The following is a 118,754-nucleotide window of genomic DNA, read 5'->3' as shown; positions in this document are numbered from 1 at the left end:
TATATTTTATTTGGGTATTTGGGTACATTACCTCAGAAAATCAACAACTGTCATTTTCAATGTTATCTCAAGATCAACCTCCAGAAATGCTATAAGAAGTGCTATAATAATATTAACATTGCATTGAGATTAAACGAAATTAATATATTTAAAATCAGTCTAAGGTTTAAATGCTGTATACTCATTTTTATCATCATTCAAAAATATCTTTAGAAGCTTTATCTGTCAATTTATTGAGAAAAGAAATCTAAGTAAACAAATTCTCGAAAAGACTGGCTTCAAATAAGAGAACACTGATTAGGTGGGAGATCTCCTTTTTCAGCACTATCTTTCCAAGGTAACAAGGGGTTGGGATTGACTTGGGTATATATATATATGTGTGTGTGTGTATTTTTTTTTTTTAGAAAAAGTTTCATCTTGTTGCCCCGGCTGGAGTGCAATGGGTGATCTCGGCTCACTGCAGCCTCGCCTCCCAGGTTCAAACGATTCTTCTGCTTCAGCCTCCCACAAGTAGCTGTGATTACAGGCATGTGCCACCATGCCTGGTACATTTTGTATTTTTAGTAGATAAGGGTTTTCTCCATGTTGGTTAGGCTCATCTCTAACTCCTGACCTCAGGTGATCCGCCTGCCTCCGGCTCCCAAAGTGCTGGGATTACAGGCGTGAGCCACAGCACCCGGCTGGAAAGATCATTTTTAGCAGGTTGTGAAGTCTCACATCCTTCAAAGAGAAACAGGGAAAGAAAGAAAGAAAGAAAAACAGTAAAAATAAAAAAAAAATTAAAAAAAAAACGAGAAAACAGGAATAATTTTCAAAATCCATATAAGCTATATTACTCTGAAGCCTTCACATCAGTAGGCAGAGATAAAAGTGATTTATCGGTGGCTCACGCCTGTAATCCCAGCACTTTGGGAGGCCGAGGCGGGTGGATCACGAGGTCAAGAGATCGAGACCATCCCGGTCAACATGGTGAAACCCCGTCTCTACTAATACAAAAAATTAGCTGGGCACGGTGGCGCGTGCCTGTAATCCCAGCTACTCAGGAGGCTGAGGCAGGAGAATTGCCTGAACCCAGGAGGTGGAGGTTGCGGTGAGCCGAGATCGCACCATTGCACTCCAGCCTGGGTAACAAGAGCAAAACTCCGTCTCAAAAAAAAAAAAAAAAGTGATTTATGTGTTATACTGGAGCAAGCATAGAAAATCAACACCAAGACAAAAATATGCCAAATTGCAGGGTCTTTATTGCTGGCGGCAATGGAAGACTCGCGTCTCTCCAACCGGTGGCCACAAGCTCAGGGGGAGCAGGGATTTTAAGCTGAAAAACTACATCCTGGTTTTAGAACCAAGAGGGTGAGGGGATGCAGGGCAGGAAACTTTACAGCAAGCTAGCTGTTTTTTATTTACAGAAGCCAAGGTCGGCAGTTATCGCTAGGAAAACGGGGCAGCAAGCAGTTATCACAAAGGAAACGGGGCAGCAGTCACAACTTATTTTTGGAAAAACGGTTTTTCTTGGTGCTTGCAGGGTACAGGGTTTAAGATGGCGTTGCTTAGCTTCTAACTCTGGGTTAGCTATGGCGCACACCCACCTCAGCCTCCCAAAGTGCTGGGATTACAGGCGTGAGCTACCATGGCCGGTCTCATTTCCTTTATTATTATTTTGGACGGAGTCTCGCTCTGTCACCCAGACTGGAGCGCAGTGGCACGATCTCGGCTCACCGCAACCTCGCCTTCCAGGTTCAAAGGATTCTCGTGCCTCAGCCTTCCAGTAGCTGGTATTACAGGCGCCGGCCACCTCGCTGGCTAGTTTTTTGTATTTTTAGTAGAGATGGGGTTTCGCCATGTTGGCGGGACTGGTCCAAACTCCTGACCTCAAGTGATAGGCCTGCCTCCGCCTCCCAAAGTGCTGGATTTATAGGCGTAAGCCACCGCACCCGGCCCCATTTCCTTTATTTCGTTTTATTATTTTGAGACGGATTTTCCCTCTTCCTTCCCAGGCTGGCGGGCAGTGGCGCGACCTCGGCTTACTGTAACCTCCGCCTCCCGGGTTCAAACGATTCTGCTGCATCTCTCTCCTGAGTACATGGGATTAAAGGCGCACGCCCCGCCACGGCCGGCTACATTTTCTTTTTTTACTTTTTATAATTTACTAGTCTGTTTGTTGATAACAAGACTAGAGGTGTACAAGGTTGAGTCTCAGGGTTCACGGGGCGGCGGTCAAGGATCAGGTTTGAGGGTTTCCAGCTCAAACCCTCCTGGTGCAAATCTCCAAGAAAGTTTAGGAAAGGGCACCAAGGGTGATTCCAAAAAGTTTTGGTTTGGCGCGGCAGATAGGCGATCCAGCTCGGAAAGCGCAAAAAATCTTCCTTTCTTTCTTTTTTGGACGGAGTCCCGCTGCTGTGGCCCAGGCTGGAGTGCAGAGGCGCGATCTCGGCTCACAGCAACCTCCGCCCCCGGGTTCCAGCTACTCTCCTGTCTCAGCCTCTTGAATACCTGGGACTACAGGCGCTTGCCACCACGGCCGGCTAATATTTTGCATTTTTAGTCGACACGGGGTTTCACCGTGTTAGCCCGGAGTGTCTCTATCTCCTGACCTCGTAATAGACCCGACTCGGTCTCCCAAAGTGATAGAATTACAGGTGTCAGCCACTGCGCTCCGCCCGAAGAAAACTTGCGGTGCTTGTAGGCAGGTCGGCCGCTAGCGCTTCTTACTCGCTAGTGTGAACAAAACTACACATCCCTTGGCTAAAAGCTCCGTCTATCTGAGGCGGATTGCCAGCATCCCGTCCTTCTTTGTTGCCAGGAAAGGAACTGTCCGCCTAGGAACAGCTGATAGCGTTTCCCATTGGTCACCGTTTCCGGAAGCCCGCCCTTTCGTTTCCGGAAGCCCGCCCTTTCGTTTCCGGAAGCCCGCCCTTTCGTTTCCGGAAGCCCGCCCTTTCGTTTCCGGAAGCCCGCCCTTTCGTTTCCGGAAGCCCGCCCTTTCGTTTCCGGAAGCTCGGCGCGCGCCTAGTCTGCAGACGGCAGCCAGGGTCACAGCGGAGAGCAGATTAAGCGGACTTGGGCTGTTCGGCCCATCGCCGCTGGATAGGGGACGCTGGAGGGTCAGCTGTGTGGAGTCCTTGCCTTCGGCGTCCGCGGCTGGGAAATCGGCCATCGCCACGGCGGAACTGGGACTCGGGCTCCATCTGGGCCCTTGTGCATCGGCCCTCCGGACTCGTGGGCGCTCGCGCTGGGGCTGAGGTAGTTTCCCGACCTCTGACCTGTAGTGTCTCGAGGTTAAAGGTAAAAACGGTTTTTTTAAATTCAGGCCGCTTGGTAAAACACCCTTTTATTTTTAGGCAGATGTTTTGTTGCAGAACGCCTTGAGGGAAGGGAGTGACTGGCGGATTTTAAAAAATCTTACTTTTGCCAGTTTTATTATTTAGTGGAATGTCTCTGATAAGGACCGCCAGTTAAAATGGCATTTTATTATTGTTGCTAATTAAATCAATTTTTAGTTTTGATGGTTGTCCTAAGAGCAGCAACTTCTCAGGCTTTATAAAATGATATTTCCTGAGGGAAATTTCTGTGAAAGGCACAGCCAGTTAGTTTGGAATTGTTTTGAAGAAAATAAGTTTCTGGTTTTGATATCTTCGTATTAGTATTTTCCCCAATGTCTTTAAAACCTTATTTTTAAGGCATGTATATAGAGTAACTTTTGTGAAACAGCCAGTTAAGGAGGCTTTGGGATTTCCCTTATGAACTATAATCCTAGCTTTGATTTTTTTTATATATCTAAGGTAATGACACTCTCTTCCTAAGTCCTTTAAAATGTTAGTTGGTGGATCTCTTTCTGTCATAGGATTTATTTCATAGGTGTGAATGAGACACCTCCTATAGGCTCCAGGACCCTATCTTCATGAAGTGTACAGATTCGGTGCTTTATAAAACAGCCCCCACATTCTTCATTGGCCTTGCTCTTAATTTTCAGCATCCCTCTGCTTCTGACATTGTACCTAACATTCAGTTTCTGTGGCTGCGTCAGAGCTCTGGAAATGCCCAGCATTTGCCACTAATGTTTCTCCTTGATATTTCCCCAGATCTTCATACTGACCCTCTCAATCCATTACTCAGATGCGTCTCCCTTCCCTGGATGTCTGGAAACTGAGACTGGCTCTCCCCCTGACCTCCCTGCTGAGCTACCATTTATTCCTCTCTCTTTTTTTGTCTACACTTGAGTTCATAACCCTCATCTCTTTCATGAGAAACCTTGATGCCTTCAACTGCTTCTACCTCTGGATTTATTACCCCCAGTTCCAAAATGTGATGTGTCCTTCCATCTTGAATATAGGCTGTAAACTCCTCAGGTATGAAGCATTGTTAGCAGTGAGACAACAGCAGTTTTTATGTCGTCTGACAGCATATCCAGATAGCCTTGAACCATTGGGAGACTTGTTCCCTCACATCTGATACCTGGCCTGGGATGTTGGAAGAGGCTCAGCTGGGACTGAGTGCCTACGTGTAGTGTTTCCATATGGCCTTGCATTCCTGACAGCCTGGCAGTCTCAGGGTAGTCAGAAATCTTAGGTGGCTCAGGGCTCCAGGACAAATGCTGAGTGTTTTTTTTTTAGGAGGTAGCACAGGAAATGCACCCAGGACCAGGGAGACAGGAAAGACATCAATTCCACCTCTCAGAGGGAGGAGTGACAAGAAATGTTCATGCCTATTAATATATCAGACACAATTAAAATATTCTGATAGCTGCATTTTTGAGTAATTCGTCTCTTGAAATTCTATAAATTGTGTTTTCTGTAGTTGATGGCATTATTCTGAGGAGGGGTCAAAGACTCTCCCATATGTTAGAAGGGTCCTGCACAGAAAAGGCTCATCCCCACCTACTTCCTCTACTATTTGAAATGCACAGTTTTTGCTCTGGTTTATTGATGAGGGCAGGACTTTCTCATTTTAGACCTAACAGCTAATTAGAAATTGAATAGGAACCTAAAATGCAATGATATATAAAAGAAATTGAGAAATTGGCCTGTAGCTTTTTTTTTTTTTGGCTCGATTTTGTTCTGTTTGTGCTGATATTTTTCTCATCTCAATAGGAATCAGGAGCTTCTTTTCTATTCATCTGTTTTCGATACATTTAAGTTTCCTTGTATTTTGGAGTCATTTTGTAGGCTTTGCCAAATGGCCTTTTTACGCTCATGTATATTGCATTTTCCTTGCATATTCTCATAGATTCTCAAGGATGTTTTCTTATTTCACTATTCATGGATTTAAAAGTATGTTTCCTCTCCTGAGTTTTTATTTTCTTCTTTTTCTTCTGTTGTATGTAATTTACAGAGCAAATACCTACCAGAGAGGATAACTTAAAATATGTGGAAAGTGAGTTTTTTTGCGCTTACCGAGTGCACTTGATTTTTAGTCAAGAGCATTCAGTATATGCCTGGGACTCTGGCTTTATTTATTAGTTTTCTGATGCTGAACTCATCCATGGATGTCTCAGTTTGATTCATCATGAGGAAAATGATGACACCGAGGGTGGCTGATTTCCAGGTTTACATCAGTTGCTCCAGGGGAAGCGCCTGGCCCTCATCTCGTCCTTGCTGCTCTAACTTTGCCCTGTTAATGGAAGAAATGCTGCTATAAACACTTCCTGGGGTATTACTGGCATTTATTGCCCTCACAGTTTACAGAGAAGCCCTGTCACATTTTCATCCACTTCCTCTGCTTTCTGTCCTTTCTAAACCAGCTCACCTGACCTGGTGTAGTCTTCATTGTGTGTGAGTTTGCACAGATGTAATTTGGGCCTACACATCTCCTCAAAGCCTAATGCCCACCTCCCACATCCACGGAAATCGAGCTCAGGACCCACTACCCTCCCCGACCCACTGCAAGCTTGAACATTTGATGATGGACACCCCTCCCTGAGTGTGTATTATGGTGAGTTCTCTTGGATCTTGTTCTCTGTGGGTCTGTACTGCACTATAGTGTGTGGAGCTGGTGGGATTTGCCCTGTGTTCCTGAAGGAGGGTCACAGGGAGTTGTTGAGCAAAGAGGGGCTGATACTACTTAAGGGATTCCCCCGAGAAGGAAGCCAAACTAGCTCAGGGAGATCTTGTTTGTTTATTCTTCTAGGTCCAGATTTTGAAGGAATCAGTATAGAGATTGAACAGGTGAGGCTCACCTTTCAGTAGTTACACCAGGAAAGTCCTAGCTGGTGACTTAAGCTATGGTGTTGTGTGGCAAAAGAGTGATCGGGGGACAGTAGGGAAGTCTACACATAACCCAAAGAAAAAAGAGAGAAGACCCCTCAGAAATCAGGGCAAAGTGCTGCAGTGTCTCTTTCCCTGTGGTGTCACTGGCATGTGGGTTACTTCCCCACTGTGTCCCCCAAAGGACCTGAGGCCACAGACTGCAGTGCCAGTGGACAGAGGAGCTGTGGGGATGGAAGTCTGATCGCTGCATTCAAACACACACCCCGATGCATCTGCATCTCTTCTGATGCAATGCCCCAATGGGTAAGCTCTGTGCCTCTCCACACCATAGATTAGAAGTGGAAGCATACCGTCTGCTTAGTGCTTGATGGTTTGATTGTGACCTCATATCATGGTGATTAGAGCTGATGCTCCTAACAGTTTAAAGTCATTCAGCTTGTGGGTAGGTATTTGGGAGATAGTATATGTGTTACCTAGTCTTTGTCGTCTGCAACGGTTTTGTTACTTTTTGCATAAACTGCTGAGAATGTTTCCTTACTGTAGATGATACAGAAATCACCAGTCACTCTAAAATCCTCCCATTTCTTGGTCTAGAGCTGCGCCTGGATCCCCTAGCAGTGAGGAGACCTGAAGACCAGAGGAAACTAAGTAAGTAGATCCTTTAAACCAGTCATCTGTGTTCTCTTTTAATTTATTCTGTTTTTATTTTGTGTACATCATTTTAAGGGGTTATAATCATCTTGTTCAGATCTCAGCATATAAAATGACTCATCTGTAGACATGAGGCTCCAGCCATACCCAATGAGTTATCTGGTATTTTTTTAAATTACTGCCAGATTTCAATTGTAGATATCCCCAGAGGGAATATTTCATATTCCCTGAGTAGTTTCCAGGTTGAAGTCCTTTAGGCTTCTCCTGTTTTGAGGAGAAGTTTCTGTCAGAGAAAGATCTGATTTTACATTTTTAGCTTTAATGCTTGTAAAAAGCTATAAAAAGTAATTTTCTGCTCTTAGCTTTGAAGCACTGTTGGTGAGGAATTAAAGTTTCTTCAGGAGGATTAAACTGCCATTTCAGTTAATCTAATTCCAAAAGTTTTGGTCTTTAGAATTTTCTTTAATGTTCCCGAAGAAGTGTTTTATATTTTCCATCAAGATTGATTCTCTTTAGCAGTTAATTCTGAACGTTGCTTTCTTAAACATCCAAATTCAGTTTTTCCTTAGTTTTCTTTCTGTTATGATTTTTTTGTTCTTGAGACAGAGTCTTGCTCTATTTCCCAGGCTGGAGTGCAGTGCTGTGATGTCAGCTCACTGCAGCCTCTGCCTCCTGGGTTCAAGTGATTCTCCTGTCTCAGCCTCCCTAGTAGCTAGGATTACAGGCGTGAGCCACCACACCTGGCTGGTTTTTGTATTTGTAATAGAGATGGGGTTTTACCATGTTGGCCGAGTGATTTGCCCACCTCCACCTTGCAAATTGCTGGGATTACAGGCGTGAGCCACTGCACTGAGCCTCTGCTACAGATTTCTAACATAACATGAAAGGCCTCTTTTAATAAAAAAGGGCAAAGCGCAGAGGGAACGGTAGAGGGCACCGTCAACCCCAGCATGGAAATGAGCTTCCTGCTTTAAAATGAACCATCACAGCAGTCTCAGCTTCTTGATTTGGACCCTCAATTCTTTTATAATGTGAACCTGTATTAGGGAGAAGGGGTCCTGTCTCTTAAGCCAGCCAACTTTTGTATTGGGTATTTATGTAGTATTTGTCCTAAGTGATTTTCTCATTTATTTTTATTTATTTATGTTTATTTTTTGATTTTCTCATTTTTATTACAATGTGTTCTGTGGGCTGTCAGTGACTTCACAGTATCTTTTTCACATGTGTATAAAGCTGAGTAGTTCTGTGTGTCAGTTCAGCGCCCCAGTGTCAGCCATGCTCCTCTCCTGCTATGCATAGATGGGGGCCTGTCCACACCTGAATCTCCTGGGTCCCCACTATCAGCACCTGAAGGTACCCACCAGATGTGTCTGTCACTTCCATCCATCCACCTCTATTGTGGTTCTCATGTTTCTGCCTCCCTAGAGACCATTTCTCTCTAGGGTAGTGGTTTCCAATAGAAATACAATGCCAGACACATAAGTCAGTTTACATTGTCTAGTAATCACTTTTTAGAAAAGTTCAAAAGAAACAGGTGAAATTAATGTTTTATTTCACCTAAAATGTTAGCATTATCCAAAATGTCACTTCAACATCTTACCAAAATGCAAATTATTAGTGATGCAGTTTACAGTTTTTCTTATTTATTTATTTATTTTTTATTTTTTTATTTTTTTTTTTGAGACGGAGTTTCTCTCTTGTTACCCAGGCTGGAGTGCAATGGCGCGATCTTGGCTCACTGCAACCTCCACCTCCTGGGTTCAGGCAATTCTCCTGCCTCAGCCTCCTGAGTAGCTGGGACTACAGGCACACGCCACCATGCCCAGCTAATTTTTTGTATTTTTAGTAGAGACAGAGTTTCACCATGTTGACTGGGATGGTCTCGATCTCTTGACCTCGTGAACCACCCGCCTCGGCCTCCCAAAGTGCTGGGATTACAGGCGTGAGCCACCGCGCCCGGCCCTCTTATTTATTTTTTTTTAAGACAGGGTCTTGCTTTGTTGCCCAGGCTAGAATGCAGTGAGTGGCAGGAGCATAGCTCACTGCAGCCTCAAACTCCTGGGCTCAAGAGATCCTCCTTCCTCAGCCTTCCTAGTAGTTCAAACTAGAAGTATACACCACCATGTCCAGCTAATTTTTCTTTTTTTAAAGACATGGTCTCATTCTGTTACTCAGACTGGAGTGTAGTGGCACAATCTCGGCTCACTGCAGCCTCTACCTCTGGGACTCAAATGATCCTCCCACCTCAGCCTCTCAAGTAGCTAGGACCACAAACATGTGCCATCATGTGACTAATTTTTGTATTTTTTTGTTAAGACAGGGTTTTGCCATGTCCACGCTGGTTTCAAACTCCAGAGCTCAAGCAATCTACCCACATTGGCCTCCCAAGGTGCTGAGATTACAGGCATGAGCCACTGTGCTTAGCCATATTTTTTTTTTTTTTTTTTTTTTTTGCTTCCTGAAGAGATGGAGTATTGCTATGTTGCCCAGAGGGATCTCAAATTCCTGGCTCAAGCAATCCTCCCGCCTTGGCCTTCCACAGTGCTGCGATTACAGATGTGAGCCACCACACGGGTCCATTCTTTCTTTTATACCAAGTATTCAGAATGTTTTAAAAATGTGTTTTACACTTACAGCACTTCTCAGGTTGGACTAGCCATCTTTCCAGTGCTCAGCAGCTGCACGTGGCAAGTGGCTGCCTTATTGGACAGCACAGCTCTGGACAGTGATTTTATGTACATCCCCACGGCTCTCTCTGCCTCCTTTATTCCCGTCTACCCCTACACCCCTGGAGTCTGATATTATCGTGTCCTTCTCTCCTCTCTGTCTCTTGTGTTCCTTTAATATGGAGAATCATTTCCAATTTCTTAACACCCTGCCCTGATTTTTTCTGTCTTACATTCAAAGGTCACAGTTTTCCTCTCATCCTCATTTTAGTGTTTTCCCAGAACACGTAACGTACCTTTTTGCAACTTATTTGCAATACAAGGCATACCTTTTTGTAATTTATTTGCAAAGTTTATTTGTAATGTAAGAACAATTGTTTTCTTTGATACCTTAGTGATTTACGTACTTTTCTTGTTTTTTGAGTACATCTTTCTTGTCATAATTTCCAATTAATTTTAGAGTTAAACTGGAAACCATGCCTTTTTAAAATTTATTTACTTATTTATTTTTTGAGATGGAGTTTTGCTCTTTTTACCCAGGCTGGAGTGCAATGGTGCGATCTCGGCTCACCTCAACCTCCGCCTCCTGGGTTCAGGCAATTCTCCTGCCTCAGCCTCCTGAGTAGCTGGGACTACAGGCACGTGCCACCATGCCCAGCTAATTTTTGTATTTTTAGTAGAGACGGGGTTTCATCATGTTGACCAGGTTGGTCTCGATCTGTTGACTTCATGATCCACCCGCCTCGGCCTCCCAGAGTGCTGGGATTATAGGCTTGAGCCACTGCGCCCAGCAAATTTGTTTATATTTAAGACGTCTCACTCTGTCACCCTGGCTACAGTACAGTGCCATGTCCTGAGCTCACTGCAACATCTGCCTTCCAGGTTTAAGTGATTCTCCTGCCTCAGCCTCTCGAGTAGTAGCTGGGATTACAGATGTGAGCCACCACATCCGGCTAATTTTTGTGTGTTTAGCAGAGACAGGGTTTTGCTATGTTGGCCAGGCTGGTCTTGAACTCATGATCTCAGATGATTCATCCGCCTTGGTTTCCCAAAGTTCTGGGATTACAGGTGAGCTACTGTGTGCAGCCAAAAAGCTTATTTTAAAAGGTGTGCATTTTAAAAAATTCAGTCTGAGTCTAAAACCTGGAAAAAAAAAGTTGTGTATAGAGCCCTTTAGGTTTCTGCTTGATTTTTGAAATAACATATTTAGGCCTATATATTTTAGGATGAAAGATCTCGCTGGGCGCGGTGGCTCAAGCCTGTAATCCCAGCACTTTGGGAGGCCGAGGCGGGTGGATCATGAGGTCAATAGATCAAGACCATCCTGGTCAACTTGGTGAAACCCTGTCTCTACTAAAAATACAAAAAAATTAGCTGAGCACGGTGGCACGTGCCTGTAATCCCAGCCACTCAGGAGGCTGAGGCAGGAGAATTGCCTGAACCCAGGAGGCAGAGGTTGTGGTGAGCCGAGATCGCGCCATTGCACTCCAGCCTGGGTAACAAGAGCGAAACTCCGTCTCAAAAAAAAAAAAAAGAAAGAAAGAAAGATCTCACTCTACCTGTTGCTTTGCATCATTGAACATTTTTGGTATTTATTTTTGTTTTCTGTGTATTTTAGTTTTTATTAAACTAATATAGAATTTCACGTTCATGGCCTGGCCCAGTAGATTCATGCCTATAATCCTAGCACTTTGGAAGGCCAAGGCAGGTGGATCAAACTCCTGAGGTGAGGAGTTTAAGACCAGCCTGGCAAACATGATGAAATCCTGTCTCTACTAAAAATAAAAAAAATTGGCAAGATGTTGTGGTTCACGCCTGTAATCCCAGCACTTTAGGAGGCCGAGGCAGGTGGATCATCTGATGTCAAGGGTTTAAAACCAGGCTGGTGAATATGGCAAAACCTCATGTCTACTAAAAATGCAAAATTAGCTGGATGTGGTGGCATATTCCTGTAATCCCAGCTCCTTGGGAGGCAGAGGCAAAAGAATCTCTTGAACCTGTGAGGTGGAGGTGCAGTGAGCTGAAACTGCAGCATTGCAATCCATCTTGGGCATCAAGAGCATAACTCCATTTCAAAAAAAAAAAAATTGACTGAGGATGGTTGGGACTACCTAGAATCCCAGCAACTGGGGAGGCTGAGTGAGGAGAATCGCCTAAACCCAGGAGGCAAAGGTTGCAGTGAGCCAGGATCATGCCACTTCATTCCAGCCTGGGAGTAAGAGCAAAACTCCATCTCAAGAAAAAAAAATTATATTTGTTAATATCAAAAATGAAAATTAATTTTACAAATTTCTATTTGAGACCGGGTGCAGTGGCTCATGCCTGTAATCCCAGCACTTTGGGAGACCAAGGCAAAAGGATTATGAGGCACCATCCTGGCTAACATGGTGAAACCCCATCTCTATTAAAAATATAAAAAATTAGCGGGGCATGGTGATACATGCCTGTATAGTCCCATCTACTCGGGAGGCTGAGGCAGAAGAATCACTTGAACCAAGGAGGTGGAAGTTGCAGTGAGCCAACATTGCACCATTGCACTTTAGCCTGGACCACAAGAGCGAGACTCTGTCTTTAAAAAAAAAAAAAAAACACTTGATTGATAGCATTATTTTATTTATTTATTTATTTTTGAGATGGAGTCTCACTCTGTCACCCAGACTGGAGTACAATGGCATGATCTAAGCTCACTGCAAACTCTGCTGCCCAGGTTCAAGCAATTCTGCTGCCTCAGCCTCTTGAGCAGCTGGGATTACAGGCGTCTGACACCATGTCCGGCTAATTTTTGTATTTCTAGTAGAGACGGAGTTTTATCATGTTGGCCAGGCTGGTATTGAACTTCTGACCTCATGATCCACCCGCCTCGGCCTCCCAAAGTGCTGAGATTACGAGCATGAGCTGCCATGCCCGGCCAAAGTTATTTTAGTATAGGAAAGGTTCTTCAAAAATAGGTATAGTGATTGTGTTCTTTCCTATGCTCGTATGGAAAATGATGAGGGAACAGGATGTTAGAGTTGCCATGAGAGAGGGTGGAAAAGAGAGATTCCAGAGTGCCAGTCACACAGGTTTTCTGAAAGGTTTACATGGGACTGCTGTGGTTTGAATGTGTTCCCCTAAGTTTGTGTGTTAAAACCTCAATCTCTAATGCCACAGTATTGAGCAGTAGAACCTTTCAGATGTGATTAGGTCATAAAGGCTCTGCCACCATAAATGGATAAAGGCAGAGTGGGTTAGTTATCTTGGGAAGTGCACTCCTGATAAAAGGATGAAGTTGGCCTTCTTTCCTTTCTTTTTCTCCCTCCCCTCATACGTGGTCATTCTCTTGCCCTTCCACCTTCCATGATAGGATGAGACACAGCAAGGCCTTCACCAGATGGAGGCCGCTCACCTTCCCAGGGCCCACACCTGTAAGCCAAATAAACTCTGCTTATAAATCACCCAGCCTGTGTGGTTATAGCAACACAGATGGACGAAGATGGACACTCAGCGAGCTCAACTCTCTACTTGATGCAGCACTCTCTGCATGGTACCTTGTATTTGTAGACATGATGCTGTCAATGCTGTTTTGAGTTGTGGCTAGATTTTTTCAATGAGGGCAGAGGGCAAGAGGAGTGAGAACCATCATTGAGGTTGGCGGGCACCCCTCCTGTAGGGGTATGAGTTAGCTCCTGCGAGGCTTTTGTTTTTTAGCTAGGGTGTGGTCATCTTGATCATAGTAAAGAGGCCATTCAGGATGGGGAGGTTATTTGAACTTTTTTGGGTTTAACCAAGCTCCCCATGTTGCCCAGGCCCTCACAAATTTAAACTGAAACTGCAAGCAGAATGACTGACAACCAGCCACGTGACCCAGGCAGAGACATGGAGACAGGCTCACCAGAACAGGCCGATGTGCAAGAAACAGTCCTCCAGCGCTCAGGGCACATGTACCCCAACATACATGGACACAGAGATGGACAGAGAAAGAGCGAGAAAGGGGAGAGGAAGAAATGAGAGAAAGAAAGATATAGAAACACACACACAGACACTGCAACATCCTCATGCAGCCACTGAAGCTGCCGGTTCTGTCTGCCACAACAATCCTCGTGTGAGAGCAGCACGTAGGCACACGGGCAGACCTGTCTTCCAAATCCCAGAGGTCCGACTTTTTGGGAGACTTGCCTGCAAACCATTTGCACAGGCCTGAGGCTGGGATCCTTCACTGCTTTTTCACATTCTTCCTGAAGTTTCTGCCTTCTGGTCAACCCTCTGTGAATCCTGGCCTCCAGAGACTATTCTGTCCACGTTCTGGTGAGGACTGGCCTTAGCCCAGAGTCCGACATGCTGACGCAGAAGGCTCGGCTTGGGAAAGTGTCAAGGACTCATCTCTGGGCAGCGGTGGCAGTCCCTATGATGTGAGCACCAGCTCATAATTGGTGCATGTGCATTGTCAAGGCAGATGGTGCTCCGCTCTTGTTTGGGCTGCAGCCTCTGAAAAAAATTGCTGGGGCTGTGTGCTCCAATGCGACTGCCGTGTGTGTCTTTGGATGGAAGTGCCTCATTCACTGGAGGGTGGTTTCTTGCACGTCTGCCTCTTCTTGGTGAGCCTCTTTCTCCGTCTCTACCTGGGTCTTGTAGCTGGTCCGGTGACTAGAACTGGCAGTCATTTTTCTGGCTGTTCCACTTTCGGTTTGTGAAGGCCTTGGTGAGGTTTGATGCTGTGTCTACAAATTACCTACCCATTCTGAGTGCACTTTTTTCTAAAATCCTACACCCAGGAGCACAGGATTCAGATGTCTCTCAATAATTAGAAAGTGCAGATTATTGCAAAGCACATGATAGCTGACACTGGATAGATGAGATGAACATGGGTTTGTTAATTACCCATTCTTATGACGCAGGAAGGGAGAGCCCAGCACACCATGCAGGGTAGAGTGTGTTGCACTCAGGAGCAGAGTAATCAGGTGGAGACTTTTCCAGGATGCTTTGTAGTAGCAAGAGGATGGGAGGTAACCCCTGGTTCTTGAAGGAGGGTGTGATTGGCTTGTTTGAATAATTCTGCAGGGTGGCAGAAACCTGACACTCGCTACTACGCAGTATGCAGGTACTCTGTCCTGCCTCTGAGGGGAGTGGTTCGGATAGGGAACCTTATTCAAAGGAGTACAATGGGGCAGGGAATTTGCAGTTAATCCATTAAGCCCACCTTGTTTTTGCCCAGTGTCAGGGCATGTATAATATTGAGCCTTAATAGGAACATATGACTGTGATTAGGAAACCTGTGGAGACCCTTTGGCTGCATTTGCTATGGGATAGCCGAGGGAACAGATACGTGGTTTCCAGATTATAATATGTCTCTGAATACTTGTGTGATCGTATGTATTACTATCAGTTTTTATTTGTTTGGTGCTGTTGTTCTTGCCTGGTATTGTTATCATCATTTCAAGACAAATCTCACTGTTGCCCAAGCTGGAGTTCAATACTACAATATCGGCTCACTGCAAACTCCACCTCCCAGGTTCAAGTGATTGTCCTCCCTCGGTCTCCCGAGTAGCTGGGATTACAGGCATGTGTCACCAAAGCAGCCTAATTTTTTTATTTGTAGTAGAGACAGGTTTCACCATCTTGACCAGGCTAGTCTCAGGCTCCCTGGAAAATTGCTCATGGTGAAACCTCGTCTGTACAAAATACACAAAAAATCAGCCAGGTGTGGTGAATTGCTTGAACCCCGGGGGAACAAAGGCTTCAGTGAGCCAAGATCATACCACTGCATTCCATCCTGGGCAACAGAGCAAGACTGACTCCACAGTTTTTTTATTTTTTATTTTTTTGAGGTGGAGTTTTACTTCTGTTTCCCAGGCTGGAGTGCAATGGCACAATCTTGGCTCACCGCAACTTCCGCCTTCCAGGTTCAAGCAATTCTCCTGCCTCAGCCTCCCGAGTAGCTAACATTACAGGCATGCACTACCACATCCAGCTAATTTTATATTTTTAGTGGAGACAGGGTTTCTCCATGTTGGTCATGCTGGTCTCAAACTCCTGACCTTAGATGATCTCCCACCTCGGCCTTCCAAAATGTTGGGATTAAAGGTGTGAGCCAAAAAAATTTTTTAAAAAATATGTGGGTATAGGCCAGGTGCAGTGGCTCATGTCTGTAATACCAGCACTTTGGGAGGCTGAGATATGAGGACCACTTGAGGCCAGGAGTTCAAGACCAGCCTGGACAACACAGCAAGACCTCACCTCTAAAGAAAAAAAAGTGTGTATGTGTGTGTAATATAACATAAACAAATGTGGGTAAATCAGTCATTGTTCACCAGTTACTGATGCTATATAACACACCACTTCAGACTTAGTAGTGTAACACAAACTTTTCTTCTTCTTCTTCTTCTTTTCTTTTTTTTTTTAGAGATGGGGTTTCATCTTGTTGGTCAGGAGGCTGGTCTCAAACTCCTGACCTTTTGATCCACCCACCTCGGCCTCCCAAAGTGCTGGGATTACAGACGTGAGCCACCGTGCCCGGCTAAGACAACCATTTTGACGTGCTCTCTGATTCTGTGGGTTAGGAATTCAGACAGCTTGCAGAAGAGGTAGTTTGCCTCTGCTCCAGATGTCTGTGGCCTCAACCAGGAGGATTCAAAGGCTGGGAGTGATCTGATGCCTGAGAGCTGCAATCCTACAAAGCCTGCTTTGCACACAGGTCTGGCACGTGGGGTGGGAGGACTCAAAGACTCAGACTGGTAGCCTCTCCATGTGACTTGGTTTCCTCATAGCATGGTGGCTCAGGGCACTTGGAACTTCTTAGATGATGCCTCAAGCTTCAATCACAGGAGTTTCAGCTAATGAGGTGAAGGTCACAGTGCCTCTTATGACTGAGTCCTGGGAGCCACACAGCATTGGTTACAAACAACAAACCAATCCAGATTCAAGGACAGAGGAATTAAACTTCACCTCTGAAAGTGGGAAGGCAAAGAAAACTCATGAATATGAATAAAAAGAATGAAGCATTTCTCCTCCCTTTCCTACACATACTATCCCTCTGAGTAATCAGATTGTTAAGGTGGGAGGAGTTTATTTTTATCAAAGGATTCCAGTAATAATGGCTGAAAGAGAGGCAAAATAAGAAGGCGATTGTTTTGCAACTCCTAACAACATAATGAGTCTAGGCAGTGATCATCAGTGAATGCATGACATTATGCAAAAGGCAGCAACTTTACAATGGGTAAATCACATGGATTACACTTTAACCTGCTAACAAATTTGATCACAAAAACAGTGACAAGCAGACCTTTCCAAAGTAATTGAACTTGAATTTGATGAAGCCTCTGGAGCAGAGTTTCTCTGCTCTGATACTATTTACATTTAGTTCCAGATAATTCTTTGTTTAGGATGGGAGGAAGCTGTCCTGTACATTACAGGATATTTAGCAGCACCCAGGTTTCTAGCCAATAGGTGCCAGAGGCTGGGCACGGTGGCTCACGCCTGCAATCCCAGCACTTTGGGAGGCCAAGGTGGGTGGATCACGAGGTAAAGAGATCGAGACCATCCTGGTCAACATGGTGAAACCCCGTCTCTACTAAAAATACAAAAAATTAGCTGGGCATGGTGGCGCGTGCCTGTAATCCCAGCTACTCAGGAGGCTGAGGCAGGAGAATTGCCTGAACCCAGGAGGCGGAGGTTGCGGTGAGCCGAGATCGCGCCATTGCACTCCAGCCTGGGTAACAAGAGCGAAACTCTGTCTCAAAAAAAAAAAAAAAAAAAAAATAGGTGCCAGAAATAGCATCCTTCTTTCCAGTTGTGGCAACAAAAATATTTTCCAGCATTGCCAAATGTCTTCTGATGGGGGGGAGGAGGGGACACAACTGGTTGAGAACCACTGCTCTAATTAATGACCAGATATTTTAGAGGAAATATAGAGAGTCTAATATGTTAATCAGTACCATGGGGGTGTACTCAAACGCAGTATGTGGAAACTCTATATGGCTAGTTTTTGATTTCTCTAAACAATAAATATCAAGAAAAAAGGGAAGTCAATAGATTCAAAAAATATGTAAGAGTGAGCCAGGAGAGGTGGCTCATGCCTGAAATCCCTGCACTGTGGGAGGCCAAAGCGGACAGATCACCTGAGGTCAGGAGTTCAAGATCTGTCTGGCCATCATGGTGAAACCCCATCTCTACAAAAATGCAATTATTTAGGAGGCTGAGGTGGGTAGATCGCTTGAGGTCAGGAGTTAGAGACTAACCTGGTGAACAAGGCGAAACCCCTTCTTTACTAAAAATACAAAAAGCATCCAGGCATGGTGTTGCACACCTTTATTCCCAGCTACACAGGAGTCTGAGACAGGAGAATCGCTCTAACCTGGGAAGTGGAGGCTGTAGTGAAGCAAGATCGTGCCACTGCACTCCAGCCTGGGTGACAGAGCAAGAATCTATCTCTTAAAAAAAAAAAATTAGCCAGGCGTGGTAGCATGCACCTAGAATCCCAGCTACTTGGGAGGCTGAGACAAAATAATCACTTGGACCGGGGAGGCAGAGGTTGCAGTAAGCTGAGATCATGCCATTGTACTCCAGCCTAGGTGACAAAATGAGACTGTGAGACTGTGTCTGAAAATATATATATGTCTGTGTGTGTGTGTGTGTGTGTGTGTGTATGAGCTTTATCGTCTAACTTGAACATATAGATCTTATTTAAACTCTTACTTGAATAAATCAAATGCAACTAATTATGTGATTTTTAAAAATTATTCATTTTTCTTTGTTTTCCTTTTCTTTTTTTTTTTTTGAAACAGGATCTTGGTCTGTCGCCCAGGCTGAAGTGCAGTGGTGCAATCATGGCTCACTGTAGCCTCAAATTCCCAGGCCCAGGTGATCCTCTCACTTCAGCCTTCTAAGTTGCTGGGACTAGAGGTGTGCACCACCATGTCCAACTAATTTTTTCTATTTTTTTTTTTTGTAGAGGCAGAGTTTTGCCTTGTTACCCAGGCTGGACTCAAACTCTTGGACTCAATCCACCCTCCTGCTTTGCCCTCCTAAACTTGCTGGAATTACAGGCATGAGCCATAGCACCTGGCCAGGAATTATTCATTTTCTTAATGTGATGATATGAAGAATGTCTTTTAAGAAAAGTTCTTAAAAGAAGTGTATTTCGGCCAGGCATGGTGGCTCATGCCTGTAATCCCACCACTTTCGGAGGCTGAGGCAGGCAGATCACCTGAGGTTAGGAGTTCGAGGCTAGCCTGACCAACAAGGAGAAACCTCGTCTCTACTAAAAATACAAAATTAGCTGGACATGGTAGTACATGCCTGTAATCCCAGCTACTCAGGAGGCTGAGGCAGGAGAATCACTTGGACCTGAGAGGCGAAGGTTAAGGTGAGCTGAGATCACACAATTGCACTCCAGCCTGGGCAAGAAGAGCAAAACTCCATTTAAAAAAAAAAGATGATATTTTATACTGAAATATTTATAGATGAAATGTCTGGAATTTTCTTTAAAATAATGGAGTGGAAATAAAGATGAAGCAAAACTGACCATGTGTTAATTGTTAAAGCTGGATTCATTTTACTAGTTTTTTTTTTTTTAACACATATAATGTTGAAAGTATCCAAAATAAAGAGATTGAATTTTAAAAAAATACCTCCTTTCAAGCACCACTCAAATCAGTAAGCACTAATTTGGAAGGGTGTCTGTAAGGTCTTTTCTAGAAAGAAATTGCTGGACTCAGTATTTAATTGATATGACTATTCTACTTTGCCTCTAACCACAAGGGACCCAATGACACATTGCTGGGCCTGTACCAAGGTGATGTGACTCTCCTTTCTTGTCTTGGTGATGCCTCAGTGGGCATTGTGACATCACTGGGTCCTGCACCCAAGATATTTGGTTCTTCTGCATATGCGCCCTGTCCACACGGGCCATTGAGATGTTGCTGAGTCCAACAGTCAAGGGATGTAACTCTCCTGCTTGGGCCTTTCTACAAGGGGATTTGACGTATCTCTGTGTCTATTATCCAGGTGATGTAACTCTTTCTTCAGCCTGGTCTCAGTCTACAGGAAAAAATGATGACACATCTCTGAGACTAGCACCTAACTGATGTGGCTTTTCTCTTTTTTCTAGCTTCTGCCACCAGGGAGATTGTAACGTATATCTTGTCCCAGCACTATGTTAATGTTACCCTTTTGCCTTCATGCTGCAATCACAAGACATTTTGACATATTTCTGAGTCCAGCACCAAGATGCCATGAGTCTCCTCCCTGTATCCTTCCCACAAGGGGCATTATGACATATCTTTGGACCCATCAGCTCTTTAATGGGAACTTCTTCTCTCCTATGAGCCTTGCCCTGGACCAACTGCACAAAAGAAAGAGTGACTGATCACTGAGCCCAGCACACAGATAATGTAACTCCCTTACCGGTTCCCTGCCCTCAGAAATGATTGTGATATATCCCTGGAGAAGTACTGGGTAATGGGATTCTCTTGCTTGCTCTCTACCCGCAAGTAGGATTGTGACCTATATCTTTGCTCAGTTGACAGGTGTGATGATGGCTTTTATACCTCAAACTACCCAATGTGGGTAATGTTGTAAGTCTTTGTTGGAAGGTAATAGAGGGTTACCACTTCACTGCATATTATATAAAGACCTCGGGTGGTACAAAGAGTGTCAACACAGCCCAGCACACAGGTGAAATTGTGTTTTACACACACACACCCTGCCAACCATTTCATTCATTACATTCACACATGGACAAAGTCCACTGATGAAGTTTTAAATCTCACATGGGAATGCAGCTTACAATTGGAATTATATCTTTCATGTGTGAAGATTTGGCCACACTTGGAATGCTAACTCATTTCTAAACCCACTCATAGGCAGGACTCTCCTATCTGGATCGAGCAAACTGGAGTGACGCTGACTCTCATATCTTGGTTTAGGGCCACAGATACAATCACTGATCCATAGGAGTGTAAACATCAGTATGATTTGTGACACTAATGTGCACTGTATAATGCCATCGGTTGGTACAGAGAATTTTCGCAGGGCCCAGCCGACAGGTGGGATTGTGACACTCATATGAACATCTCAGCTGAGAGTAAAGATGGTGAACTTCCTACATCAACACAGTGCAGTGATGAGGTTCTAAATCTCACACCCAGAGGCAGTGAGAAGATTTTTTTTTTTTTTTTTTTAAAGGCTCTGGTACAAAAATATCAACATATGGGTTGGTGACCCTCAGACCAGAATTCAGTACACCAAGGAGGCTGTGACTCCACTAAGTCAACACAGTCTGCAATAGAAATTGAGACTCTGATGCGTAGATCTGGTTCACTGATGAGACTGTGCCTCATGTAGCTAGACCCAACATTCAGGATGTGTTCACTCCCATACCTAAAACTGGGATATGTGCAGGATTGTTAATCTCATCCCTGGACCTTCCTGCAGGTGTGATTGTCACATATCATGTGCCCAGCACCCAACATGATTTGAGTCTCCCACTTGACCCAGCCCACAGATGAAATTGTGATATATTACTGGACCCAGAACCCAGGTGATGTTATTCTATTCTTCTGTCTTGGCCCTGCCTACGTGGAGCATTGTCACACGGTTCGAAGACCCGGAGTCAGCACTCAGGTTATATGTCTCTTCTGCCTGTGCCCAGATAATATGGGTCATTTGACATATTTTTCAGATGTCACCCATGTTATGTATGCCTCCTGCCTGGGGTCTGCCTGCAGGGAGCATTTTGACATATCTATATGTCAATCGCACAAGTGTTGTGAACCTTTTCTACTGCCTGGTTTCTGCTCACAGGGAAGATTGTGACCTATCAGTGGGCCAACATCTAATTGATGTGACTCTTTTTCTTAGGTTCTGCCTACAGGGGAGATTGTGACACATTGCTGGGCTTGGCACCAAGGTGATTTGAGTCTTCTGCCTGGACCCTGCCTTGTAGGGGCATTGTGACATAGCTCTGAGCCAATCGCCTAGATACAATAGATTGTGGCATATCTCTAGGACCAGCACCTGGGTGATGTGACTGTTCTCCCTTGCCTGGTGATACCCAGAGAAGACAGTGACTTAAGACTGGGCCCAGAACACAGGTCACAGAGGGCATGAGGACATATCTCTGAACCCATCACCTGGATGATGTGACTCTTCATCATAGGACCCGTCTACATGAGGAATGTGACATATTGCTGGTCCCAGCATCTATGTGATGCAACACTCCTCTCATGCCTTGTCTATTTCAAATGGAGTGATTGTGACATGAAGCTGGGCCCAGCCCATTATGTGATACTTTCTTCTGAGCCCTACCCACAAGGTTGCACTGCAACAGATTTTTGAGTCCTTCACCTAGGTGGTGTGACTTTCATGAGTGGGCCATTTACTCAGTGGGTATTGTGACACATTTGTTTTTTAAGATGGGCTTTCACCATGTTGATCAGGCTGGTCTTGAACTCCCGACCTCAGGTGATCCACCCGTCTTGGCCTCCGAAGTCTTTGGATTACAGGCATGAGCCACCATGCCTGGCATGACACATTTTTGCACACAGCACCGAGGTGGTGTGATTCTCCTCTACTGCTTGAGATCTGTCCAAGAATGTATTGTGATGTATCACTGGGTCCAGCACCTAGGTTGTTGGACTTCCCTCTACTGCCTAGGTGATTGACTCTTCTTTTCTGCCTGAGCACTGCACACAGGTGAGATTGTGACACAGATATGCACACCCAGCCATCAGTATAGACTCATCACCCCCCATGAACAATGTATTTGTGTGGGAGAGTGACAATATTTACTGTGGGCTGGAAGTGCATACGAGAATCACAATCTCAGCTGTGTTCTGGGTCCTCTTGTGATACCCTCTGTACCACCAGAGGGCTTTACATTGTTTGGGTGAGACTCACGATCCCCTGTGAGACATTAGTGCTGTATAAACTCATGATTTTACCTATTGCCGCACTCACAGGTGTGAGAGTCAACATCTCATATTGGCTAGGTCCAGGTATGAAATTCATTGCTGTCCCTCTTAGTTGGGTTCAGATACGGGTCACCATCCCACTTGTGGCTATATACACACATGACATTACAAATTTTGACTGTGGATTGCATCTGTGGTAAAATTCAGCACCGCACCAGTGGGTTCTGTCCATGTGTGTGAATGACAATTTTTACTGTTGGCTGAGTGTGCATTTGAGAGTCACAATCTCAACGTCATTCTGAGTTATGTGTAATGACACTTTCCTTACAACCGTTGGGGCATTATACAATATGAATGTAATAATCCTCTGTGACATTTATAAAAGTAGAAAACACAAAACCTTACCTGTTGACCTAAGGCTAGGTACAAGAGTCAATATATTGACTGTGTTCATTGTGCAAGTAAGTTGGGTTCAGAAATTTGTTACCATCCAACCCGGCTGGATCCACATATGACAGTCACAATTTCAATGGTGGAATAGGTTAATGTGTAAGATTTAGAACATCACTAGTAGGCTCAGCCTATGTATGAGCATGGCAATTCAAACTGTTGGTTAGGTGTGTATAGGAGAGTCACAGTCTCACCTGTGAACGGGACCCTGGAAAGACACTCCGTATTTCCCAAGAGCTTTATACAACATGCAAGAGTGTCATAATCTTCTGTTACCTTTCTACAAGAACCCAGACCCCAAGGTCTAGCTACCAGAGTCAACATCTCTCTTATTAGCTGGGTGCTGGTGTGAGAGTCCTCACCAACCCTGTGAGCTGAATCCAGAGTGAGTCACCATCTCAATTCTGGTAAGGTAGATGCATGACAGTCCCAATTCCAACTTCTGGCTGTGTTCACATATGAGATTTAGGACCTCATCAGTGGTCTTTGTTCATGTGTTATACTCACAATAGTAACTTTTGGCTGGGTTTGCATACAAGTGTAAAAATCTCATCTGTGTGCTGGGCTGAGTTATATGTCACAATCTTACCTTTGGGAAAGACTGAGAAATAAGAGTCACATTACCTTGATCCTTCACCTGGATTATGTCTCAGTCCCCTCTATGGGCAAAACCTAGGCAGAAGAGTTACATCAGTTGTGTCCAGGGCCCAGTGACATATCATAATATTTCTTTTAGGCAGAGCCCAGACAGGAGAGTCATGATATTTGGGTGCCGGGCCCAGAGATATGTCACAGAGGCCTGAAGAATCTTACTTTTAGCATGTCTTGGGCAGCAGAGAAGAGGTGCATTATGTAGAAAATTAGTTCGGAGATATGTCACAATGTCCCCTTTGGTGGTATGCAGGCAGGTGAGGAGGGTCACATTATCTAGGTAATGGGCTCAGGAATATGTCACAATGCTCTCTGATGGAATGGCAAATAAAAGAGTCACATAACCAAGGTGAACAAACCAGAAATTTCACAATACATGCTATTAATTAGGAATCATGGAAAAGTGGAAAGTCACATAACCCAGGGGCTACACCCAGGTACATGTCACAATCACCCTAGTGGGCAGGGCCTAAGCATGAGAGGAGAGTCACATCACACAAATGCTAAGCCAACTGATATGCAACAATTCCCACTGTGGATGGGTCCAAGAAGAAAAAAGTCACATCATCTATATGTTGGGACCACAGATACGTATCAATGTTCCCTGTAGGTATCACTCAAGCAGAAGAGGCAAGTCAAGTCACCTGGGTGCAGAGCTGAGAGATATGTCACAATGTCTTCTATAGGCAAAGCCAAGGTAAAAAAGGAGAGTCTCCTCAAATAGTTGATGGGCTGAGAGATATGTCACAATGCCTCTGTAAGCGGAGTCCAGGCATGAGACTCAAATCGCTTTTGTGCAGAGTCCACCAATATGTCACAATGCCTTTTGAGAGCAGGACAAAATCAAGAGAGTAATATCACCTTATTTTATGTAAGCAGAACATAGGAAAAAGACACGTCACATCAGCTGGGTGCTGAACCCAGAGCTATATCTCAAACCCCCCATCAACAGAGATCATGCAGGAGAAGAGAGTCAAAACACATCATATGGCTGGGCACAGTGGCTCACACCTGTGAGTGAATCACTTGAGGTCAGAAGTTTGAGACCATCCTAGCCAACTTGGTGAAACCCCGTCTCTACTAAAAATACAAAAATTAGCTGGATGTGATGATGGGTGCCTGTAATCTGAGATACTTGGAGGATGAGGCATGAGAATCACAAACTTGGGAGGTAGAGGTTGCAGTGGTCTGAGATTGTGCCACTGCACTCCAGCCTGGTTGATACAGCAAGACTCTGTCACACACACACACACACACACACACACACGAATAATGGGCACAGAAATATTTTATAATGCCCCCTGTAAAAATGTCCCAGGCAGAAGTGTAAAATCACCTGGATGTTGGATTGTGCAATATGTCAAAATAGCCAGTTGGCCAGGATGGTCTTGGCTTTGCCTACAGAGGACATTGTGGTGTATTTACATTATTAATGTTAATAACCCACTTAGTTATCTTTATGCAGCTGATGTGGATAAAGAATCACTTTTAATCTGGTAGCTTCCCTTTCTCAGGTTTTCTTTACATTTATCTGTCTTTGGAAAATGAAAGCTCTCATCTTTGTTTACAGGCTAGAAAAACAAAATCACACAGGCTCGTTCACTTACTGGATGTTTGACAAAATAGTTTTCTTTGGCTAAAAGCATTGGCATTAGTGGTGAGCTTGGTAGAGATTCAGAAACTCAGATTGTTTTCCAGATTCTCTAGATAAATAATCTGCATTAGTATCTCCAGTGTATTGTACACATTAAAATTTGAGCAGTACTTGCTAACTCAGTATGTCTTTTCCATCTGAAAAATTTACACAACTCATTCTGTATGACATAAATATAGCACTCAAAAATGTACATTAGTGTTTATACCCTCAGTTTTCTACCTCATTATCCAGAAAAGTACCATCTATATGTTGATGTTGTAGACCTTATGCCATTCTCTTTTCTCACAGTTAGAGAATACATTAGAGAATATTTCTGTGTTGAAAGTTATTTATTAGATATTGTCAGTCACTCTTGTAAGTAAGAAGTAGCTATCTTTATTTTTGTTTTACCTTGAGTCAAATTAAAAATTCTGCTCCTTTTCTATTTGTTTAATATGTATGTGTGTGTGTATTTTTTAGGGAGTGTTGACATTCAGGGATGTGGTCATAGAATTCTCTCAGAAGGAGTGGCAATGCCTGGACACTGCACAGCAGAGAAAGGCAATGTTATGCTTTTAACTATTTTACTGGATTTTCACATCTTTGTTTCTTCTTTACTCTCTGTCTTGTTTTGTGTCTATTGATATGATTTTACTTATTTCTAATTTCCTTTTTTGTATCTGTACAGATTTTTTTTAAAAATGGTATCTTGGGAGTTACATAAAACCTATATAAAAACAACCAGCTTATTTTTATTTTTTTACAAAATAAATTTCAGTTTAATTAAAAAAAAAAGTTTCTTATATCTGCCCTGACATTTGTCATTGATGTTGGTAATTATGTTGTTACATTGTATATTCATTAGCAGATGTTTCTGATTTTTGTGTTTTTATTTTAAAAATATTAGAGAATAATTTGAAATGTTTTCTGCATCATTATGTAATGCCACAAGATTCTGTTTTTGTGTATGTGCAAATCTTTCACAAAAAGTAATGTATATATATTTGATTATGTGTTGTTTTCTCGAATTGCCTTACTTTAAGAAACTGCTTTTAGCATCATTTATATGTTGGAAATAAGGAATATGCAGTGCCTATATACGTTTTCAGAATTCATTTGTTTTAGAAGGTTGTTTTTGGAGACAGAGGTTTTCTTTATCACCAGACTGGAGTGCAGCGGCGTGGTCTTTGTTCACTGCAGCCTGCACTTCCCAAGTTCAAGTGATTCTCCTGTCTCAGCCTCCCACATAGCTGCCATTACAAGCATGTATCTGCATGCTCAACTAATTTTGTATTTTTAGTGGAGACTGGGTTTTACTGGGCCTCCGAGACTGGACTCAAACATCTGGCCATAGATGATCCACCCACCTCAGCTTCCCAAAGTGCTAGAATTACAGCTGTGAAGCACTACACTCAGACATTTATGTTTCTTAATAACCAATAATCACTTTTTACAATTGTTTAATGTCTGTGGTGCCACAGTCATTCTGTTGCTACAGAACTTACCTTCGGTCTCAGCAGACTCAAATTGTCATTTGAAAGAATACCATAATTTCAGAACTTGATGTAATGAGAGACAGCAACCAGTGTCTGTAAAATACTGTATCATTCAGAAATAAAAACGTATAAGGCAGCATTTTACTTGTCTTTTAACAAAGAAACCAGCAGTTGGCAATTTATTTCAAGTCACTATGTGATATTGGGAAGCAGGAATATCTGTGTTGGGAAAATATAAGAGACTTCTGTCCTATGTGGCTCTTTGCATTAAGCTCTGGGGCATTGCACACAATTTAATTTTTTACAAATGTAATTTTATCTGTATGTTTTTATTACCTTTATATGTCTTTGTAAAAATTTGAGCCTGTAAAATTTTGCTATGCCATCTTGTGATGTAGTTTGTATAATTTTATAGGTAAGACGTGTATTAATCTGAGTCAAGTAAGCGGAGAAATTTGTTTATTTATTTATTTATTTTCTCTCAGTTGCATCTTCTTATTTTGCCCAAGATCTTTGGCCAAAGCAGGGCATAAAAAATCATTTCCAAAAAGTGATGCTGAGAAGATATAAAAAATGTGGACATGAAAATTTCCAGTTAAGAGAATGTTGTCAAAGCGCAGATGAGTGTAAGGTGCACAAAGAATGCTGCAATGGACTTAACCAGGTTTTGACAACTACCCAGAGCAAAATATTTCAATGCAACAAATTTGTGAAAGTCTTTCATAAATACTCAAATTCAAACAGATGTAAGATAAGACAAAGTGAAAAGGAACCTTTGCAATGTAAGGAATGTAATATGTCAATTTGCACACTTTCACACTTAGCTGAGCATAAAAGAATTTATACCAGAGAACGACCCTACAAATTTAAAGAATGTGACAAAACCTATAATGAGACCTCAAACCTTTCTACATATAAAAAAATTTATACTGGAAAGGAGCCCTACAAATATGAAGAATGTGGACAAATCTTTAACCAGTTCTTACACCTTACTACACATAAGAGAATTCATACTGGAGAGAAACCCTACAAGTGTGAGGAATGTGGCAAAGCTTTTAACCAATCCACAACCCTTATTAGACATAAGATCATTCATACTGAAGAGAAACCCTACCAATGTGAGGAGTGTGGCAAAGCTTTTAACCAATCCTCAACCCTTCCTAGACATAAGATCATTCATACTGGAGATAAACCCTACAAATGTGAGGAGTGTGGCAAAGCTTTTAACAACTTCTCAAACCTTTCTAGACATATGATCATTCATACTGGAGATAAACCCTACAAATGTAAGGAATGTGGCAAAGCTTTTAACCACTCTTCAAGCCTTGCTAGACATAAGAGAATTCATACTGGAGAGAAACCCTACCAATGTGAGGAGTGTGGCAAAGCTTTTAGCCAGTACTCACATTTTACTAGACATAAGATAATTTCTTCTGGAGAGAAACACTACAAATGTGAAGAATGTGGCAAATCTTTTAGGTGCTCCTCAGCCTTTAGTAAACATAAGAATATTCATACTGGAGAGAAATCCTACAAATGTGAAGAATGTGGCAAATCTTTTAGGTGCTTCTCAACCCTTATTACGCATAAGAAAATGCATACTGGAGAGAAACCCTGCAAATGTGAGGAAGGTGGCAAAGCTTTTAACCACTCCTCAATCCTCACTAGACATAAGAGAATTCATACTGGAGAGAAATCCTACAAATGTGAAGAATGTGGAAAAATCTTTAACCAACTCTCACACCTTGCTAAACATAAGATAATTCATACTGGATAGAAACTCTACAAATGTGAGGAACGTGGCAAAGCTTTTAAACACTCCTAAACTCTTACAAACATAAGATGATTCATACTTGAGAGAAACCCTAGAAATGTGAGGAATGTGGGTAAGCTTTTAATGAATCTCAAAAACTTACTACACATAAGAAAATTTGTACTGGATAGAAACTCTACAAATGTGAAGAATATGGCATAGCCTTTAGCCAGTCCTGAAATCTTATTAGACCTAAGATAATTCATAATGAAGAGAAATGCCAAAAGTGTGAAGAATGTGGCAAAGCCTTTAACTAGTCCTCAATTCTTAACAGACATTATATGATTCATACTGGAGAGAAACTCTAGAAACCCAAACATGTGACAATGCTTGTGACAACACTTCAAACATTTCCAAACATAAAAGATATTGTGCTGCTGAGAAATCATAGAAATGTGAATAATGTGAGAAAGCCTTTAAATGATTGTCACAGTTGATTGTAGGTAAGGTAATGCATACCGGAGAACACTACAAGTATAAACAATGTCACAAAACTTTTAAATAATGCTCACACCTTATTGCACAGGAAAACATTTACACTTGAGAACAAATGTACAAATTTAATGAAAGTAAAAAAGTGGTAAATACATGCTCACAATCTTACTGTACATGAAAGAGCTTATACTTCATAAAAGCACTAAAAATGCAAGTGTCTCAAAAGATTCTTCAGAAAATATAAACCTTTAAAGTGCTGGAGAGCATTTAAAGGTTTATTTATTTCAAAGGCAAACCTTACAAATATAAAGAGAGTTGTAGTAACTTTACTTGTAACAGACTTTGTTGTGCTTATTTTGTATTAGAGGCAAACCCTGAAGCAATTGCTCAAACTTTGTTCAGCATCAGAGAATTCTGCAAATGTAATACATTTGGGAAAGAAATACATTAATAGCCAAAGAAACTCCAGAGTGTTTATACTAAAAAATATTTTTTTGCAGACAAAATAAATAGGAAAGAATATTTAATGCAAAATTAAGTCTATTAAAATATCAGAGAATTAGAAATGTATAAGGCACTGACGCTTCAGACTTTACACTAAAGCAGCGTTCTGTGTCTACAAAATAATCTAAAACTAAAGTTGGTAGAAAAATTATTTGTATGCAACTTTAAAAGAGTAGAACATTTTTTGAAGATTTATAATTACAAGCATACTTTGTTTTGGCAAGATTACAGATTTTTTTTTTTAAGTAAATAATTTTGCAACCAACTCACTAATTCATACTAGTAATGTTGTAATTAACTCTAAAATTACTTCATGCCAAAACAATTATTATTTTTTAGTTTTTTGTGACTCTGTCACCCAGGCTGTGGTGCAGCAGTGTGACCTTGGCTCACTGCAACCTCCAACTCCCAGGTTTAAGTGATTCTACTGCCTCAGCCTCCCTAGTAGCTGGGCGTACAGGCACATAACGGCACGCACAGCTATGTTTTATATTTTTAGTAGGGATGGAGTGTTGACATGTTGGCCAGCCTGTTCTCAAATTCGTGACCTCAGGTGGTCCACCCAGCTCAGCCTTCCAATGTGCTGGGATTACAGGTATTAGTCACTGTGCCAGGCCCATCCTGTTTCTTTATTCCTATTATATTTATACCTGAAAGCATGTGACCAATTGTTGTTATATGAAAGATACGAGAAATTGTTTTTATTAGGTGAGATTTATGATGTCTTTTATGAAAGAGTAAGGATATTAAAATGTAAGATGCATTTCAAAAATCTAAGTAAAAAGGTTCTTTGTGGTTAACTTACAATATTGAGTGATGTATGAGGTTAGTGTTCAGAGTAGTATTCTTGTGCATTGCATTAAGCGACAAATATTTTTAGTTTTAGTTAAAATTAAATTGGCTAGGTACAATGACTCACATTGGTAATTGCAGTGCTTTGGAAGGTTGATGTGGGGGAAACACTAGGTCTGTAGTTTGAAACCAGCCTGGCCAATATGGTGAAACTCCGTCTCTACTAAAAACACAAAAATTAGCCAGGCATGCTGGTGCATACCTGTAGTCCCAGCTACTCGGGAGGCTGAGGAAGAAGAATTGCTGTAACCCAGGAGGTGGAGATTGCAGTGAGCCGAGATTGTGCCACTGCACTCCAGACTGGGTGACAGAGTGAGACTCCATCTCAAAAAAAAAATTAAAATAAATTGGTAGTATATTATTTTACTAATTGTACTTTCATGAAACAAAATGTAGCACATTTTTAAAATTTCAGATTATGTATGTACTTAATTTCTTCAACGTTTCACATGTCAAATATTGTGCATTAAATTAAGTCTTGTTATTCCACTTACTTTAACCTAGTCCCCCTTACTCAAGTGTGTATGTATAAGATGGTAAGAATACTCTATTTGGTTAAATGATGGACTAACATCTCTAACCTTTTTGCCAATGGTTTAAAACATAAATAAGTTAAGGAATATTGTTCCCATAGGTAAAAGTTTTTTCTCTCTCTTTTACTCTTTTTTTTCATTTAAATTTATTTCTGTGAATTTTAGTGGGTACATATTTCTGTTATATATACATATTCTGATAATGGTAATACAGTATATAATAATCACATTAAGTTAAGTGAGGTATTCATCACCTATAGAATTAATTTTTTGCATTACAATCAATTCACTTCTACAGTATTAGTTATTTTAAAATGTACAATTAAAATGTTATTGACTACAGAATCATTTTTGTAATACTAAAATTTATATACAGTTATAAATAAAATTTACAAATCTGAGTCCTGAATAAACACTTTCAAAAATTTATTGTATTTTTTCTTTGAACATGTGGACTGTATGCTTGCAAATACACAGATTTTAATTTTGATTTTCATAGTTAAACGTACACATCGAGCCAGGCATGGTGGCTCATGCCTGTAATCCCAGCACTTTGGGAGGCCGAGGTGGGTGGATCATGAGGTCAAGAGATCGAGACCATCCTGGTCAACATGGTGAAACACGGTCTCTACTAAAAATACAAAAATTAGCTGCGCATGGTGGCATGTGTCTGTAATCCCAGCCTCCCCAGGAGGCTGAGGCAGGAGAATTGCTTGTACCCAGGAGGCGGAGGTTGTGGTGAGCCGAGATCGTGCCATTGCACTCCAGCCTGGTTAATGAGTGAAACTCAGTCTCAAACAAAGAAACAAACAAACAAAAAACAAAAAAGATACACATCTATTAGTCTAAACAGTAGGTATAAACAAATTATGAATAAATTGTGTTTGAGGATGAGTTTGTAACTATTTTCAGAATAAAATATCCATATTTGAAGAAGACAAATAATTTTAATAAGGTGTCTAATTTTCTATTTCTTTTTTTTTTTTTTGAGACAGAGTCTTTCTCTATTGCCCAGGCTGGAGTGCAGTGGTGTGATGTCAGCTGGCTACAACCTCCCCCTGGATTCAAGCAATTATCTTCTCTCAGTCTCTCCGGCAGCTGAGACTACAGGTGTATGCCACCACGCCTAGCTAATTTCTGTATTTTTTGTACACATGAGGTTTCACCATATAGATCAGGGTAGTCTTGAAATCCTGACCTCAGGTGAATCCACCCACCTTGGCCTCCCAAAATGCTGGGATTTATAGGCATGAGCCATCAAGCCTTGCCAGAGGTCTAATTTTTTAGAAAACAAACATCCTCAAAAATGCTGAATGCAAATCTTTACTTTGTTTTTCTTTTCTTTTTTTTAAAAAAATAATTCATTCCCCATAAAGACTGCCAAGAATTGCCTGTGCTGGCTGTATTTCACATCCTCCTAGCAGGATATTGAGAAAAGTTTTCAATTCCATTAATCATGCCTTGGATAAATCTCTTTGACTATGATATTGCCACTACTCAAAGCTGCAAATTTATACCTTGTACATTGTATTGAATTTATTACTGTAATATATTATGTCTTATGGTTCAGGATCTTCCCATACAAATTATCTGTTTTTATTTGCCTGATACTTCTGTTAGACCCATCACTTTCTTGTTTATTATATATATTGTTTGTTTTGTAGCTTACAAAGTACTAAGTTTGTGAGCTGCTCTGTGATTATAAATATGATTTTAGTGAAATGTAGTCATGGGCCAGACACAGTGACTTACACCTCTAATCCCAGCACATTGTAAGGTCGAGGTGGACAGATAAACTAAGGAGGGTCAGGATTTTGAGATCAGCCTGGTCAAAATTGTGAAACTCTATCGCTACTAAAAATACAAAAATTAGTGAGGCGTGCTGGTGCACACATGTAATTTGAGCTACTGGGGAGGGTGAGGCAGGAGAATAGTTTTAATCTGGGAAATGGAGTTTTTAGTAAGCCAAGATTGCACCACTGCACTCCAGGCTGGGTGAAACAGGAAGACGCTTTCTAAAAAAAAAAAAAAAAAAAAGAAGAAGGAGAAAAAGAAAAAAAAAGAAATTTAGTTATGCACAAAAAATAATTTATGTGTAATTCCAAAATTAGTGTATCAAATTTTATTTAGTTGGAACATTCAACTTTGTTCTTTTATTCGAAGAACGCTATGTAAGCCTACTTTTCATGAGTTACTGTTTTTTTCACTTTTTATAATGGACATAAGTAAATTTATTTATTGATTGGGTCAATTTGTTTAGGTAATTACTAAGGAAGCTTCATAAGCCATGAGAGTGTTTTTTTTTTTTTTTTTTTATAATAAATGTAGCAGTGCTTGCAGTTTAACTGATGTCCCATAATAAATATTCCTGTTAAAGTCAGATTGTGACTTCACGTTAGAGGTAGAAAATATTGAAGGTAAACAAATAAGGTTGATTCTTCATGTGGAGAGGACTTTCTTTCAGGCTGCAAAGCTGATTTTGCTGAATTTAAAATGAAATTCAGCTGTATTGATTTCCTAATTATCTTACATTTTGTTTGCCATTTTATGTGTATTCCAGCCATGTATACATCATAGCCCTTCTTTTTCTGTTATGCCTACAGTTTTTCCACTGTTTTCTTCATGCTATGTCATTTCACATGCTATTTTGTGGGTATTGATCACAACGTTGGTGTTTTCTAATGCCCTGAAAAACTGGTTTCAACTGGAGAGTGTGCTTATACATATAACTTTCAGATCATTTAAGATAAAAGCATACACTGTCCACAGGGGAGAGGGGTAAATCAGCATGGTGCTTCATTGTTTGTAAAAACAAGGCTAATTACATTCTTACCCAAAGTGTGACAAATACAAAATTTGCTAGAAAATATATCATAGAAATTAAAGATTTAATAGCGTTTATGGTAAGTGAACCATAATAAATTTTTATTTATTTTGTTTTTTTCCTTAAATGAAGTCTTGGTCTGTCACCCGGGCTGGAGTTCAGTGGCACAGTCTGGGATCTGAGCAACCTACATCTCCCAGGTTCCAGTGATTCTTCCATCTCAGCCTCCTTAGTAGCTGGAATTACAGGCACCCTCCATCATGCCTGGCTACTTTTCACATTTTTCTAGTGATGGAATTTGACCATGTTGGCCAGGTTGGACTTGAACTCCGGACCTCAGATGATCAGTGTGCCTTGAACTCTCAAAGTGCTGGATTACAGGTCCCTTGGGCTTGGCGACCAAGGCAGGGCTCCTTAATGGGTGGCTGAGGTCGAAGGGGGACATTGAGCTCCCAGAGCCTGTGAACTATCTGCTGACACCCTCCCCGAGAGTCTCCGGCATGTTTCTGGAGTCCCGCGACCCCCACCCGCCACACCTCACCAGACCGAATCTCCAACCCCATGGGACCCAATCCCTGCCCATGCGGTCTGATCTGGAATCCAATGGGGAGGGCAGTCCCGAGTGCCCACCTAATGGTCTCAAGGCACCTCCTCCAGTCGATTCAATCAGGAAAGCCGGCTCAAGGAGGTACCAAGGTCAGGACTGTCCGGTTCCTGTGCTGCTTGTGAAGGGCAGTCTCCTTGCCCGGGACGGCCTCGACACCGCCCACATTTACCTGAACAGCTGAGGACCGAGACCGCCTACATTGCAACCTAACAGCCGGGCACTCCAATACGCATGTGCAAGCGGGGCCTCAGAAGGGCGAGCGCTGACCAGGGGCTCGCGTCACAGTGACGACCGCCGTGTTCTGGGGAACCGTCTCAGCGGCTCGGCAGGGTAGGGGCCCGCTGCGGCAGTGCTTGTCCGTTGGACGACGGCCCCCCCCTCACGGCGATCGTCGCAACTGTCTCGCGGTTTCCGGAGCTTCAGGGATGCTCAAGGCGATGGATCCCCAAGGATCCCCTAGATGTTTCAGGTCTGCCCAGACGCTGTTGGGGTGCGTCTTCTTTAAGGCTGTAAATGCTGGAAATTCCAGGTAAGGTCAGCCTGTGTGCTGCGGGGCTGCTCGACCCCGAGGGGCTTCCCGGAAGAGAGCAGAACCGCACAGCCTCACCAGCTGCCTGCTACTGTTGGATTTCTCCGCGTGGCTTAGTCTCCGTGTGTGTGTGTGTGCATGTGTGTGTGTCTGCTTGTATGTCTCCGTGTGTGTTCACGTGTGTGTGCGTGTGCTTGCGCTGTATGCTTGACAAGGGGTGTGGCCAGTGCACTCCAGCGCGGTTTCTCTGAAGTCCGCCTAGGTTCCCGTGTGCGTCCTTGGCCCAGCTTAGGGGCTGAGAGGCCCCGCGTGTTTTGTGTTGCTCCTGGTTTCTAAAGCCTCAGTGTAGTGGGGGTCGGGCTCCCACCCAAAAGACTGCGAATCAGCTGCCCATCCCGAAGGGGTCACTCTCCAGATGGAAGGTGAGTACAGCACCCCCAAAACCAAACTCTTCCAAGGGCCCTTGGTCCTGCAGCACATCTAGGGCTGGCCCCATGCTCATGACCACTTGAGGGACTACCCTGGTGTCCTTCAACAGATGTGTATTTGACCTACTGTGGATTCTTGTCAAAAGACACATTGAGCGAGCCTGTGATCCTGCACTTCTAGTAGGTACTCGGGGATGCCATTGATTATGGGTCATGATTGGGATTTCCAGGAGCAAGTCTCTGCAGTGTTCTACGGAAGGAAGTGTTGTAGATGTAGGGTCTGCATGTCAAGAGTATCGTCTGGATATAGTGTTCATTTTTCTCCCTAACCACTTTCATAATTCAAACACACTGATCGGCAGTATAGATGGAAACAGTGCGATCCTATGTTGACTTTTCTTGACTGGCTCATTTAGTTGACTCTTGTTTATCTAGGGACAGATTAAATTGTATGCAGTTAGCCACGTGATGCAATCACAGAGGGCTTGGTATGATGAAGAACTGAAATCACAGCAATTTTAAGAAAACATTAGCATGTTCATAGCATCACACCCTTCTGTTTAGGAATATTTTGTACCTACTCTGGCTTGGGAATGCTCCTTGATCTCAGCTGTCCAAGCAATTTTTGGGAGCAGGGCCTGCTGTCTCTTCCGGCCTCTAAGGAACAGGGGTCTGCACATGGGAATGGCAACATCTACCTAGAGTCTGTGCTGTGATTGCTGGTGGTTTCTGACGCTTTGGCTGCAAACACTCAGGTACTTACAGTTCTTGTAAAATATCTGTATGTATTCTTTGAAATGCTAAATGTATTCTGTCCTATAGGATGCAAATGGCACCTGAATTAGCTTAAAATGAACTTTTCTGTGGCATTTTAATTGGTTTTACCTTAACTAGGACTTAGGAGCTGTGAGACCTTTTCCTTCTGCTCTTCTTTTGGTGCTGAAAAACTCTTCCTTTCAATGAACACCAATGCACCTGCATACACATGTGGGCAAACAATGTGTGTAGTATGTTCCCAGGATTAGCCTTTCAGCTAAAAGGCCATATGTGGTAAGGTATGAAAATATGCAGGCTGTGAGTAAATCCTAATGATGGGCAGTTGTGAAAGGATGTATATGGTATATTTAATTTGTTACTTTCTTTCTCCTACGGCACCCACGGTCACATCATTCTGTGGTCCAATACAGTATTAATGAAAAGTAGATAAGTTTTCAAACACCTAACTAAAGTAATCGAGGTTAACAGAGGAGATTGATTTTTATTATTGATTAAACAGCTATTGTTTGGATTTCTTTCTTTCTTTTTTTTTCTTCTCCCAGAGAACCAGAGGCGGAAAACAGAGCTTCATTCCTGAGGGAGAAAAATACCTTTGAGAAGTTTTCTTTCTTAAAATTGTTCCCTCATATCCTTCTGACATTTACTGTTGTTTTCTTTTCTGAGCCCTTGTGTGGCAGGAAAGAGTTCCTAGAGAGAGATGACAAAGACGGTCTGTGTTGCAAAACCAGGCAAAAGCTGAAGATTGAAGATCTGAATGTGCCACATGCAAGGGAACTGGAGACAATGAAAATCTTGTCAAGTAAGTTGGTTGCCCAAAGTTGGTCTTGACCGGATGAAGGTTCCAAGTTGATGATTTGCCCATCACAGGAAACATTTGAAAGCTAATGGCAGGGTAGGGCCTTTGTGAAAGTATGATTTAATGGAAACGCTACTTCAGAAACAGGATTCAGCCACTGATGAACCTCCTACAGATGGTTACACTCTGGGTTTAGGTGTCAATAAGAGTAACAATCTGCATTTATAACAGAGCGAATGATGTGTCTCTTGACAAGGGAAGTTGACAAAGTTCTCTGTATACAGGCGATGAACGTGATGTGATCTAAACACTTTGTACCAAGAATATTCTGTTTTGTATGAAAACAATAAAGTGACTAGCTCTGTGAGCTTTTTGTGCTTGGATTTCTTGGGGGTACTCAGCGGCATGCCAGGACATCCGTCTCGGGATCGGAATCGCCCCCAACAGCTTCTGAGATGCTCTCTCCACCTGATCTGAACCCGTGGGAGGCCAGTTCCACGTGTTACCACCTTGGCCTCACGCTGGGATTGCTGCTCTTTCCTTCCGAACTGTCAGGATCCTGCGCTTCTTGTGGCCGCGGATCGCGTCACAGTAACCCCCAACCGTGGCCTGGGGCACCGTCTGAGCGGCTTGGCAACGCAGGGGCCCTCAGCGGTAGTGCCTGCTCTATCAGCAGTGCTGAGAAGCAGGGGTCCCTGGACTTGGAGACCACGGCAGGGCCCCTTGGTGGGTGGCCGATGTCAAAGGGGGGCAGTGAGCTCACGGAGCAGGGGAATGTTCTGCTGATACCCTCCTCGAGGGTATCACGCCCATGTTTCTGGGGTCCAACGATCCCCGCCACACCTCATCAGCCTGCATCTCCAGCCCGATGGGACCCGACCACGGCCCCCGCCTTCCAAGCCATCCGGGATGCCATGGCGAGGGCAGTCCCTAGTGCCCACCTGACGATCCGAAGCGCCCTCCTCCTCCAGCCGATGCGATCAGGAAAGCCGGCTCAAAGAGGTACGGAGGTCAGAAGTGCCGGGCTCCTGCGCTGCTTGTGGCAGGCGGCCTCCTTCCCCGGGACGGCCCCGGGCACCGCCTCCAGCCTTGTCCTGTGCGGCTGCGGCGGGAGAGCGCTGACACTGCGGCCGGCCGGCCGGGCACGCCAATGCGCATGCGCAAGCGGGGCCTCAGAAGCGCGAGCGCTGAGCAGGGGCTCGCGTCACAGTGACCGCCGCCGTGTCCTGGGCAACCGTCTCAGCGGTTTGCCAAGGCAGGGGCCCGCTGCGGCAGTACCTGGGCTTTGGGCGACGCCCCCCACCCCACCGCGATCGTCGCCACGGTCCCGCGATTTCCGGAGTCCGGCTTGGCGGAACCAGGCTGAGAAAAGGTCCAGGGGATCTTCAGGGATGCCCAGGGCGATGGATCCCCAAGGATCCCCTAGATGTTTCAGGGCTGCCCAGACTCTGTTGGGGCGCGTCTCCTTGAAGGCTGTCCATGCTGGAAATTCCAGGTACGGTCAGCCTGTGTGATGCGGGGCTGCTCTATCCCCGAGGGGCTTCCCGGAAGGGAGGAGAACCGCACAGCCTCAGGAGCTGCCTGCGACTGTTGGATTTCTCCGCGTGGCTTAGTCTCCGTGTGTGTGTGTGTGTGTGTGTGTGTGTGTGTGTGTGTGGACTTGGAAACCAAGGCAGGGCCCCTTGGTGGGTGGCCCATGTCGAAGGGGGGCAATGAGCTCACGGAGCAGGGGAATGTTCTGCTGACACCCTCCTCGGGGTCTCAGGCCCAAGTTTCTTGGGTCCACCGATCCCCACCACACCTCATCAGACTGAATCTCCAGCCTGATGGGACCCGACCACGGCCCCCGCCTTCCAAGCCATCCGGGATGCCATGGCGAGGGCAGTCCCTAGTGCCCACCTGACGATCTGAAGTGCCCTCCTCCTCCAGCTGATCCGATCAGGAAAGCCCGCTCAAGGAGTTATGGAGGTCAGAACTGCGGGTCTCCTGTGCTCCTTTTGACAGGCAGCCTCCTTCCCCGGGACAGCCTTGGCACCCCTTCCTTCCTTGTCCTGTGTTGCTGCGGCGGTCGATCGCTGACAGTGCGGCAGGTGGGCCGGGCACGCCAATGCTCATGCGCAGTAGGGTCCGCAGAAGCGTCTGCTCTGAGCGCTGGCTCTCGTCACAGTGATGGCCGCTGTGTCCTGGGGAATGGTCTCAGCGGCTTGGCAAAGCAGGATCCAACTGCGGCAGTACCTCTGCGTTGGGCGACGGCACCCCCCTCACGCCGATCGTCTCCACGGTCCCGCGAAATGTGTGCGATTCATGCTGTTTATTTCTACTTTTGTTGGTGAGAATATAAAGGCTTAGAGTAATAAAATTAATTATCTCAGATTACACAACTGGAAACTGTTAAATCCAGAATTCTCTCTCATGTGTATGTATGTCTAGGTTACAGCAGCATTAATCAATTTTTATGATTCTTTTTTTAACCTGTGTCTATTTTGTTTCTAATTTTTCTAGTATCAGAAACTCAATTTTTATTAAATCACTTTGGTTATTTTTATTTATAATGTCAAAAACCTTATGAAAATATTTTAGTAAGATCTTTAAAATTTATATGTCTGTGCTTTGCGTTAAATCGACAGAGTCTGGTTATTAACATTGCTTTGTAAAGCAGGTGGTTTCTAGGTATAATGAGACAATATTTAGTGGAGGGATCAATGCAAACTGTTAAATACATGCCTCACTTAACTAAGCCAGTGACTACTTGACCCTAGCTAATCCATGACATGTTCAATTTAATTTACTGCTCCCATATGTTCTGTTTTTTTTTCCTTAAAAAAGTTTCTATTCTGAATTTTATGTAAAATCCCCTACTTTAAATATTTTCAATTCATTTAATACCTTTTGTTAACATTGTGCTGACCAAAAAGAATGTCCACTGTCCCAATTCAAACCAGTTTTAATCTTTAGTATGGATAATAACTGAGGTTTTAATTCAATTGTTTTTCTACTTATATTTTCCCTATTATTGTGAAAATTATCACAGTTTTTCAGTTAACCTTAATATTTAAACCTTAACTTTTATGACATACTAAACATTTGTGTCCCCTCAATATTCATATGATGAAATCCTAATGCCACAATATTGAGAGGTAGAAAGTTTCGCAGGAAATTAGGTCATGAGGGTGCAGCCCTTATGAATGGTCTTGGTGTCCTTACACAAGAAACCCTAGACCAATATCTCCCTATTACCCCATCCCTTCAGTCTCTGATAATCACCCTTCTACTCTTTGTTACTATGAGTTCAACTCTCTTAGATTTGCATATATGTGAGATCATGTGATATTTATCTTTGTGTGTCTAGCCTATCTCACCTAACATAATATTTATAGTTTTATACATTTTACAAATGTCAAAATGTCTTTCTTTTTAAGGCTAAATAATATTCTATTGTAAGTATATACCACAATTTCTTTATTCATCTACCAATGGAAATTTAGAGTGTTTCCATATCTTGGCTGTTGTAAATTAAGCTGCCATAAAATATGGGATAAGAGTGCAAGTGACTTTTCAACATACTGATTTTGTTTCCTTTGGCTATGTAGCCAGAAGTGGAATGGCTGGATCACACGCTAGTTCTACTTTCAAATTTTTGAGGACCCTCCATACCGTTTTTCATGACTGTATTAATTTATATTTCTTCCAACTGTGGGCAAGGTTTCTCATTTCTCCACATCCTTACCATCACTTGTTATCTTTTCTTTTTCTGATAATAGCCATTCTAACATTTGTAAGGTGATGTTTCACTGTGCTTTTCATCTAATTTCCTGGATGGTAACTGAGTTGAGAACTTTTTCACATACCTGTTGGCCATTTGTATGTCTCCTTTTGAGAATTGTCTACTCACGTGTTTTACTCATTTTTAATATGTAGTGTAAAACAATGTGAATAATATTAATAATATTTTGCTCTATTATTGAAATTTGTTATGAGAATGTATCTTTTTATTTATTTATTTGAGGCAAGGTCTTACTTTCCTCAGCCAGGCTGGAGTTCAGTGGCACATTTAAAGTTCACTGTAGCTTTGACTTCCTGGGCTCAAGTGATCCTCCCACCTCAAAGCCTTCTGAGTAGCTGGGACTACAGGTGCTTGCCATCACTGCTGGCTAATATTTGTATTGTTTGTTTGTAGAGATGTGGCTTTGCCACGTTGCCCAGAGTTGTCTCAAACTCCTGGGCTCAGACAGTCCACCAGCTTCGGCCTCCCAAAGTGTTGTGATTGCAGGCATGAGCCATCATTCTGAGCTTAAGAGAGCATATCTTAAGTGTTCTCACCACATCAAAATAAGAAATATATTTAAAAATAATAATAAAGGAGTAGCAAAGAATATGATACTATCTGAGGTGGTGGATGTTAACTAACTTGGTTATAGTGATTATTTTACTATATATGAATATACATATATACATACATATATATATTTCATCAAATTGTAAACCTTAAATATATACAATCATCAATTGTCAGATATTCCTAAATTGAAAAAGTAAATACAACAAATAATAAATAAATAAGACCCCAGAGAGCGCTGTTGCCATCTTTCTCCCATGAAAGTTTACAAGAAGCTGGTAGTCTATAACTCAAGAAAACTGACTTCACTAGAATTTAACCATGCTAACACCAGCATCTCTGACATCCAGCCTCCAGAATTATGAGAAATACGTTTGTTTATAAGCCACCCAGTCTACAGTACTTTGTTATAGTAGTCAGAACTTCCTAAGACACCTTTATTAATAGGGCATTTATAAATGCAAATTAAAACCAACCTCTCCTTATCCTTTTCTCTCTATGAAAGTCCTCTAGAAAAGTAAGGGCATTTATTTCACTTTCTTCTATTTTGTAACTTTAAACTCTTAAGTTACCTGGGGCCGTAGTCTAAGGTTTAGTTAACCTAATATGTATTACACATTTTTTTTTTTTTTTTTTTTTAGCAGAGAGCAACTTATTAGACATAGAGAGAGAGAGGAGAGAGCTCCCATGCTGCCATGGGAGGGATCCAAGGGAGGAATCCCATATTATACATTTTAATCTAAAGTTTGTCTTAATAAATGCTTAACAATTTGTCATTAGAAAACATTATTTCATTTATTTAGTCATTACATTTTTCTTAAGCATTTTAATGTATATCATCATGTAATCACAAATGTAAAGTTTCCATATACTTTAAAGGTGAAGATTCATCATCTGTAAACAACCTTCTTTCTGCCAGAAAAAAAAGACCAATTTTTCTCAATCCTGCATTAAAATAAAATTAGAGAAAGCAAAATAGTTTATTTACAGGATTTCTTGCTTATATCAAAGCAATTATGTAACTTTATTTCTTGAAGATATGTTTCAGTAGAAGTTTCATTGTTCTCTGTAAGTGAACTTGAATCATCATTTAGTAGAAAAAATAGAATGATTTTTCCCACAGCAAACCCTCCAGTGACCAATTTCTTCTCTCTGTTTCTCAAAAGATATCTGCATCAGTATTTGAACCAAGATGTTTCTGTGCACTTCATGAAGTAATAATCTTTCTTGAAGTCTTTTTCCTCCTCGTTAAAAAAAAATCACATCTTCTCCCTCCTAGATAGAAAGCACTTTCTTGTGATTTCTAACTAGTAATATTATTTTGAGGAAAAAATGTGCATAGTACTTCCATCTAGACTATTATTGCAGAATTTTTAAATAGTCTTTCGACTTAACATATTATCTACATTAATTTTGTGTATTTTAATTCCCTTGCATTGTTCGTTTTCTGAATTTCTGACTTTATTATCCTTCATGCATTTTTAAAGTCTCATCTAATTTACAACTCTTTGCTTTCTTATTTCATAATATATGTTTCTGATGTCATTGTGCCTGTCTGTGTTTCATCCAGCTCATTTCACTGTCCTGCTAAAATCTGACAGCATTTTCTTCCAGCATAACACTCGATATTCATGTTTCAAATTGTTGTTCTGTTGTCTTCTGGAACATGTACTTCTTTACAATGATGTTGAAAGACTCATGCTATTGGTGACAAGTGGTGAAATTAAACACAAAAGTAGGTATCTACATAATTATACTCTATAATACTTTGTGAAATGACTGATTTTAATAGAAATTTTACTATTGCTTTGCTATGTGAAAGATTTTTCTGACTTTAAGGCAATTGTTATTTGACATCTGAATATTCTGTTGTGGCATACATTTTTAAAAGTCAGATTTATGCCACTCAAGTTTATAGTGAATATACTTTAATTTAAATAACTATAATTAAATAGCATACTAGATGGATGTTTTTTTCATTTTCCGTGTTCATTCAATTAGGAAAGATCCTTATTTGCTTTGTCTACAAAGGGCTGGGTTTTCCTTGCCTATGTAAAACATCGATGTAATTTGAATCAGTGTTCTTATCACTCTAAGCAAAATTGAATTAAATTTGAGTCCTTTAGCCTTAAACACAATTCCACTCTTCAGTTTATTAAGGGTCAGAATTTGCACCATTAGGTGGTGCTATGGTTTGAATGTATTCCTGAAAGTTAATGTGCTAGAAACTTAATCCCCAATGAAATACTGTTGAGAGGTGGGATCTTTAAGAGGTGATTAAGTCATGAGGGCTCTGCCCCTGTGAATGGACGCAAGCCCTTATTGTAGGAGTAAGTTTTTTATCACAAGAGCAGGTTTGTTGCAGAAGCAAATTTCGTTCTCTCTTGCTAACTTGCTGTTGCCCTCACTTGGTCTTTTGCCTTGCACTAAGAGATGATGCAACATGAAGGCCCTAACCAGACACCAGCATCATGCTCTTGGATTTCCCAGACTCCAGACTGTGAACCAAATAAATGTATGTTTATTACAAATTATGCAGTCAGCGGTAACTATAGCAGCAAAAATGGACTAAGACAGGTGGTTTTACATTTTGTTCCCCAATGTGTGATATGCAAATAAGAATTTACTGAAGGTTATAAAACTATCCAATCTTGGGTCTAATTTCAGAAAACCTCAAAATCCTACAGACCAATGCAGGTAGATAAATGGACAGATAGATAGTAATACAGATACATATCTTCAAAAATAGTGTTTAGCTTTAAAATATTTTGAATTTTGAATTTTCAGGAGTCAACTCATATCTCTGGTTTTAATGAGGTAGCAAAATAGAATAAGCTAAGTATATATCTCTCAAACATAAAAAGATATACTTCACAAAGTTTCTGTTAACTAATAATTGGAAAAACAGTAAGGACTTCATTTGCTTAGTTCAATTGTGATCAATAAATATTTGCTTCTTGCTTATTACATTCCTTGCACTGTGCGACACTCATCCCTATTGCTAGATTAGTATCTGAAGATGTAGATGAGACAAAAATGCAAATATCCTGCTATAATATGGATGAGAAATGCTATCATTGCAAAACAGAATCTCTGTAATGGACATTTAACACACACTTAGTGGTCAAAGGAAGCTTTGGGCAATATACTCTTTAATTGACATTATGCACTCTTTATGGCCATATACTCTTTAATTGACATTATTCACTACTGTTGCATTTCTTGAAAATAACCAACATAGCACCCAATTCAGTTAATGTATTTAGTATAAGCAGATCAGAGACTTACTGATAAACATCATCCAGTCTGCAAGTTCTGAACCAGGATATCTACACTATATCCATAAATAAGAGTATAGACTTTGGAAAAAACTTCACCTTGATTTAAAAACTGGATCTTCTATTTTATTTTCTTAATGTTTTTACCTGCAAAGTAATGATAAAACTATAGTCAGTCTCATAGGTTCTTTTTTAAGGCTTCTATACAGTAATCTATGTACTAAGTAAAATACTGCATGTCTAGTATACAGGTAAAAGAGTGGCAATTATTAGTGTTCCTATATCTAATATTTCCATTATATTTTCTTAACTAAAAATGAACTGTCAAGAATTCATAGAAGATGGTGGAATATAAAGCATCTAAAATCTGTGACCCTACCTAAACAATAATTGTACAGGCAGAATAAGTCTGGTGTAACTTATTTTGGAACTCTAGAGTTCATAGAGCCTTGCAGGTTCCTAGAAAGGAATATGTGATAAATTGAAGTTAATTTCAGTCAGCATCACCTTTTAGCATAGTAGTTGTCATCCATCCCCCACCCTTTTGCCCCAGGATCAGCTGTGAACATGTTTTTGGAGAAGGTTACAAAAATCTTGCCAGAGTCAGGGTGGGGGAAAAAAGACCCTGTCTTCCAAGTACCAGAGGTCTGTGCTCTATTTTACACAGATCTCACAGAGGTCTAGACAAAAAGGGGTATTTGTTGTATTGCATCTCCCTGCATTGTGGCAAGTTTCACCCACTCCATCTGAAATGGTTTTCATGGTATTTAAAGGGCCTATATGTTTTTTGGTTTGTTTCCATCTCTATTTTCTCTCATACCCCTTTTGAAAACCAAACCTTGAACACCAGAACCTTTAAAAGCAACTGCATACAATGGGAAAATTAGAAAGTCACTGAACATGCCTATGGGAAGGCAAAGGTTCAGAAAGACCTGAAAATACCTTAAGTGTATACCTCAGTCTGATCTTTGGCACAGAGACAACATGCAACAATTTAAAAAACAACAATAACAACAACCAAAACCCCAGCAAACCCTAGGGAAGGTAGGAGGATATAAAATAGAGTCACTACGTTATTAGATTCAAATGTCCAGATTTCAACTACTATGAAAAAAATCACAAGGTGCACAAATAAATGAAAATATATGGTTTATGCAAATGAAATAAATAAAATAACAGGAATTGTCCATGAAAAAGACTTAATTATAAGTTTATTTGTCAAATAAATTAAAACAACTTTCTTAAAAATGCTCAAAGAGGAAAAGGAAGACTATGGAGTACATCAAGAAAGTGATGTAAGAATAAAGTGAAAATATCAACATACAGATAGAAAACCTAAAAACAAACCAAACAGAAATTCTGGAGCTGAAAAGTACAAAAATATAAACGAAAAATTCACTAGAGAGATCCAAAGTCAGATTTGAACAGGCAGAAGGAACAGAGCTTGAACAATAGAAACAAACAAAATGTTGAAGAAAAGTGATCAAAACCTAAGGGACCTGTGAAACACCATCAAGACCATGCATTGTGAGAGCCCCAGAAAAAGAAGAGAAAAAGAAAGGAACCTACAAACTATCTGAAGATATTATAATTGAAAATTTCCCAAATTTGATGAAAGTCATGAATATAAACATCCAAGAAGCTCAATGACTCCAATTAGATGAACTCATAGAGACATACTGAAATACATAATCAAACTGTCAAAAGTAAAGACAAAGAGAATCCTAACAGCAGCAAGAGAAAAGGACTTAACAGGTACAAGGGATCCTTAACATAAGCAGATTTTACATCAATATCTTTAGAAGCTAAGAGGGAGCAAGCTGATATATTAAATGTTCTAAAAGACAAAACAACAAGAATCTGACAAGCAAAAATCCTATATTTAGAAAACCTGTCCTTTAAAAGTAAAGGAGAAGTAAAGACATTTCTAAATAGACAAAAGCTGATAGAGTTCATTTTCAAAAGACTTGTCTGTGAGAAATGGCAAAGGGAATCTTACAGGTTGAAATGAAAGGATGTTAGAAAGTAATTCAAAGCCTTATGAAGAAATAAGGATCCCAGCAAAGGCAAATACATGGGTAATTGTAAAAACTAGTGTTACTATAACAGTGGTGTATAAATACACCTTTGGTTTTCAGCATAATTTAAAAGACTTGCATTTATTTCAAAAAAATTAGTCTAAAACTTAGTATTATTGAAACTTTGGTTGGTAATTCCATATTTTAATATATATATAGTTTAAGAGATTAAAGCATTATGAAATTATAAGTTTATGTTCTTGAAAACTAAATATATAAAAATATAATTTTTAATTTTAGTTAAACTGGTATAAATTCAAATTGAAGTGTTAAAACTTTATGATATTTTATGTAATTTCCCTGGTAAATTATATAAATAAACTAGCTAAGAAATATACACAAAAGGAAATAAAAAAGGGATTTAATATTTTACAACAAAAAAATAGCTAAATTCAGAAGACAGTAATGCAAGAAACAAGAGAATAAGAAACTGTAAATATGTATAACACTAACAGCAATGTGGTGAAAGTCCATTCCAATCAGTGAACTTTAAATGTAAATTGATTAAACTCTCCAGTTAAAAGGCAGACATTAGCAGAATAAATTTAAAAAAATAATAATAATCCAACTACACTGTGTACAAGAGATTTACTTTAGATCCAAAGATACATAAAGGTTGAAAGTTAAAAAATATAAAAGAATATTTTATGCAAAAAGTAACTGAGAGATAATAGATACATTAATATCAGACAAAATAGACTAAATCAAAAAAGCTTCAAAAGACAAAGGATGTTATATATCAATAAAAGTTTTCATGTAGCAAGAAAATGTAACAATTTAAAAACATTTACAGGCTGGGTGTGGTGGCTCATGCCTATAATCCCAGCACTTTGGAAGGCTGAGGCACGTAGACCATCTTACTTCCATTTCTCTAGATCACTGCTGTCTAATAGAAAATTCTACCATGATGGAAGCATTATCAGTCAGTATTTTCTAATACAGTATCTGCTAGCCACATATGGTGATTCAGTACTTGAAATGTAGTTACTGCAACTGCTGAACTAAATGTTTCATAATATTTAATCCTAATTAAATAGTCACCCGTTTCTAATGGCTATTGTGTGAGATAGTGCAACTCTGGATATTTACCTCTATAAATATTTTTTAAAGTATTTAATTTTTCAACACTCTTGTTCCTCTTCTCCTCCAAAAATAAAGACACAGGTTTTATCAGAAAAAAAGATAGCACTTCAATCTGCATTGAGGAGCTTGAGAGAGAAATTGATGAGGCCTAAGCAGCATCACAGACAAATGGCACCAGGTGCTGTCTTCTGACTCTTTCCCCCACACCGTGCTCAGTCTACACTTTTCTCTAAGGCACCTCACAGCCCATGACTAATTATAGTGAGTATACTGAGACAGGTCTATTTCTGTAAGATGCAGGACTCCTCTAAATGGTAACTTTGACAATTACTTAGCAGAAAACTTAGATCTGTTTGAGAATCCTTTTATCAAGCCTCCTTTATTTCCTCTTTCCTTTGCAGGAGTCAGATGTGCATCTTGGTGTGGAGATTCACTTTGCTTCTTCCAGCTGCCTCCTCCTTTTCCTTTGCAGACATTTTTCCCTATAAACCTCTTGCACATCTGATGTTAACATGGCAAATACTACTCAGAGGACCTGAAATAGCACACAGGTCCTTGATCTTTGTTAATAAAATATATTTAATTTTATTTCAGGGTTAAAAGTCAACAAATCTCTAGAGAGAAACAGATCGTGGGCAACATATAATGAGTGACAGTTAAAATAATTAGAAATGTTTTCAAAATATATACAACTCCCTTCTGAGATGAGAAATCTAATTTTCATGGGAATATTTTGCCATTTTCTCCGTACTGAATCACTCTCTCTTTTGCTTATGTCTGCATCTTACATATGATAAAAGCATGATGATAGATTCAAAGAGAAATAATTTCCCATTATGGCTCAGTTGAAAAATGTATATAAATATATCTGGAGCAGTGATTCTTAACCTGGCTGGTTTTGGTCTGCCAAAGAGTATTTGTAAATGGAGACACCATGGCTTGTCAGAGTTGGATTGCTGCTACTGGCATCTATCAGACAGAGGTTATGGCTGCTATTAAACATCCTATAATGAACAGTGCAGATGCTGCACTACAAAAACAATCACCAAGCCCAAAATGTAAATAATGCCAAAGGTGAGAAATCGTGGTCTAAAACAAGTTCACAAAGCTTATGCGTATTTACGAATGATCTTTTCAAAGCGTGTCCACATATTTGAAAGCTGATTCACATAAAATATAGCTACTCCTAGACACACAAGAAACATAAGATTCCTCTTTAATGACAAACATTTTTAGTGTTGGAGTAATTTTGTACCACATTTAGTTGGCATATCCCATCACAATTCAATCAAACTTTTTGTTTCTGTAAAATTAATATTTGTTAAGTCAGTAGCTGAGAAATGATTTTTAATTATTAAAGTTATCTTGTATTTAAGTAACATACTCTGTAACTATAATAGTAAGATTATGAGGCTAGACATAACTCATTTTCTGGTAACATTACATTACTAAATAGTGAAAAGGACCAGTAAATACCAAAATGGTTATATTTAAAATTGATTAAATCCTGTTATCTTTCTGTTCAGTGTCAAAATCTGATGCGGTTCACACATACACACACAATCAGAAATAGAAATGAAAAGTATTTTTGGGCCAGGATATGTGAGAAATCTTTGAAACATATCCACTAAAATATATATTGAAACACATATTTAAATATATATAAATATATATGGAGAAAGAGAGAGTGTGTGTATTACAATTGAACAGTAAACCCAAACCCAAAAGACACTTGGTGGTTTACTGATACAATAGGTCCAAGAAGAGGCCACTGATAAGTTACAGGGTAATTACTTGTGTTTTCAGGTGACTTTTTTTCCACACAGCAAAATGTGTGTGAATTACTCTTAGCACATCAATATTCTCTTAATACAGCAGCGACGGTCTCTGAGTTATTGTCTGTGAGAAATGTGAAGCAAGATGTACCATCTATTGTTGTAAGTTAATCTGTCCCTATTATATCACTGAAACAAGATCATAATACAACCTTTAAAAACATATCTCACAAATCTCACAACTAGATTATACAATATCTGATAATATAACAGCTGATTTTTTACTAAAGTATGAAGGTTCTGCTAGATTTGTGAAAACTTTTTCAATAGGAAAGACCAAAATCAGAAGGTGCTCCATATCACAAGGAACTGTGTGTAATACAATATACAAAGTGACTGGCAGTCAGTAGATTTTATGAAAATCGGAAGATTAAAACAGTAAATATATACTGAGAGATGAAATGGCATATACTGGATTGAAACTGGATGATGGAGAGTTAAATTTCAATACCCTTATATACTTTTTACCAGCAAGGGTGGGAAGAGGAGTAAAACTAACGAGTAAAGAGTGATGTAGAATGAAGGGGCATAAAAGAAGCTCTACCTTAAAATAAGAAAATGTGGGTTAAAAGTAACTGTGACTTGCTCAATGTCTCCAAATAAGTTGTGGCCAAGATACAAAACTCGAAAGAAAGTCCAATGGGTCAAAGGATTATAAATTGATCTACTATAAGGACACATGCACATGCATGTTCATAGCAGCAATGTTTACAATAGCAAAGACCTGGCACCAACTCAAATGCCCATCGATGATAGACGGGACAGGGAAAATGTGGCACATATACACCATGGAATATTATGCAGCCATCAAAAATGATGAGTTCATGTCCTTTGTAGGGACATAGATGAACCTGGAAACCATCATTCTCAGCAAACTGACACAAGAACACAAAATCAAACACCGCATGTTCTCACTAATAGGCGGGTGTTGAACAATGAGAATACATGGACACAGGGAGGGGAGCACTACACACTGGGGTCTGTTGTGGGGAAATAGGGAAGGGACAGCAGGGGGTGGGGAGTTGGGGAGAGATAGCATGGGGAGAAATGCCAGATACAGGTGAAGGGGAGGAAGGCAGCAAATCACACTGCCATGTATTCACCTATGCAACAATCTTGCATATTCTTCACAGGTACTCCAAAACCTAAAATGCAATTAAGAAAACAAAAAAGAAAGTCCAATGGGTCATAGAAAGTTCAATATAGTTTGATACCATTTATCTCTCTGTCTATTGACACATTTGTGAATTGCTTCTGATGAACTTCTTAGGTGCTTATCTTTAATATTTTTTTAAAAAATAAGCTTTTAATATTATGACAGCAAGTTACCAAATCTCAAGAAGCAGCAACTGAGCAAGTGGCACTAAACTCGTAAATATAGATCAAATATACTGCAATGAGTAATGATCCACTTCACCTAATGGTCAGCTTGCCCTGTCCTGAGACTTTTAAGGAATATACCAATTCAGGACTTAAAAACTACTTTTCAAATAGTTGGTGACATTTTCTGATATCTTATAATTCATCAGAATATGTATTTCTAAATATAATACCATGTCTAAATCTGAATCCTTCAGGCATCATATTTTTTAACATTCTCAATAAATTCAAGTTGACTTAGCATTACGTATTTATCTTTTTCATTTGAAAAGTCATAATTTAAGAATTTGTCAATCAATTGATTATAATTTGTCATATAAATTCACTCAGTTTTTCTCTCCTGCTTACTTAAGATCAACAAGAAAGTATTTTAATGACATAAATATTTTAAGTATAACAAGATCAGAGAAGTAGCCAAGGAGACTTGACCAGCAGAGAGCTGTGGAGAACATAAACATAGTTTGATGATGTCAGGGACAAAATAGAGAGATGGCCACTAAAGGGACAGTAAAAGGAATATATTCAAAACAAGCTACTACCTGAATATTTTTATCTACATGTCATCTGAAAAATCTTCAGTAATGTAATAGGATCTAGAAATTTTTTTTTACTCTCATCACTAAGAAGTTAACTTTTGTCTATTGGCCAGGCTTGATGGAGGAAATGCTATTGCAAAACTGGCCTTACTGACAGCAATGATGATAATAGGACTTGATAAATATATAGGGTGGGTCATTCAGAGTCAAAGGGAGGCAAATATTTTAATGTATAATAAGGTCAGAGAAGCAACCAGGGGGTTTGGGCAGCAGAGAGCTATGGAGAAGGTTAACAGACCTTAAAGGCACTACTGTTAATTTGGTTTAACAAAAGAAAATAAAAAATAGATTCTCTAAAGATTGAAGAAAGTTAATAAAACAAAAAGTTGTAATTCCTTGCCAGGTTTCCAGACAAAAGCCGGTTTAGGACCTGGACACTTCTGTCTGAAAATGAGAGCAGCTCTACAGGAGAAAGGATGATGCAATAGCATCTCTCTTCAAGACAAAGTAGGACGTATGTAGAAAAAAAACTTAGTAGGGCTTCTCTAAAATGTCTTTAATCAAAAAAGAGAATAAAGGACTCTGGGAGAATGGAGGACACTCCAATTTAAACAGTTTTCTATTGAACATTAGACAGAATCTTGGAAAGCCATGAACATATGCCTCTCAGATCTCCTGCTACTACTGATTGATGGTCCCTGCTTCTGCCTTTCTGAATCCATCACCACTTTCACACTGTGGTCCCACTTTCCAAAGGCTTCTCCCAGACAATGGCTAGAAGCAACCCAGCCTAATAAAGTTTCATTCCTGTGAGACATGAGATGCTACCAGTTGGAGATGTGGGCCCCATGGCTCCCTTTCAGCCTGGCTGCACCTGCTTTGAAACTGTGTTGCAGTCTGTGTTTCTTCCTATCCAACTCTCCTTCCTTTCCCCTGTCCTTCACTGATGAACACCTACTACTATTAGGTGGCTCTCCCTGCCTTCTTTATATTTTAGCTGGTTATTCTTCACAGTCATTTCCATGTATATAACTCTCCTGTACATGTACTCCTATCTTTGTTTCCTCCTTCTCAGAAGATCCAGGGAAATAGACCACAGGATAGGGATTTGGCACTGACTCATTCATTCACACCTGGAAGCCAATAAAATGCCATTCTCAGTAGTACATAGTGACTGATAGCTTCTGGAAAAAGGTGGTGACCAAATTGCTAAAGAATTCTCATGTGCACAGGTGACTTGAGAAAATATCTAGCTTGAGAAACTGCCACTTGGGGTGCAATAGTTTAGGCATTTGAAAAATATGGGGCAAACAGTGATTATTACATAAGCGGTGGATTAGACTCATTATTATTATGTCAAATTGATGCCTGCTGTGGAACATTGTTTTTGTTGTTGTTGTTGTTGATTTGTTTGAGATGGAGTCTTGCCCTGTTGCCCAGGCTGGAGTGCAATGGCGTGATCTGAACCCACTGCTACCTCCACCTGCCGGGTTCAAGGAATTCTCCTGTCTCAGTCTCCCGAGTAGCTGGTACTACAGGTGCACGCCACCACCACACCCAGCTAATCTTTGTATTTGTAGTAGAGATGGAGTTTCATCATATTTGTCGGGCTAATCTCTAATTCCTGACCTCAGGTGATCCACTGACCTCCACCTCCCAAAGTGCTGGGATTACAGGTATGAGCCATCGTGCCCAGACTATTAATTGTTATAAGCTAAATATTAGACCCTTTATCCTCTGTAAAAGAACAGATGATGGCCCAACAAGCTGAAGAATCAATAGTTTGAGTCACAGAGTTTCAGAGATACTTACATGTGAAATATAAATGCTCAAAGCAGGTCTGTCATGTTAAAATCAGGGCTGTGGTTGGAAACTCCTGTGCTCTTGCAACATGAGAGGGGTAAATACCTTCAGGACTTGTAGAGCTGACAGCTTCTTAGTAAGAACAAAAGCATACCCAGTGTTGGTAGATACTGCAGACACTTCTCTTTGTTAAGTCAATAGGTGTCCCACCAAAAAGATTTCCCCACCTCCTCTCCTGACATCAAGCTCCAGTAGCTAGAATCCAATAGCTAGGATTAAATCCCAACATAACATTACTGAATATATGCTAGGCTTGATGACGGAGGAAATACATTATTCACTAACAGAGCTACAAAAGTGAAATAGTGTGTTTCAGTAGGTAACCAGAGTGTATGAATTGATTGGATTATAAAGGTGCCATATTAAGAAGGGCAAAATGTAGATTAAATATTAATTCACTGAAATAGGGGAATTTTTTGAGATATCTGGCACGTAATCCAGTGGATGGGGCAAATTTACCACTAGAGAGGTTCCGAGAAGGCTAGAAAAGAAACATATCTAAGGTGAGTGGTGTCAAAAGAATAAAGAGGCTAAGGGAATTTGGAATGCTAAAATAGGAATATTATATAAACCCGGAAAAGCCACCCAAGGATTATGTTCCACAGGAAGGCTCCATGCACGCACAATTCACTAAGGCCTTCAGGAATGCACCAGTGATAGGGGAAGTGGCACCACTAAGAAGTTCAATAGCAGCAATTATCCAAACATCAGAACCAATGAAAGGAGAGGCATTTACATAAGTGGGAATTGTTAAAACTCAAGGAATGACAAGGCCACCAAGAAGCCTAGCGATGAGAGCCTGAACACCAGAAACCATAAGGTCACACCATAAAGATAGGTAAGCTTGATGCACAGAGAATGGAGAAAATGGTTCAAAAAGCGTGGATGAAGTTTCTAAGAACAAAGTAGGCATGTAGCCAACAACAATCTACCAAACACAGAAGTGGACCCACGCCCATAGTAAGAGGTAACAGGTAAGAACCTAGGAAGAAGAGATTAATGGCAGGCACCCAAACAAAAAGTCATACTCCTTCATTCGGTTCTCAGGCTTCAGCCTATTTCCAGACCCAGCAACCATGGACTGAAGAAGGATCTGTGTCCCTGAGTAGAAGACCCCTCTAATAAGGTGGCATATCCAGATAGTTTATATTATTATACATAGAGTCTAAGTGGGCATTGATACCTAGAGCCCCAAAGCATCATCCTGGGCCTCCTGGTAGAGTCAGAGCTGAGAAGGGCAACGTAATAATGCAATCCTTGCAATATGAACTTGGCTGATATTCAACTAAGTGGGTCTAAGTAACCACTCAGTGGTTATTTCTTCTTCCAAATGTTTAATTGGAATTGATTTAGTTGACAATTTGCTTAAATCCCACATTAGTTTATTGGCCTCTGGGATAAGAGTTATCTCCCTGAGAAACACTGAATAGAAATGGCTCCCTTCCCCCAGCCAAAATGATAACTCGCACATCGTATTTTATGGATGCGGCTAATGATAGAGACTTACTATCATGGCTTGTCTTTGTTTGTTAGAGCTGCCATAACAGAATACCACAGGTCAGGTTGCTCAAACAGCAGAAATTTACCTTTTCACAGTCATGAAGCTAAAAGTTCAACATCAATGTGTTAGCTGGTTTGATTTCTTCCGAGGCCTCTCTCCTTGACCTGCAGATGGCCATCTTCTGTCTCTGTCCTCAAACAATCTTTTCTCTGTGTACCACATATCTGTTTGGATCTCTTCTTCCTATAGGGACAACGTTCATACTGTATTAGGACCTACCCTAGAATCTTATTTTACTTTGCGTACCTCTTTGAAGGCCTTTTATCCAAATAAAATCGCATTCTTTGCTATCGAAAGGAGTGTAGGGTTGCGCGTGTGCCATGGACTCAGCCGCCCGGTGATATTGACAATAGGAGCGAGAAAGGGGCATTGACTGCGACCCACCGCGGGTAGCGAACTGTGGCTCCGGCAGCGGCGGCTCCAGCTCCTGCAGCTCCTCCTCCTCCTCCGGTCCCCTTCTCTTGCGGCCGCTGCAGATCCAGTCTTCCTCCCTCCCTTCCCCCCTCCCCACGTCGCCGCCGCCGCCGCCGGGGCGCTGAGGTTCGGGTCCGGCCGTGAGGCCCAGAGGCGCCGCCGCCGCGGAACCGGAGGGACGCCGTACCGGACAGCCGTCGCCCCAGGCTCCCCGCAGCTTCCCGGACCTCCCGCTGCACGTCCCGGTCCCGCCGCCCGCCCTCGCCGCGGCCCCCTTGCCCGTCTCCGGCCCCTCCAAGCCGGATTCTTCCTCAGAAGCTTCAAGTAGGGATATGTCTTCAGCACCAGCTACTCCTCCATCAGTGGATAAAGTAGACGGATTTTCTCGGAAGTCCGTGAGAAAAGCCAGACAGAAGAGGTCGCAAAGGTCCTCGCAGTTTAGGTCTCAAGGCAGGCCTATTGAGTTAACACCTCTGCCGCTGCTAAAAGACGTTCCATCCTCAGAGCAGCCTGAACTGTTCCTAAAGAAACTTCAGCAGTGCTGCGTCATTTTTGACTTCATGGACACGCTATCTGATCTTAAAATGAAAGAATACAAGCGCTCCACTCTTGATGAACTGGTGGACTACATTACAATAAGCAGAGGCTGTTTGACAGAGCAGACTTACCCTGAAGTAGTTAGAATGGTATCTTGCAATATATTCAGAACTCTCCCTCCTAGCGACAGCAATGAATTTCATCCAGAAGAAGATGAACCCACCCTTGAGGCATCGTGGCCACATTTACAGCTTGTATATGAATTTCTCATACGATTTTTGGAAAGCCAAGAATTCCAACCCAGCATTGCCAAAAAATATATAGATCAGAAATTTGTATTACAGCTTCTGGAGCTATTTGACAGCGAAGACCCTCGGGAACGGGACTACTTAAAAACAGTTTTACACAGAATTTATGGCAAGTTTCTTGGTCTTAGAGCATTTATCCGAAAACAGATTAACAATATTTTTCTAAGGTTTGTTTATGAAACAGAGCACTTCAATGGTGTAGCTGAACTGCTGGAAATATTAGGAAGTATTATCAATGACTTTGCTTTACCTCTTAAGGCAGAACACAAACAGTTTCTGGTGAAAGTGCTGATCCCCTTACACACTGTCAGGAGCTTATCACTCTTCCATGCACAGCTGGCATATTGTATAGTACAGTTTCTGGAGAAAGATCCTTCACTCACAGAACCAGTTATTAGGGGGTTAATGAAATTTTGGCCTAAAACATGTAGTCAAAAAGAGGTCATGTTCCTTGGGGAACTGGAAGAAATATTGGATGTGATTGAACCTTCACAATTTGTTAAAATCCAAGAACCTTTGTTTAAACAAATTGCCAAGTGTGTATCTAGCCCCCATTTTCAGGTGGCAGAAAGAGCACTCTATTACTGGAATAATGAATACATCATGAGTTTGATAGAAGAAAACTCTAACGTCATCCCTTCCATCATGTTTTCCAGCCTTTATAGGGTTTCGAAAGAACATTGGAATCCGGCTATTGTGGCGTTAGTGTACAATGTGTTGAAGGCATTTATGGAAATGAACAGCACCATGTTTGACGAGCTGACAGCCACATACAATGAGAAAAAGAAAGAAAAGGAGTGTGAAGAATTGTGGAAAAAATTGGAGGACCTAGAGTTAAAGAGAGGTCTTAGACGTGATGGAATAATTCCAACTTAACAAAAATAATGACAACAGCATTACTAACCTGTGGAGTCATACATTTATGTAGTAGAAGATGGAGCCACAGTTTTCTGTATTGTGCAACTTTACAGTAGATTTCACATTTGTTTCATTATTACAACAGCACTGTATATACCTGTCTCTAAGTAAAGGAAAAAAAAAACAAGGACTTCAATCCAAAGTTTGGACAGTAGATGGACTTCTCAGAACTTTGCAAACATAATCATTGTTCTAAGCCTCACTAAAAAACAAATCGGTCTTCAAAGATCTGTTGATGAAATTGCTATGTTAAAATTCCATTATTGGGAGTTCCTTATTTATCACTAGCAGAGAGTATGATACAATTTTCAAATGTGAACAATCTTAAATTTAGCTTGTCTTTCTGCTAAGCTGTTAAATGTATTTATAGTAAAGGAAAAAAAGACTGTCATTTCCTCATAAGTTTGTATAACATCCTCCTCTGGATCACTTGACTGTAATTCGAAATCTTTTTCTTTTGCACATCTTCCTGAGTTGAATGTCCACGTGGAATGGGGCCATGAATTATAAAGGTCCCTGATAAAAGTTCTGTTTACTGGGGTGAACATCTTTCCAGTAACCAGGTAGTCCTGGTGCTCCTTTAGTTTTAAAATTAGGAGTTAAAAAAGAAGAGGTGATAAACACAGTAGGAAAGGGAATTTTGGATTCACGCATCAGTTTATGCGGAATCCAAATCAATGTCTTGAATCCTTTGAAAACAGGCACTGGGACATCACAGGCTTCAGTACCTGACCAGTATTAGTTGCATATATCATTGAACACACATACCACAGATGTTTCACAAATGTGAGAAAAACATCCTTTTGGACCATTTGAAATAAAGACAAACACTAAACAATACACCCATGCAAAGCTAATTGGGAAAAGAGTTGAGCAAACAGCTTGGACTGTTTGGAGTTGCTGCCTTACTTTTTAATATGTTTTTATAAAGTATTCCAGCAAAAGAGGATGTAGCCTCTGGGAAAAAACAAACATGCTACAGTGTTTTTTGTAGATTCTCGTTCTATATCTCATCACAGCGCCAGCCCTGTTTTTAGCCGGAAAGAATTCAGGATAAACATTATTATGCATTCTGAATTGGATGCATATTCCTAACTACTGTATTTGTTATCAAAAATGGTTCTACAAATGCTACTGAAAAAAATCTGGAAATTCCTAATGTCCTGAGTATTAATAATAAAGTTTAAAAATGCTTTTATAAAAAAAAAAAAAGGACTGTAACATATAAATTTGAGGGGACACAGTTCAGCCCATACCACAACTAAAGTATAAAAAGCTACAGGGGTGTCATGTGGTCTCTATTAGATCTCTGTTTAATTCACTTCTCTGACCTCTGCAGCCACTGGGTGAATCCTGGGAATGATTGTTACATAAGTGCAACAAAGGAGCAACCTGGTAGGAGAGGCTGTGCTCCCAGGCCTGACATCATTGCTCGTGTACATTGATAAGACCTCAGGTATATGGCATTTGCACATTGATTTCTTGACTGATTTCTATTTCACTTAGAAAAAGCATCAGGAAAAGTTCATATTCCCTTGGGACAGGCAATAATATTTACTTGCAGTTCTGTGTCAGGGCTCTGTTAACTGGCTCACTTTCTGTTATAGCCAGAAGAGACCTGAACAACCTGAATATCCCACTAACATTATAATGATTAATTATAGCAGAGGAACCATGCTAATTGGATAGGATAAGCAAAAGATTGTCTCGGTAAGACAAATGAGCTCCAGAGAAAGTGAGATAAATTCTATGAATAATTGGAAACCTAATCCATTTTTAGGAGACCAGGGGCCAAGAGCGTGCTGTGACTTCCTATTTAAACTGAAAGACATATTACTGTGCTCTGAATTCCTCGCCATTCTAATCCTGCTCTGGATGATACAGTGAGTAATAAGGAAGGCAGTCAACTCTGAGTGGGTCCCAGGCTGGGAAAGGGCTTTTTGGAAGATCCAAGCTGTAGTGTGGGTAGCTCTATGGGTTGGGTCATACAATTCAGCAGATACTATGGTGAGTCATTTGTAGCAGAAAAATATACAACATGGAGCTTACAGCAAATCCCAATTAGAGCATCACAACATTTTTTTTTAAATTTGAGAACAAGTCCATCTATCTGCACCAAGAAATTATACGCCTTTTAAGAAACAGCCCTAGCAGAGACAGAATGTTTGTTCGTAGTGCTCTGTTACAGTGTATACAGAAGTTCCCATTATGAGTCCAGTTTTGTAAGACCTCATAAATCATAAATTGTGTCAGGTCCAGCATTTCACCATAATAAGTAGGAAAGGTGTATCTGGATTAAGCCTTAATAGAACAAGAAGGGAGGCATAATAAGTAAGCTATATGAGTGAATATCACGGACCCTCCACTCACCCGACAGTTTCTTTATGACCCTTCACTAGTTTATACTTTGGGCTTCACTGGAGAGCAAGAGATCACATTCAACCATCTGCAGGTGGAGAAAAAGGCCTGCACTTGGTTTACGAGTTGTCTATCTCAGTATGTGGGTGCAAGATGAAAACTGGTGGTCGCTGCCCTTCAATCCCATTTCAGCATGGTCTCAACTGACAGTAAAGAGAAAAGTATTCACAATTTCAAAGCTGCAAGCAATGCATCTGTTCATACACCTTGTGTACAAAACAAAGTGGCTGGAGGTAAGAAGATACTTGGAAGTCTTGGCGAAAATAGTGTGGATGAACATAGAGGGGGCCATAAAGAGTGAGATTTTTATATTATAGATCACTGCTCACCAGGGAGTGTCACCAGAGAGAAGGAACTGAGCAACCAAGAAGACAGCATTACTTAAGACTGTTGCTAATAACCAGTCTTTGTTTTTGACCTCTCCTATGCTGGTACAGGGGCACAGGAAGGGAATGCCATGGTGAAACCGATGGACACTGTATGTGGGATCCACAGAATAAATGTGAATCTAGCCCACTTATCACTGTGAATCTAGTCACTGATGCACGTGAGTGCCCAGCCTGTTAGCAACTTGTTAGAGTTTAATGCTAAACTCCTAATAGAGTAGTATTTCTCAAGAGACCAATGGCCACTCGATGGCAAGTTGGCTACCTTACTTTTTACATCCTGGGACTGTAATTTTTCTTTGAAAGTATGACTATCTCTATCTATGAATTTTTGCCTTTATTTAAAGCAGCACGTCAGTCAGTAGTATCATCGAGGCTTATGGAATGCCTCTATAGGTACGGCATCCTATACGATAGCGAATCAAATCAAGTCGTCCACATGATAGCAAAAAATGGACAGAAGTGGACCCATGTCCATAGTGTCAAATGATCATATCACATACTGCACCATCCAGAAGAAGCTACCATCATTTAATATATGAAGAGTCTTCTAAAAAGCACAGCTGAGCCCATGTGTGCAGGTGGCATTCTAAAGGACAGAATGCTAGCCTTTAGAATGCAATATAGTCATCCCTCAGTATCTTCAGGGGATTGATACCGAAATCTGTAGTTACTTAAGCATTTTATATAAAATGGGGTCATATTTGCACATAATGTACTCACGACATTCTTTATACTTGAAATTCTTTCTAGATTACTTGTAATACACACTACAATGTAAATGTTAGGTAAATTGTTATGCTACGTCTTTTGTTTGTGTTATTTTGAATTGCTGTATTTATTTGTTTTGAATATTTTTGATCAGTGCTTGGTTAAATCTGCAGAAACAGAAGCCATGGATTCTGAAGATTGACTGCATATGCATTAAATCACAGACATCTATGTAGTATTGTATCTTAAATAACAATGATATATGGGTCTGGAAATCAAGAGATAGAAACAGGAGAGTTTCTATTTACCACAATTTCCAATTACCAGCTGGAAGACTTTGTGCTCTTCTTCTTCTAGAAGAATTGGAGGTATGGATTCCCTTAAAAGACACACTTTTACAAGGGAATATTGCAAGAATCTCTTTAGATATTGTGTCCATGGACCAGCAGATGAGAAGTTAATTCACCATCATGGCTTTTGTAACATGATGAGGGCAAAAAGGCATATGTGTGGAAGCCGGGTGATACATTTAGGTACTTCCTATACTCAGCTGGGCCATTATAACTGAAATGGGCAGGTGCGACAACCCTGATTTGAGAAGCTTATGATTGCCCAGGGTTCAGACACATCACAAATGAATGTTTGGATTACAGCACCAGACAAGCCACCAATATCTACCAAGGTAATATCTGAGGTTGAGAGGAAGTCTGAATAAATAGTGTGGGAGAAAGAGGATAAATGCCAGTTGTGACCAAGAGATCAGATGCAGTGACATGACAAGGGTTGTATTTTGTTCTGCTAATCTTCCTGTTCTAAGCATCACTTTAGGAAGAGAAAACATAGACACCGTGAAGCTGCTGTATAAGTCTACATAGAGCAATAATCTTTGCATCAAGGACATAGTGTTGGTGGCCACAAAAAGGTCTCAGTAGCCTCCTTTTGGGAGTTGTAATCATATTCTCACAAAGGTCATACTTTCATCAAATGGCTGGCTGAGCATGGTAATGGGACCCTTACAAGCCCCTTTGCTGCAAAATGTGGCATTCTTCCAAGGGATGACTTCAGCTTGAGAATTCATCCTTGTACGGACCAAAACCTTCATAGAACTGTCCTGCAATCTTGAGCCTCTTCCTCAGTTATCCATCTGGCCTCACTCTCACAAATGTCTGACCTTTATCACAGACAGAAGACTGTCTCCAGCCTCATTAACTGACCTATAAAGGAATTCCCCCAACTAAATCTCTTAAACCTGTGTTTGTTTCATTTAATTTTTTATTGGTTGGAAAAAATTAATCAGTAATACAAAAGAAGAGTAGGAAAGGGAGAGATAAGAAAAATGATGAGGAATCCATTCAATTATGAATTCACCAAAAGGGGAAAAGTGAGGATGACATGTAGGAAAATATAGTGGTAATAGGGATATTTTCTGTTTCAGAAGAGCAGGCAAGGATTGGGGGATATGTAACTACCAGGGATTCTATAACTAACAAATTATATAGCATGACTCACAACAGCAGACATTTCCTCATTTGTAGTATGTAGCAAAGGGCTAGCATCCCCAAATTTTCTTTCTCAAACAAAATTATAATTTTTTAAGATTTATTTTAATTTCAAGAGTATAAGTGCACGTTTGTAACATAGGTAAACTTATGTCATGGGGACTTGTTGTACAGATTATTTCATCACCCAAGTATTAAGCCTAGTATGCGTGAGTTATTTTTTCTGATCCTTTCTCTCCTTCTACCCTCTGAATGGCCCAGTATGCGTTGTTCCCCTCTATGTGTCCATGTGTTCTCATCATTTAGCTCCCACTTGTAAGTGAGTACATGCAATATTTGGTTTTGTTAAAACTGCATTTGTGTCTCTTCTCAAATGACCTGAACTAACAGCAGTTTAGAAGTTACCCTGGGAAATTGTAAAATCAGCTAATTTGTATTAACATAGGAACTGTTCTTATTTTTATCTGGGATTATATTAAATCTATAGATAAACTTAGGAAAACACACATACACATACACACACATACACACAAATGCACACAAGGAAGTGTTTTGGTATTTGGTATTTATTTACCAAACACCAAAACATATTCTTGAAAAACTCAGGTGAAAGAAAACATAACTATTTTTGTTTATTTTATTTATTTATTTATTTATTTATTTATATTATACTTTAAGTTCTGGGATACATGTGCAAAACATACAGGTTTGTTACATAAGTATATCTGTGCCATGGTGGTTTGCCGCACCCATCAACCCATCATCTAGGTTTTAAGCCCTGTATATTTTAGGTATTTGAAAAATGAGTATTTAAAAAATATTAATAAGAATACTGTATTTCAAATTATATAGCACATAGCACACTTTGCAAACACCTAGAAATATTAACATCATCAAATTTTGTATTTCTATATAAAACAGAATAGAAAATAGCCTGAGTATTTAATTCAATAATGTGGAAAAGTTAATTAATGAACTTGATAGTAGGACAAAAGAAAACAATAAAAAATGATAATAACATTAATAAGAATAAAAGAGATGAACTATATCATTAATTTGAAAATAAATATCTGTTTGTCTGAAATGACCAGTAAAATGTACACATCTCTACCTAGTATAATAAAGAAAGCAGCCTCTCTCTGCTCTGAGCCCCATGCAGAGTAGACTGCCTTCCTCATCATCTTCTATACGGGAACAGGACTACTAGGTGTGGAGATGTTACCTTCAGAACCCAACAGGGCCTTACAGACATTGTGCAGACCATAAATATTATTCATTATAAGTTAATTTATGTGTAATATTATGACTAAAATGCTGAAAACAGTAGACTATTTTATATAAAATATAAACCTATATTAGAGATCAAAGATAAAGAGAGAGTCCAAAGATAGAATGAGAAAAATGAAATTAAAATATTTTCAGGAATAGTTTATAATTAAAGGTGAAAATATAAGCTAATTTAAAAGAAAACTATTTCAACTATTAAGGAAACATTTGATTAATGTTACATAAGAACAACTCTCCCTATATTATATTCTTAATTGCCATAAAATCTGAAAAATAAAATGTAATGTAAAATCTATAGCCTAGGCCAATTCATCAATATAGAGGCAGAACTCTTAATGAAATATTAATTTAAATTTCATCATGTATTTTTTAGAATATGGAAGTCCTAACTAGAGCAATCAGGCAAGAGAAAGAAATAAAAGGCATTCAAATAGGTAAAGAAGATGTTAAACTATCCTTGTTCACGGATGATATGACTCTATATTTAGAAAACTGTGAAGACTCTAACAAAAGTCTCCTGGAACTTATAAAAGATTTCAGTAAAGTTTCAGAATAAGTCCTTAAAAACAATTGCAACACAAATACAGATTGACAAGAGGGATCTAATTAAATTAAAGAACTTCTACACAGCAGAAGAAATTATCAGTAAACAGGCAACCTACAGAATGAGGAAAAAAAATTGTAAATTCTGCATCCAACAAAATTCTAATATACAGAATCTATAAGAAACTTAATTCAGCCGGGTGAGGTGGCTCATACCTGTAATTCCAGCACTTTGGGAGACTGAGGCAGGTGGATCATGAGGTCAGGAGTTCAAGACAAACCTGAGCAACATAGTGAAACCCCATCTCTACTAAAAATACAAAAATTAGCCAGGCATGGTGGCCTATGCCTGTAGTTCCAGCTACTCAGGAGGCTGAGGCAGCAGGATCACTTGAACCCAGGAGGCAAAGGTTGTGGTGAGGCAAGATCGCACCACTGCACACCAGCCTGGGCAAAAATGCTAGACTCTGCCAAAAAAAAAAAAGAAAGAAAGAAAGAAGGAAACTTAATTCAACAAGTAAAAAACGAATAACTCCTCTAAAATGCGGGCAACAGACATGAAGACACACTTCTCCAAAGAAAACATGTAAGCAGTCAACAAACGTGAAAAATGTTCCATATCACTAATCATCAGAGAAATGCAAATCAAAATCACAGTGAGATACCATCTCACACCAGTCAGAATGACGATTAATAAAAGTGAAAAAACAACAAGGCAAGGCTACAGAGTAAAGTGAATGCTTATTCACTGTTGGTCGGAATGCAAATAAGGTCAGCCACTGTGGAAAGCAGTTTGGAGATTTCTCAAAAAAAGTACAACTACCATTCGACCCAGCAATGCCATTATTGTGTATATATCCAAAAAAATAAATAAATGCCATTATTGTGTATATATCCAAAAGAAAATAAATCATTCTACCGAAAGACACATGTATTTGCACATTCATTGCAGCACTATTCACAATAGCAAAGATCCGGAATCAACCTAGATGTCCATCAACAGTGGATTGGATAACCACTTCACCATCATAAAAAAAGAATAAAATATTGTCCTTTCTAGCAACCTGGATGCAGCAGGAGGTCATTATCCTAAGCAAAGTAACACAGGAACAGAAAACCACACACAACGTGTTGTCACTTGTAGGTAGGAGCTAAATCTTGAGTTCTCTTGGAGATAAAGATGGCAACAGTAGGCACCGTGACTACTAGAGAAGGGAAGCAGGGAGGGGGGAGGCAAAGGTTGAAAGAGTAACTGTCAGGTACTGTGCTCACTACCTAAGTGATGGGATCAATGACACCTCAAACCTCAGCATCACGCAATATACCCAGGTAGCTAATCTGCACAAGTACTCTCCAAAACTACAAGTCAAAATTCACCTGAGGTCAAGAGTTCTAGACCAGCCTGGCCAATACGGTGAAACCCCGTCTCTACTAAAAATACAAAAAAAAAATTAGCTGGGCATGGTGGCAGGTGCCTGTAAACCCAGCTACTTGGGAACACAGGACGTGGAGGTTGCAGGGAGCTGATATGATGCTACTGCCCTTCAGCCTGGGTGACAAGAGTGAGACTCCATCTCAAAAAAAAATTATATTTTAAAATGTGATCACGTCAGGTTTATTACAGGAAAATGTGGATAGATAACATGTTTAAATGATTTTACATAATGACAATAATTGCAAATAAGAAATACACCCTAAAAAATATCTGCACCACATGAAGATATCTGAGCACCTATGTTCATTTCAGCATTATTCACAATAGCCAAGATTTGAAAAAATCTTCAGTGTCTGTTGATGGATAAATGAATAAAGAAATTGTGGCACATGTATATATATGTATATATACATATAAGTGTGTACATATACATATAATGTATGTATATATATTTATATACTTAATATGTGGTATAAATGTATGTATAACACACAGGAATATTATTTAGTCTTTTAAAAAAAGATATCCTGCCATTTGCAACAATATAGATGAACCTGGAGGGTACTATGCTAAGAGAAATATGCCAGGCAAAGAAAAATACTGCATGCTCCTTTTTTTCTTTCTTTCTTTTTTTTTTTAGATGGAATTTTTGCTTTTGTTGCCCAGTCTGGAGTGCAATGGCACAATCTTGGCTCACTGCAACCTTCACCTCCTGGGTTCAGGCAGTTCTCCTGCCTCAGTCTCCCAAGTAGCTGGGATTACAGGCATGTGCCACCACGCCCAGCTAATTTTGTATTTTTAGTAGAGACGGGGTTTCTCCATGTTGGTCAGGCTGGTCTTGAACTCTCAGCCTCAGGTGATTCACGCACCTCAGCCTCCCAAAATGCTGGGATTACAGGCGTGAGCCACTGTACCCAGATCATGCTCCTTTTATATTCAGTAATCTTTAAAAAAGGGAATACATAGAAACAGAGTACAACCGTGGTTACAGGAGCAGGAAGGGAGAAGAAATCTGGAGATGTAGGTCAAAGGGTTCAAAAGTACAGTTATGTAAGATGAATACATATAGAGATCCAGTATATGGCATAAGGACTATAGTTAATAATTTTATACTAGAAATTTGCTGAGAGTGTAGAGTTTACATGCTCTTATTGCAGACACACAAAAGTAACTATGTGAGGTGAATATGTTAATCTGCTTCACTACAGTAATTATTTCACTAAATATATGTATATTAAGACAGCTGGTGTGCATTTTAATTATATATAGTAAAACAGGAAAAAGATCATGTGTTTCAAATTCCATTCTGGAATAAAAAATATAGGTAACTTTGAAAAAAAAACGGGAAAATTCTAATACTCATATAAATTTTACTGAGGTATATAAAAGTTTTGACAATGCCAAAAATCTCTATGAGTATAAAGATGATGTATACCAAATTAATGTAAAAATAATGTAAATATTTAATTAAAAGGAGTCTTATAAAGGAAGTAAGCACATTGATTGGTTGAAAAAAGTCAAGTAAACATATATTGATTAATAGGAATTAACAGAGGTCTTCTAACTTCAGAAAACTAGAAAAAAAACTTAAAAAACAGAACAGCTTCCCAGAGGATGTAGATTATTCACATTTTGATGCCTACCTTACATCCTACACTAATGTAAATTTCAGACATTAAATGAGCAAACATCAAAAAGAAAAGAAACAAAAGCTAAATTAAACTACACAAAATATAAATTAGAACATGCATGTACCTGTTCATGGACAATTTCAAAATTGGATACAAATAAAAATATAATAGAAACAGAAACTAGTTGGTAGAAATCAAAATGTCACATTTTGAATGTGATACAAAATGAAGCATAAACATAAAATGCAAAAGAAAATGAGGGACACTGTTTGTCACATATCTAACAGCTGTAAACCAGTTTTAAAGTTGTATAAAAACAATGAATGCTCCAGTTGAAACTTGGAAAAGTTAATGAGCACACACAGTTTGAAAGGCTAAAAAAAATAGCAATTAATCATGCTAAAACGTATTTCATTTCATACTTAGAATAATTCAAATAAAGACATCAATCATTTTACATTTCTCCTTTAAAAAGACAATTATTTATCAAACATAATAAAACGAGGATTAGTGATTGTGCCAAAAAATATAAAGTATCCCATATGCAAAATTTTCCCTTCTTAGGCACTACTAATGCCTTTATATGAAACAATATTCACTAAGTTTTGTTTTGATTATGAGAATTAGAAATAGCATGCGTGTCTGAAAATAACAAACTAGTTTAATATATTTTAATGTAACCTTATCAGAAAAACTATATTGTAATAGAGATTCCAATGAGAAATATAAAAGTGTTCATGTTTGGTTGAGTGAAAGTTTAAATGTATAAAGTTGAATATTCACTTGTTTCTGTTTTTTAAAATAAGATCATATTCACATGGGCAAAGATCATATAGACATATATATGTTTGTGTATTAAAGTCACATCGTTTTTTCCCAGGTGAGTGGCTTATTGATGTATTTAAATAAAACGTGTATACTGGGAGTGGGAACAATTAGCTCTCAGATTTTTGCAAGCTTATTTTGTAAGAGATTAAGTGAATAGACAGATATCATTGAAAAAAAATCCCCTGGACCTCCTTTCTTTTCCTCTAAGCAAATAGAATGATCATTTTCATTGAGAGATATTTGGTAAAGCAAAATTACTAGCTTGGTTTTCATCCATCAGAAGCTGTTACATAGCCCAAACCAGAATAAGAAGCACCACATAGGGTTCTTTGGGTCTCTGCATGCTATGCAAATGTTGGCATGGCTTTTTCTTTTTTTAAACAGCAGCACATGGTGATAACTATATAAAATGGTTCCTGAAGTCCAGTAAAGCATTAGTCTTAGGACACTGGTGATTGCAGAGCTAGCACTTTTAGCAAACCAATAAGGCAGAAATGCTAACATTTATTCTAGGAAAGAGACAAAATGTGTGAACAAAATTGGGTTAGAAATGAACCTTTCACAAAGCAAGAAAGCAAGATCAACACTGAAATGAAATATTCTATTAATACATTGTGACATTAATCTACTCACCACCAATAGGACATATTTATAAGTTGGTAGACTAAGTAATTTCCCAATTTTTTAATATAAAGAGACTTCTCCATTATTAGCTCCTGATATTAATCAGTTTATATTTCATTTGTGGGTGGGGGGAGTGGGTAGTGAGTCAGGATTGATGAGGACTGGAGAGCATTTTAAGGCATTGTTACATGGAGAATATGGGTTTTAACCTTTGTGAAATCAGAGAATCATTAACTTTGACTTTACTATTATGCTCAGAATTTCTCTCCTCTGGCTTCTGTCTTGCCCCCAGTAGAGAAATTTAACCTTTTAATATTTAACAAGTCTATTCCTGGGATATTAAGAGAGATTAAGAAGGAAGCGTTGAAAAGCAATGTTATTAATGTGATCTGCAATTTAGTAGTGACTAGAGGCTGAGCTCAGGATCAAGTGTTAGGATTTGCAATTACAAGAATAATTTACCCTGTTGCTCCTTAACTCTCTCCACACACACATATATGTGTGCATGTATGCATGTATATAAGTGCATCCACATGTATACCACACACCCACAGCCACATCTCACACAAACACACACACACACACAAACACACAATCTTCAGTTGATATTCAGCAGACAACTTCTGGGAATAAAAGATATCTATATTCTTAGTGTCTAGACAGATAATAAATATGGAGAAAAGAGTAAAAACATCATTTCACAAGTCAGTACAGAGAAATATCTCTAAATAACAATGTGTTTTACTGCTTTCTGTTCCCTTGTGGGACAGAAAATAGGAGGACCAAATGCCTGGAATGTTTTTATCAACTCCAGGTTGAGGAATTATTGGCTCAGGGCCAAAATATCTCTATCAAGAGTGGCATATGGTCTTGTTAGACAGCCATTGAATTCTGGTTAAGAAATTATAAGTTGAAATAACATATTTGAGAAGATAAATTACCTTTGTTTAAGAGGGGACGAGGAGAACAGGAATCTCAGGCTAGACATGCGAAATTATGAGTAAAGGCAGGATGAGGAAGAGAAAAGTAGGCATGTGAATTGTTGGACTTAGCTTGAAAGTGGAAAAGGGAGCAACCAGGGAACCTCCCAGGGTATGGTTTTGAAGATGCCAACTGATTGCAAAAGTCGATGATTTAGTAGTATGATTTGGAAGACCTCCAGACCCCTCTAACTTTATCTCCTTGTCATAAGGACCCTCTCATTAGTAGCTTCCACAGCGCATTCAGTTTGGTTCCTGAGACCTCTTATTTGTCTTGTGGAAAACTGACACATCAATAAAAAACCCATTACTCCAATCAGTATTTCAGGAAACCTGGAGATTACGTGCAAGCTACAGAAAATCTATTAACGGTCCCAAAGGAAAGGTGGGCATTACTTTCTAGCCATTTTATAGACATAGATATTTTATCAGAAAATATCACACCTATCATTTCACTAATAAGAAAGTGTTCTTTGATTGCGGAAAGTATTGATAGTCTGGAGAAAAAGAAATGACACATCCAGGGGAAATAAATATCCCACACATTCCTATAGAATAATTATTGGAGAATAGTTATCTTTAGAAGAACTAAAATCTCGAGGTCACTGTAAATGATATTGTGTAATTCCTCTTGAGATTTGCAGCCAATTTCAGCCCGTACACACTCATTGTAATATTTCCACTTTTCAGTATTGACATTTCACCACCATTGAGTTGTTTCTTTTTGTTCGTTACAGACTTACTTATGTATTTGGGAGTATATGTGTTTCTAAAACATTCTCAGAGTGTATTACTTCAGCTGCTTCTTCTCTTAGATACGTGTGTATTCAACCATCTGTCTCTCTACCTGGCTTTTTAACTGCCTACTAAACTACCCGTGTTGGTATCATCTGTCTATCTATCTATCTCATTAGCTTTTCATCATCTATCTACACCTACCTTTACCTCAGCAAGAGTTGCATGTGGTAAACTTCAATGCGAATGATTTTTCTTTGGTTGTTTATGAGATTTTGAAAGCTCTACAATCTTCTATCAAATAATGATAAACATTTCATTCCCTATTATAACAATTCTCTACTTTAGCAACAGGTAGAGAATAGGTAATCTTTATGATTTTGTATCATTCTAAAACATTTATGTACGTCAAAGGTGATACACAAAATCCAGGAATCATCGGTAAAATAATACCAAAATCATTTTATACGGAGATTGTCACTGAAATATGACTATCATTGTGTGCTTTCATTTGTCTTGTTGGGTAAAGCCTCTTGGTTAGTTCTTTTATTTTTTAATTTTTTAATTTTTCTAATTTTGCCAAGTTCAGGTCAGATGGGTAATGTGCCGATGTCGGAGCAAGGTTCTGAGGGTGGCACATTTCACACAAGCATGTGAACACCCAATCACCATGCTCAAGAACTACAAAAGGATCGTTTAGTTTTAATATTAGCCTGAACTTGAAACATTTACCCTTACATGAAACTTTATTTTCTCTAAGTTTGTAGTGAAAATTATTCTTATTTAAATGAATCAACTATCATTGGGGTGGAATTATTTTTATTCTTGATAGGATGAAACTATTTTTCTTATTAAGTTAAACTCAGTTTAAGGCATTTACACAATACTTAGCAATAAAGATGAAAATTCCTGAGGTAGAGTTAGATCTGATAGCTTTATGTTTTTAAAATCTTCTTTGTTAGTTTTCATCCTTTTTGTATATTTCTCACAAATGCAATTCAGTGTTTGAGGCAAACATAATTACTGAAAACCTTGGTGTACAAGAAACTTTAAACTATGTTTAAAAACACCTGTGAGATGTCAGGAAATCACGTAGAATGTTATAGGAAACCATACACGGGAGAATAAGACGAACATTTATTTACTCGAGGGGATAATGTGTAACTCCCCTTTAGATTTGCAGAATTATTTGATATGGTCTATAATCCTTTTCAATATTATGAAACACATGATGCTTGGAACTTTAAAGGTATTCAAAGGAAAAATGTTTAGAAAATATGTGTTGCTTGTTTCCAATTGATACCTGCATTTACTATATTTTATAGACTGCTAATATATTGGTTTTCTAATTTGTACAGTATTTCAAAATATTTATTTCATCAGAAATATTTTATAAATATGAAGCTTGCTTTATATATTTACATCTAATATTTTATCTCAAGAAGTGGAGATATGTAATTATAATAATATTGTCAGTGTATATTTTACCTTACCCAATCTCCACGTTTCTAGGAAAGTGGAAAGAGAAGGATATGACACTGGGAATCAAGAGGGAAGAGGGAAAATTTTTAAAATTTAGCAGTTCCTAGAATGATACATTGTGACATCCTAGTGCATACTAATTATGATGTCATCGTGTATTGTGACATCATAATACATGCTCATGATACTCCAGTATGTATTACACAAATTGGGGTAAGAGAAATTGATCATGAAACATGCAAATTATGCTCTCATAATATATTGTGATGTCATAATGCGTATACATTATGGCCTCATAATACATTGTGACGTCATAGTCCATACTAATTATGATGTCATGATGTATTGTCACGTCATAATACATGCTCATGATACTCCAGTATATATTACACAAATTGGGATAAGAGAAATTGATCACAATACATGCAAATTACGCTCTCATAATATATTGTGATGTCATAATGCATATACATTATGATGTCATAATACATTGTGACATCATAGTGCATACTAATTATGATTTCATCATGTATTGTGACATCATAATACATGCTCGTGATACTCCAGTATGTATTACACAAATTGGGGTAAGAGAAATTGATCATGAAACATGCAAATTATGCTCTCATAATATACTGTGATGTCATAATGCGTATACATTATGGCCTCATAATACATTGTGATGTCATAGTGCATACTAATTATGGTGTCATGATGTATTGTGACGTCATAATACATGCTCATGATACTCCAGTATGTATTACACAAATTGGGTTAAGAGAAATTGATCATGATACATACAAATTATGCTCTCATAAGATATTGTGATGTCATAATGTGTATACAATATGATGTCATAATACATTGTGACATCATAGTGCATACTAATCATGATGTCATCATGTATTGTGATGTCATAATACATGCTCATGATACTCCAGTATGTATTACACAAATTGGGGAAAGAGAAATTGATCATGAAACATGCAAATTATGCTCTCATGATATATTGTGATGTCATAATGCGTATACATTATGACGTCATAATACATTGTGAGGTCATAGTGCATACTAATTATGGTGTCATCATATACTGTGACATCATAATACATGCTCATGATACTCCACTATATATTACAAAAATTGGGGAAAGAGAAATTGATCATAATACATGCAAATTATGCTCTCATAAGATACTGTGATGTCATAATGGGCATACATTGTGACGTCATGATACATTGTGATGTCATACTGCATACTGATTATGATGTCATCATGTATTGTGACGTCATAATACATGCTCATGATACTCCTGTATATATTACCACGAATTGGGGTAAGAGAATTTGATCATAATACATGCAAATTATGCTCTCATAATATGTTGTGATGTCATAATTTGTATACATTATGGCCTCATAATACATTGTGTTGTCATAGTGCATACTAATTATGATGTCATGATGTATTGTGACGTCATAATACATGCTCATGATACTCCAGTATGTATTACACAAATTGGGGTAAGAGAAATTGATCATGAAACATGCAAATTATGCTCTCATAATATATTGTGATGTCATAATGCGTATATATTATGGCCTCATAATACATTGTGATGTCATAATGCATACTAATTATGATGTCATGATGTATTGTGATGTCATAATACATGCTCGTGATACTCCAGTATGTACTATACAAATTGGTGTAAGAGAAATTGATCATAATACATGCAAATTATGCTCTCATAATATATTGTGATGTCATAATGCATATACATTATGTCATCATAATATATTGTGATGTCATAGTGCATACTAATTATTATGTCATCATATACTGTGATGTAATAATACATGTTCATGATACTCCACTATATATTACACAAATTAGGGTAAGAGAAATTTATCATAATACATGCAAATTATGCTCTTATAATATATTGTGATGTCATAATGCCTATACATTATGACGTCATGATACATTGTGACATCATAGTGCATACTAATTATTATGTCACCATGTATCGTGATGTCATAATACATGCTCATGATACTCCTGTATGTATTACACAAATTGGGGTAAGAGAAATTGATCATAATACATGCAAATTATGCTCTCATAATATATTGTGATATCAAAATGCGTATACATTATGACGTCATAATATACTGGGACGTCATAGTGCATACTAATTATGATGTCATCATGTATTGTCACATCATAATACATGCTCATGATAGTCCAGTATATATTACACAATGTGGGGTAAGAGAAATTGATCATAATACATGCAAATTATGCTCTCATAATATAATGTGATTTCATAATGCGTATACATTATGACATCATAATACATTGTGACGTCCTAGTGCATGCTAATTATGATGTCATCATGCATTGTGACATCATAATACATGCTCATGATTCTCCAGTATGTATTACACAAATTGGGGAAAGAGAAATTGATCATGAAACATGCAAATTATGCTCTCATAATATATTGTGATGTCATAATGTGTATACATTATGGCCTCATAATACATTGTGATGTCATAATGCATACAAATTATGATGTCATGATGTATTGTGACGTCATAATACATGCTCACAATACTCCAGTATGTATTACACAAATTGGGGTAAGAGAAACTGATCATAATACATGCAAATTATGCTCTAATTATATATTGTGATGTCATAATGTGTATGCTATAGGACGTCATGATATGTTGTGATGTCATAGTGCATACTAATTATGATGTCATCATGTATTGTCACGACATAATACATGCTCATGATACTCCAGTATATATTACACAAATCGGGGTAAGAGAAATTGATCATAATACATGTAAATTATGCTCTCATAATATATTGTGATGTCATAATGCATATACATTTTGACATCATAATGCATACTAATTATGATGTCATCATGTATTGTGACATCATAATACATGCTCATGATACTCCAGAATGTATTACACAAATTGGGTTAAGAGAAATTGATCATCAAACATGCAAATTATGCTCTCATAATATATTGTGATGTCATAATGCGTATACATTATGGCCTCATAATACATTGTGACGTCATAGTGCATACTAATTATGTCATGATGTATTGTGACATCATAATACATGCTCATGATACTCCAGTATGTATTACACAAATTGGGGTTAGAGAAATTGATCATGAAACATGCAAATTATGCTCTCATAATATACTGTGATGTCATAATGCGTATACATTATGGCCTCATAATACATTGTGACATCATAGTGCATACTAATTATGATGTCATCATGTATTGTGATGTCATAATCCATGCTCATGATACTCCAGTATGTATTACACAAATTGGGGTAAGAGAAATTTATCATAATACATGCAAATTATGCTCTCATAATATATTGTGATGACATAATGTGTATACATTATGACATCATAATACATTGTGACGTCATTGTGCATACTAATTATGATGTCATCATATATTGTGACATCATAATACATGCTCACGATACTCCAGTATATGTTACACAAATTAGGTAAGAGAAATTGATCATAATACATGCAAATTATGGTCTCATAATATATTGTGATGTCATAATGCCTATACATTATGACGTCGTGATACATTGTTACATCATAGTGCATACTAATAATGATGTCGTCATGTATTGTGACGTCATAATACATGCTCATGATACTCCAGTATGTATTACACAAATTGGTGTAAGAGAAATTCATCATAATACATGCAAATTATGCTCTCATAATATATTGTGGTGTCATAATGCATATACATTATGACATCATAATACATTGTGATGTCCTCGTGCATACTAATTATGATGTCATGATGTATTGTCACGTCATAATACATGCTCATGATACTCCAGTATATATCACACAGATTGGGGAAAGAGAAATTGATCATAATACATGCAAATTATGCTCTCATAATATATTGTGATGTCATAATGCGTATACATTATGACATCATGATACATTATGATGTCATAGTGCATACTAATTATGATGTCATCATTTATTGTGGCGTCTTACTACATGCTCATGATACTCCAGTATATATTACACAAATTGGGGTTAGAGAAATTGATCAAAATAAATGCAAATTATGCTCTCATAATATACTGTGATGTCATAATGCGTATACATTATGTTGTCATAATAAGTTGTGACGTCATAGTGCATACTAATTATGATGTCATCATATATTGTGATTTCATATTACATGCTCATGATACTCCAGTATATCTTACACAAATTAGGTAAGAGAAATTGATCATAATGCATGGAAATTATGCTCTCATAGTATACTGTGATATCGTAATGCGTATGCATTATGACATCATAACACATTGTGATTTCATAGTGCCTGCTTATTATGATGTCATCATATATTGTGATGTCATAATACATGCTCATGATACTCCATTATATGTTACACAAATTAGGTAAGAGGAATTGATCATAATACATGCAAATTGTGCTCTCATAGTATTTTTTGATGTCATAATGCGTATGTATTATGACATCATAACACATTGTGATTTCATAGTGCATGCGTATTATTATGTCATCATATATTGTGATGTCATAATACATGCTAATGATACTGTGGTATATGTTACAAAGATTAGGTAAGAGATATTGGTCATAATACATGCAAATTATGCTCTCATAGTATATTGTCATGTCATAATGCGTATGCATTATGACATCATAACACATTGTGCTGTCACAGTGCATCCTAATTTTGATGTCATCATATATTGTGATGTCATAATACATGCTCATGATACTCCAGTATATGTTACACAAATTAGGTAAGAGAAATTGATCATAATACATGCAAATTATGCGCTCATAATATATTGTGATGTCATAATACATACTATTATCAATATACTATATATTGTACAAATTATGTAAGAGAAATTTATCATATTACATGCAAATTATGCTCTCATAATGTATTGTGATGTTATAATGCATAAACATTATGATGTCATAATACATTGTGATCTAATAGTGCATACTAATTATGATGTCATAATATATTGTGATGTCATAATACATACGATTAACATTATAGTATATATTATACAAATTATGTAAGAGAAATTTATCATATTACATGCCAATTATGCTCTCATAATATATTGTTATATTATAATGCATAAACATTATGACGTTATAATACATTGTGATGCAACAGTGCGTACTAATTATGATGTCATAATATATTGTGATGTCGTAATACATCCTATTATGATATTGTAGTATATATTATACAAATTATGTAAGAGAAATTTATAATACATGCAAATTATGCTCTCATAATATATTGTGATGTTATAATGCATATAAATTATGTTGTCATATTACATTGTGATGCAATAGTGCATACTAATTATGATGTCTTAATATATTGTGATGTCATAATACATACTATTATGATATAGTATATATTATACAAATTATGTAAGAGAAATTTATCATAATACATGCAGATGATGCTCTCATAATATATTGTGGTGTCATAATGCATATACATTATGGCGTCATAATGCATTGTGGTGCAATAGTGCATGCTAATTATGATGCCATAATATATTGTGATGTCATAATACATACCATTATGATATTATAGTATATATTATACAAATTAGGTATGAGAAATTTATCATAATACATGCAATTATGCTCTCATAATATATTGTTATGTCATAATGCATATGCATTATGACGTCATAATACATTGTGATGCAATAGTGCATACTATTTATGATGTCATAATATATTGTGATGTCAATATACTTACTATTATGACATTAAAGTATATATTACACAAATTATGCCAGAGAAAGTTTTCATATTACATGCAATTATGATCTCATAATATATTTTGATGTTATAATGCATATACATTATGACGTCATAATATATTGTGATGGAATTTTTTTTTTAAGATGTGGTTTCTCCGTGAGGTCCAGAGGCTGGTCTTGAACTCCCAACCTCAGGTGGTCCATGCACCTCGGCCTCCCAAAATGCTAGAATTACAGGCCTGAGCCACCCAGTCCGACCTCATTCTAATGTTTTTGAGAAGCTGTCTTGCTCTGTCGCCCAGGCTTGGTGCTACCACCGTCCCCTGGGTTCAAGCGATTCTCCTACCTCAGCCTCTCGGGTGAGTCAGCAGCTGGGACTACACTACAGGCACGCGCCACCACAGGCCGCTAACGCTTTTGGATTCTCAGTGGAGGCAGGGGTTTCACTACGTTGACCACGCGGTCTCGAACTCCTGACTTCTGAATGACCCACTGCGACCTCTCGGGTAGGCGGGAGACACCCCGCCCGGCCCTGAAGAGTAGTCTTGTGTCACTGTGGGTTTCTTTTTTTTCCTTCCTGCCCCAGAAATCACTCATATATTCATTAATTCATTCCTGTTTTATTCTGTTCCGTTCTGTTCTATTGTAATCCATTGTAATTTCTTTTTTTTTATTATTTTATTTTTTTTAAGATGGGGTTTCTCGGTGATGGCCAGAGGCTCGTGTTGAACTCCCGACCTCAGGTGATCCACCCACCTCGGACTCCCAAAGTGCTAGGATCACAGGCCTGAGCCACCCCATCCGGCCTCATTCTAATGTTTTTGAGAAGCAGTCTTGCTCTGTGCAACCCCTGTCTCCTGGGTTCAAGCGATTCTCCCACCTCAGCCTCCCGGGTGAGTCAGCAGCTCAGACTACACTACAGGCATGCGACATCACGGGTCGCTAACTTTTTTGTATTTTCAGTGGAGGTAGGGATTTCACTATGTTGACCAGGCCGGTCTGGAATTCCTGACTTCAGGCCGGTCTCGAACTACTGACTTCTGAACGACCGGCCACGACACCTCCGGCAGGCGTGAGCCACCCCGCCCGGACCGGAAGCCTAGCCTTGTGTCACTGTGGGTTTCTTTTTTTTCCTTTCTGCCCAAAAAATCAGTCATACATTCATTAGTTCAGTCCTGTTTTATTCTGTTCCGTTCTGTTCTATTGTGTTCCATTCTAATTTTTTTTTTTTTTTTTTTAAGATGGGGTTTCTCCGTGATGGCCAGAGGCTGGTCTTGAACTCCGACCTCAGGTGATCCACCCACCTCCGCCTCCCAAAGTGCTAGGACTACAGGCCTGAGCCATCCCGTCTGGCCTCATTCTAATGCTTTTGATAAGCAGTCTTGCTCTGTCGCCCAGGCTCGGTGCCACCTCCGTCCCTTGGGTTTAAGCGATTCTCCTACCTCAGCCTTCCAGGTGAGTCAGCAGCTGGGACTACACTACAGGCACCCACCACTACGTGCCACTAACTTTTTTGTAATCTCAGTGGAGGCAGATGTTTCACTATGTTGGCCAGACTGGTCTCAAATTCCTGACTTCAGGCCTGTCTCGAACTCTTGACTTCTGATCGACCCACCGCGACCTCTCAGGCAGGCGTGAGCCACCCCGCCCGGCCCGGAAGTGTAGCTTTGTGTCTCTGTGGGTTTCTTTTTTTTCCTTTCTGCCCGAAAAATCACATACATTCATTAGTTCAGTCCTGTTTTATTCCATTCGGTTCTGTTCTATTGTATTCCATTCTAATTTTTTTTTTTTTTTTTTTTAAGATGGGGTTTCTCCCTGATGGCCAGAGGCTGGTCTTGAACTCCCGACCTCATGTGATCCACCCACCTTGGCATCCCAAAGTGCTAGGATTACAGGCCTGAGCCACACCGTCCGGCCTCATTCTAATGTTTTTGAGAGGGAGTCTTGCTCTGTCGCCCAGGCTGGGGACCACCTCCTTCCCCTGGGTTCAAGCGATTCTCCTACCTCAGCCTCCCGGGTGAGTCAGCGGCTGGGACTACACTACAGGTATGCACCAACATGGGCCGCTAACTCTTTTGTATTCTCAGTGGAGGAAGCGGTTTCACTATGTTGACCAGGCCGTTCTCGAACTCCTGACTTCAGGCTGGTCTCGAACACCGGACTTCTGAACGACCCGCCACGACCTCTCAGGCAGGCGTCAGACACCCCGCCCGGGCCGGAAGCGCAGCCTTGTGTCACTGTGGGTTTCTTTTTTTTCGTTTCTGCCCAAAAAAAATCAGTAATACATTCATTAGTTCAGTCTTGTTTTATTCTGTTCCGTTCTGTTCTATTGTAATCCATTCTAATTTTATTTATTTTATTTTATTTTATTATTATTATTTTTTTTGTATATCTATTTATTTATTTATTTATGTATTTTATATATATATATATATATTTTTTTTTTATTGCATTTTAGGTTTTGGGGTACATGTGAAAAACATGCAAGGTTGTTGCTTAGGTGCATATGTGGCAGTGTGATTTGCTGCCTTCCTCCCCTTCACCCATATCTGGCATTTCTCCCCATGCTATCCCTCCCCAATTCCCCACCCCCCCGCTGTCCCCCCCACTCCCCCACAACAGACCCCCATGTATAGTGCTCCCCTCCCTGTGTCCATGTGTTCTCCTTGTTCAACACCCGCCTATGAGTGAGAACATGTGGTGTTTGATTTTGTGTTCTTGTGTCAATTTGCTGAGAATGATGGTTTCCAGGTTCATCCATGTCCCTACAAAGGACGCGAACTCCTCGTTTTTAATGGCTGCATAATATTCCATGGTGTATATGTGCCACATTTTTCCTGTCCAGTCTATCATCGATGGGCATTTGGGTTGGTTCCAGGTCTTTGCTATTGTAAACTGTGCTGCAATGAACATTCGTGTGCATGTGTCCTTATAGTAGAACGATTTATAATCCTTTGGATATATGCCCAGTAATGGGATTGCTGGGTCAAATGGAATTTCTATTTCTAGGTCCTTGAGGAATCGCCACACTGTTTTCCACAATGGTTGAACTAATTTACACTCCCACCAACAGTGTAAAAGTGTTCCTATTTCTCCACATCCTCTCCAGCATCTGTTGTCTCCAGATTTTTTAATGATCGCCATTCTAACTGGCGTGAGATGGTATCTCAATGTAGTTTTGATTTGCATTTCTCTAATGGCCAGTGATGATGAGCATTTTTTCATATGCTTGTTGGCCTCATGTATGTCTTCTTTTGTAAAGTATCTGTTCATGTCCTTCGCCCACTTTTGAATGGACTTGTTTGTTTTTTTCTTGTAAATCTTTTTTAGCTCGTTGTAAATTCTGGATATCAGCCCTTTGTCAGATGGGTAGGCTGCAAAAATTTTTTCCCATTCTGTTGGTTGCCGATTCACTCTATTGACTGTTTCTTTTGCTGTGCAGAAGCTGTGGAGTTTGATTAGGTCCCATTTGTCTATTTTGGCTTTTGTTGCCAATGCTTTTGGTGTTTTGGTCATGAAGTCCTTGCCTACGCCTATGTCCTGAATGGTTTTGCCTAGGTTTCCTTCTAGTGTTTTTATGGTGTTAGGTCTCATGTTTAAGTCTTTAATCCATCTGGAGTCAATTTTAGTGTAAGGTGTCAGGAAGGGGTCCAGTTTCTGCTTTCTGCATATGGCTAGCCAGTTTTCCCAACACCTCTTATTGAACAGGGAATCCTTTCCCCATTGCTTGTTTTTATCAGGTTTGTCAAAGATCAGGTGGTTGTAGATATGTTGTGTTGCCTCCGACGCCTCTGTTCTGTTCCATTGGTCTATATCTCTGTTTTGGTACCAGTACCATGCTGTTTTGATTACTGTAGCCTTGTAGTAGAGTTTGATGTCTGGTAGTGTGATGCCTCCTGCTTTGTTCTTTTTGCTTAGAATTGACTTGGCTATGCGGGCTCTCTTTTGGTTCCATATGAAGTTTAAGGTGGTTTTTTCCAGTTCTGTGAAGAAGGTCATTGGTAGCTTGATGGGGATAGCATTGAATCTGTATATTACTTTGGGCAGTATGGCCATTTTCACGATATTAATTCTTCCTAACCATGAACATGGAATGTTTCTCCATCTGTTTGTGTCCTCTCTTATTTCGTTGAGCAGTGATTTGTAGTTCTCCTTGAAGAGGTCCTTTACATTCCTTGTTAGTTGTATTCCTAGGTATTTTATTCTCTTTGTAGCAATTGTGAATGGCAGTTCGTTCTTGATTTGGCTCTCTTTAAGTCTGTTATTGGTGTATAGGAACGCTTGCGATTTTTGCACATTGATTTTGTATCCTGAGACTTTGCTGAAGTTGCTTATCAGTTTCAGGAGCTTTTGGGCTGAGATGAGGGGGTCTTCTAGATATACAATCATGTCATCTGCAAATAGAGACAATTTGACTTCCTCCTTTCCTAATTGAATACCCTTTATTTCTTTTTCTTGCCTGATTGCTCTGGCTAGAACTTCCAGTACTATATTGAATAGGAGTGGTGAGAGAGGGCATCCTTGTCTAGTGCCAGATTTCAAAGGGAATGCTTCCAGTTTTTGCCCGTTCAGTATGATATTGGCTGTCGGTTTGTCGTAAATAGCTTTTATTATTTTGAGATACGTTCCATCGATACCTAGTTTATTGAGGGTTTTTAGCATAAAGGGCTGTTGAATTTTGTCGAAGGCCTTCTCTGCATCAATTGAGATAATCATGTGGTTTTTGTCTTTGGTTCTGTTTATGTGGTGAATTACATTTATAGACTTGCGTATATTGAACCAGCCTTGCATCCCCAGGATGAATCCTACTTGATCATGGTGGATAAGCTTTTTGATGTGCTGTTGTAATCGGCTTGCCATTATTTTATTGAAGATTTTTGCATCTATGTTCATCATGGATATTGGCCTGTAGTTTTCTTTTCTTGTTGAGTCTCTGCCAGGTTTTGGTATTAGGATGATGTTGGTCTCATAAAATGATTTGGGAAGGATTCCCTCTTTTTGGATTATTTGGAATAGTTTCAGTATGAATGGTATCAGTTCCTCTTTGTATGTCTGGTAGAATTCGGCTGTGAACCCATCTGGACCTGGGCTTTTTTTGGGTGGTAGGCTCTTAATTGCTGCCTCGACTTCATATCTTGTTATTGGTCTATTTATTTTATTTTTTTTTAAGATGAAGTTTCTCCGTGATGGCCAGAGGGTGGTCTTGAACTCCCGACCTCAGGTGATCCACCCACCTCGGACTCCCAAAGAGCTAGTATTACAGGCCTGAGCCACCCCATCCGGCCTCATTCTAAAGTTTTTGAGAAGCAGTCTTGCTCTGTCGCCCAAGCTCGGTGCCACCTCCGTCCCCTGGGTTCAAGCGATTCTCCCACCTCAGCCTCCCGGGTGAGTCAGCAGCTCAGACTACACTACAGGCACGCGAAATCACGGGTCGCTAACTTTTTTGTATTTTCAGTGGAGGTAGGGATTTCACTATGTTGACCAGGCCGGTCTGGAATTCCTGACTTCAGGCCGGTCTCGAACTACTGACTTCTGAACGACCGGCCGCGACACCTCGGGCAGGCGTGAGCCACCCGGCCCGGTCCGGAAGCGTAGCGTTGTGTCATTGTGGGTTTCTTTTTTTTCCGTTCTGCCCGAAAAATCACTCATACATTCATTAGTTCAGTCCTGTTTTATTCTGTTCCGTTCTGTTCTATTGTATTCCATTCTAATTTTTTTTTTTTTTTTTTTTTAAGATGAAGTTTCTCCGTGATGGCCAGAGGCTGGTCTTGAACTCCCGACCTCAGGTGATCCACCCACCTCAGCCTCCCAAAGTGCTAGGATTACAGGCCTCAGCCACACCATCCAGCCTCATTCTAATATTTTTGAAAAGCAGTCTTGCTCTGTCGCCCAGGCTCGGTGCCACATCGTTCCCCTGGGTTCAAGCGATTCTCCTACCTCAGCCTCCCGGGTGAGTCAGCAGCTGGGACTACACTACAGGCACGCGCCACCATGGGCCCCTAACTCTTTTGTATTCTCAGTGGAGGCAGGGGTTTCACTATGTTGACCAGGCCGGTCTCGAACTCCTGACTTCAGGCCGGTCTCGAACTCCTGACTTCTGAACCAACCGCCGCGACCACTCGGGCAGGCGTCCGCCACCCCAACTGGGCCGGAAGCGTAGCTTTGTGTCACTGTGGGTTTATTTTTTTTCCTTTCAGCCCGAAAAATGTCTCATACATTCATTAGTTCAGTCCTGTTTTATTCTGTTCCGTTCTGTTCTATTGTATTCCAGTCTAATTTTTTTTTTTTTTTTTTTTTTTTTTTTATGATGGGGTTTCTCCGTGATGGCCAGAGGCTGGTCTTCGTTGATCCACCCACCTCGGCCTCCCAAAGTGCTAGGATTACAGGCCTGAGCCACCCCTCCCGGCCTGGAAGTGGAGCTTTGTGTCACTGTGGATTTCTTTTTTTTCCTTTCTTCCCGAAATATCACTCACATTCATCAGTTCAGTCCTGTTTTATTCTGTTCCATCCTGTTCCATTGTATTCCATTCTAATTTTTTTTTTTTTTAAGATGGGGTTTCTCCGTGTTGGCCAGCAGCTGGTCTTGAACTCCCGGCCTCAGGTGATCCACCCACCTCCAACTCCCAATGTCCTAGGATTACAGGCCTGAGCCACCCCATTAGGCCTCATCCTAAGGTATTTGAGAAGCAGTCTTGCTCTGTCACCCAGGCTCGGTGCCACCTCCGTCCCCTGGGTTCAAGTGATTCTCCCACCACAGTCTGCCAGGTGAGTCAGCAGCTGAGACTACAGTACAGGCACGCACCACCGCGGGCCGCAAAATTTTTTGTATTCTCAGTGGAGGCAGGGGTTTCACTATGTTGACCATGCCGGTCTCCAACTTCTGATTCCAGGCCGGTCTCGAACTTGTGACTTCTGAATGACCCGCCTTGACCTCTCGGGCGGGCGTGAGCCACCCCACCCCGCCCGGAAGCATATCTTTTTGTCACTGTGGGTTTCTTTTTTTTCCTTTCTTCCAGAAAAATCACTGAGACATTCATTAGTTCAGTCCTGTTTTATTCTGTTCCGTTCTGTTATATTGTATTCCCTTCTAATTATTATTTTTTTCTTTTTTTTAAGTTAGGGTTTCTCCATGATGGCCAGAGGCTGGTCTTGAACTCCCTACCTCAGGTGACCCACCCACCTCGAACTCCCAATGTCCTAGGATTGCAGGCCTGAGCCAACCCGTCCGGCCTCATTCTACTGTTTTTGAGAAACAATCTTGCTCTGTCGCCCAGGCTCGCTGCAACCTCCCTCCCCTGGGTCCAACCGATTCTCCTACCTCAGCCTCCTGGGTGATTCAGCAGCAGGGACTACACTACAGGCACAAGCCATCACGGGCCACTACCTTTTTGTATTCTCAGTGGAGGCAGGGGTTTCACTATGTTGACCAGGCCGGTCTCGAACTCCTGACTTCTGAACGACTTGCCGCGACCTCTCGGTCCGCCGGAAGCGGACCTTTGTGTCACCCCCTTATGATGGGGTTTCTCCGTGATGGCCAGAGGCTGGTCTTCATTGATCCACCCACCTCGGCCTCCCAAAGTGCTAGGATTACAGGCCTGAGCCACCCCTCCCGGCCTGGAAGTGTAGCTTTGTGTCACGGTGGGTTTCTTTTTTTTCTTTCTTCCGGAAATATCACTCATACATTCAATAGTTCAGTCCTGTTTTATTCTTTTCCGTTCTGTTCTATTGTATTCCATTCTAATTTATTTATAGATATATTTTTTAAGATGGGGTTTCTCCGTGATGGCCAGAGGCTGGTCTTGAACTCCCGACCTCAGGTGACCCACCCACCTCGGCCTCCCAAAGTGCTAGGATTACAGGCCTCAGCCACACCATCCAGCCTCATTCTAATATTTTTGAAAAGCAGTCTTGCTCTGTCGCCCAGGCTCGGTGCCACATCGTTCCCCTGGGTTCAAGCGATTCTCCTACCTCAGCCTCCCGGGTGAGTCAGCAGCTGGGACTACACTACAGGCACGTGCCACCATGGGCTGCTAACTCTTTTGTATTCTCAGTGGAGGCAGGGGTTTCACTATGTTGACCAGGCCGGTCTCGAACTCCTGACTTCAGGCCGGTCTCGAACTCCTGACTTCTGAACCAACCGCCGCGACCTCTCGGGCAGGCGTCCGCCACCCCACCCGGGCCGGAAGCGTAGCTTTGTGTCACTGTGGGTTTATTTTTTCTCCTTTCAGCCCGAAAAATGTCTCATACATTCATTAGTTCAGTCCTGTTTTATTCTGTTCCGTTCTGTTCTATTGTATTCCAGTCTAATTTTTTTTTTTTTTTTTTTTTTTTTTTTTATGATGGGGTTTCTCCGTGATGGCCAGAGGCTGGTCTTCGTTGATCCACCCACCTCGGCCTCATAGGTTTAAATTAAATATTTAATTTAAACCTATGAAATGCTATGTGATTACTGAGGAGTGATTTACTTCCAATTATATAGTCACCTTTGGAATAGGTGTGAGGTGGTAATGTATGTTTTGTGTATTTGAAGTGGAGAGTTCTATAAATGTTTATTAAGTTTACTTGTTCCGTGTCTGAGTTCAATTTCTGAATATCCTTGTTAATTTTCTATCTCGTTGATCTATAGAATCGTTAGCTCTTCTTGTTGCATTGATCCTTTTGCCATTATGTAATGTCATTCCTCGCCTCTTTTGATCTTTGTTGCTTTAAAGTCTACTTTATCAGAGGCGAGAATTGCATCTCCTGCTTTTTGTTTATTAGTTTATTTTTACTCTCGGTTTGATTAGTAAATCTTCCTCCTTCTCTCTGAGTCTTTGTGTATTGTTACATGTAAGATGGGCCCGGATGCAGCATACCGATGGATTTTGGCTTTTTATCCAATTAAAATATATATAAGTTTAATACCGGCATTTGATGCTAGCTGGCTGTTTTGCCCATTAGTTGATGTAAATTTTTTATTGTGTTAAAGTTCTTTGCTTTTTGATATACTTTTGGAAAGGCTGATACTGGTTGTTCCTTTATATGTATAGTGCTTCTTTCAGAAGCTTTTGTAAAGCAGGCCTGGTGGTGGTGAACTCTCTAAGTACTTGTTTGTTCACAAAAGATTTAATTTTTCCTTCGCTCATAAAGCTTAGTTTGGCTGGATAGGAAATTCTGGGTTGAAAGTTCTTTTCTTTAAGGATGTTAAATATTGGTCCCCACTCTTTTCTGGCTTGTAGGGTTTCTGCTGAGAGATCTGCTGTAAGTCTGATAGGTTTCCCTTTATCGGTAACCTGACCTTTCTCTCTGGCTGCCCTTAGTAATTTCTCCTTCATTTCAACCCTAATAAATCTGGCAATTATGTGCCTTGGGGTTGGTCTTCTTGAAGAATATCTTTGTGGTGTTCTCTGTATTACCTGGAGTTGAATATTACCCTGCCTTGCCAGGTTGGGAAAATTTTCCTGAATGATATCCTGAAGAGTATTTTCCAACTTGGATTCATTCTCTTCATCACATTCAGGTACACCTATCAAACGTAAATTAGGTCTTTTCACATAGTCCCATATTTCCTGGAGACTTTGCTCATTCCTTTTCATCCTTTTTTCTGCATTCTTGTCTTCTCGTTTCATTTCACTGAGCTGGTCCTTGACTTCTGATATCCTTCCTTCTGCTTGACCAATTTGACTGTTTAAACTTGTGCATGGTTCGCGAAGTTCTCGTGTTGTGTTTTTCAGCTCCATCAATTCACTTATATTCTTCTCTAAATTGTCCATTCTCGTTAACATTTCGTCAAACCTTTTTTCAAGGTTCTTAGTTTCTTTGCATTGGGTTAGAACAAGTTCTTTTAATTCACAGAAGTTTCTTATCACCCACATTTTGAAACCTGCTTCTGTTATTGGAACACACGTGTAATCTATTAAGCCTTGTTCTGTTACTGATGAGGAATTGCAATCCCCTGTAGAGGGAGAGGCATTCTGATTTTGAGTATTCTCTGCCTTTTTATGCTGGTTTCTTCCCTTCATTATATATTTGTCCATCTGTCGTCTTTATAATCACCAACTTTCTAACTGGGTCTCTGACGTCCAACTTGTTAATTCCCTGCACCGAAATCTGAGCAATCCACTGAGCCGGCCAAAACAGCGGTGTTAAGATTGATGGTGCTTTTCTGCCCAGGAATCTCCAGACTCTGCACCAAGAACTGGCGTGCTAAGGCACCAGCAAAACTGCCACGCCGGCCACAAGAGTCGCCCTGGTGACCCGTGGAACTCCTCCACTGGGAATCTCCTGGTCCGTGAGCAACTAATATTCCTCTGAAAGTGTGGCGTCCTCTCATTCTTTGCGCTTTCACTGGGAGGTACGTGCCCGAGCTGCTAATCATCAGCCATCTTGGATCTCTCCGCAGCCATAACTCTTTAGAGAGAGTAGAGCTCATATAATTTTTATAAAAGAGTTCTTCCTGTGTGATTATATTCAATATAAAGGAGTACTTTGACAGGGAGTATATTTTTTTATAAAAGAGTATTTCCTGTGTGACTATATTCAATATAAAAGAGTACTTTGAGAGGGAGTATATTTTTTATGAAAAAGTACTTCCTGTGTGATTATATTCAATATAAAAGAGTACTTCCAGTGTGATTATATTCAATATAAAAGAGTACTTGGAAAAGGTGTATATTTTTTATAAAAGAGTTCTTCCTGTGTGATTATATTCAAATTAAAAGAGTACTTTGAGAGGGAGTATATTTTTTATAAAAGAGTACTTCCTGTGTGGTTATATTCAATATAAAAGAGTACTTCCAGTGTGATTATATTCAATATAAAAGAGTACTTGGAGAGGGAGTATATTTTTTATAAAAGAGTATTTCCAGTGTGATTATATTCAATGTAAAAGAGTACTTGGAGTGGGAGTATATTTTTTATAAAAGAGTACTTCCTGTGTGATGATATCCAATATAAAAGAGTACTTTGAGAGGGAGTATATTTTTTATAAAAGAGTACTTCCAGTGTGATTATATTCAATATAAAAGAGTATTTGAGAGGCAGTATATTTTTTATAAAAGAGTTCTTCCTGTGTGTTTATATTCAATAAAAAAGAGTACTTTGAGAGGGAGTATATTTTTTATAAAAGAGTACTCCCAGTGTTGTTATTTTCAATATAAAAGACTACTATGAAAGGGAGTATATTTTGTATAAAAGGGTACTTCCTGTTTGATTATATTCTATATAAAAGAGTACTTCCAGTGTGATCATTTTCAATATAGAAGAGTACATGGAGAGGGAGTATATTTTTTATAAAAGAGTACTTCCTGTGTGATTATATTCAATATAAAAGAGTTCTTTGAGAGGGAGTTTATTTTTTATAAAAAAGTGATTCCTGTGTGATTATATTCAATATAAAAGAGTACTTCCCATGTGATAATATTCAATATAAAAGAGTACGTGGAGAGGCTGTATATTGTATATAAAGGAGTTCTTCCTGTGTGATTATATTCAATATAAAAGAGTACCTGGAGAGGGAGTATATTTTTTATAAAAGAGTACTGCCTGTGTGATTATATTCAATATTAAACAGTACTTCCAGTGTGATTACATTCAATATAAAAGAGTACTTGGAGAGGGAGTATATTTTATACAAAAGAGTACTTCCTGTGTGATTATACTCAATATAAAAGAGTACTTGGAGAGGGAGTATATTTTTTATAAAAGAGTACTTTCATTGTGACTATATTCAATATAAAAGAGTATTTTGGGAGGGAGTATATTTTTTATAAAAGAATACTTCCATTGTGATTATATTCAATATAAAAGAGTACTTTGAGAGGGAGTATATTTTTTATAAAAGAGTACTTCAATTGTGATTATATTCAATATAAAAGAATTCTTTGAGATGGAGTATATTTTTATAAAAGAGTACTTCCTGTGTGATTATATTCAATATAACAGAGTACTTTGAAATGGAGTATATTTTTTATAAAAGAGTACTTCCAGTGTGATTATACTCAATATAAAAGACTACATGGAGAGGGAGTATATTTTTTATAAAAGAGTACTTCCTGTGTGATTATATTCAATATAAATGAGTACCTGGAGAGGGAGTATATTTTTTATAAATGAGTACATCCTGTGTGATTATACTCAATATAAAAGAGTACTTGGGGGGGAGTATATTTTTTATAAAAGAGTACTTCCTGTGTGATTATATTCAAAATAAAAGAGAATTTTGAGAGGGAGTATATTTTTTATAAAAGAGTACTTCCTGTATGATTATATTCAATATAAAAGACTACTTCCAGTGTGATTGTATTCAATATAAAAGAGTACCTGGAGAAGGAGTATATTTTTTATAAAAGAGTACTTCTTGTGTGATTATATTCAATATAAAAGAGTATTTCCAGTGTGATTATATTCAATATAAAAGAGTTCTTGGAGAGGGAGTATATTTTTTATAAAAGAATACTTCCTGTGAGATTATTTTCAATATAAAAGAGTACTTGTAGTGGGAGTATATTTTTTATAAAAGTGTACTTCCTGTGTGATTATATTCAATATAAAAGACTATTTTGAGAGGGAGTATATTTTTATAAAGGAGTACTTACAGCATGATTATAATCAATATAAAAGAGTACTTTGAGAGGGAGTATGTTTTTGATAAAAGAGTACTTCCTGTGTGATTATATTCAATATTAAAGAGTACTTAGAGAGGGAGTATATTTTTTATAAAAGAGTGCTTCCAGTGTGATTATATTCAATATTAAAGAGTACTATGAGAGGCAGTATATTTTTTATAAAAGAGTACATCCAGTGTGATTATATTCAATATGAAAGAGTACTTGGAGAGGGTGTATATTATTTATACAAGAGTTCTTCCTGTGTGATTATATTTAGTATAAAAGAGTACTTGGAATGGGAGTATATTTTTTATAAAAGAGTACTTCCTGTGTGATTATATTCATTATAAAAGAGTACATTGAGAGGGAGGTTATGTTTTATAAAACAGTACTTCCGGTGTGATTATATTTAATATAAAAGAGTACTATGAGAGGGAGTATTTTTTTATAAAAGAGTACTTCCTGTTTGATTATATTCTGTATAAAAGAGTACTTCTAGTGTGATCATATTCAGCATAAAATAGTACATGGAGAGGGAGTATATTGTTACAAAAGAGTACTTCCTGTGTGATTATATTCAATATAAAAGAGTACTTTGAGAGGCAGTATATTTTTTATAAAAGAGTACTTCCTGTGTGATTATATTCAATATAAAATCGTACTTCCTGTGTGATTACATTCAATATAAAAGAGTACTTTGAGAGGGAGTATATTTTTTATAAAAGAGTAGTTCTTCTGTGATTATATTCAATATAAAAGAGTACTTTGAGAGGGAGTATATTTTTTATAAAAGAATACTTCCTGTGTGGTTATATTCAATATAAATGAGTACTTCCGGTGTGATTATATTCAATATAAAAGAGTACTTGGAGAGGGACTATATTTTTTAAAAAAGAGTACTTCCTGTGTGATTATATTCAATATAAAAGAGTACTTGGAGAGTGAGAATATTTTTTATAAAAGAGTACCTCCTGTGTGATTATATTCAATATAAAATGTAGTCTGAGAGGGAGTATATTTTTTATAAAAGAGCACTTCCTGTATGTTTATATTCAATATAAAAGGGTAATTTGAGAGGGTGTATATTTTTTTTAAAAGAGTCCATCCAGAGTGATTATATTCAACATAAAAGAGTATTTTGAGAGGGAGTATATTTTTGTAAAAACGAATAGTTTCATTGTGATTATATTCAATATGAAAGAGTAATTTGAGAGGTAGTATATTTTTTATAAAAGAGCACTTCCAGTGTGATCATATTCAATATAAAAGAGTACATGGAGAGGGAGTATATTTTTTATAAAAGAGTATTTCCTGTGTGATTATTTTCAATATAAAATAGTAATTCCATTGTGATTATATGCTATATAAAAGGGTACTTGGACAGGGAGTATATTTTTTATAAAAGAGTACTTCCTGTGTGATTATATTCAATATAAAAGAGTACTATGAGAGGGAGTATATTTTTTATTAAAGAGTTCTTCCTGTGTGATTATATTCAACATAAAATAGTACTTCCTGTGTGATTATATTCAATATAAAAAAGTACTTGGAGAGGGCGTATATTTTTTTTATAAAAGAGTACTTCCTGTGTGATTATATTCAATATAAAAGACTACTTGGAGAAGGAGTTTACTTTTTATAAAAGAGAATTTCCTGTGTGATTATATTCATCATAAAAGAGTACTTCCTGTGTGATTATATTCAATATAAAATAGTACTTGGAGAGGGAGTATATTTTTTATAAAAGAGTACTTCCTGTGTGATTATATTCAATATAAAAGAGTACTATGAGAGGGAGTATATTTTTTATTAAAGAGTACTTCCTGTGTGATTATATTCAACATAAAAGAGTACTTCCTGTGTGATTATATTCAATATAAAATAGTACTTGGAGAGGGAGTATATTTTTTATAAAAGAGTACTTCCTGTGTGATTATATTCAACATAAAAGAGTACTTCCTTTGTGGTTATATTCAATATAAAAGAGTACTTGGAGAGGGAGTATATTTCTTATAAAAGAGTACTTCCAGTGTGATTATATTCAATATAAAAGAGTACTATGAGAGGGAGTATATTTTTTATTAAAGAGTACTTCCTGTGTGATTATATTCAACATAAAAGAGTACTTCCTGTGTGATTATATTCAATATAAAATAGTACTTGGAGAGGGAGTATATTTTTTATAAAAGAGTACTTCCTGTGTGATTATATTCAACATAAAAGAGTACTTCCTTTGTGGTTATATTCAATATAAAAGAGTACTTGGAGAGGGAGTATATTTCTTATAAAAGAGTACTTCCAGTGTGATTATATTCAATATAAAAGAGTACTATGAGAGGGAGTATATTTTTTATTAAAGAGTACTTCCTGTGTGATTATATTCAACATAAAAGAGTACTTCCTGTGTGATTATATTCAATATAAAATAGTACTTGGAGAGGGAGTATATTTTTTATAAAAGAGTACTTCCTGTGTGATTATATTCAACATAAAAGAGTACTTCCTTTGTGGTTATATTCAATATAAAAGAGTACTTGGAGAGGGAGTATATTTCTTATAAAAGAGTACTTCCAGTGTGATTATATTCAATATAAAAGAGTAATTTAGTGGGATTATTTTCTAAATAAAAGAGTATTTTGAGGGTGAGTGTATTCTAAATAAAAGAGAAATTTGATGGATGTTTAACTGTGGTGTGGAGCTGGTGCATACTGTCAAGTCTGACAGTTCTTGAGCTGGATATTGGGAAGGAGCCAGTGCAGGTGTGGTGTATTGAGCGTCATGGATCTGGAACCTGAAGAGGAGAAGGTGTTGTAGTTTAAATTTAATAGTCGTGGAGCTTGAGACCCGGGAGGAGCAGGTGCTGCAGTTTAAGTTTGATTTTCACGGAGCTGGAGTCCAGGGAGGAGCAGGTGTTGCAGTTTAAATTTGATGATGTTGAAGCTGGAGTTTGGGGAGGAGCCATTGATGCCTCCGTGTAACTCTGAGGTTCCAGGAGCTCCTGGTCCCAGGGAGGACCTAGTGCTACAGTTGAAGTTTGCGGGCCTTGGAGCTGCAGACCCGGTGAGTAGCTGGTGCTGCTGTTCTAATTTGAGGGTCAGAGAGACATGGGGAGGGGCTGTGATGCCTGAAAAGTCTGAGAGTCATTGAGCTGGAGATCCATGCAGGAGCTGGTGCTGCTTTTATATCTTGAGGATTGTGGGGTGGAGATCCAAGCAGGAGATGGTGCTGTTGTTCTAATTCCAGGGTCAGAGAGACCTGTAGAGGGGCTTGTGAAGCCTGCCCAGTCTGAGAATCACTGAGCTGGAGATGCAGGGAGGAGCTGGTGCTGCTGTTACAGCTTGAGGTTTGTGGAGCTGGAGACCCAGGGAGGAGCTGGGGCTGCTCTTCTAATTCCAGGGTCAGAGAGACCTGTGGAGGGGCTTGTGATGCATGCCCATTCTGACAGTCATTGACCTGGAGATGCAGGGAGGAGCTTGTACTGATATTAGAGCTTGATGTTTGTGGAGCTGGAGACCCAGGGAGGAGCTGGGGCTGCTGTTCTAATTCCAGGGTCAGAGAGACATGGGGAGGGGGTCGTGATGCCTTTCAGCTGTGAGAGTCGTTGTGCTGGATATCCGGGAAGGAGCTGGTGTTGCTGTTATAGCTTGAAGATTGTGGAGCTGGAGACAAGGGAGGAGCTGATGCTGCTGTTCTAAATTGAATGTCAGAGAGAACTGGGGAGGGGCTTGTGATGCCTGCCAAGTCTTAGAGTCATTGAGCTGGAGATCCAGGTATGAGCTGCTGCTGCTCTTATAGCTTGAGGATTGTATTGCTGAAGACCCAGTGAGGAGCTGGTGGTGCTGTTCTTATTCCCGGGTCAGAGAGATATGGGGAGGGCCTCGAGAGGCCTTTCAAGTCTGAGAGTCATTGCGTTGGAGATCCAGGGAGGAGCTGCTGCTGCTGTTACAGCTTGAGGATTGTGGAGCTGGAGACCAGGGATGAGCTGGTATTGCTGTTTTAATTTGAGGGTCAGAGAAACCTGGGGAGGGGCTTCCAATGCATTCCAAGTCTGAGAGTCATTTTCTGAGAGACTTAGGCGAGTCACTTTCTGTCCCTGTTTTTCGATTCTTGCACAGTGATTTATGAGGACCCTAAGGCCGACTGTGAAAACAACACTTTTTCAGTTCAGTACCTGGTTTCTTAAGAATACTTGTCAATCGAGACTTCAATACACCTATGATTTGGAATAATTCTATTACCTCTGCTAGTCATTAACATGGAAAAGTCACAGTTGATTGACAAGAATGACAATCAGTTCTAAAGAATTAAAATATAACAAATTCTTTCCTTAGTAAAAGAATGCTCAACTCAAGTGGATACAGTTCCCTCATTCTAACTTCATCATCTATGCACTTAGAGGCAAGTTTTTCAAATTACACAGCTAAAATTGTCCCCGCTTTAAGTGCTAAAGCGGAGACAGTTTTAGCTGTGTATTTTCCAAAAGTTGAGTGCTCTACAAATAAAAAGTTACTTTTGTTGTTACTTTTGGTCCGCAGGAGAAATGGGAGTCCTTTGCAGACAGCAAGGGAGACCCATGAGTCCTTTGCAGTCCACTTTTCTGCTTCTGAGGGTGAAATGAGAGTGTGAAGCACTTTGGGAGGTGGCAATTCTCTCAGTTAGGCTCGGTGCACAGCATAGCTGATGTCCCCCTTGTGTGGTACACTCATCATGAGCCATGTCTGAAAGAGTTAATCACATTTCATATGCTAGCATGCTGTCTGTTCCACCGTGCTGTTGTTTTAATGAGAGCATCGTTGACAATTCTGTAACCTGAGAGCGCTGCCTAATTGTATTCTATGTAATAATGCGTGGGCTTGAGGATGAGGCAAGTATGGGGGAGAAGGAGGGAGAATGCCCGGGTGAATTAGGGAAAGGGCTCTCCTTCTTTGGAGCATGGATGGGTTCAGTGCCCTCCTCATACTATTAAGTCTTTGGCTTGACGCTACCAGTTGTGTATCTAAAGTTTCTGTGTGTGTGTTTGTATGTGTGTGTCTGTCTCTAGGGCTGAGCAGGACCTCCACCTTCCTGTGGTAGCATGTTACTCAGAACCTTGCATAAATCCCAGCCCTCCTAAAAACACAATACATGTATGTTCTTAGAAAGTTTTCTTAATGATCGATGACAGAGTGGTGATTTAAAGGAGCTCAGTTTCCATTTACCACTAAGGCCAGCTCTTCTTTGCTGAAGAGGGTCCTTGACTCTTACTTTGTAGCAGGAACTCCTAAGTATATCAACCCTTTTCAAAAGTTACAGGCTGAAAGTCAAGATCTCTCAGGTTAAACCCAGTGTTACAACTTTAACTGGGCAAATTCTCATTAGAGACCAGGGGGCAATGACTGTGCGGAAGGAATCTAATGTCTTTTCAGGTTGACTTCAACCCAGTAGAGCCCTTGCTAAGCCATTTAACTCTAAAATTGGGCATTGGGGAGGCAGTGCATCCTCTGAAATTAGAGGTCAGGAGATTTGGATTTCATTTCCAACCATCCGCCACTCATTCAGCCACTCACATTCAAGTGACAAGCCTTAGGCCAGTCACTTTCTGTATCTGTTTCTCGATTTTTGCACAGCGGTTTCTGTGGGACGTAAGGCCCACTGGGAAATGATCCCTTTTTCAGCTCAGTGCCTGGGATTTTGAGTATACTTGTCAACCTGGACTTATATACACCTATGATTTTGGATTGACTCTATTATCTCTGCTAGAAATTAACACAGAAATTTCACAGTTGATTGACAAGAATGAGAATCAGTTCTAAAGAGTTAAATTATAACCAAATCCTTTCTCACTGAAAGAATGCTCAACTCAAGTGGACACAGTTCCCTCATTCTAACTTCATCATCATATACACACTTAGAGGCAATTTTTCAAATTATACAGCTAAAACTGTGTATGGGCTACAGGACTTAAAGCGGGGACAGTTTTGGATGTGTATTTTCCAAAAGTTGTGTGCTGTACAAATAAAAAGCTTCTTTTGTTGTTACTTTTGGTTCGCAGGAGAAATGGGAGTCCTTTGCAGACAGCATGGGAAAAACATGAGTCCTTTGCAGTCCCCTTTTCTGCCTCTGAGGGTGAAATGAGAGTGTGAAGCACCTTGGTAGGTAGCCATTCTCTCAGTTAGGTTTGGTGCACAGCATAGCAGCTGTCCTCCTTGGTTGGCTACATTCATCATGAGCCATGTGTGAAAAAATTAATCGGATTTCACAGGCTAGCATGCTGGCTGTTTGACTGTGCTGTTGTTTTAATGAGAGCATCGTTGACAATTCTGTAACCTGATAGCGCCGCCTAATTTTATTCTCTGTAATCATGCGTGGGCTTGAGGATAAGGCAGGTTTGGGGGAGAAGGAGGGAGAATGCACGTGTGAATTAGGGAAAGGTCTCTCCTTCTTTGGAGCATGGATGGGTTCAGTGCCCTCCTCATACTACTAAGTCTTTGGCTTGACACTACCAGTTGTGTGTCTAAAGATTCTGTGTGTGTGTTTGTATGTGTGTGTCTGTCTCTAGGGCTGAGCAGGACCTCCACCTTCCTGTGGTAGCATGTTACTCAGAACCCTGCATAAATCCCAGCCCTCCTAAAAACACAATACACGTATGTTCTTAGAAAGTTTTCTTAATGATCGATGACAGAGTGGTGATTTAAAGGAGCTCATTTTCCATTTACCACTAAGGCCAGCCCATCTTTGCTGAAGAGGGTCCTTGACTCTTACTTTGTAGCAGAATTCCTAGGCATATCAACCCTTTTCAAAAGTTACAGGCTGAAAGTCAAGATCTCTCAGGTTAAACCCAATGTTACAACTTTAACTGGGCAAATTCTCATTAGAGACCAGGGGGCAATGACTGTGCGGAAGGAATCTAATGTCTTTTCAGGTTGACTTCAATGCAGTAAAGCCCTTGCTAAGCCATTTAACTCTAAAATTGGGCATTGGCGAGGCACTGCACCCTCTGAAATTAGAGGTCAGGAGATTTGGATTTCATTTCCAACCATCCGCCACTCATTCAGCCACTCACATTCAAGTGACAAGCCTTAGGCCAGTCACTTTCTGTATCTGTTTCTTGATTTTCGCACAGCGGTTTCTGTGGGAAGTAAGACCCCCTGGGAAATGATCCGTTTTCAGCTCAATGCCTGGTGTTTTGAGTATAGTTGTCAACCTGGACTTATATACTCGTATGATTTTGGATTGACTCTATTATCTCTGCTAGAAATTAACACAGAAATTTCACAGTTGATTGACAAGAATGAGAATCAGTTCTTAAGAGTTAAATTATAACCAAATCCTTTCTCACTGAAAGAATGATCAACTCAAGTGGACACATTTCCCTCATTCTAACTTCATCTTCTATGCACTTACAGGAAAGATTTTCAAATTACACAGCTAAAACTGTCCCCGCTTTAAGTGCTAAAAAGCAGGGACAGATTTAGCTGTGTATTTTCCAAAAGTTGTGTGCTCTACAAATAAAAAGCTACTTTTGTTGTTTCTTTTGGTCCACAGGAGAAATGGGAGTCATTTGCAGAATGCATGGGAGATCCGTGAGTCCTTTGCAGTCCTCCTTTCTGCCTCTGAGGGTGAAATGAGAGTGTGAAGCACTTTGGTAGGTGGCCGTTCTCTCAGTTATGCCAGGTGCACAGCACAGCTGCACTCCTCCTTGTGTGGCTACATTCATCATGAGCCATGTGTGAAAAAATTAATCCCATTTCATATGCTAGCATGCTGTCTGTTTGACTGTGCTGTTGTTTTAATGAAAGCATCGTTGACAATTCTGTAACTTGATAGCACTGCCTAATTGTATTCTATGTAAAAATGCGTGGGCTTGAGGATGGTGCAGGTTTGGGGGAGAAGGAGGGAGGATGCACTTGTGAATTAGGGAAAGGTCTGTCCTTCTTTGGAGGATAGATGTGTTCAATGCCCTCCTTGTACTACAAAGTATTTGACTTAACACTATCAGTAGTGTTTGTAAAGTTTCTCTGTCTGTGTGGGTGTGAATGTGTGTCTATATCTAGAGCAGAGCATGTCCTCCATCTTCTGGTGGTAGCATGTTGCTCAGACACTTGCATTAATCCCAGTCCTTCTAAAAAGAAAATATAAGTGTAATTTGAGTGTGACTATATTCATTATATAAGAGGACTTTGAGAGTGAGTATACTTTTCAAAAAAGAGAACTTCGAGTGTAATTATATTCAAAATAAAGGAGGAGTATGAAAGGCAGTATATTTTTTATACAAGAGTATTTTGAGTGACATTATATTCAATAAAAAAGAGTACTTTGAGAGGGAGTATATTGTTTATAAGAGTAATTCCAGTGTGATTATATTCAAAATAAGAGTTTTGAGAGGGAGTATATTATTTATAAAAGAGTAATATGTGTGTGACTATATTCAATATAAAAGAATAATTTCTCAATACATTTTTCATAAAAGAGTACTTTGAGGGTGATTATATTCAATATAAAAGAGTAATTTTAGTGGGAGTTTTTTTTAAAAAAAGAGCACTTCCAGTGTGAGTATATTCAATAAAAAAGAGTACTCAGTGAGGAAGTGTATTTTTTATAATAGAGTATTCCTGTGTGATTATATTCAATATAAAAGAGTACTTTGAGAGAGAGTATATTTTTTATAAAAGAGTACTTCTTGTGTGATTATATTCAATATAAAAGAGAACTTTGATAGGGAGTATATTTTTTATAAAAGAGTACTTCCTGTGTGATTATATTCAATATAAAAAGTACATTGAGAGGGAGTATATTTTTTATAAAAGAGTACTTCCAGTGTGATTATATTAAATAAAAAAGAGTACTTTGATAGGGAGTATATTTGTTGTGAAAAAGTACTTCCTGTGTGTTTATATTCAATATAAAAGAGTACTTCCAGTGTGATTATGTTCAATATAAAGAGGACTTAGGGAGGGAGTATATTTTTTGTAAAAGTGTATTTCCTGTGTGATTATATTCAGTAAAAAAGAGTACTTTGAGAGGGATTATTTTTTTTATAAAAGAGTACATCCTGTGTGATTATATTCAATATAAAAGAGTACATTGAGAGGGAGTATATTTTTTATAAAATAGTAGTTCCTGTGTGATTATATTCAGTACAAAAGAGTATTTTGAGAGGGAGTATATTTTTTATAAAGGAGTAGTTCCTGTGTGATTATATTCGATATAAAAGAGTACTTTGAGAGGGAGTATATTTTTTATAAAAGAGTACTTCCTGTGTGATTATATTCAGTATAAAAGAGTACTTCCAGTGTGATTATATTCCGTATAAAAGAGGACTTCGAGAGGGAGTATGCTTTTTATAAAAGAGTACTTCCTGTGTGATTATATTCAATATAAAAGTGTACCTTGAGAGGGAGTATATTGTTTATAAAAGAGTACTTCCTAAGTGATTATATTCAATATAAAAGAGTACTTTGAGTGGGAGTATATTTTTATAAAAGAGTACTTCCTGTGTGATTATATTCAGTATAAAAGAGTAATTCCAGTGTGATTATATTCCAAATAAAAGAGGACTTCGAGAGGGAGTATATTTTTTATAAAAGAGTACTTCCTGTGTGGTTATATTCAAATATAAAAGAGTATTTTGAGAGGCAGTATATTTTCTATAAAAGAGAGCTTCCTGTGTGATTATATTCAATATAAAAGAGTACTTTGAGAGGGAGTTTATTTTTTATAAAAGAGTATTTATAGTGTGATTATATTCATTATAAAAGAGTACTTGGAGAGGGAGTATATTTTTTATAAAACAGTACTTCCTGTGTGATTATATTCAATATAAAAGAGTACTTTGACAGGGAGTATATTTTCTATAAAAGAATATTTCTAGTGTGACTATATTCATTATAAAAGAGTATTGGAGAGGGAGTATATTTTTTATAAAACAGTACTTCCTGTGTGATTATATTCAATATGAAGGAGTACTTTGAGAGGCAGTATATTTTTTATAAAAGAGTACTTCCTGTGTGATTATATACAATATAAAAGAGTACTTTGAGAGGGAGTATATTTTTTATAAAAGAGTACTTCCTGTGTGATTATATTCCGCATAAAAGAGGACTTCGAGTGGGAGTATATTTTTTATAAAAGAGTACTTTCTTTGTGATTATATTCAATATAAAAGAGTACTTTGAGAGGCAGTATATTTTTTATAAAAGAGTACTTCCTGTGTGATTATATTCAATATAAAAGAGTACTTTGAGAGGGAGTATATTTTTTATAAAAGAGTATATCCTGTGTGATTATATTGAACATAAAAGAGTACTTTGAGAGGGAGTTTATATTTTATAAAAGAGTATTTATAGTGTGATTATATTCATTGTAAAAGAGTACTTGGAGAGGGAGTATATTTTTTATAAAACAGTACTTCCTGTGTGATTATATTCAATATAAAAGAGTACTTTGACAGGGAGTATATTTTTTTAAAAGAGTTTTTCCAGAGTGATTATATTCATTATAAAAGAGTACTTGGAGAGGGAGTATATTTTTTATAAAACAGTACTTCCTGTGTGATTATATTCAATATAAAGGAGTACTTTGAGAGGCAGTATACTTTTTATAAAAGAGTACTTCCTGTGTGATTATATTCAGTATAACAGAGTAATTCCAGTGTGATTATATTCCGTATAAAAGAGGACTTCGAGAGGGAGTATATTTTTTATAAAAGAGTACATCCGGTGTGATTATATTCAAAATAAAAGAGTACTTTGAGAGGGAGTATATTTTTTATAAAGGAGAACTTCCTGTGTGACTATATTCAGTAGAAAAGAGTACTTCCAGTGTGATTATATTCCGAATAAAAGAGGACTTCGAGAGGGAGTATATTTTTTATAAAAGAGTACTTCCTGTGTGATAATATTCAATATAAAAGAGTACTTTGAGAGGCAGTATATTTTTTATAAAAGAGTACTTCCTGTGTGATCATATTCAATATAAAAGAGTACGTTGAGATGGAGTATATTTTTTATAAAAGAGTATTTCTAGTGTGATTATATTCAATATAAAAGAGTACTTGGAGAGGGAGTATATTTTTTATAAAACAGTACTTCCTGTGTAATTATATCCAATATTAAAGAGAACATTTAGAGGGAGTATATTTTTTATAAAAGAGTATATACTATGTGATTATATTCAGTATAAAAGAGTACTTTGAGAGGGAGTATATTTTTTATAAAAGAGTACTTCCTGTGTGATTATATTCTGTATAAAAGAGGAAGTCGAGAGGGAGTATGTTTTTTATAAAAGAGTACTTCCTGTGTGATTATATTCATTATAAAAGAGTACTTTGAGAGGGAGTATATTTTTTATAAAAGAGTACTTCCTGTGTGATTATATTCAGTATAAAAGTGTACTTCCAGTGTGATTATATTCCGTATAAAAGAGGACTTCGAGAGAGAGTATATTTTTTATAACAGAGTACTTCCTGTGTGATTATATTCAATATAAAAGAGTACATTGAGAGGGAGTATATTTTTTATAAAAGATTCCTTCCTGTGTGATTATATTCAGTTTAAAAGAGTACTTCCAGTGTGATTATATTCCGTATAAAAGAGGACTTCGAGAGGGAGTATATTTTTTATAAAAGAGTACTTCCTGTGTGATTATATTCAATATAAAAGAGTACTTTGAGAGGCAGTATATTTTTTATAAAAGAGTACTTCCTCTGTGATTATGTTCAATTTAAAAGAGTACTTTGAGAGGCCGTATAATTTCTATAAAAGACTAATTCCTGTGTGATTATTTTCAGTATAAAAGAGTACATTGAGAGGCAGTATATTTTTTATAAAAGAGTAGTTCCTGTGTGATTACATTCATTATAAAAGAGTACTTTTAGAGGGAGTATATTTTTTATAAGAGAGTACTTTCTGTTTGATTATATTCAATATAAAAGAGTACTTTGAGAGGCAGTATATTTTTTATAAAAGAGTACTTCCTGTGTGATTATATTCAATTTAAAAGAGTACTTTGAGAGCGAGTATATTTTTTATAAAAGAGTACTTCCTGTGTGATTATATTCAGTATAAAAGAGTACTTCCAGTGTGATTATATTCCGTATAAAAGAGGACTTCGAGAGGGAGTATATTTTTTATAAAAGAGTACATCCTGTGTGATTATATTCAATATAAAAGAGTACTTTTAGAGGGAGTATATTTTTTATAAAAGAGTACATACTGTGTGATTATATTCAGTATAAAAGAGTACTTCCTGTGTGATTATATTCCGTATAAAAGAGGACTTCGAGACGGAGTATATTTTTTATAAAACAGTACTTCCTGTGTGATTATATTCAGTATAAAAGAGTAGTTAGAGAGGGAGTATATTTTTCATAAAAGAGTCCTTCCTGTGTGATTACATTCAGTATAAAAGAGTACTTCCAGTGTGATTATATTCCGTATAAAAGAGTACATTGAGAGGGAGTATATTTTTTATAAAAGAGTACTTCCTGTGTGATTATATTCAATATAAAAGAATACTTTAAGTGGGAGTATATTTTTTATAAAAGAGTACTTCCTGTGTGATTATATTCAATATTAAAGAGTACTTTGAGAGGCAGTATATTTTTTGAAAAAGAGTATTTCTTGTGTGATTATACTCAATATTAAAGAGTACTTGGAGACGGAGTATATTTTTTATAAGACAGTAATTCCTGTGTGATTATATTCAATATAAAAGAGTACTTTGAGAGGCAGTATATTTTTTATAAAAGAGTACTTCCTGTGTGATTATATTCAATATAAAAGAGTACTTTGAGAGGGAGTATATTTTTTTTAAAAGAGTACTTCCTGTTTGATTATTTTCAATATAAAAGAGTACTTTGAGAGGGAGTATATTTTTTATAAAAGAGTACTTCCTGTGTGATTATATTCAATATAGAAGAGTACTTTGAGAGGGAGAATATTTTCTATAAATGAGTACATCCTGTGTGATTATATTCAATATAAAAGAGTACTTTGAGAGGGAGTATATTTTTTATAAAAGAGTACATCCTGTGTGATTATATTCAATATAAAAGAGTACTTTGAGAGGGAGTATATTTTTTATGAAAGAGTACTTCCTGTGTGATTATATTGAATATAAAAGTGTTCTTTGAGAGGGAGTATATTGTTTATAAAAGAGTACTTCCTGAGTGATTATATTCAATATAAAAGAGTACGTTGACTGGGAGTATATTTTTTATAAAAGAGAACTTCCTGTGTGATTATATTCAGTATAAAACAGTACTTCCAGTGTGAATATATTCCATATAAAAGAGGACTTCGAGAGGGAGTATATTTTTTACTAAAGAGTAATTCCTGTGTGGTTATATTCCGTGTAAAAGAGGACTTCGAGAGGGAGTATATGTTTTATAAAAGAGTACTTCCTGTGTGGTTATATTCAATACAAAAGAGTACTTTGAGACGGAGTATATTTTTTTTAAAAGAGTACTTCCTGTGTGATTATATTCAATATCAAAGTATACTTTGAGAGGGAGTATATTGTTTATAAAAGAGTACTTCCTGAGTGATTATATTCAATATGAAAGGGTAGGTTGAGTGAGAGTATATTTTTTATAAAAGAGTACTTCCTGTGTGACTATGTTCAGTTTAAAAGAGTACTTCCAGTGTGAATATATTCCATATAAAAGAGGAATTCGAGAGGGAGTTTATTTTTTATAAAAGAGTACTTCCTGTGTGATTGTATTCCGTATAAAAGAGGCCGTCGAGAGGGAGTATATTTTTTGTAAAGAGTACTTCCTGTGTGATTATATTCAACATAAAAGAGTATTTTGAGAGGGAGTATATTTTTTATAAAAGAGTACTTCCTGTGTGATTATTTTCAATATAAAAGAGTACTTTGAGAGGGAGAATATATTTTATAAAAGAGTACGTCGTGTTTGATTATATTCAATATAAAGGAGTACTTTGAGAGGGAGTATATTTTTTACAAAAGAGTACATCCTGTGTGATTATATTCAATATAAAAGAGTACTTTGAGAGGGAGTGTATTTTTTATAAAAGAGTAGTTCCTATGTGATTATATATCGAATAAAAGAGGACTTCGAGAGGGAGTATATTTTTTATAACAGAGTACTTCCTGTGTGATTATATTCATTATAAATGAGTACTTTGAGAGGGAGTATATTATTTATATAAGAGTACTTCCTGTGTGATTATATTCAATATAAAAGAGTACTTTGAGAGGGAGTATATTTTTTATAAAAGAGTACTTCCTGTGTGATTATATTCAATATAAAAAGTACTTTGAGAGGGAGTATATTTTTTATAAAAGAGTACTTCCTGTGTGATTATATTCAGTATAGAAGAGTACTTCCAGTGTGATTATATTCCATATAAAATAGTACTTCGAGAGGGAGTATACCTTTTATAAAAGAGTACTTCCTGTGTGATTATATTCAGTATAAAAGTGTACCTTGAGAGGGAGTATATTGTTTATAAAAGAGTACTTCCTTAGTGATTATATTCAATATAAAAGAGTACTTTGAGTGGGAGTATATTTTAATAAAAGAGTACTTCCTGTGTGATTACATTCAATATAAAAGAGTCCTTGGGGAGGGAGTATATTTTTTATAAAACAGTACTTCCTGTGTGATTATATTCAATATAAAAGAGTACTTTGACAGGGAGTATATTTTTTATAAAAGATTATTTCTAGTGTGATTATATTTATTATAAAAGAGTACTTGGAGAGGGAGTATATTTTTTATAAAACAGTACTTCCGGTGTGATTATATTCAATATAAAGGAGTACTTTGAGAGGCAGTATATTTTTTATAAAAGAGTACTTCCTGTGTGATTATATTCAATATAAAAGAGTACTTTGAGAGGGAGTATATTTTTTATAAAAGAGTACTTCCTGTTTGATTATTTTCAATATAAAAGAGTACTTTGAGAGGGAGTATATTTTTTATAAAAGAGTACTTCCTGTGTGATTATATTCAATATAGAAGAGTACTTTGAGAGGGAGAATATTTTTTATAAATGAGTACATCCTGTGTGATTATATTCAATATAAAAGAGTACTTTGAGAGGGAGTATATTTTTTATAAAAGAGTACATCCTGTGTGATTATATTCAATATAAAAGAGTACTTTGAGAGGGAGTATATTTTTTATGAAAGAGTACTTCCTGTGTGATTATATTCAATATAAAAGTGTTCTTTGAGAGGGAGTATATTGTTTATAAAAGAGTACTTCCTGAGTGATTATATTCAATATAAAAGAGTACGTTGACTGGGAGTATATTTTTTATAAAAGAGAACTTCCTGTGTGATTATATTCAGTATAAAACAGTACTTCCAGTGTGAATATATTCCATATAAAAGAGGACTTCGAGAGGGAGTATATTTTTTACTAAAGAGTAATTCCTGTGTGGTTATATTCCGTGTAAAAGAGGACTTCGAGAGGGAGTATATGTTTTATAAAAGAGTACTTCCTGTGTGGTTATATTCAATACAAAAGAGTACTTTGAGACGGAGTATTTTTTTTTAAAAGAGTACTTCCTGTGTGATTATATTCAATATCAAAGTGTACTTTGAGAGGGAGTATATTGTTTATAAAAGAGTACTTCCTGAGTGATTATATTCAATATGAAAGGGTAGGTTGAGTGAGAGTATATTTTTTATAAAAGAGTACTTCCTGTGTGACTATGTTCAGTTTAAAAGAGTACTTCCAGTGTGAATATATTCCATATAAAAGAGGAATTCGAGAGGGAGTTTATTTTTTATAAAAGAGTATTTCCTGTGTGATTATATTCAATATAAAAGAGTACTTTGAGAGGCCATATATTTTTTAAAAAAGAGTATTCACTGTGTGATTATCTTCAATATAAAAGAGTACTTTGAGAGGCAGTATATTTTTTATAAAAGAGTACTTCCTGTGTGATTATATTCACTATAAAAGAGTACTTTGAGAGGGAGTATATTTTTTATAAAAGAGTACTTCCTGTGTGATTATATTCAATATAAAAGAGTACTTTGAGAGGCAGTATATTTTTTATAAAAGAATACTTCCTGTGTGATTATATTCAATATAAAAGAGTACTTTGAGAGGCAGTATATTTTTTATAAAAGAGTACTTCCTGTGTGATTATATTCAGTATAAACTCGTACTTCCAGTGTGATTATATTTCGTTTAAAAGAGGACTTCGAGAGGGAGTATATTTTTTATAAAAGAGTACTTCCTGTGTGATTATACTCAATATAAAAGAGTACTTTGAGAGGCAGTATATTTTTTATAAAAGAGTACTTCCTGTGTGATTATACTCAATATAAAAGAGTACTTTGAGAGGGAGTATATTTTTTATAAAAGAGTACTTCCTGTGTGATTATATTCAGTATAAAAGAGTACTTCCAGTGTGATTATATTCCGTATAAAAGAGGACTTCGAGAGGGAGTATACTTTTAATAAAAGAGTACTTCCTGTGTGATTATATTCAATATAAAAGTGTACCTGGAGAGGGAGTATATTGTTTATAAAAGTGTACTTCCTTAGTGATTATATTCAATATAAATAGTACTTTGAGTGGGAATATATTTTAATAAAAGAGTACTTCCTGTGTGATTATATTCAGTATAAAAGAGGACTTCCAGTGTGATTATATTCCAAATAAAAGAGGACTTCGAGAGGGAATATATTTTTTATAAAAGAGTACTTCCTGTGTGATTATATTAAATATAAAAGAGTAGTTCCAGTGTGATTATATTCAATATAAAAGAGTAGTTTGAGAGGCAGTGTATTTTTTATAAAAGAGTACTTCCTGTGTGATTATATTCAATATAAAAGAGTACTTTGAGATGAAGTATATTTTTTATAAAAGAGTATTTCTAGTGTGATTATATTCAATAAAAAAGAGTACTTGGAGAGGGAGTATATTTTTTATAAAACAGTACTTCCTGTGTAATTATATCCAATATTAAAGAGTACATTTAGAGGGAGTATATTTTTTATAAAAGAGTACATCCTGTGTGATTATATTCAATATAAAAGAGTACTTTGAGAGGGAGTATATATATATATATATATATATTTTTAATTTATTCAGAAAAGAGGTTTAATTGACTCACAGTGTCACATGGCTGGGGAGGCCTCAGGAAACTTACAATCATGGCAGAAGGAAAAGCAAGCACATTTTTTTTTTTTGAGTCAGAGTCTCACAGTGTTGTCCAGGCTGTAGGCAGTGGCGCAATCTCTGCTCACTGCAATCTCCGCCTCCTGGATTCAAGCAGTTCTACCTCAGCCTCCCGAGGAGCTGGGATTACAGGTGCCCGCCACTAAGCCTGGCTAAATTTTCTTGTATTTTTAGTAGAGATGGGGTTTCACCATGTTGGCTAGGATGGTCTCGATCTCCTGACTTCGTGATCCACCCACTTCGGCCTCCCAAAATGCTGGGATTACAGGCGTGAGCCACTGCGCCCGGCCGCAAGCACATCTTACAAGATGGTAGGTGAGAGAACATGAGCAAGAGCCAGGAAAACTGGCTTATAAAACCATCAGCTCTCTCAATAATTCACTTACCATCACAAGAACGGCATAGGGGAAACCACCACTATGATCCAATCATCGCCCACTGGGGTCCTCCATCAACACATGGGGATTACAGGTATTACAATTCAAGAGGAGATTTGGGTGGGGACACAGCCAAACAGTATCACCTCTTTTTTATTACAATTTTATATCAACCTTACCAAAATGTTTCAAATTCTTGCCCATCCTCCATCAGTGTCTAAAATTGCACTTGCAACTGAGAATATTTACTAAGGTTTTACTGGTACTTGCATATAGAATGGACTCAAAATGTGAGCACTGTTTGTCACAGTATTATAAATGAAGACAAAATAGATATTAAATCTTCACCCTGTTTTCTGGATGCTCGGTTTCATAATGAATCCCTGCCTTGGTTCATGCATCAGTACTGCTTCCACTCGGCTTCCTTGGACATCACTTTCTCTTAATTTTTATCCTGCCTGTCTGGCCCCTTTCTCTCTCTCTCTCTTTTTTTTTTTTTTTTAATTGCATTTTAGGTTTTGGGGTACATGTGAAGAACATGCAAGGTTGTTGCACAGGTGCACACCTGGCAGTATGATTTGCTGCCTCCCTCCCCTTCACCTATATCTGGCATTTCTCCCCATGCTATCCCTCCCCAACTCCCCACCCCCCCACTATCCCCCCTCCCCCCAACAGACCCCCGTGTATAGTGCTCCCCTCCCTGTGTCCATGTGTTCTCCTTGTTCAACACCCGCCTATGAGTGAGAACATGTGGTGTTTGATTTTGTGTTCTTGTGTCAGTTTGCTGAGAATGATGGTTTCCAGGTTCATCCATGTCCCTACGAAGGATGTGAACTCCTCCTTTTTAATGGCTGCATAATATTCCATGGTGTATATGTGCCACATTTTTCCTGTCCGGTCTATCATCGATGGGCATTTGGGCTGGTTCCATGTCTTTGCTATTGTAAACTGTGCTGCAATGAACATTCGTGTGCATGTGTCCTTATAGTAGAACGATTTATAATCCTTTGGATATATGCCCAGTAATGGGATTGCTGGGTCAAATGGAATTTCTATTTCTAGGTCCTTGAGGAATCGCCACATTGTTTTCCACAGTGGTTGAACTAATTTACACTCCCACCAACAGTGTAAAAGTGTTCCTATTTCTCCACATCCTCTCCAGCATCTGTTGTCTCCAGATTTTTTAATGATCGCCATTCTAACTGGCGTGAGATGGTATCTCAATGTAGTTTTGATTTGCATTTCTCTAATGACCAGTGATGATGAGCATTTTTTCATATGTTTGTTGGCCTCATGTATGTCTTCTTTTGTAAAGTATCTGTTCATATCCTTCGCCCATTTTTGAATGGGCTTGTTTGTTTTTTTCTTGTAAATCTTTTTTAGTTCATTGTAAATTCTGGATATCAGCCCTTTGTCGGACGGGTAGGCTGCAAAAATTTTTTCCCATTCTGTTGGTTGCCGATTCACTCTATTGACTGTTTCTTTTGCTGTGCAAAAGCTGTGGAGTTTTATTAGGTCCCATTTGTCTATTTTGGCTTTTGTTGCCAATGCTTTTGGTGTTTTGGTCATAAAGTCCTTGCCTACGCCTATGTCCTGAATGGTTTTGCCTAGGTTTCCTTCTAGTGTTTTTATGGTGTTACGTCTTATGTTTAAGTCTTTAATCCATCTGGAGTCAATTTTAGTGTAAGGTGTCAGGAAGGGGTCCAGTTTCTGCTTTCTGCATATGGCTAGCCAGTTTTCCCAACACCACTTATTGAACATGGAATCCTTTCCCCATTGATTGTTTTTTTCAGGTTTGTCAAAGATCAGGTGGTTGTAGATATGTTGTGTCACCTCCGACGTCTCTGTTCTGTTCCATTGGTCTATATCTCTGTTTTGGTACCAGTACCATGCTGTTTTGATTACTGTGGCCTTGTAGTATAGTTTGAAGTCCGGTAGTGTGATGCCTCCTGCTTTGTTCTTTTTGCTTAGAATTGACTTGGCTATGCAGGCTCTCTTTTGGTTCCATATGAAGTTTAAGGTGGTTTTTTCCAGTTCTGTGAGGAACGTCATTGGTAGCTTGATGGGGATACCGTTGAAACTGTAAATTACTTTGGGCAGTATGGCCATTTTCACGATATTAATTCTTCCTAACCATGAACATGGAATGTTTCTCCATCTGTTTGTGTCCTCTCTTATTTCGTTGAGCAGTGATTTGTAGTTCTCCTTGAAGAGGTCCTTTACGTTCCTTGTTAGTTGTATTCCTAGGTATTTTATTCTCTTTGTAGCAATTGTGAATGGCAGTTCATTCTTGATTTGGCTCTCTTTAAGTCTGTTATTGGTGTATAGGAATGCTTGTGATTTTTGCACATTGATTTTGTATCCTGAGACTTTGCTGAAGTTGCTTATCAGTTTCAGGAGATTTTGGGCTGAGATGAGGGGGTCTTCTAGATATACAATCATGTCGTCTGCAAATAGAGACAATTTGACTTCCTCCTTTCCTAATTGAATACCCTTTATTTCTTTTTCTTGCCTGATTGCTCTGGCTAGAACTTCCAGTACTATATTGAATAGGAATGGTGAGAGAGGGCATCCTTGTCTAGTGCCCGATTTCAAAGGGAATGCTTCCAGTTTTTGCTCATTCAGTATGATATTGGCTGTCGGTTTGTCATAAATAGCTTTTATTATTTTGAGATACGTTCCATCGATACCTAGTTTATTGAGGGTTTTTAGCATAAAGGGCTGTTGAATTTTGTCGAAGGCCTTCTCTGCATCAATTGAGATAATCATGTGGTTTTTGTCTTTGGTTCTGTTTATGTGGTGAATTACATTTATAGACTTGCGTATATTGAACCAGCCTTGCATCCCCGGGATGAATCCTACTTGATCATGGTGGATAAGCTTTTTGATGTGCTGTTGTAATCGGCTTGACAGTATTTTATTGAAGATTTTTGCATCTATGTTCATCATGGATATTGGCCTGTAGTTTTCTTTTCTTGTTGAGTCTCTGCCGGGTTTTGGTATTAGGATGATGTTGGTCTCATAAAATGATTTGGGAAGGATTCCCTCTTTTTGGATTATTTGGAATAGTTTCAGTAGGAATGGTACCAGTTCCTCTTTGTATGTCTGGTAGAATTCGGCTGTGAGACCATCTGGGCCTGGGCTTTTTTTGGGTGGTAGGCTCTTAATTGCTGCCTCGACTTCAGACCTTGTTATTGGTCTATTCAGGGTTTCGACTTCTTCCTGGTTTAGGCATGGGAGGAGACTACTGTCCAGGAATTTATCCATTTCTTCCAGGTTTTCTGATTTATGTGCATAGAGTTGTTTGTAATAATCTCTGATGATGGTTTGAATTTCTGTGGCATCTGTGGTGATATCCCCTTTATCATTTTTTATTGCATCTATTTGGTTATTCTCTCTTTTCTTTTTTATTAGTTTGGCTAGTGGTCTGTCTATTTTGTTGATCTTTTCAAAAAACCAGCTCCTGGATTTATTGATTTTTTGTAGGGTTTTTCGTGTCTCTATCTCCTTCAATTCTGCTTTGATCTTAGTTATTTCTTGTCTTCTGCTAGGTTTTGAGTTTTTTTGATCTTGCTCCTCTAGCTCTTTCAATTTTGATGATAGGGTGTCAATTTTAGTTCTCTCCTTTCTTCTCATGTGGGCACTTATTGCTATATATTTTCCTCTAGAGACTGCTTTAAATGTGTCCCAGAGATTCTGGTATGTGGTGTCTTCATTCTCGTTGGTTTCGAAGAACATCTTTATTTCTGCCTTCATTTCAGTGTTTATCCAGTCAACATTCAGGAGAAAGTTGTTCAATTTCCATGAGGATGTGCGGTTCTGGGTTGGCTTCTGAATTCTGAGTTCTAACTTGATTGCACTGTGGTCTGAGAGACTGTTTGTTATGGTTTCTGTTCTTTTGCATTTGCTGAGGAGTGATTTACTTCCAATTATGTGGTCAATTTTAGAGTAGGTGTGATGTGGTGCTGAGAAGAATGTATATTCTGTGGATTTGGGCTGGAGAGTTCTGTAAATATCTATTAGGTTTGCTTGTTCCAGGCCTGAGTTCAAGTCCTGGATATCCTTATTAATTTTCTGTCTCGTTGATCTGTCTAATATTGACAATGGTGTGTTGAAGTCTCCCAGTATTAATGTGTGGGAGTCTATGTCTCTTTGTAATTCTTTAAGAACTTGCCTTATGTATCTGGGTGCTCCTGTATTAGGTGCATATGTATTTAGGATCGTTAGCTCTTCTTGTTGTATTGATCCTTTTACCATTATGTAATGTCCTTCTTTGTCTCTTTTGATCTTTGTTGCTTTAAAGTCTATTTTATCAGAGATGAGAATTGCAACTCCTGCTTTTTTTTGCTCTCCATTTGCTTGGTAAATCTTCCTCCATCCCTTTATTTTGAGCCTTTGTGTATCCTTGCATGTGAGGTGGGTTTCCTGGATACAGCACACTGATGGGTTTTGGCTTTTTATCCAATTTGCCAGTCTGTGTCTTTTGATTGGGGCATTTAGTCCATTTACATTTAGGGTTAATATTGTTATGTGTGAGTTTGGTCCTGTCATTTTGATGCTAGCTGGCTGTTTTGCCCATTGGTTGATGGAGATTCTTCATTGTGTTGCTGCTCTTTACCATTTCGTGCATTTTTGGAGTGGCTGGTGCTGGTTGTTTTTTTCTATGTGTAGTGTCTCCTTCAGGAGCTCTTGTAAAGCTAGTCTGGTGGTGATGAAATCTGTGAGTACTTGCTTGTTCACAAAGGATTTTATTTTTCCTTCACTTATGAAGCTTAGTTTGGCTGGATATGAAATTCTGGGTTGAAAGTTCTTTTCTTTAAGGATGTTGAATATCGGCCCCCACTCTCTTCTGGCCTGTAGGGTTTCTGCTGAGAGATCTGCTGTGAGTCTGATGGGTTTCCCTTTGTGGGTAACCCGACCTTTCTCTCTGGCTGCCCTTAGTATTTTCTCCTTCGTTTCAACCCTGGTGAATCTGATGATTATGTGCCTTTGGGTTGCTCTTCTAGAGGAATATCTTTGTGGTGTTCTCTGTATTTCCTGGACTTGAATATTGGCCTGCCTTGCTAGGTTGGGGAAGTTTTCCTGGATAATATCCTGAAGAGTATTTTCCAGCTTGGATGCATTCTCTTCGTCACATTCAGGTACACCTATCAAACGTAGATTAGGTCTTTTCACGTAGTCCCATATTTCTTGTTGACTCTGTTCATTCCTTTTTACCTTGTTTTCTCTAATCTTCTCTTCTCGTTTTATTTCATTGAGTTGATCTTCAACTTCTGATATCCTTTCTTCTGCTTGGTCAGTTCTGCTGTTGAAACTTGTACATGCTTCGCGAAGTTCTCGTGTTGTGTTTTTCAGCTCCATCAGTTCATTCATATTCCTCTCTAAGTTGACCATTCTCGTTAGCATTTCATCAAGTCTTTTTTCAAGGTTCTTAGTTTCTTTGCATTGGGTTAGAACATGTTCTTTTAGCTCACAGAAGTTTCTTATTATCCATTTTCTGAAAGCTGATTCTGTCATTTCATCACACTCATTCTCCGTCCAGTCTTGTTCCCGTGCTGGTGAGGAGTTATGCTGCCTTGTAGGGGGAGAGGTGTTCTGGTTTTGGGTGTTTTCATCCTTTTTGCGCTGGTTTCTTCCCATCTTTGTGGATTTATCCGCCTATTGACTTTGTAGTTGCTGTCTTTCTGATTTTGGTAATTTTAAGTCTGCAGCAGCTGAACTCATAAACCCCCTTTTCTTCTCCCCAGGTGTTCTGGCCCAGGGGTTTAGCACTTTATGTTTTTCAGCTGTGTTGCTACCGTTTTCACTGCCCACAAGGTGGCAGTCTAGTCACACTCAGCCTGTAGAGGCTTCGCTGAGCTGCTGTGGGCTCCGCCCAGCTTCCGTGTGAGCTTCCCTGCAGTCCTGTGGGTGTATTTAGAACTGCTTCCGCTATGCTGGCCCGCCCCTGTAGTGACGGAGTCGCTGTAGTGGCGGGTTGTCTTGGTTACGGAAAATTGCCCCGGGAACTGCAGGGTGTTTCCCGATGGAGGACGCCCCTCCCCCACAGAGCTGGACCGTCCCGGGTTCAGCCGTGTTTCCAGAGGGGCCCTCTTTGTCCTGTAATCTCTTGGCTTCCCTCCTTGCCACAGTTCCCCTTGCTGGCCCAGAGGGGACACAGTCTCGTTCACTTTGTTCAAGGAGCCGCTGCTCCCCGCCCCCCGTGCAGGCCGAGCGGCTGCTCCGGTCCAACCAGCGGCGCTGGGAATGCGGGGAGCTTCTCCGCGCAATTAAAATCTGCTGCCCTGTGTGCCGCTGCGTCAGCCGAAGCAGCGGCTATGAGATTCGTGGCACTCCCTTGCCCGGGGGTCTCCTGGCTTGGCTCCCTGCTTCAGCTCCCCTTTCTGGCTCAGGGGGAACTCTGTCTCTCTCGCTCTGCGCAAGAAGTCACTGCCCCCCACTCCAGGGCGTAGGCTGAGCGGCCACTCCGCTCAAACCAGCGGCACTGGAGAACCGTGGGGCTTTTCCTCCTGTGAATCTCCTGGTCTGGGGGCAGTAAAAGTCCGTCTGGAAATGCGGCGTCCACTCACCCTCTGCGCCTTCTCTCGGAGCTGCAATCCCGACTTCCTCTTAAGTGGCCATCTTGGATCGATCTCTCGGGAGTATATTTTTTAAAAAAGAGTACTTCCTGTGTGACTATATTCAGTATAAAAGAGTACTTCCATTGTGAATATATTCCATATAAAAGAGGAACTTGAGAGGGAGTTTATTTTTTATAAAAGAGTACTTCCTGGGTGATTGTATTCCGTATAAAAGAGGATTTCGAGTGGGAGTATATTTTTTGTAAAGAGTACTTCCTGTGTGATTATATTCAATATAAAAGAGTACTTTGAGAGGGAGTATATTTTTTATGAAAGAGTACTTCCTGTGTGATTATATACTGTATTAAAGACGACTTCGAGAGGGAATATATTTTTTATAAAAGAGTACTTCCTGTGTGATTACATTCATTATAAAAGAGTACGTTGAGAGGGAGTATATTTTTTATAAAAGAATAATTCCTGTGTGATTATATTCAGTATAAAAGAGTACTTCGAGTGTGATTATATTCCGTATAAAAGAGGATTTCGAGAGGGAGTATATTTTTTATAACAGAGTATTTCCTGTGTGATTATATTCAATATAAAAGAGTACTTTGAGAGGGAGTATATTTATTATAAAAGAGTCCTTCCTGTGTGATTATATTCAGTATAAAAGGGTACTTCCAGTGTGATTATATTCCGTATAAAAGAGGAATTCGAGAGGGAGTATATTTTTTATAAAAGAGTACTTCCTGTGTGATTATATTAAATATAAAAGAGTACTTTGAGAGGCAGTATATTTTTTATAAAAGAGTAGTTCCTGTGTGATTATATTCAATATAAAAGAGTACTTTGAGAGGGTGGATATTTTTTATAAAAGAGTACTTCCTGTGTGATTATATTCAATATAAAAGAGTTCATTTAGAGGGAGTGTATTTTTTTTAAAAGAGTACTTTCTGTGTGATTATATTCAATATAATAGAGTACTTGGAAAGGCAGTATATTTTTTATAAAGGAGTACTTCCTGTGTGATTATATTCAGTATAAAAGAGTACTTCCATTGTGATTATATTCCGTATAAAAGAGGACTTCGAGAGGGAGTATATTTTTTATAAAACAGTACTTCCTGTGTGATTATATCCAATATAAAAGAGTACTTTGAGAGGGAGTATATTTTTCATAAAAGAGTACATCCTGTGTGATTACTTTCAATATAAAAGAGGACTTTGAGAAGGAGTATATTTTTTAGAAAGGAGTACATCCTGTGTGGTTATATTCAATATAAAAGAGTACTTTGAGAGGGAGTATATTTTTTATAAAGAGTACATCCTGTGTGATTATATTCATTATAAAAGAGTACTTTGAGAGGGAGTATATTTTTTATAAAACAGTACTTCCTGTGTGACTATATTCAATATAAAAGAGTACATTGAGAGGCAGTATACTTTTTATAAAAGAGTACTTCCTGTGTGATTATATTCAGTATAAAAGAGTACTTCCAGTGTGATTATATTCCATATAAAAGAGGACTTCGAGAGGGAGTGTATTTTTTATAAAAGAGTAATTCCTGTGTGGTTATATTCCGTATAAAAGAGGACTTCGAGAGGGAGTATATTTTTTATAAAAGAGTAATTCCTGTGTGGTTATATTCCGTATAAAAGAGGACTTCGAGAGGGAGTATATTTTTTATAAAAGAGTAATTCCTGTGTGGTTATATTTCGTATGAAAGAGGAATTCGAAAGGGAGTATTTTTTTTATAAAAGAGTACTTCCTGTGCGATTATATTCAATATAAAAGAGTAAGTTGAGATGGAGTATATTTTTTATAAAAGAGTACTTCCTGTATTATTATATTCAATATAAAAGTGTACTTTGAGAGGGAGTATATTGTTTATAAAACAGTACTTCCTGAGTGATTATATTCAATATAAAAGAGTACGTTGAGTGGGAGTATATTTTTTAAAAAAGAGTACTTCCTGTGTGACTATATTCAGTATAAAAGAGTACTTCCATTGTGAATATATTCCATATAAAAGAGGAATTCGAGAGGGAGTTTATTTTTTACAAAAGAGTACTTCTTGGGCGATTGTATTCTGTATAAAAGAGGACTTCGAGAGGGAGTATATTTTTTGTAAAGAGTACTTCCTGTGTGATTATATTCAATATAAAAGAGTACTTTGAGAGGGAGTATATTTTTAATAAAAGAGTACTTCCTGTGTGATTATATTCAATATGAAAGAGTACTTTGAGAGGGAGAATATTTTTTATAAAAGAGTACGTCGTGTTTGATTATATTCAATATAAAGGAGTACTTTGAGAGGGAGTATAGTTTTTATAAAAGAGTACATCCTTTGTGATTATATTCAAAATAAAAGAGTACATTGAGAGGGAGTATATTTTTTATAAAAGAGTACTTCCTGTGGGATTATATACCGTATTAAAGAGGACTTCGAGAGGGAGTATATTTTTTATAAAAGAGTACTTCCTGTGTGATTATATTCATTATAAAAGAGTACATTGAGAGGGAGTATATTTTTTATAAAGAATACTTCCTGTGTTATTATATTCAGTATAAAAGAGTACTTCCAGTGTGATTATATTCCGTATAAAAAGGAATTCGAGAGGGAGTATATTTTTTATAACAGAGTACTTCCTGTGTGATTATATTCAATATAAAAGAGTACTTTGAGAGGGAATAAATTTTTTATAAAAGAGTCCTTCCTGTGTGATTATATTCAGTATAAAAGGGTAATTCCAGTGTGTTTATATTCCGTATAAAAGAGGACTTAGAGAGGGAGTATATTTTTTATAAAAGAGTACTTCCTGTGTGATTATATTCAATATAAAAGAGTACTTTGAGAGGCAGTATATTTTTTATAAAAGAGTACTTCCTGTGTGATTATATTCAACATAAAAGAGTAATTTGAGAGGCAGTATATTTTTTAAAAAAGAGTACTTCCTGTGTGATTATATTCAATATAAAAGAGTACTTTGAGAGGGTGGATATTTTTTATAAAAGAGTACTTCCTGTGTGATTATATACCGTATTAAAGAGGACTTCGAGAGGGAGTATATTTTTTATAAAAGAGTACTTTCTGTGTGATTATATTCAATATAAAAGAGTACGTGGAAAGGCAGTATATTTTTTATAAAAGAGTACTTCCTGTGTGATTATATTCAGTATAAAAGAGTACTTCCATAGTGATTATATTCCGTATAAAAGAGGACTTCAAGAGGGAGTATATTTTTTATAAAACAGTACTTCCTGTGTGATTATATCCAATATAAAAGAGTACTTTGAGAGAGAGTATATTTTTCATAAAAGAGTACATCCCGTGTAATTATTTTCAATATAAAAGAGGACTTTGAGAGGGAGTATATTTTTTATAAAGGAGTACATCCTGTGTGGTTATATTCAATATAAAAGAGTACTTTGAGAGGGAGCATATTTTTTATAAAAGAGTACGTCCTGTGTGATTATATTCATTATAAAAGAGTATATTGAGAGGCAGTATATTTTTTATAAAAGAGTACTTCCTGTGTGATTATATTCAGTATAAAAGAAGACTTCCAGTGTGATTATATTCCGTATAAAAGAGGACTTCGAGAGGGAGTATATTTTTTATAAAACAGTACATCCTGTGTGATTATATTCAGTATAAAAGAGTACTTCGAGAGGGAGTATATTTTTCATAAAAGAGTCCTTCCTGTGTGATTATATTCAGTATAAAAGAGTACTTCCAGTGTGATTATATTCCGTATAAAACAGTACATTGAGAGGGAGTATATTTTTTATAAAATAGTATTTCCTGTGTGATTATATACAATATAAAACAGTACTTTGAGTGGGAGTATATTTTTTATAAAAGAGCACTTCCTGTGTGATTATATTCAATATAAAAGTGTACTTTGAGAGGGAGTATATTGTTTATAAAAGAGTACTTCCTGAGTGATTATATTCAATATAAAAGAGTACGTTGACTGGGAGTATATTATTTATAAAAGAGTACTTCCTGTGTGATTATATTCAGTATAAAAGAGTACTTCCAGAGTGAATATATTCCATATAAAAGAGGACTTCTAGAGGGAGTATATTTTTTACACAAAGTAATTCCTGTGTGGTTACATTCCGTATAAAAGAGGATTTCGAGAGGGACTATATGTTTTATAAAAGAGTACTTCCTGTGTGATTATATTCAATATAAAAGAGTACTTTGAGACGGAGTTTATTTCTTATAAAAGAGTACTTCCTGTGTGATTATATTCAATATGAAAGTGTACCTTGCGAGCGAGTATATTGTTTTTAAAAGAGCACTTCCTGAGTGATTATATTCAATATAAAAGAGTACGTTGAGTGGGAGTATATTTTTTATAAAAGAATACATCCTGCGTGACTATATTCAGTTTAAAAGAGTACTTCCAGTGTGAATATATTCCATATAAAAGAGCAATTCGAGAGGGAGTTTATTTTTTATAAAAGAGTACTTCCTGTGTGATTGTATTCCGTATAAAAGAGGACTTCGAGAGGGAGTATATTTATTGTAAAGAGTACTTCCTGTGTGATTATATTCAATATAAAAGAGTACTTTGGGAGGGAGAATATTTTTTATAAAAGAGTACGTCGTGTTTGATTATATTCAATATAAAGGAAAACTTTGAGAGGGAGTATATTTTTTATAAAAGACTACATCCTGTGTGATTATATTCAATATAAAAGAGTACTTTGAGAGGGAGTATATTTTTTATAAAAGTGTACTTCCTGTGTGATTATATACCGTACAAAAGAGTACTTCGA

General features: G+C 38.5%; 2 protein-coding genes, 1 long non-coding RNA gene and 2 other non-coding genes across 18 annotated transcripts; 2 read left to right on the top strand and 3 right to left on the bottom strand.

The window, feature by feature from the left end:
- Window positions 1-3,001: 3,001 nt before the first annotated feature.
- LOC105728299 (zinc finger protein 492-like) lies at window positions 3,002-31,204 on the top strand. 14 transcript variants are annotated; one of them, XM_064373024.1, is made up of 7 exons: window positions 3,002-3,282; window positions 5,738-5,928; window positions 6,385-6,506; window positions 6,798-6,851; window positions 9,171-9,243; window positions 12,864-13,043; window positions 18,280-31,204. In XM_064373024.1, the coding sequence occupies exon 7, from the start codon at window positions 27,194-27,196 to the stop codon at window positions 28,415-28,417; it is 1,224 nt and encodes a 407-aa protein (XP_064229094.1). In that variant the 5' UTR covers window positions 3,002-3,282; window positions 5,738-5,928; window positions 6,385-6,506; window positions 6,798-6,851; window positions 9,171-9,243; window positions 12,864-13,043; window positions 18,280-27,193; the 3' UTR covers window positions 28,418-31,204. The 14 variants fall into 14 exon arrangements, with proteins under 14 accessions (XP_064229094.1, XP_064229161.1, XP_064229277.1 ...); XM_064373091.1 differs by lacking the exon at window positions 6,385-6,506 and adding an exon at window positions 6,124-6,161; XM_064373207.1 differs by having other exon boundaries at window positions 18,280-19,024.
- A 938-nt stretch (window positions 31,205-32,142) lies between these two features.
- LOC135276249 (U4 spliceosomal RNA) lies at window positions 32,143-32,282 on the bottom strand. Its single transcript, XR_010343813.1, has one exon. It is a non-coding gene; the product is annotated as a U4 spliceosomal RNA (small nuclear RNA).
- Window positions 32,283-36,397: 4,115 nt separating this feature from the next.
- On the bottom strand, window positions 36,398-38,810 carry LOC135273654 (uncharacterized). The gene is made up of 2 exons (XR_010341442.1): window positions 38,638-38,810; window positions 36,398-36,515 (listed from the first exon to the last, which is right to left on the bottom strand). It is a non-coding gene; the product is annotated as an uncharacterized LOC135273654 (long non-coding RNA).
- A 16,609-nt stretch (window positions 38,811-55,419) lies between these two features.
- LOC135274218 (serine/threonine-protein phosphatase 2A 56 kDa regulatory subunit epsilon isoform-like) lies at window positions 55,420-57,255 on the top strand. The gene has a single exon (XM_064374796.1). It carries the CDS (start codon window positions 55,435-55,437, stop codon window positions 56,821-56,823), a length of 1,389 nt encoding a protein of 462 aa, XP_064230866.1. The 5' UTR covers window positions 55,420-55,434; the 3' UTR covers window positions 56,824-57,255.
- Window positions 57,256-70,530: 13,275 nt separating this feature from the next.
- On the bottom strand, window positions 70,531-70,635 carry LOC135276515 (small nucleolar RNA U13). The gene has a single exon (XR_010344061.1). It is a non-coding gene; the product is annotated as a small nucleolar RNA U13 (small nucleolar RNA).
- Between the last annotated feature and the right edge of the window lie 48,119 nt (window positions 70,636-118,754).

Source organism: Aotus nancymaae, unplaced genomic scaffold, assembly GCF_030222135.1.
Source record: "Aotus nancymaae isolate 86718 unplaced genomic scaffold, 86718_ANA_hifiasm-v0.15.2.pri h1tg000001l, whole genome shotgun sequence".
In the NCBI taxonomy this organism is placed as follows: Eukaryota; Metazoa; Chordata; class Mammalia; order Primates; family Aotidae; genus Aotus; species Aotus nancymaae.
Note: the sequence above shows the minus strand (reverse complement) of the source record. Positions and strands in the feature narration are given on the sequence as shown.

Coding starts and splice junctions, on each gene's coding strand:
- LOC105728299 (XM_064372920.1), top strand. CDS start 27,194: ATGCTGAGAAGATATAAAAAATGTGGACATGAAAATTTCCAGTTAAGA.
- LOC135274218 (XM_064374796.1), top strand. CDS start 55,435: ATGTCTTCAGCACCAGCTACTCCTCCATCAGTGGATAAAGTAGACGGA.